Source organism: Leucopleurus acutus (assembly GCF_964270905.1).
Source record: "Leucopleurus acutus genome assembly, chromosome: 4".
Lineage (NCBI taxonomy): Eukaryota > Metazoa > Chordata > Mammalia > Artiodactyla > Delphinidae > Leucopleurus > Leucopleurus acutus.
The window spans coordinates 64136807-64244852 of record NC_139146.1 but is presented as its reverse complement, the minus strand read 5'-3'; the positions used below and the strand labels follow the sequence as shown (position 1 = coordinate 64244852).

General features: G+C 37.7%; 1 protein-coding gene and 1 pseudogene across 3 annotated transcripts; one reads left to right on the top strand and one right to left on the bottom strand.

Moving 5' to 3' along the window:
- Positions 1 to 18332: 18332 nt before the first annotated feature.
- On the bottom strand, positions 18333 to 99870 carry UBE2K (ubiquitin conjugating enzyme E2 K). 2 transcript variants are annotated; one of them, XM_082838850.1, is made up of 7 exons: positions 99668 to 99870; positions 58727 to 58820; positions 54494 to 54552; positions 44456 to 44538; positions 26385 to 26484; positions 23130 to 23258; positions 18333 to 22802 (listed from the first exon to the last, which is right to left on the bottom strand). In XM_082838850.1, exons 1-7 carry the CDS (start codon positions 99728 to 99730, stop codon positions 22728 to 22730), a joined length of 603 nt encoding a protein of 200 aa, XP_082694976.1. In that variant the 5' UTR covers positions 99731 to 99870; the 3' UTR covers positions 18333 to 22727. The 2 variants fall into 2 exon arrangements, with proteins under 2 accessions (XP_082694976.1, XP_082694975.1); XM_082838849.1 differs by lacking the exon at positions 99668 to 99870 and having other exon boundaries at positions 58727 to 62954.
- LOC309961500 (polyglutamylase complex subunit TTLL1-like) lies at positions 87494 to 91369 on the top strand (annotated as a pseudogene). The gene has a single exon. The product of its transcript is annotated as a polyglutamylase complex subunit TTLL1-like (transcript).
- Positions 99871 to 108046: the final 8176 nt, after the last annotated feature.

The window sequence follows — 108046 nt, the reverse complement described above, 5'->3', positions numbered from 1 at the left end:
AAACAATAAGCCCAAGACTCAGCAAGAACATGGAAATTTAAACCCAGATAGTCTGACTGCACAACTCAGTGCTTCCTGCTTAAACTTTTCCACCAGGTTTCTGAGAGGCCCACAACCTCTCTGGAATCTGATGGTGAGTGAAATACAAAAGTAGAAAGAGAAGGATAATGAATACAAGATGGTGGGGAGCAGCTGGGATGATAGCACCTATTGCTTTCTGTTGCCTCCACGTACGCATTCAGCAGACAGTATCCTAAGGAAATCAAGGTAAAATTGAACAAGAATCATTCAATTGGTGCATGCATGAACAAAATGTGATCTATCCATATATATCAAATTTATAAATAATAGAATACTACTTAGCAATAAAAAGGAAGGAAATACTGATCATGCTACAACACAGATGAAGCTCAGAAACATTCTGCTAAGTGAAAGAGGCCAGACACAAAGAAGCATACATTGTATGCTTCCTTTTATATGAACTATCCAGAGAAGGCAAATCTGTAGAGACAGAAAGCAGATTAGTGGCTGCCTGGGGCTAGGGTTGAGAGCAACAATTAACTGTAAATTGGTTCATGGGACCTTAGTGGAGTAATGAAAATGTTCTAAAGCTGTATCATAGTGATGGTTACACAGCTCAGTAAATTTATTGAATTATACATTTTAAGGGGGGGTGTATTTTATGATATGTAAGTTGTACCTTAAAGTTTAAGATAAATGAGACATCTTCTCAAAAAAATGTTTAACTATACAAAACAAAGCAGCATCTACTTAAGTATCACATTGTTAAATCCACATTATGTCAAAAGCACCATTATTAACAATAATTGAGTTTACAGGCACACCACCTTCCCATCAGTGAGCTCCATTTCTCAGAGGGTTACTCGCTGGGGTTACTCCTGTTCTCAGTTAGGAGGGTCTGGAAACAGTTTTTTTCCATGGGACTGGCCTTATTAACCAAAGACTATTAAACATAGTCTTTTATTTACACAAAAGACTATGTGTAAACCAGAGGCCAGCATGTTCACAATGACTGATTATTTCCTTCTCTCTGCTTGGGAAGTCTCTGTGGGAAGCTGAGTTGAATGAGGTCTGGGAAGTGTAGACTCTACAAGAAGAGTTGGCTGGGTCATCTTCACGATCAGCCTCTATTAGCTGCAACTGCCTGCAGAACCTACCTCTGCTCTGATGTACCTGGCACTGTGAGATCTTGGAAATCTCACAGGCCCTTTCACAACTCAGGTTTCTCACCTGTAAAATAATAACTGCTTCATAGTCATGAGGGTAATATACGGAGAAAACCTCACAGAATGCCTGGCCATAGGAATGCTTACATGCTCACAGCTGTTGTCACCATTCAAGCAGACTGGCAGCCCCAGCTATGGCCAGAACATCCTTGGGCAGCGATCGATGCTTCATTCTTGCTTGCTGCATCTGTTTTCCAGGTTCTGGGCCAACCACTCCACTTCTGTTAATCAATCTTTCTTGAACCAGGGAGAAAGTTTCCACTTCCTCACATTTCCATACCGTTCAGCCCCAAAGAGGCCACATTTACAAGTAAAACCTCATCATCATTTTTCAGACAGTCAGCATACTGAATGCCCTTTTTGGGTTTGGGGAACCCCCACCCCACAACTGACACCCCACGAGGCAGAGCCCATTTCCCTCCGTAGAAGCTGAAAACACCAACACTTACTTTCCTAGCCTCCCTTGCACCAAGGGCTCAGACATATGACCTGGATGCTATCAACCAAACACCTATAACCTGCTTTTGAGATGTGGACTGTGGCACTACAGAATGGGGACCATTCCACCCTAGAAATGGAGGGCAGCAGTATCCAACGCCCAGAATTGGTGGTATCAGTGCTATAGGCTGGCTGGGGTGCCTCAGGCATTGGCAGTGGAGGCTGTTATCTTCACAGGACCAGTTCTATGATATTATTTTTGGCATTGCTTCTGGCATTGCTTGGCATTGCTTCTCATCCTTATAAGATGAGAAACCAGAGAACTTGTACACTCTCTCTCCACCTGCACTAACTGAGGAAAGGCCATGTGAGGACAGAGCAAGAAGGTGGCGATCTACAATCCAGGAAGAGGCCTCACCAGAAACTGGGTCAGCAGGCAGGAAAACATTTAAGGGGTGGGGCTTCCTCAATGATCCTGACCCCCTCTCAGCAGTAGGAGGCTCTAATGGCCTGGCTCCAGGATAGTTTTCCTCCTCTTCCCCATGGGACAGGGATTTTTTTCTTTTTCTTTTTCCAGCCTCATTTGATCTTCACCTGTACTCTGCGGTGAAAGGTTGCTCTCCTTCTCAAGCAGATACTGCTTTTTTTTTACCTGGCAGAGATGAGTTCAGGCAGGGCTTGGTTTCTTTTCCATAGCAGCAACTGCTCACCTCCCCCAGGCCTGAACTACCAAGAAAGTCTTATCTCTGGTCTCCACCGGTACCAAGTGTTCCTTGTGAGTGCCGATGGAGGACCGTGTAGAAGCGCCTACACGTAGGCATAACACTCCCCTTGTGTCTCAGGCACCTTTCTTTAGATTTCAGGCCATTGGGTTACTTCAGTTCTCTGATGGGTTGAAGAAAAGTTATGACTTTGTGGATTATCTGCCTGTTCTTGTTAGGGTGGGAACTACCCTCTTCACAGTTTTCTACATTCTAGGCAGAAGGCAGAAGCCTGAAGCCCCTAGATTTAAAATAATCAAATACAGAAACTAAACTTCAAATATTGCAAATTCGCCATTCTACATGACAACTTGGAGTTTTTGTTTGAATTTTTTTTCTATTGAAGTCACTACAATCAACCCTGAAAAGCAAAAACACTGACAGTATTGCTATTTCTGGAATATTCTGTGATATGGGACTTTATGAATTTCTGACACACTATCCTTATGTTTAAGACTTTTCCTATAATTTGTTACAAGTTGCTTCATTCAATACTTTTCAAATTTAAAACAAAAAGTGTTCTTCACTCATCTATGAGTAAGGATAAATGACAAATCTGGGTATAATCTTTTCTGAGCATTAACACAGAAAGATCAATTTTGACAATAAATTTGGAGAAGACTCAAAAAATAAAGATTGCAATATTCATTGTACATCAGACTAATATGTAGGTTCTTCCTTTTTCTCAAAAAATATATTAATGTAAATTAAAACTATTAATCTATTACTTTTCCTCTTACTCTAGAATTTTAAATGATTATACATATATGAAGTTCAATAAAAGAAAATTTTCAGTTTTATTATTATTTCAATGATTACTGGAAATAATTTTGTAGAATAAAAGGTGTTAAAAAATAATGCACTGGGGCTTCCCTGGTGGCGCAGTGGTTGAGAGTCCACCTGCCGATGCAGGGGACGCGGGTTCGTGCCCCTGTCTGGGAGGATCCCACATGCCGCGGAGTGGCTGGGCCCGTGAGCCGTGGCCACTGAGCCTGCGCGTCCGAAGCCTGCACTCCACAACTCTGCCAATCTCTGTGCTAGGGTTACAGGTAAAAAAGACATGACTCTAATCATTAAGGAGGAAAAGACTGAGATGAAAAAAAACTGTGCTAATACAGTGTGATGTGTGCTATAATAAAAGTTTACACAAAGAAGTATAAGCGTTCTGAAAAAATTTACTGTGTCTGAATGAGAGGGAGTTCAGAGAGATGTAAGAGGGAAAGTTTCAGAAAAGTGACATTTAGTTAAAAAGGGATTTAATCAGCAGGGAGACAGGATATTTCAGACTGGGTTGGAAGGTATAAAGAACATGGATTTGGAGGTAGTCTTAATTCCAGCTACATGATTTATTAATAATGTATATATGAACCTTAGGCAAGTCACATCTCAACTTGAGTTTCTCACCAGTAAAAATGAGAGGGATTGCCTAAAAGATCTCTATGACTCTCCCTACTTCCTACAGGGTATATTTACAGCAATCTACACTCTAGACAATAATTCCTTCAAAACAGTAATAAAACATTTTACATCCAATGTATTTCTTTTTTTTTTTTTTTGCGGTATGCAGGCCTCTCACTGTTGTGGCTTCTCCCGTTGCGGAGCACAAGCTCCAGACACGTAGGCTCAGCGGCCACGGCTCACGGGCCCAGCCGCTCCGCAGCATGTGGGATCTTCCCAGACCGGGGCACGAACCCGTGTCCCCTGCATTGGCAGGCGAACTCTCAACCATTGCGCCACCAGGGAGGCCCCCCAATGTATTTCTTGATTATAGAATCCACACATATTCTGTAGACCACTCTTCCCACAAAAAAGATAGTATTTTCCATCTCCCCAACATCTTCAATTTCTCTCTCCCTACTGGCATTTCTCCTTTTGTCACAAAGAAGTATCTGCGCACAAGTTTATCGTATCTTCGAAGAGAAGCAAACCTTCACCTGACTCTACTTGGTAATTATTTTAAACAGCCAAACTTCTGAAGTTTTAGCTCACCACTGTAACTTCTAGACTAGCTGTTAATCCTATCATATGATCAAAACTGCTCAGAGATTGCAAGAAAACAACAAAATGTCGAAAATATTGTCCGTATGAAATGACCAGCTCAAATCTGCTCCATCTTTCTGATGCCTTTAATGTTGCTGATGGTGCCTCCTTAGTTCCGTTTCCTCTGCTCCTCTTGATATTTATTTCTTCAGTACACACATAAGTCAATTCATTTGACATTCACTGAGTGCCTATTTTATGTCATGAGAGTAACAAGATCGTGTTTAAGGAGTTTACAATAAAAAAAAAAAAAGGAGTTTACAGGGAGTTCCCTTGCAGTCCTGTGGTTAGGACTCAGCACTTTCACTGCTGTGGCCCTGGGTTCAAATCCCTGATCGGGGAAATAAGATTCCACAAGCCGTGCAGCTTGGCAAAAAAAAAAGAGTTTACAATCACTTGGGTCAACAACTAACAAGGATGTAAGGTAGGATGTATATAAGTACTAGAACGCTTACAAAGTCCTATGGGAGATGTGAGGTGGCATTTAGGGGTGGACTTGATGGATAAGATTTCAATTTATAGAAAAGGAAGAGAATCGTATCCAAAAGAAGAAACAGTAATTTTAAATGCACAGAGGCAGAAAGTACAATGTGTACTTAGAGAAACATTACTATAGGGTGGGAATGGAAGTTCTTTTAATATAAACATATTTTTATGAAAAGAATAAATAAATGGTAGTTAAAGAAACAAAAGGCTTATAGTGAAAATAACAGTCTTTTGCCCAGCCTTTTTCAGTCTCTGGTCTTACTCTTTAGAGATAAGCTTTCTCGGCCATTTCTTTGGATATTTGCCATCATATTTTAAAATAATGTACTTTGAATACTATTTCTTAGTTTATAAATTCTGGATATATCTACAATCTGCTCTGAGATGAAAATCTGACATTCTAAGAGCCATCCCCCTCATCTTGCAATTCAGATTTATCACTACATTTGGTTAAATTGATTATCAGTGTTTACTGCCTTGCAAATATTGCTCATAAAGTACCAAGTTGTGTAGTTTAATTGCTATATAGCAGCCCATACTGGAGTTCAAACCCTGAATAAGGCAGTTCTTAGCAGTGTTAACTTTGAGGAAGTTATTTTATCTTTCTGCCATTTCCTCATGTGTAAAATGAGCACAGGATCTACAAGGTTGTTTTAAAATCAGATTAGGGACTTACCTGGTGGCACAGTTGTTAAGAATCAGCCTGCCAAAGCAGGGAACACGGGTTCAATCCCTTGTCTGGGAAGATCCCACATGACACAGAGCAACTAAGCCCGTGCACTGCAACTACTCAGCCTGTGCTCTAGAGCCCGAGAGCCACACAGCCCGAAGCCGCGCACACAGAGCCCGTGCTCCACAACGAGAGAAGCCACCACAATGAAGAGTAGCCCCCCTTCTCACAGCAACTAGAGAAAGCCCGCGCGCAGCAACAAAGACCCAATGCAGCCCAAAATAAATAAATAAAATAAAAATTTTTTTAAAAAATAGATAAAATAAAATCAGATTAAATAGAGTTAATACATGTAAAAGTACATAGAACAATTACTGGTACTTAGTATATAGCCAAAAAATATTAGCTATTCCTATTACTGTTGGTTTTGTACTCGAGTTTACACTTGTCTTCCTCTTGTGCATTTCTAGTTGCTTCATCCATGTGGGACATGAACTGTGCAATATCAGGGGCTCCACTCACATGGAAAGAATAAATGAGGTTATGCAATAAGGCAATCTGTCTCTATATCTAATATTTTATCAAGTCTTTTTTTCTAAGAGTCAAAAAGTCCTCTCAAAGCCCTCTGTCCTGCTCTAATAAAGGGTTTCTTTTTGTGCTGTCATTATGGGTCTTTCCTGTATTACTCTTCCGGATTAGTTCCACTGTTTCTTTGACCCCAAGTATCTTTATTTTTGATATACTCTAATTTGCTACAGCCTATCTACAAGCAACTTCTTAAGATGGTGTGTATAAGTAAAATTTCTGAATATTTGAATGTTAAAAAAAAAAAGTTTAGGGCTTCCCTGGTGGCGCAGTGGTTGAGAGTCCGCCTGCCGATGCAGGGGATGCGGGTTCGTGCCCCGGTCAAGGAAGATCCCACATGCCGCGGAGCGGCTGGGCCCGTGAGCCATGGCCGCTGAGCCTGCGCGTCTGGAGCCTGTGCTCCGCAACGGGAGAGGCCACAATAGTGAGAGGCCCACGTACCACAAAAAAAAAAAAGAAAAAAAACCTATCAGCAAGTAGCAAGTGACAATTAAGCTGCATCTTACGGAGTAGACTGGACATAAGCAACACACATCGGGTGTCACTGTCTCCCATCACCCCCAGATGGGACCATCTAGTTGCAGAAAAACAAGCTCAGGGCTCCCACTGATTCTGCATTATGGGGAGTTGTATATATGAGCATGTTAATGCCATTAACAAGCATGTTACAATGTAATAATAATAGAAATAGAGCACATGATAAATGCAATGTGCTTGAATCATCCTGCAACCACCCCCCAACCCCCAGTGGAAAAACTGTCTTCAATGAAACCAGTCCCTGGTGCCAAAAAGGTTGGGGACCGCTGCTCTATTACATTTCTATTCATTCATTCATTCAACAAGTGCTTACTGATGACTGACCTATTATATTCTTCTATGTCCCAGGAAATGTTCTGCTAACTGGAGATAAAGTAGTAAGATAATCCCAATCCTCACGTTGAACAAAATTGAAAAGTGGGTTAATAGTAAGTGCCATAAAGTACCATGAAGAAAAATTAAGCAGGCAGGAGGAGACATGAATGGAAGTAAAAGCTGTTTTAGTTAGGATGGTCAGGGAAGGCCTGACATTAGAACAGCAACATAAATGAAATGATTAAGACGTGAGGATCTGGGGAAAAAGCATTCCAAGCAGAGAGAACAGGCTATACAAAAGACCTGAGGTTGCAAGAAGCCTGGTGTGTTTGACAAATACCAAGAGGCTAGTACATCTAGTATAGAATGCTCAAGGGAAACAAAGGGATAAGGTTGGAGGAGTAGTCAGGAGCAGAGGGAGTGGTAATGTCACATAGTGTCATATTATGAACATGGTAAGGAACATGGATTTTATTCTAAATTAAGCCATTCTGAGCAGGTAAGTACTACTTTAAAATAACAATCTGGCTGCTGTGTAGCAGATGGACTGTAGGAGTTCAAGAGTGGAAGTAGGGACACCTACAAGTTTAATAGTCAAAGCAAATGTGATAGTGGCTTGATTAGGAAAGTAGCAGACAGTAAGTGGAAATCAGAGCCAGAATATATTTAAAGGTTGAGCTAATAAGAGTTGCTAATGAACATGGGCCATTAGGCAGAGAAAGGAATGAAGGATGATTTAGGAGGTTTTTGCTTGAGCAACTGGATAAATGATGTACCATTCAACCACTTAAGGAAAGATGAAGGAAGCAGCAGATCTGGGTTGTAATGGAGAGGGAAGAGGATTGTTTTTTTCTTTTTTTTGGCCACACCGCACAGCTTGCGGGACCTTAAGTTCCCTGACCGGGGATAGAACCCAGGCCCCTGCAGTGGAAGTATGGAGTCCTAACCACTGGGCCACCAGGGAATTCCCAGAATTCTGTTTTTAAACCTAAGTTTGAAATGTCCCACATAACGGTTAAAAGCACGCAGGTGAGTTGCACGCATGAGTTCAATTCCTAGACTGGATGGGGTAAGAGCCTATAAAGGCTTCCTTTTTCTCTTTAAGATGGAGACATAGAGTAAGTCTGCTACATATGAACGAGTTCTGTTCCAAGAGCACATTGATAAGTCCAATTTGTTCCTAAGTCCAACAAAGTTAGACGAGGTACCCAATTAACACAATCAGCTATATAGTACTATACTGTAACAGGTTTAAAAATACTTTCCACACAAATAATATATTAAAAAAAACACAAAAACTAAGAAAACATTTTTAATATTACAGTACACTACCTTGAAAAGTACCGTAGTTACCAGCTACATCACTGCTGCTTTTATGCTTGCTTCCAGACATCCTGGGCTTGAAATAAAGATACTGTACTACTGTACTCTATACAGTACTGTAAAGTACACAAAAACACAACCACTTGCAGAGGATGCACACACGTGACAAAGTACGCCAGACACGTGAACTAACTTATAAGCCTGGACGTGTGAATGCATGTTCACATCTTTGAAAATTCGCAACTTGAAGGTTTGTATGTCGGGGACTTGCTGTAATACCCAGTTTGTACGTTAAAGTAAAAAAAGAGAAATTAACAATGCAGGAGAAAGATGGGAGTAAAGTCCTTAAATAGATGAGAAGGAAGAGAGTATATAACACCAGATGCAGGTAGGAAGATAAATTTGATAATGAAAAGATTTAGTGCTCCTTGCTCTATCTCTCAATATAAAAAAATTAGTTAATTAGTTGTCAGGAATTAGAAGTTGTTGGAGATTTGAGGCAAGTAAGCTGTGCAACAGTCACCTCAGAGAGTGGAAAACTGAAATGATCAGAGAGATATAAGATTTTAGCTAGGTGCTAAAGGCCCACTTCAGAAAAGTGGTTATCAGTTCACAGTAACAGCACAACTGTTTTTCTCCAGGTAAAAAACAGCTATGCAGGTATATATAGGAGCTGACTATGCAGAGATGAAATATTGCAAGGAAGGTCAGGAAGCAAACGATAAGGGGATGATTATAGTGATGGCCCATGGAATCTAAGCTGGGTGAAGAAGAAGGTGAATACCAGTGAGTGTACCTGTCTCACCTTTAGGAATGTGGGGTATGGGATTAATGACAGTTACTGAACGGACTTCCCAGGCCATCCAGTGGTTAAGACTCCTCGCTTCCACTGCTGGGGTTCAATCCCTGGTGGGGGAACTAGGATCTCACATGTGCGCGGCACAGCCAAAAAATAAAAAAAAGTTACTGAAGATTTTAAATCAACCATATAAGTTATCACTTTAGATGGAAATGGTCAAAACACACCAATTAAAAGACATGAGATTGTCAGAGTGGATTAAAAAGCAAGATCCAACTATATATATGCTAGTGATAAGAAATCTACCTCAAAGACACAGATATATTAAAAGTAAAAGATTGGAGAAAGATGTATCATGTAAACACTACCTGCTGGAGTGTTTATATTAATTTCAGATAAAGTAGACTTCAAAACTAGGAACTGGGGCTTCCCTGGTGGCGCAGTGGTTGAGAGTCCGCCTGTCGATGCAGGGGACACGGGTTTGTGCCCCTGTCCGGGAAGATCCCACATGCCGCGGAGCGGCTGGGCCCGTGAGCCATGGCCGCTGAGCCTGCGCGTCCGGAGCCTGTGCTCTGCAACGGGAGAGGCCACAACAGTGAGGGGCCCGCATACCGGAAAAAAAAAACAACAACTAGGAATTGTATCAGAGATAAAGAGGGACCCTGGAAAATAACAGATGTCAATTCCTCAAGACAGAACAACACTAAATGTGTATGCATTTAAAACAAGTGAACTTCAAAACACACAAGGCAAAAATAAATGATATGAAAAGAAAAATACATAAATCCATCAACATAGTTGGAGACTTCAAAACTCCTCTCAGTAATTGATAGTACAAGTAGGCAGGAAATTAATAAGGACATAGATGACCTGAGCAACACTTTCAACTACCTTGATTAACTGACATTCAGAATATTCCACTCAACCATGTCAGGTTATATACTTCTTTCCAAGTACGCATGTAACACTCACCAAAACAGACCATATGTTCCATGCCATAGAGCAAATCTTAATAAACTTAAAATAATAAAAATCTGAAAAAACATATTATTGGATCCTAATAAAATTAAATTAGAAATAAATAACAGAAGTATCTGGGAAACCACCAAATATCTGGAATTAAACAATATACTATCATCTAAGTAGCCCTTGGATCAGAGGAACTCTCAAAAGAATTTAAAAAATAATTTAATCTGAAAAAAATGAAAATATAACAGTAAAATCTGTGAGATGTATCTAAAGCAGTGCTTTATATTTTTTCTAATATAAGCATTAAGCGATTATATTAGAAAAAAAAGAAAGCTTTAAATCAGGAACTTTAAGATTCTATGTTAAGAAAAAAGAGCAGGGACTTCCCTGGTGGCGCAGTGGTTAAGAATCCACCTGACAAAGCAGGGGACACAGGCACCCTGGTTCAGGAAGATCCCACAAGCCAAGAAGCAACTAAGCCCATGTGCCCCAACTACTGAGCCTGCACTCTAGAGTCCGCGAACCACAGCTACTCAGCCCACAAGCTGCAACTACTGAAGCCCACGCGCCTAGAGCCCGTGCTCTGCAATGAGAAGCCTGTGCACTGCAACAAAGAGTAGCCCCCAATCGCCTCAACTACACAAAGCCCGTGCGCAACAATGAAGACCCAATGCAGCCAAAGAAAACCCCAAGAAACAAACAAAAAAAGAAAATGGAAGAGGAGAAAACCCTCTCAACTCATTTTATGAGGCCACCATTAGCAAAAACCAAAGGTAACAATAAAACTAAAAACCAATATCCCTTATGATCACAGGTGCAAAAATTCTCAACAAAATATTAGCAAACTGAATCCAGCATCATATAAAAAGGATAATACATCATGACCAAGTGGGGTTCATTCCAAGAATGCAAAGCTGGTGCAACATTTGAAAATTAATCACCATTTAAACAGACTAATTAAGAAAAGCCTCATGATTATCTCAATAAATGTACAAAAAGCATGACAAAATTCAACATCCATTAAGCTTATAAATAGAAGGAAATTTCCCTAACTTAATAAAGAACATCTATAAAAAACCTATGGCTAACATAATTATTAGGACAGGTTGAAAATGAAGTAAAACTGCCTCTATTCACAGATTACATGATTGTCAACATAAAAAAGTATAGCTACCAACTGAGGAGACTCTGGGGGAAACACTGGGCTCAGGGAGTAGTCAAGCTTCAATTTTATTTATGACAATTCTAAAAATTAGGGCACGGTGGAAGGAGGTGGAGAAATGGTCAGTTAGTAAGACTCAGTCAGATTAGGAATTAGTTTCTTACGGTTAAAACTCTATGTTTTAGGTCAAATAACCTTTGAGTCTTGAACTGGATGAATTAGATAAGCCAGATAAAAAGCACGATGTGATTAGTCTTGAAAAGCTCTAGAAGTTGTATAGTTACGATTATAGCTTCCTTCTTGGGATGGGTTCCTTAGGCAGTTTGTGGTGATAAAGTGTGTGACAGATCATGGAGGTTTTATAAGGAATGCTTTGGGTCTCCCTTAAATCCTGTCAGGACAGAAATAAATCTGAAAGAGAATCAATTTTTTTAAGTTTATTTATTTATGGCTGCGTCGGGTCTTTTTTGCTGTGCACGGGCTTTCTCTAGTTGCAGTGAGCAGTGGCTACTTTTCGTTGCAGTGCATGGGCTTCTCACTGCTGTGACTTCTCTTGTTGCAGAGCATGGGCTCCAGGTATGCGGGCTTCAGTAGTTGTGGCACGTGGGCTCAGTAGTTGTAGCTTGCGGGCTCTAGAGCGCAGGCTCAGTAGTTCTGGTGCACAGGCTTAGTTGCTCCATGGCATGTAGGATCTTCCCCAACCAGCACTTGGACCGGTGTCCCCTGCGTCTGCAGGCAGATTCTTAACCACTGCACCACCACGGAAGTCCGAGAATCAATTTTTTAACGTCATGATCTTTTTTTTTTTGCAACACGCGGGCCTTTCAATGTTGTGGCCTCTCCCGTTGCGGAGCACAGGCTCCGGATGCGCAGGCTCAGCTGCTATGGCTCACGGGCCCAGCCGCTCCGCGGCATGTGGGATCTTCCCAGACAAGGGCACGAACCCGTGTCCCCCGTATCTGCAGGCGGACTCTCAACCACTGTGCCACCAGGAAAGCCCCATCCATGACCATTTAAAATTTTTTAAAGTTCTTATTTCCTAAAGGTCCTTTTTTCTTGTATGGGTGCAAAGAATTCAATGTCAATTAAGAATAACTAGACTTTTAACTACTCTTCTGTTCCCTACATTGTTTCCTCCAATTTTTTTTTCATCTTGGTTTCATGTTGAACGCATTTCTCAAATTTTTTATCTTAGTTTTTTGCATATGGTTAAGGGTGAGGCACTGAAAGACTGATTAAGAGTACTGTGACTATTGTTTATTGGCTACCATCAGATCATCTATCAGTTCCTTTCTTTCATTTTATTAATCTTACCCCAAACTATTTCATCTTTCTAGTCCTCTATGTACTGAAATGGCTGCTCAACGTTGCTGCACAGCTGGCATTATGGATTTCTCTTCATTTATCCCAGAAATAACAAGCTCTGGTTTGTATCTCATCTTTCTTTTGCATGGCTTACTCCTCCATTTTGGTGGAGTAGGTCATTCAAGTACTTACCAAGAAAGGGACAAAGAGAAGACAAAAAAAATCTTTGACACTTGGAATATATGAAAGTATCTTTATTCTACACTGGTACCTCTGCTGGGAATAGAACTCTTAGAAATAATTTTCACTCAAAACTTAGAAGTCATTGCTTCCCATAGCACTACTGAGAAACTTGATACCATTCTTATTCCCACTTCATTTTAGGGGCCCACTCTCCATATTCCAATCCCGTTTTTTAGACTTTCTCATTTCTCCTAATGTCCTGAAACAAAATATGCCTTATTATGGGTCTTTTCCCATTCACTGCATTCATTGTGCTGAGTGCTTTCAAAGTGAAGAGTGTCAAGTATCCTTGACTATTTTCTTGACCCTTTGCTTTATTCCATTTCCTTTAAGAAACTCCTAATAGATGTTGGACAATCTGGAGTGGACCTCTTAAAAAAAATCCATACTTTTGGATTTTTTAATCTTTCTTATACTCCTTAAACTTCAAATGTTTTAACTAATTTTTAATTTGAGCTATATTTAATTTACAAAATCTATTCTTTAAAGCATTCTGTACCTTCTTCATAGATAGATAGATTTCTTACCTTTGAAAACATTCATTTTCAGGTTTTCTGTTATCAATCCTGTTTTGGTCTCGGTTATTAGTGCTGGATCAATCTTCAAAAATCTAGTGATTTTTGGGTTTGTTCGTACTTTGAAACTCACTTGGTGGGGACTCAACTTTCTCACTGGAAAATCTTCAAATGTCCGAATCCCTTTTGAGGTATTTTTCTAGGACCACTGAGTTTCTACAGAAAAGGATCCTCCCTCCTTTTCCCTTGAGACTTAACTGTCACCATTCTAGAAACTAGGAATATGCCATCCAAGTACATAGAATTTTATCTTATCTTCATTTTCAATCTATGACTGGTATCTCTCAGTCTGAAGACTTCTTTCAAATTCATAAGACAGAAATTCTCATTCCATGGTAAGAGGACAGTAGTAAACTATCTACCTACCTAACTGGGTAGAAAGGAATAGACTTTCAATCAACCCTACTTCCAGCTCAAAAGCTCACCCTTACATTCAGCAGTGTCTTTTTTCTCCCATTTCTAGGTTATTCTAAGTCTTAACGAGTAAATCAGCTTGCTTCTAAATAAGCATTCCTTCCATAATCAAATTTTTAGGTTTGAACTTCCTCTACTATGCCAAATCAGTTTCTACTCTTCAGTCTGCTTTCCATCTTCCATTCTGTGGCGCTACAGATTTATACCTTTAGAAATGTCATTTCAGTGGAGTTTTAGGAGGCAGCTAGTATTAAACATTAGTGGTATCCATTACGTTAAGTCCAGGCAGCATAATTTCTAATAGAGAAAAATAGGAAACCATCCACACATCTAATAGGGTAATTGATATGTAGAATATGGTAGCCCTACTCAAAGACCTATTTATAACTATTTAAAATATTCATGTAAAGAATTTTTAATTTTTTCTTTATTTAATTTTGGCTGCGCTGCGTGGCTTGCAGGATCTTAGTTCCCTGACCAGGGACTGAACTCAGGCCCCAGCAGTGAAAGCACCGAGTCCTAACCAACCACTGGACTGCCAGGGAATTCCCAAGAGTTTTTAAAGAACTGTGATTATCAGTTTTAAAAAGTCAAATATTGACAATTATATACTATTAATTGTGTAAAAACAGCACAGCAAGGAGAGAATACTCCAAAATACTTAAGTAAACTCTAGGATGTAGAGTTAAAAGTTTTTTGAGTCTAAGGTTCCTGAAATTAGCACTTTACCACTAAAACTTTTTTTTTTTTTTTTTGCTGTACTTGGGCCTCTCACTGTTGTGGCCTCTCCCGTTGCGGAGCACAAGCTCCGGACGCGCAGGCTCAGCGGCTATGGCTCACGGGCCCAGCCGCTCCGCGGCATGTGGGATCTTCCCGGACCAGGGCACGAACCCAGGTCCCCTGCATCGGCAGGCGGACTCTCAACCACTGCACCACCAGGGAAGCCCCTACCACTAAAACTTTTAAAAATAAAAGTAAAGCAAGAGATATAGTGGATAGAAAACCCAAGTTCTCAGTCTGACAATGTCTTGTTATCTCTGGGCAAGTCAGGGCCTCATTTTTTTGTATCTGTAATTTGGAAGGGCTGTAGGATTTTCAGAACAAATTTAGAAGGCCAGGCCCAAACTGTGAGAGTTAACAAAGAAAAGATGCAGACTATTCAGAAGGCAGCATTTTGTAAATGTGATAAGAAGTGGAGTAGGAAAAGGAAATAAAAGCATGAATAGTTTAATGAAAAGAGATATGGAGGAAAGAATGGTTAGATAGTGCCAAAAAAAAACAAAACAACTAAGACCTGTAGAAAGTAATAAACAGTATAAGGAGGTATCCTTGAGAAGAGAAGCAGCTTACTCAAAGGCCCAGTGAAGAGAATATCAATCTACTGAATCGAGTTGAAAGGGTTGGGGCTAGAATGTAGGACTGGCAACTTGAACAAATTAAAAGGATTACCATTTAGGGCCAAGGTCTTTGACTACACTCCCTACATGCATGTCTTCCCACCCAGGCACTCTTTTCCCCTCCTACCCTCCCTTCCAAGGGAGGGAGGGTGTGATCAAGGTTCACAACCTTGATCTTTTACTACATCTTGCCTTTCTATCATAATCTCTCCCTCTCTCTTCATCTTTTAATTACTACCCCAATCTAGGTATCACAGTCTCCTTCTTTCAGTTTACTTTTGAATCTTACCTCTACCTCAGTTCCAACAGAATTTGTTTCAGTGAGTAAATGCCCCTTACCTGTACATGCACTGCAGCCAAAGTCACACTACTTTCTCAATGCTTTTGTGTATGCAACAGCCCTCCCTCAACCTAAATTCCGTTACTAAGTGAAGATAAAGGTTAGGGATAAAAGTAGGGAGTGAAGAGATACTAGGTATAACTGATGGAAGAGAAGTGTAATTAACTTACTGTTACAAAGCCTAGAGTTACTTAAAGAGGAATAAGCATATTGCTTAATGACCTGGAGATAACTCAAAAACAAAAATCAGAGATATTCAGAAGCTACTGTCTCTATGGATTAGTAGTAGAGGTAGGAAGAGGATCACACATTTTCCACTGTGGACTCTTCACCACTACTAATTTTTAAAAATACACGTTTATGGGACTTCCCTGGTGGCACAGTGGTTAAGAAACCGCCTGCCAAAGCAGGGGACACGGGTTTGAGCCCTGGTCAGGGAGGATCCCACATGCCGTGGGGCAACTAAGCCCATGTACCACAATTACTGAGCCTGCGCTCTAGAGCCAGAGCGCCACAACTACTGAAGCCCACGTGCCTAGAGCCCATGCTCCGCAACAAGAGAAGCCACCGCAATGAGAAGCCCACGCACCGCAACAAAGAGCAACCCCCGCTGGCCGCAACTAAAGAAAGCCCGTGCACAGCAAAGAAGACCCAATGCAACCAAAAATAAATAAATAAATTTTAAGAATGCACATTTATTATTTGGAAAAATAATTTTTTTAATGAAGAAAATCAACCATGCTAATGATCACCTCAGCAGACTATTATCCTGAATTTGTTTCCTTATTAAAATTTTGCTTTTGTTTTACCTCCAGGTCATGACATCTTAACTAACCAAAGATGAACTACCTCTTCTCCTCATATACACAGAAGTATGACATTATGCAATTAAGAACTAAAGTATCTGTAATGGAATACAATATTTAGGGCCAATTAGATTTTGCAGTCTAAAAGATCTTTTTCTATTCTATTCTTCCAAATATCAGAAAAAAAGTGTGCCTGGTGCATGTAAAGCAACTTCAGTAGAAGTCATGAAACCCTACAGTTGAACTTAGTTCATCAAACATTCTATTCAATTCATACCATGAGGAGTGGTTTGGATATACTTCCCTTGGAATGAAGACCTCACTCTCACCTGAACTGGTTTTCCTTTTCATGCTTGCAAAGGATCCCTCCACATTTCCTATTTTTAAGGAAAACAAGAATAGCATTTTAGGTCTCAAAAAGCTACCAGGTTTAGTAGGCACATATAAATAACAATATTAAGGGATTGTCCCCCCCAAATAACCTGTGACTCTAGGTATCCAACTTATTTTAATCGATCTATTTTAAAAGAGGAGACTGGAAGGTCTCCTTTTCCTTAAAATTCTGTAATTCTATGAATATGGTTAGGAGATACCACTGGAACGTCATTAATCCTGTTCCTAAGTACTACTTAGGACAGGAGGACATTCATCTATCAATATAATACAAATAATAATGAATGTATATAGCAAAGGAATATATATTTTTCACATACTAAAAATGAAGAGCTGAGGAATACAGTAACTAGAGAGCTGAATGTTAGCTGTGTAGGAGATAAAAGTCACTATTTGTTGCTCTTAATAAAAATTAGGTATATTCTGTACATGTAGCTAAGCTTTTACACTGTAAGGGAGAAACAGAGTACTAGGTATATTAACTAAGTATGAAACACTCTGAGTTTCTGAAACTTTGCCCCGTTTTATAGTGTTTGCCTTGTTTTATCTGTGTATCTTGAAAAAAGGCTCTACAAGTATCAAGTATCGTAAACTGAATATTTAAAACAGATTGCCCTTCTTGACTTTGGTCAACATCCTATTAAAAAGTAATTTATGATAAAAGATTAACTAGATTTATAAAGTTGTGCTTTAATATACTTTTACTGAAATTCAATGAGGGGAAATGAACATTACAATATGAATACTTGAGTAGATAGTATATTACTGTAGGAAATACTCCTAAAAACTTTAGAGAATTCATGTTAATTCTTTGATGAATGAAACAAAACACATACCAAGTGTTTACTATCATTTGAATTTGACCATCCTGTGCTAAGCATTAGCATGAGGACTCTCGAATTCCATTTGTTATCCTTGATTTTTAATATGTAAGGATATAGCTTGCTCCATGAAAAGAGCCCTTCATACTGGTATTCCAGTGAGAAGCAATTCCATCTCCAGGCTATAGTAACTCATAAGCCTGCTGAAAGCTGGTAGTAAATACCCTAGAGACACAAAGTTAACAATCAGTTTGCCATATGAAATAATACAAACCCTAACCAACATAGCCTCTTCTAATTATCAGTATCAATAGTGGCAGAAGTTATCCAGTATAACCCAGAACTTGCTGAAACAATTCAGAGTCCTTGTCACTGTAATAGGCACCCTTTCCAGAAAGATTTGTGTGCTTACATGAAAATAAATATTACTTTCAGTATCAACTACCTCTGGATTACTCTAAATTTTGGATTAGAATCTAGCCAAATAGTGTTATATTTTCAAATCGTTTTAATTAGAATTTCAACCTATTTTAAAATTCAAAGCACTAATATAATTTATTGCATTTATCAACATATACTCATTACTGTAAAACGTGCCTAGTAGAAATATCTACTTGGTTGTTTTTCTTGTTTAAAGCAATGTGGAGGCTTAACTGCCTGTCTATTGATGAGCACCTAGAAAGAAGATATAAACCATTTTCAGGGGAAAACATGCATGCATTTATTTTTAAGAATTCCCAGTAAGGGGGAAAAAAAATTCAACATCTTTAAAAATGTGTTTATTTTTTAAAAAATCAGTTGTGTACAAAAGTGTTTCGTAGTTTTTAATTCTCAAGACAAATACCCAACCCTCCACCCCCAGCCCACCCTGCTTCAATAGTCTTTCTGGTAACCCACCCAATTTTCCCCTTACAGGAAGTTAACGGCTCAGAATAGATCCTCCTATAGAATTTATCATCACTAACAGATTGTTTAGAATAGAGATCTAGAGAAGCTAACAAGCAAGATTCTTTCTCAGTGAAGTTAATGAAAATCCCTATAATGGCAGTAGACTTCCAGCAGACACCACAACAAAGCACCATCAATTGCTGAAAGCTAAAAAATAGATATTATTTTCAATAGTATTTCATTTTCTATTGGAAAAGTCTTTAAATTACATTAAATAAGTCTCTTTCCCCCCAAAGAAATAGTCTAGCTTTTATTATGATGCCTGTAAAAAGTAGGTAACAGCAAGCACACAAGGATCATTTAACAGCACAGTGCAAATGATATGAATCCACTCACCCCCTAGGACCAAACCGATAAACTGTGCCACACCTGATTACATACAGCAGCATTGAATATATACATATATATGTATATATTCAATGCTTGGTTGAAATAACCAAGCAAAAGGTGACACATTCACAACTTACATTTAGGTGATGATCACAGGTTTATGAGGGTAGATCAGTCCAACAGAGCAGTAACAGAACAAATGGGACAAGTGAGATACTGACATTCCCCTACCCTTATGCCACAAGATTTTTGATCCATATTGCAACAGTGCAAACAGAACATGTGACATAATATGTAGACACGGCAGAAAAGTCACACTTGAAGAAAGGCTATTTATCAGTAAATACTTCAAGTTACCTTATTCCCCAAGTGACGGCAAATAGCTGATGTTAAGCATTTATTTTTAACTGGTACTAAAAGAATGGAAATGCAAATTTTTAAAATCAATGGTTTGTACCCTGGAATTGAAATTTCTTGAACTAGAAAAAGTGATTAAATACAACATCATTTTGTAAAACTCCACGAAATCAAGTTAACTGTAAACAGCTTCCTTTTCCTATCCAAACATTGTTTCCATCTAGGTACAAGAGTATACCTGGCTCCAACTCTTCCAAGCCCAAATCCATCTTTAAAACAACAACAACAACAAAAAAAAGTTTTTGTTTCCTGTGCTAACAAGGATCGTGGAACATTATTATACCCCTATTGTAGAGTTTTAAAAGCTCAAATCAGGCATACACTTAGAGCCAAGAACTGCTTTTCACATTGATAAGCTTACAAAGCAGCAGTAATACGATATGCTGCATTCTGTAGTGCATAAATAAGCAATATCCACTTTATCTGCCAATTTTTTCTTATACTTTAAAATTATTTTGCATAGTTTTAAGCACCACCAGCAATCACAAACGTGAAATACTTCCAAAAAAAGAAAAATTATGTATTTCATTCCATAGATAACTCTCCTCAGAAGCAAAATGGTCAGAATACAAACACACACATATATACTTGAACGTGTTATGTGTTTAAGTAAATCATAGTCACAATTCCAAACATTTGGGGGAGCCAACACAGAGCATCTGATTTAGTACCAGTTTCTCAAATATTTATATATCTTACCGTATACTTATTTGGGTCACAAATTGCTACTCATTCATTTAGTCATCTGTACTGAAATACTACATAACTAATTATTTGTTCTTTTAAAGGTCAGGCACATACTCAGGAAACAGACCTGATTACAGTAAAAGCCTATAGGAGTATCAGTGACTTGTAGCAAATCTGTCTGCCCTAAATGGGATAAAACTGTTTATATTTTTTACCATAATTTTTGAGGCCTTCACAACTGACAAATCACAAATGATTGAGAATTATAAAAATAATTTCCATCAGGGTACCTCTTCCCTAGACCTGCACTTTTAATGTTCTTTTTCCGAACATATATAAGACCACAGAAAAGAGCAACTGCCTTTATTTCTATGTTTGGGAAATAAATCTACCTGTAGAAAAATAGGAAAAAAACAAAAACAAACAAACAAAACAACAGAAGGCGACAGTAGGAAATGTACCAGAAAAAGAAAGAGATTATCACATTAAATGTAAATGAGGTAAATTTTAGAAATGAAAAATTCATTATGAAGAACCTCTCATACAAAATATTGTACTTTTCAATTTCCTGGGCATTGGGGATGTTGAACTGTAGTTAGATGAGTAAACCCTAAGGGGCTAAGGTGCATAAAAGTCATAGGCAAGGTATAGCTGCCTCCAAGAGCAAAGTATATAATGCTTGACCCTTAGTAAATTCTCAGTTCTTTCTCTCTCATTTGTCAAACCACAGGACAATTAAATATACCCTGATAAAATAGGCAAATAGTAAACTGGGTAGAGGTGTCTGATATTTAAAATAATCCAAATATTACTAATATTACCAAGCCACCCGCCACTAAAAATAAAAATTAATTCTAACCAACAATGGAACAAAACTGTCCACATTTTCACACAATTCCAACCTTACTTCAAAAATATAAAGAAAAGTACATGGTTTTAGCTATTTAAAATAAATAAAGAAAAATCTTGTTTCCTTTGGCATCTTTAGAAAGTAACTAAACTACAACAAAAGGAGGTGATTGTATAAAGAAATTTATACTTAAGCAAACATATAGGGGAAAAAAACAGCAACTTGTGTTTAGTATGCAATAAAATCAACTACAAGAGTTTACTATTGATTAGGAAAGCCTTACAAGTTGTTGGAAGAACCTCCACATCTTAACATTACAATATATTTAATAATGGTTCTTTTATTGCTTCTAAGATTATTGAGAAGTCAAATGAAATTATGCTGAATTTATGGTTCAAAACTATTTTCCAAACACTTAACCATTATAATTTAGGATAAGTAACACTTGAAGAAAGCAAACCTTTTATAATATGACTTTCAGTATACAGCCTTACTTTAATTCACTCTGATTCCATTACATTTTTGTTATTTTTGCATTGGTCCTGAATATGTAATAATAACTGTGTTTCTACGTATAGAACAGCCTACACAAATCCATTTCACCCTTCATAAAATGGTCACATTAGTGTTTGAGCTTGCAAAACTAATAATTTTCAAACTTTTGAACTTAGAATGAAATGTAAGTTTAATACGTATAGAAAGTCTGACTATGTACAAGAGAAGGTAAAGTTTTCAATTCTCATATTATCAGAAACATCATAAAGAAAGCTAGATTTATAACACACTTCTATTCCTATGTGCATCTGAAGTATGTACAGTAAAACACCAACACAGCTTTCATGTGTCAATTGGGGGAAATGCACACAAGAGTGACTTTTAAAGGATCTGATAAAGCAATCTCTTATAAAGCCAAAATTAGGCTTAAAAAACTGCCAACAGTTGATTTCACCCTTGCAAGTTGTCAAAGAAAAATTTCATCAGTTTAAAAATAGAAAGATGTTAAATTCACTGAAAAATTAAGCTGGGTTCTTTCATTAAATCTGGGAATACTGCAACATCAAGTTTTTACTGTTTTTGCAAGAGAAACGAAACTGGCAGCTCCGTTTTTACATTATTACTTATATATGAAAGTTCTAAGAGTGAAGAATTGTGACAAAACATTCCAAATGGACAACCTAAAAATGGAGCAAGGGATACTGTCCCTCAGCACATTTCCCCACCAAAGAGAGAAATTTACTATTAGAATATTAGCTGTGTGTGGTAAGAGGGGAAAAACAGACATGGTGTCCCAGTCTGCTGACAAGGACAAAAAGGCTCTGAATAGGTCACCATCTTCAATTCTGAATAATCTCAAATTTAAGAATTCTCAAATGCTTAAAATGGTGGTCTTTTCAGCTACCCATCCTAAGAAGTCAAGTACAAGCATGCAAGTAAATTCACAGGCACAGAGGATCCATGTTAAAAACAGTTAAGGTAGCTGTGATGCAACACCAACGATTTGAATGGCCCTGACACACTCAAAATATTATCTTAATTATTCAACAAAATCCTGAAGCAAACTCTTGCTAGTCTTGGTACACTGCTAAACACTAAAGTAGCATGTTTTTTCCATGGTTTTAGCTTAGCTCAAAGAATTTTTACACTATTAAGTAAGAAAAAAATTAAAGTATTTCCCCTTTTTAAATTTACAGAGACGTTTAATTAGCTTTATTTACAGAGCAGAGATTTTTTTCAGTCTCCAATGGTGCCTAGATAACATCATTAGGCAAGAATGCCAGTTTAAAAGAAATCTACGCAGAATCCTAAAAATAACAGATGTTGATGCTCCTCAAGAAGGGGCAAGCTTGACTATATCAGCAGCTCTATGTCTCAGTTACTCAGAAGCAATTCTGTTGCAGTCTCTACATCCCAAGATTTTGAAGACAAGGCCACTATTACTGCATTCTGTAGAAAAGAAAAGGGGACAAAATAAATAAATAAATAAAATCTCAAGGAAATATTTTTAAAATACTGCATCACCCACTGTCTTTATATTAAGAAACCACACCTTGTTTTTTCATTTTTAAGTTACCTTGCACTTCATAAAAAGAAGCTTCTAAAACCAATGACTGGAATCAGCCAAAAAAAAAGAGAAAGATCACTGGTTTTAGTAACAAAGTTTGCTTATCAAAATTAGATTTAGGGTATTTTTTTGAGCCACTTTTGTCAGCCAAGGATTTGCAGCAATAATTTAATGAATAAGTAAAAATCAACATGCCTTTATGTACTTACCCTATCAAAGCCCATAGCACATAGGTTTTCTATTTTTTTGGTGTATTCTGGACTAGAAACTGGTGCTCCAGCATACACATGTGCCCAAAGTCGAGCTGTCTGTTTGAACATTTCGGGATTTTGTTTGTACTATATGGGGGAAAAAAATTGATTGGCATGACAATGCAGTTATAATATTCAATATAGTTAACTCATGTCCTAATTGCCTAAAAACCTGATTTTTCTAAGTAAAATGTAAATAAATGTAGATTCAATTTTTAAAATGTGACTGATTCACTTTCCACTGCAAACACACTATGTCACTCAAGAAAAGACTGTTTAACCTGAAGCTGTGATTCACAAGTTGCACTGAGGAAAGAAAAACAAAAGTAACGTTTATCAACTTTAATCCCCAATTTCAACAAAGTAGCAGAAAACTAATACTAAATGGAGTTATTAGAGTTGTCTCTGAACACTGTGCAGTGGCAAACATTACAGAGATAAACAGAATTACTAGCTTCTAAAATTATGTGGACATTAATAAATGTAACCAACTTCTGTATCAATCATAGCTCAGGCTAGAATACAACTTGACTTTGCTGTTTTGCTAGAGCTGTATTAGTGTACAGGGATTTAAGAAAACCCCATATGCAAAGTCCTAACTTACAGCACATGTTTTGAGATGATTATGAACTCACCATAGAGTACTTTTCAAAAGGTAAGATTTTCCATATGCATTGGAAAGAAGTAAATTTATTCTCAAATATTCTGGGACTACCATTAATTAATAAAGCCAAGTATAAATTTAAAATATTAAATTCACTTTAATATTTCTTAAGATGTTTTATACACATTAAATATTTCTATACATTAAAATGATAAATCTAGTTTCCACCATTATTAAAAGGAAATAAGTCAAACTACTGAACAGAGTTAGAAGAAAACTGAGTCCAACCTCAACCTTTGAGGCTCAGAACTCAACAGGAAATCAAAGCTGGAACTCAAGCCATGTTTCTGACTATCGAAAATGAACCAATAGCACATATATAACACGTTAAACCATAATTCTAAGCACTCTAAGGCAAATAATAGTAGAACACATTAACAAGGATATATACAACATAAGGGGTGACGAACTTTTCAAAGGAAAGGAAGAAGTTTCTAAGAGGAAATGTTTTCTTAGGCAGAGGGAAAATGGCAGACTGGGTGAAATGACATGTAGGAATGATACCATCTTGAACAGCGTGAGTTTGAAGAACAGTAAGAATTTAGGAGATGAAACTGGGTTTACAGACAGTTCAAATCATGGAGGAACTCTTCAAACTAAACAATTTGGACTTATCAAGTAGGTGAAAGTAAAGCTACTAATAGGTTTTTAACAGTAAAGTGAAATAAGATTTACACTTTATAAAGCTAACTGCTATCAGTGCAGAATATGAGGGGAAGAAGAGGCTGAGGTAGGGAGCTCCATCAGAGCAGTAAAATGAGAAATTTTTAAACATGTGAATTAAGTCAATCAGAGAAGTATTACGACAGAGAGATACTGGGATACGAAAGAGAAGGAGACATAGAGAAGTACTCCAAGCCTGTGACTGGGATATATAAATAAGCTGATTATATTACAGAACAATGAACAGGTTCACAGGTTTAAGATTCTGCATTCAGTTTTGGGAATGCTGTACTAAGGTACCCATGGAATATTCATATAGAGCTCTCCACTTCCAAACAGGCTCTTGGGCTCAGGACAGAGGTCAAGCCTGAATATCGTTATCAACATACAGGTGGTAATATCAGTATGGATATGATCGTCCAAGTGAGCGTATAAAATGGAAAGTGAAAGAAACAGTGTAAGAACTGAGAAACTATATTTAAAAGGGAGGAGAGGTAATTCCTTGGTGGTCCAGTAATTAGGACTCCACACTTCCACTGCAGGGGGCACGGATTCAATCCCAGGTTGGGGACAAAAACGCAGGGCGGCAGAGTGGAGAAAGAAGAGAAACAACTGTAGGAAGTAGGAGGGAACAACCACAACTACGAAGATGGGAAAAGAGAATAGTATCTCAGAAGTCAAGAAAAAAAAAATTTCTGGGTTAAAAAACAAAAATAACAGGGCTTCCCTGGTGGCGCAGTGGTTGAGAGTCTGCCTGCCGATGCAGGGCACATGGGTTCGTGCCCTGGTCCGGGAAGATCCCACATGCCACGGAGTGGCTGGGCCTGTGAGCCATGGCCGCTGAGCCTGCGCGACCGGAGCCTGTGCTCCGCAACGGGAGAGGCCACAACAGTGAGAGGCCCGCATACCGCAAAAAAAAAAAAAAAAAAAAACACACAAGGCTCAATAAATCCTACTGGTTTAGAGCAGGGGTCCCCAACCCCCAGGCTGCGGACCAGTACCGATCCTTGGCCTGTTAGGAACCGGTCCACACAGCAGGAGGTGAGCAGCGAGCGAGCAAAGCTGCACCTGCCGCTCCCCATCGCTCGCATCACCGCCCGAACCATCTCCACCCCACCCCCCACCACCGGTCCGAAGAAAAATTGTCTTCAACGAAACCAGTCCCTGGTTCCAAAATGGTTGGGAACCACTGGTTTAGAGTGTGGGTTGGCAAACTTTCTTAAAGGACCAGAAAATAATTATTCAGGCTTTCAGACAATACTGTCTCTGTCATAATTATTCAATTCTGCCACTTGTAGCTGTAAACAAATGAGGGTGGCTATGTTCCAATAAAACATTATTTACATAAACAGTCAGTCTGGCAGTAATTTGCTAACCTCTGCCTTGGAAATCAAAGATCACAACTGAAAAATATTTATTCCATTTGGCAATTACAAGGTTTTTGATAACCTTCACCATGAAACTACTCAGTGCCACAGTTGGAGCTGATTAACATTATCATGAGGGAAGGATCATCACTGAATTAAGAGACAGACAAATGGATACACACATGATAAAGCACATGAAGTAAAATGTTAATCATAGAATCAAGATGGTAGGTAGATATGTGGGTATTCACTGTGTAATTCTTTCAACATTGTGTTTTTGAAAACTTCATAACATGTTAGGAAAAAAGCATCTACCATATAAACAAACTACTGTGTTAAAAAAAATCACAAAATTAGGTTTTCACTATTACATCTGATACAATAATCTCACAGCAAGAAAGGAAACCATTTCCAAATTTACTTTCAATAGACGTATGCTTCTGTTCTAACCACTGCAAACCACTAAAGTAAACACTCATAGGTAAGTACAAGAAAGTCGTTCAAAAGCAGCTACCTTACCTGATTTGCTACTACTGCATCTTGTGGATCATCTGGTTCTGCAGCTGCCAGTAGTGCTTGCAATGACAATAATACCGTGCGGAGAGTCATTGCTGCTGCCCTGAAATTCAAAATAGGAAGATATCCCAGTTAAGAACAAACCAAAATAGAGGTTTTCTGAATAAAACATGGAAACTACTGAAGCTAAAAATAATCTAGATTTTTATCTTAATCATATAATTAAGTCTTAGAAATTTATAATTATATATCTGCCTACCCTTTTTTTTTTTTTTTTTTTTTTACAACAAATGAGTCATTCTATTTCTTAAGACACCTCAAATTGCCCTTAATTGGCTTAGTTTTTTCCGTATTGCCCGTGTTGTTGACATATCCTTCTGGTCAGCTTTATCTACTGACTTACTTTCTATCCATTTCTATAGACACAAACTTAAAATAAAGTGATAAAGTAACATGTGAAACTTCCTTTCTGTGCAATTCTAAAAACAAGATACCATCAAGCAAATATCCTTTATTTTCAAGAAAGCATAAAATTACTTGGAGGGCATTATGCTAAGTGATATGTCAGATAAAGAAAGACAAATACTATGTATGATAGCACTTAAACATGAAATCTAAAAAATAAAACTAGAGAATACAACAAAAAAGAAGCAGACTCACAGACAAAGACAACAAACTAGTGGTGAGCAGTGGGGAGAAAGAAGGAGGGAGAGGCAATACAGGGATGGGCTGTAAGAGGTACAAATTATCAACTATAAAATAAGCTACAAGGATATACTGTACAACATGGGGAATACAGCCAATACTTTATAATAATAATAAATATATATTATTTTATAAGTATAAATGGAATATAACCTTTAAAAATTGTGTATCACTATATTGTACACCTGTAACTTATAATACTGTTTACCTGTAATTAACATAAAATTGTACACCTGTAACTTATATAATATTGTACAGCACCTATACTTCAATAAAAAATGAAAGAAAATTAAAAAATCATTCTATAACATTCTGAAAAGGGAAAATTTTTTGCTTCATATACATAATATTCATGCCTCTAAATGTGTTTATAAAGCAAATATTTATCTAGAAAATGGTATCTACCTAACCAAAAAGGACTCTTAATATTTCTGTTAAAAAATTACTTGACCACTTAATATACAAATATTTCTGAATACAATAGTGAAATAGCATAGTAGTGAACTATTTTAAAAGTTGAAGATTATTTTTTAAGATGATCATATCGTTTTTATTCTTCAATTTGTTAATATGGTGTATCACATTGATTGATTTGCGTATATTGAAGAATCCTTGCATCCCTGGAATAAATCCCACTTCATCATGGTGTATGATCCCTTTAATGTGTTGTTGGATTCTGTTTGCTAGTATTTTGTTGAGGATTTTTGCATCTATGTTCATCAGTGATATTGATCTGTAATTTTCTTTTTTTGTAGTATCTTTGTCTGGTTTTGGTATCAGGGTGATGGTGGCCTCATAGAAATGAGTTTGGGTGTGTTCCTTCCTTGCAATGTTTTGGAAGAGTTTGAGAAGGATGGGTGTTGGCTCTGCTCTAAATGTTTGATAGAATTCACCTGTGAAGCCATCGGGTCATGGACTTTTGTTGGAAGATTTTTTTTTTTTTTGCGGTATGCGGACCTCTCACTGCTGTGGCCTCTCCCATTGCCGAGCACAGGCTCCAGACGCGCAGGCTCAGCGGCCATGGCTCATAGGCCCAGCGACTCCACAGCATGTGGGATCTTCCCAGACCGGGGCACGAACCCGTGTCCCCAGAATTGGCAGGTGGACTCTCAACCACTGCTCCACTACGGAAGCCCTGTTGGAAGATTTTTAATCACAATTTCATTACTTGTGATTGGTCTGTTCATATTTTCTATTTCTTCCTGGTTCAGTCTTGGAAGTTGTCCATTTTATTGGCATAGAGTTGCTTGTAGTAGTCTCTTAGGATGCTTTGTATTTCTGCTGTGTCTGTTGTAACTTCTCCTTTTTCATTTCTAATTTTATTGATTTGAGTTCTCTCCCTCTTTTTCTTGATGAGTCTGGCTAAAGGTTCAGCAATTTTATCTTCTCAAAGAAACAGCTTTTAGTTATATTGATCTTTGATAATGTTTTCTTTGTCCTATATCATTAATTTCTGCTCTGATATTTACGATTTCTTTCCTTCTGCTAACTTTGGGTTTTGTTTGTTCTTCTTTCTCTAGTTCCTTTAGATGTAAGGTTAGATTGTTTGAGATTTTTCTTGTCTCTTGAGGTAGGCTTGTACTGCTATAAACTTCCCTCTTAGAACTGCTTTTGCTGCATTCCATAGGTTTTGTATCGTTGTGTTTTCGTTGTAATTTGTCTCCAGGTATTTTTTGATTTCCTCTTTGATGTCTTCACTGATCTCTTGGTTATTTAGTAACATATTGTTTAGCCTCCATGTGTTTGTGTTTTTTACACTTTTTTCCCCTATAAATGATTTCTAATCTCATAGCATTGTCGTCAGAAAAGATGCTTGATATGATTTCAATTTTCTTAAATTTACTGAGGCTTGATTTGTGACTCAAGATGTGATCTATCCCGGAGAATGTTCCATGTGCACTTGAGAAGAAAGTACAGTCGGCTGCTTTTGGATGGAATGTCCTATAAATATCAATTAAATCTATCTGGTCTATTGTGTCATTTAACTGATATAAATATCAATTAAATCTATCTGCTTCTATTGTGTTTCCTTATTAATTTTCTGTTTCGATGATTTCTCCATTGGTGAAAGTAAGGTGTTAAATTCCCCCACTATTACTGCGCTACCATTGATTTCCTCTCTTATAGCTGTTAGCAGTTGCCTTATGTACTGAAGTGCTCCTATTTTGGGTGCATATATGTTTACGATTGTTAAATATTCTTCTTGGATTGATCCCTTGATCATTATGTAGTGCCCTTCCTTGTCTCTTGTAACATTCTTTACTTTAAAGTCTATTTTACCTGATATGAGTATTGCTACTCCAGCTTTCTTTTGATTTCCATTTGCATGGAATATCTTTTTCCATTCCCTTACTTTCAGTCTATATGTGTCCTTAGGTCTGAAGTGGGTCTCTTAGAGACAGCATATATTTGGGTCTTGTTTTTGTATTCATTCAGCAAGCCTGTGTCTTTTGGTTGGAGTATTTAATCCATTCATGTTTAAGCTAATTATTGATATGTATGTTCCTATTACCATTTTGTTGATTGTTATTTTTTTTTGTTTTTCTTTGCAGTACGTGGGCCTCTCACTGTTGTGGCCTCTCCCGTTGCGGAACACAGGCTCCGGGTGCGCAGGCCTAGCGGCCATGGCTCACGGGCCTAGCCGCTCCGCGGCATGTGGGATCTTCCCGGACCAGGTCACGAACCCGTGTCTCCTGCATCGGCAGGCGGACTCTCAACCACTGTGCCACCAGGGAAGCCCATGGGTTTCTTTTTGTAGGTCCTTTTCTACTCGCATTTCCCACTTAGAGAAGTTCCTTTAGCATTTGTTGTAGAGCTGGTTTAGTGGTGTTGAATTCTCTTAGCTTTTGCTTGTCTGTAAAGCTTCTGATTTCTCTGTCCAATATGAATGAGATACTTGCTGGGTAGAGTAACCTTGGTTGTAGATTCTTCCCTTTCATCACTTTAAATATATCATGGCACTCCCTTCTGGCTTGTAGAGTTTCTACTGAGAAATCAGCTGTTAACCTTATGGGAGTTCCCTTGTATGTTATCTGCCGTTTTTCCCTTGTTGCTTTTAATAATTTTTCTTTGCCTTTAATTTTTGTCAATTTGATTACTGTGTGTCTTGGTGTGTTTCTCCTTGGGTTTATCCTGCCTGGGACTCTGCGTTTCCTGGATTGGGTGGCTATTTCCTTTCCCATATTAGGGAAGTTTTCGACTGTAATCTCTTCAAATACTTTCTCGGATCCCTTCTCTCTCTCTTCTCCTCTGGGACCCGTATGATGAGAATGCTGTTGTGTTTAACGTTGCCCCAGAGGTCTCGTAGGCTGTCTTCATTTCTTTCCATTCTTTTTTCTTTATTCTGTTCCGCAGCAGTGAATTCCACTATTCTGTCTTCCAGGTCACTTATCTGTTCTTCTGCCTGTTATTCTGCTATTGATTCCTTCTAATGTAGTTTTCATTTCAGTTACTGTATTGTTCATTTCTGTTTGTTTGTTCTTTAATTCTTCTAGGTCTTTGTTAAACATTTCTTGCATCTTCTCGATCTTTGCCTCCATTCTTTTTGAGGTCCTGGATCATCTTCACTCTCATTACTCTGAATTCTTTTTCTGGAATTGCCTATCTCCACTTCATTTAGTTGTTTTTCTGGGGTTTTATCTTGTTCCTTCATCTGGTACAAAGTCCTCTGCCTTTTCATTTTGTGTATCTTTTTGTGAACGTGGTTTTCCTTCCACAGGCTGCAGAATTGTAGTTCTTCTTGCTTCTGCTAAATGTTGAAGATTACTAAAGAACATGCCCATTTTCACCACACAAATTAGATAATTCTAAACCAGTCTTTTTGAACTGGATTCCTCATTTTAACCACAGAACAGAAAAAATTACTAAGTATTTTCTCAATTTCCCCAAGGATAGTATATAAATAGTACCATCCTGGATGCTTAGGAAAAAACTTAATTTATTATCAGCAACAAATGTCTTAAGGAATGCGCCTTCTTCAACCGGTAGCAGCAACATCACTTGGGAACTTCTACAAAATGAAAATTCTTAGCCTGTCCCAGACCTACTGAATCAGAAACTCTGGGGTGGCTTAACAGATACTCCAAGTGATTCTGATGCAAACTAATTTTTGAGAAATACTACTTCAGTGCATTACAGCTTAAAGCGAATTGAGAAAGGCTGTTCTAAACCAATATAATTAAACCAGTATCACAAACATGTCTATATTTTATCTACTAGAGAAAAATTACAATACAAATGGTTCTTAATCTAAAATGCTATCAGAATTGTCATTTATATTAAATTCCAGAAAATGCAAACTAATCTATAGTGACAGCAGATCAGTGGTTGCTGGGGAATGGGGGAGCAGGAAGGGTGGGAAGGAGCAATTACGAAGGGACACTCACTAGGAAACTTTTGTCTATGTTGGTTATGTTCGCTATCTTGATTTGTGATAGCTTCATGGAGGTATCTGTGCATTTATCAAATTGTGCATTTTTAATGTGTACAGTTTAAGATAAATCACACCTCAAAAAGCATTTTTTAAAGTTGTGTTTAAAAAACAAAGCTATCAGAATAAAAAATTTTATTGATCAACTCATCCTTTTAGAGAAGCTACAGAAATAGGAAAAACTTTGGTTATGATGTTTTAAAATTAGGTGAAATGCTAAACTAGCATTGAAAAGAAAAGAAAATTTTAAAAACTTTTTAAACCACTACACAGTTATATGAAATGGAAATTTTTTTTTTTTTTTTTTTTGGCTGCACTGCACGGCACATGGGATCTTAGTTCCCCAACCAGGGATCAAACCTGCACCCCATGGATTGGAAACATGGAGTCTTAACCACTGGACTGCCAAGGCAGTCCTGTGTAATGGAAATTTCTAATTCTGAAACAGGGCTGGGAAAATAGAAATTATTTTTCTAGACTAAATTTCTAAATTTCCTAAGAGTGTGCACAACTTATTTTCAACCAGAAGTTTTAAAATCTTTAGAATGGACAATATTCTTTTAAGACAGTAATCAAAACATAAAATTCCAAATTTAGTCCTTAAATGTTAATTCTTGTTCTACCATTCATTATCACTATTAACAAGATGAAATCTTTCTTACTTACTTACTCTAACTTCATTTTATATTTGGGTAATTGTACAGAGAATGTTTAAAGGCACATGCACATCAAGAGCTGCCCAGATATATCACCTTAAAGCTGACTTAAACCACTCAAAAAAGGACAAAAGTACAAAATATCACAGAAATAGGATATACAAAGCCGGCTACTCTAATATCCCAGTGGAATTAAGCATCCTGATTTAGAAATCTGGTTTTTTTTTTGGCCACACCACGCAGCATGCAGGATCTTAGTTCTCCAACCACGGATCGAACCCGTGCCCCCTGCATTGGGACCACTGGGCCACAATGGAAGTTCCGCAATTTAGAAATCTATAAAAATATTTTAAACAAAATATTAAGTTATATAATGTTTAATTGATCCCACATGATGCGTGGCATGGCCAAGAGAATAAATAAATAAAATTATTTCAAGGAAATGTATCTGAATATGGAAGAAAAATATTCAAAGAGTATTTAATTGTATATACTAAAACAACTATTAAACTCAATAATTTTAATTTACAATAAAAACAAATATGTTTACAACTCAACAAGGCAATAAACATTATTCTTTACAACTTAATGAGCTCTACTATTTACAATAGCCAGAACATGGAAGCAACCTAAGTGTCCATCGACAGATGAATGGATAAAGATGTGGCACATATACACAATGGAATATTACTCAGCCATGAAAAGAAATGAAATTGAGTTATCTGTAGTGAAGTGGATGGACCTAGAGTCTGTCATACAGAGTGAAGTAAGTCAGAAAGAGAAAAACAAATACTGTATGCTAACACATATATATGGAATCTTAAAATAGGGGCAGGACAGGCATAAAAACGCAGACGTAGAGAATGGACTTGAGGACACTGGGAGGGGGAAGTGTAAGCTGGGACAAAGTGAGAGAGTGGGATGGACATATATAAACTACCAAATGTAAAATAGATAGCTAGGGCCCTGAACCAAGATGGCGGAATAGAAGGACGTGCTCTCCCTCTTGTGAGAACACCAGAACCACAACTAGCTGCTTGACAATCATCGACAGGAAGACATGGGAACTCACCATAAAAGATACCCCACATCTAAAGACAAAGGAAAAGCCACAGTGAGACGGTAGGAGGGGCGCAAGCACAGTAAAATCAAATCCCATAACTGCTGGGTGGGTGACTCACAGACTGGAGAACACTTATACCACAGAAGTCCACCCACTGGAGTGAAGGTTCTGAGCCCCACATCAGGCTTCCAAACCTGGGGTTCCGGCAACGGGAGGAGGAATTCCTAGAGAATCAGACTTTGAAGGCTAGTAGAATTTAATTGCAGGACTTTGACAGGACCGGGGGAAACGGAGACTCCACGCTTGGAGGGCACACACAAAGTACTGTGTGCATCGGGACCCAGGGGAAGGAGCAGTGACCCAAGGGGATACTGAACCAGACCTACCTGCTAGTGCTGAAGAGTCTCCTACAGAGGCTGGGGGTGGGGAGGGTGGAGGGTGGTGGCTGTGGTTCACCGAAGGGACAATGACACTGGCAGCATAAGTTCTGGGAAGCACTCCTTGGCCTGAGCCCTCCCAGAGTCCACCATTAGCCCCACCAAAGAGCCCAGGTAGGCTCCAGTGTTGGGTTGCCTCAGGCCAAACACCAACAGGGAAGGAACCCAGCCACACCCATCAGCAGTCAAGCAGATTAAACTTTTACTGAGCTCTGCCCAGCAGAGCAACAGTCAGCTCTACCAACCAACAGTCCCTCCCATCAGGAAACTTGCACAAGCCTCTTAGACAGCCTCATCCACCAGAGGGCAGACAGCAGAAGCAAGAAGAACTACCATCCTGCAGCCTGTGGAACAAAAACCACATTCACAGAAAGACAGACAAGATGAAAAGGCAGAGGGCTATGTACCAGATGAAGGAACAAGATAAAAACCCAGAAAAACAACTAAATGAAGTGGAGATAGGCAACCTTCCAGAAAGAGAATTCAGAATAATGATAGTGAAGATCATACAGGACAACAGAAAAAGAATGGAGGCAAAGATCGAGAAGATGCAAGAAATGTTTAACAAAGACCTAGAAGAATTAAAGAACAAACAAACAGAGATGAACAATAAAATAACTGAAATGAAAACTACATTAGAAGGAATCAATAGCAGAATAACAGGCAGAAGAACGGATAAGTGACCTGGAAAACAGAATGATGGAATTCACTGCTGCAGAACAGAATAAAGAAAAAAGAATGAAAAGAAATGAAGACAGCCTAAGAGATCTCAGGGACAACATTAAACACAACAACATTCGCATTATAGGGGTCCCAGAAGGAGAAAAGAGAGAGAAAGGACCAGAGAAAACATCTGAAGAGATTATAGTCGAAAACTTCCCTAACATAGGAAAGCAAATACCCAGCAAAGTCCAGGAAGCACAGAGAGTCCCATACAGGATAAACCAAAGGAGAACACGCCAAGACACATATTAAGCAAACTGGCAAAAATTAAAGACAAAGAAAAATTATTGAAAGCAGCAAGGGAAAAACGACAAATAACATACAAGGGAACTCCCATAAGGTTAACAGCTGATTTCTCAGCAGAAACAATACAAGCCAGAAGGGAGTGGCATGATATACTTAAAGTGATGAAAGGGAAGAACTGACAACCAAGATTACTCTACCCAGCAAGGATGTCGTTCAGATTCGATGGAGAAATCACAAAAGCGTTACAGACAAGCAAAAGCTAAGAGAATTCAGCACCACCAAACCAGCTCTACAACAAATGCTAAAGGAACCTCTCTAAGTGGGAAATACAAGAGAAGAAAAGGACCTACAAAAACGAACCCAAAACAATTAAGAAAATGGTCATAGGAACATGCATATCGATGATTACCTTGAACGTGAATGGATTAAATGCTCCAACCAAAAGACACAGGCTTCCTGAATGGATACAAAAACAAGACCAATATATATGCTGTCTACAAGAGACCCACTTCAGACCTAGGGACACATTCAGACTGAAAGTGAGCTGATGGAAAAAGATATTCCATGCAAATGGAAATCAAAAGAAAGCTGGAGTAGCAATACTCATATCAGATAAAATAGACTTTAAAATAAAGAATGTTACAAGAGACAAGGAAGGACACTACATAATGATCAAGGGATCAATCCAAGAAGATATAATAATTATAAATATATATAGACCCAACATAGGAGCACCTCGATACATAAGGCAACTGCTAACAGCTACAAAAGAGGAAATCGACAGTAACACAATAATAGTGGGGGACTTTAACACCTCACTTACACCAATGGACACATCATCCAAACAGAAAATTAATACGGAAACAAAAGCTTTAAATGACACAACAGACCAGATAGATTTAATTGATATTTATAGGACATGCCATCCAAGAATAGCAGATTACACTTTCTTCTCAAGTGCGTACGGAACACTCTCCAGAATAGATCACATCTTGGGTCACAAATCAAACTTCAGTAAATTTAAAAAACTGAAATAATACCAACCATCTTTTCGGACCACAATGCTATGAGAGTAGAAATGAATTACAGGGAAAAAAACCATTAAAAAAATACAAACACATGGAGGCTAAACAATACGTTACTACATAACCAAGAGATCACCGAAGACATCAAAATAGGAAATCAGAAATACCTAGAGACAAGTGACAATGAAAACACGACGATCCAAAACCTATAGGATTCAGCAAAAGCAGTTCTAAGAGGGAAGTTTATAGCTATACAAGCCTACCTCAAGAGACAAGAAAAATCTCAAACAATCTAACCTTACACCTAAAGGAACTAGAGAAAGAAGAACAAACAAAACCCAAAGTTAGCAGAAGGAAAGAAATCATAAAGATCAGAGCAGAAATAAATGAAATAGAAACAAAGAAAACAGTAGCAAAGATTAATAAAACTAAAACCTGGCTCTTTGAGAAGATAAACAAAATTGACAAACCTTTAGCCAGACTCATCAAGAAAAAGAGGAAGAGGACTCAAATCAATAAAATTAGAAATGAAAAAGAAGTTACAACAGACACAGCAGAAATACAAAGCATCCTAAAAGACTACTACAAGCAATTCTATGCCAATAAAATGGACAACCTGGAAGAAACAGACAAATTCTTAGAAAGGTATCATCTTCCAAGACTGAACCAGGAAGAAATAGAAAATATGAACAGAACAATCACAAGTAATGAAATTGAAACTGTGATTAAAAATCTTCCAACAAACAAAAGTCCAGGACCAGATGGCTTCACACGTGAATTCTATCAAACATTTAGAGCAGAGTCAACACCCATCCTTCTCAAACTCTTCCAAAACACTGCAGAGCAAGGAACATTCCCAAACTCATTCTATGAGGCCACCATCACCCTGATACCAAAACCAGACAAGGATACTACAAAAAAAGAAAATTATAGAGCAATAGCACTGATAAATACAGATGCAAAAATCCTCAACAAAATACTAGCAAACAGAATCCAACAACACATTAAAAGGATCACACACCATAATCAAGTGGGATTTATCCCAGGGATGCAAGGATTCTTCAATATTCCCAAATCAATCAATGTGATACACCATTGTAACAAATTGAAGGAGAAAAATCATATGATCATCTGAATAGATGCAGAAAAAGCTTTTGACAAAATTCAACACCCATTTATGATTAAAAAAAACTCTTCAGAAAGTGGGCATAGAGGGAACCTACCTCAACATAATAAAGGCCATATACAATAAACCCACAGCAAACATCATTCTCCTTGGTGAAAAACTGAAAGCTCTAAGATCAGGAATAAGACAAGGATGTGCACTCTTACCACCATTATTCAACATAGTTTTGGAAGTCCTAGCCATGGCAATCAGAGGAGAAAAAGAAATAAAAGGAATACAAATTGGAAAAGAAGAAGTAAAACTGTCACTGTTTGCAGATGACATGATACTATACATAGAGAATCCTAAAGATGCCACCAGAAAACTACTAGAGCTAATCAATGAATCTGGTAAAGTTGCAGGATACAAAATTAATGCACAGAAATCTCTTGCATTCCTATACACTAATGATGAAAAATCTGAAAGAGAAATTAAGGAAACACTTCCATTTACCACTGCAGCAAAAAGAATAAAATACCTAGCAATAAACCTACCTAGGGAGACAAAAGACCTGTATGCAGAAAACTATAAGACACTGATGAAAGAAATTAAAGATGATACCAACAGATGGAGAGATATACCATGTTCTTCGATTGGAAGAATCAATATTGTGAAAATGACTATACTACCCAAAGCAATCTACAGATTCAATCCAATCCCTATTAAATTACCAATGGCATTTTTTACGGAACTAGAACAAAAATCTTAAAATCTGTATGGAGGCACAAAAGACCCCGAATAGTCAAAGCAGTCGAGGGAAAAGAACGGAGCGGTAGGAATCAGACTCCCTGATTTCAGACTATACTACAAAGCTATAGTAATCAAGACAGTATGGTACTGGCACAAAAACAGCAACAAAGATCAATGCAACAAGATAGAAAGCCCAGAGATAAACCCACGCACCTATGGTCAACTAATCTATGACAAAGGAGGCAAGGATATACAATGGAGAAAAGACAGTCTCTTCAATAAGTGGTGCTGGGAAAACTGAACAGCTATATGTAAAACAATGAAATTAGAACACTCCTTCACACCATACACAAAAATAAACTCAAAATGGATTCAAGACCTTAACGTAAGACCGGGCACTATCAAATTCTTAGAGGAAAACATAGGAAGAACACTCTTTGACATAAATCACAGTAAGATCCTTTCTGATCCACCTCCTAGAGTAATGGAAATAAAAACAAAAATAAACAAATGGGACTTAATGAAACTTCAAAGCTTTTGCACAGCAAAGGAAACCATAAACAAGACCAAAAGACAACCCTCAGAATGGGAGAAAATATTTGCAAACAAATCAACGGACAAAGGATTAATCTCCAAAATATATAAACAGCTCGTGCACCTCAATATTAAAAAAAAAAACCCAATCCAAAAATGGGCAGAAGACCTAAACAGACATTTCTCCAAGAAGACCTACAGATGGCCAAGAAGCACATGAAAAGCTGCTCAACATCACTAATTATTAGAGAAATGCAAATCAAAACTACAATGAGGTATCACCTCACACCAGTCTGAATGGGCATCATCAGAAAATCTACAAACAAATGCTGGAGAGGGTGTGGAGAAAAGGGAACCCTCTTGCAATGTTCATGGGAATGTAAATTGATACAGCCACTATGGAGAACAGTATGGAGGTTCCTTAAAAAACTAAAAATAAGATACCATATGATCCAGCAATCCCACTACTGGGCATACACCCTAGGACAACCATAATTCAAAAAGACACATGCACCCCAGCGTTCATTGCAGCACTATTTACAATAGCCAGGTCATGGAAGCAACCTAAATGCCCATCGACAGACGAATGAATAAGGAAGATGTGGTACATATATACAATGGAATATTACTCAGTCATAAAAAGGAACGAAATTGGGTCATTTGTTGAGACGTGGGTTGATCTAGAGACTGTCATACAGAGTGAAGTCAGAAAGAGAAAAACAAATATCGTATATTAACGTATGTATGTGGAACCTAGAAAAACAGTACAGATGAACCGGTTTGCAGGGCAGAAGTTGAGACACAAATGTAGAGAACAATCGTATGGACACCAAGGGGGGGATGCCGCGGAGGGGTGGGGATGGTGGTGTGATGAATTGGGCAATTGGTATTGACATGTATACACTGATATGTATAAAATTGATGACTAAGAAGAACCTGCTGTATAGAAAAATAAAATTAAATTAAAAAATTAAAAAAAAAGAAAAGCATTGGCACAAGGAGAGAAAATAATAGTCTTCTTCAAGTAAAAAAAAATTAAAAAAGAAAAAGGAGGAAGCTCCCAATTTCTCCTAACATTATCATTTTTTCTTAATTTGCCAAAAATGTGGGATACATGTATATCTATAACTGATTCAGTTTGCTGTACACCTGAAACACAACATTGTAAATCAACTATACTCCAAGAAATTAAAAAATAAATTAATTAATTAAATTAAATAGATAGCTAGTGCAAAGCAGCCACATAGCACAGGGAGATCAGCTCAGTGCTTTGTGACCACCTAGAGGGGTGGGATAGGGAGGGTGGAAGGGAGACGCAAGAGGGAGGAGATATGGGGATATATGTATATGTGAGGCTACTTCACTCTGTTATAAAGCAGAAACTAACACACCATTGTGTAAAGAAATTATACTCCAATAAAGATGCTAAAATAAATAAATAAATAAAGCTACTATGATAGGAAAAACTAACAACAACTTAATGAGCTCTCAGAAGAGTGAAGGTGGACCTTTGCCATGCCTTATATATAAAAATTAACTCAACACAGGGAACTATACTCAATATCTTATAATAACTTTTAATGGAAAAGAATCAGAAAAAGAATATATACATATATATGTATAACTGAATCACTTTGCTGTGCACTTGAAACTAACACTACATTGTAAATTAACTATTCTTCAATGTTTAAAAAAATCAGAAAAAAAATTAACTCAAAATGGATGAAAGACCTAAACGTAAGACTAATTTTTTGCAGGGGGGCTGCACCGCATGGCTTGTGGGATCTTATTTCCCCAACCAGGGCCCCGGCAGTGAAGGCACTCAGTTCTAACCACTGGACCTCTCGGGAATTCCCAAGACTAAACTTATTATAAAACTCTTAGTAGAAAACATAGGGTGAAAGGTCCACGACACAGCAGTTGGCCATGATTTCTTGGATATCAAAGGACAGGCAAAAGCACAGGCAACAAAAGAAAAAAATAGAGAAACTGGTCTATAACTACATCAAAATTAAAAACTCCTGTGCATAGAAAAAGAAAAAATTTTTTAAATCTTCCTAGGCAGAGAATACAGTCAATAGAGTGAAAGTCAATAGAGGAAAAGAATAGAATACAGTCACAGAATGGGGAGAAAATATTTACAAATCATAGATCTGACAAGGGAGTTAATACCTGAAATATATAAAGAACTCCTTCAACTCAACAACAAAAAACAAACCTGACCAAGAAAGGACTTAAACAAGCATTTCTCCAAAGATGATATACCAGTAGCCGATAAGCACATGAAAAGATGCTTAACATCACTAATCATTAGGAAAATGTAAATGAAACAATGAGATACCATCTCACATCCATTAAGACAGCTACTGTCAAAAAACCAGAAAATAACGGTGGCAAGGATGTGGAGTAATTGGAATCCTGTGCACTGTTGGTGGGAATGCAAAGGGACAGTTTATTCTCAAAACTGAAGGAAAAATCTAGAGCTGTAACTTTAGATTCAATTCGTAACAATCTCAATGAGCAAAGTTTTAAGTCTTCTGTATGCTTGAAAACTTTCATAATAAATGCAAGGGAGGTATTCATAAACCATTAAGAATTAATTAGCTAAAAAGAACCCTAAATGAAAAGTTTTTAAAAGCTGAACACAAGACCAATGGCAAACAATGACAATGTTTTCATAATTAGCTGTAATAAAATTAACATTAAAACAAAACTTATTCTTTTGACCGTAAATACTATAGAAACTATAACATCTTTGATGGTATAAAGAAATGTGTACACTTTTTGTTCTACATAAATTTTAAAACCTAAACTTGGTAATGTGAAAAAATACACAAACAAAAATAAAACTTTCTATTCCATTTATTCTGCTTTTCACAAACTGATTAAATTCATACTACATTAATATTTTTAGCATTTAATGTGTAAAATTAGCATAAATCTATTAAAAACAAATCCTAAAAGGCAAACAGAAGTATGAAATTTCAAAATGTGTTAGCTAATTTTAATTAATCAGTGGATAAAAATAAGTGAGTACTTTATAAATCTATCTTCAGTAAATTAATTTTGCTCAGATCTCAAAAATCAATAAGCACAGTTAATATGGCTAATAGTCATTCATATGGATAGGTGGGGCCTTTAATATGTAGAGTAAGCACCAAATTGTGTGTATTGTTGACTAACTTGTCTGTTAAGGATCTTCCAGAAAATCATTAATAATCTATGTTCATTATTGAATGCTACTTAAAAATAACGGCAGCTTTTTTGTTATATTTTTTTGTTAAGGTATAATCAGAGTAAAATGCTTGACAGCCAGATGAATTTTTATATATGTATACACCCGTGGTAACCACCAGCTAGATCAAAGTACGTAGTACTTCCAGCACTCAGAAAGCCTCACTCTTGCCCCTGTTATTCACGACCCTACCTACCCACCACTGTCCTAGTTTCTATCACCCAAAATTAGCTTTGACTCATGTTGAATTTCATAAAATGAAATCATACAGTATGTACTCCTTTGTGTCTGGTTGTTGCCACTCCACATGTCTATGAGAATCATCCATGTTGTTTGTGTCAACATGCCTTTTTTTTTTAACTGCTATGTAGTGTTCCACTGCATGATTATAGCATTATATATCCATTCTCTTGTTTACAGACATTTGGGTGACTTGCAGTTTGAATAAATCTGCTATGAATATTCTTGTACAAGTCTTTTGGTGGACATATGCACTCATTTCTCTCGGATTTCTCTTGGATATATACCTAGGAGTAGAACTGCTGTGCCAATAGTGAAGGTGTATACTTATTTAGCTTTGGCAGATACTGCTGGTTGAGTGGCTGAACCACATTCTTACCAGCAATGCATGAGAACCATTTGCAAGTGTGTAGTGGGCACCTAATTGTGATTTGAATTTGCATTTCCCTGATGACTAATGGTGCTGAGCGCAGCTTATCAACCATACAGATATTCTCTTAATGCCCGTTTGTGTCTTTTGGAAGAGCAGTATCAATGAGTGCAATTTTTATGTGTTGTCATTTTCTTCCCCAGGTAAACAGACACCTTTAGTCATAAGAGGTGTCGCAGAAAAACATAATATGGTTTCCACACAGGGTAAGTTACAAAGTTAAGAAATAACCCATACTAACATAAGTTGTTAAATATTAAAGGTAAATCACCATCCACATGTATTAATAAAGACCAATGTTAACAAACTGTTTTCTAAAATAACTGTTCCAAATTAGCCTAAACATTGACATTTAGATATCCACTGAATGTCAATTTACTTCAATAAAGGGGGGGATATCCACTGAATGTCAATTTACTTCAATAAAGAGGGGGGGGCTGACAAACCCATGGATATCCAATCTCACCTATTTTATCTGATGTCTCTGATATCTTTTAGTATTTCAATGATATAGATATGAAAAGACTAAATTCAGCTATTTGACCTGCCTTAGGAAATGGGAATAGCTGATAAAAAGTGTTCTGATACAAAATTTCAAGTTCTCTATATACACCATAATCTTTCAACTATTTATAGGAAGATAATCAGAAGTGGTAGTACTGCTGGTTTAACTCTGAGCAAAAAGAGAAGACAGTGGAAAATTTTAGTGTGGAGTTTTGTTTTCAAAGGGGTGGAGGTTTCATTCTGTCTGCTGAGAATAGCCTGAGTAAAGTCAGAAGCAGAAGGACAGGCTACTGTAACCGTCCAGGCAAGAGGCAATGCAACTTTGGACCAAGGTAGTAGTAATGAACTGCTGCTAAAATGTTGGCGGTTTCAACAAGAGGATTTGCAGATTTCTCTGGTATAAAGGTACCAGAGAAAGAAGAAAGAAGAAACAAGAATCACGATGAAGTTTTGGCCTTAGCAACTGCAAGGATGTAGCTGCCAAAACTTACATGGGGAAGAAGTAAATTTTGGGCTGGGGAAATAGTTCAGTTTCCAACATGTTTAAGTTTGAGATGTCCATTACATATTCAAGTATAGATGTTAAACAGGCAGCAGGACATGAGTCTAGAGTTCAGAAAATGTGAGTTGCAAGTATATAAACAGTGAAGTTATGAAATCAGATGAGCTCACCAAGGAAATGAGTATAGATTGGAAAAAAGCAGACTTAGCCCTGAGGTATTCTCATGTACAAAGCTCCAGGAGATGAGGGAGGAACTAGTTGAGAAGTCTAGGAGTGGGAAAAGGAAGGGGAGAACAGAAGAACTGATGTCCTAGAAACCAAGTGAAAAAAAGGACAATGTCTCTAATACTGCAAATTGTCATTAATATCACTGAACAACAGAGCTATAAGGGGTCTTCGAGATGACTTTATAGATAAAAACATGGAGGCACAGAAATTGAATAAATTATGAAAAGTCACAAATCAAAAGAATGACAGAAGATAAAGTTAGGTCTAGTCCACAATGTTCAATGTTTAACAGTATGGAATACAGATCAAGAAACTGGATCCCAAGAGATGATCTACTGAGGGAGAGGCTTTACTCAGGTGTGCTATTAGAATGGAAAAACAAAACAAAACCAGCAACTCTTGTCTGTTTATCCAATTACTAAATATACCAAGTGACCCATATGCTAAATGCTGTAATCCTGTTTCAGCTTATTCAGGTTCATTTCTTTCCCTTTCTTAACAAATCAAACACATAACTTATTGTTTTCTTCCACCCCAATGTCTTTTTATATCTCGTCTTGGTTGTTCAATCCATACTCTTAGAATATGCCAGGCTCTAATCTAAGAGAAATACATAAAACAACTCATTTACTCTTCTCAACAGCCCTATGAAATAGGTATTAACCCCCAATTTTTTCCAATAAGGAAACGAAGGCAAAGACCAGGTAATTTACTCAAGACCACAAAAATGAGTAAATTGCAGAGCCACGATTTTAACCTAGTGGTTAAACACTATACTGCCAAGATAAAATCATACAAAACATGTGAAAGCACTGTACAAATGACAATACCACCTACAAAGGTACTTCTTAGAATCTTAGAACCTTAATCGCACTCAATTAATACGTTTTAACGTTTTCGTTGTCTACGTTCCATCCAAGTCAGAGCTGATTACTACAATACTTAAATTATTTTAGTCTTTCACAAATATCTTTCTGAGATAGCAAAAAATCAAATTTACCAAAGCAACAAAATCCAAGATTTTTCAAGATGGAAAGCTAGCATCTGACATTACCTAATAAATCACTATTTAAATATAGATTCCAATTTCAACTGTAACATATTTTCTCTTATGTACTTAAGAGACTTCATCTAGTTTTAAAATTATTGCCAAATAAAAGTATAATATATGCTTATGTTTTGAGGCAAGTACACATTTAACACTCTAAACAGTCTTAGAATTCATATGAGAGAGGGTTGAAGGTGAATTCAAAATCTCTTACCATTGATCTTTCAGGATATCCAAACAAATAGCCCCTGTGACGGAACTAATATTAGGATGCCATATTTTAGTGATAAACCGGACCTAGAATATAAAGCACATTTGAGTTTTAAAGTACAGAAGTAAAACATATATAGTTTAAGTAGAACTATAAGAAAATGAAATCCTCGAGCTAAAAAAAATGCTCATACTTACATCATTTTGCCTAAGTGAAGGGAAGGGTGTAGGAGACAAAGCATTCAGTGAGCCAAATGCTATCAATGACATACATTCTTTTTAAACCTTTTAATAAATGCTCAAAGAAACCCAACAATTAACTAGGTGTTTATAAATTACCTAGCATAGTGTTAGATGCTATGAGAAATTTAACATGGACTAAGATCCATTCAGGTAGATAAAGTAGTACAGAAAATCAAAATATAGATAGTAAATGGCAATTTTTCTAGAGTGAAGGGTGTAGAATAGGTTTGAAGGAAAAAGTAAGCAAAATCAGTACATGGAAACAGAAGTAGAAAGTGACTATAAGATTACTCCTGATTTTTTTGTAGCACTTTTTTTCTTAAATACTTTAAAAAATTTTTGACAAATATTTAAAGGCCTACTATTATTTGCCAGGCACTGAGGCTCAGACTTTAAGAAATTTACCCAATATCAAGTAAGTAGTTTACAACAGAAGATACAAACTCACACAATCTAATTTCAGATTCTGAGTGTACTTATTTAAGCATGAAAGAATAAGAAATCAACGATGTGAAAATGCTAACTCTATCACATCACCTTGAAATGAAATCTACTTCATCAGCTCTTACTTATGAGCTTTTGGAGGAGGAACAGGAGGAGGAGGAGGATTATACCTGACACATATATATGATAGTCATCTAGGTCAAAATTCTTTAACATTTAACAGATTAATTACTATGAACCAAGCTATGTTCTAGTACCTTGCAAAAATTAACTCATCAATATATGCTGTGATGAACTGGGAGATTGGGATTGACATTATACACTAATATGTATAAAATGGATAACTAATAAGAACCCACTGTATAAAAAAATAAAATTCAAAAAATATATATGCTCCAAATGTAAGCTATTTATGAAAAAGAAGCTAAAAGAATTATCATGCTTCCACTTCTCTCCCTGTGACTTGTCTATACTATCTGTTCTTAATTCCTCACATATTCACTCACTAACTTACAAGCCATCTGAAAAAGCACTTCCATTCACCAATGACTTCAAAACACTTAAAACTAATGGAGACTTTCCACTCCTTGATCCTTTTTAATTCTTAAAATAACCTTACTGCTTTCAATGATATCTACTTCTTTCCATCCACAGAACACCATGTCTTTAAAGGAGACTATCATTCTTCACCTGGGTTACTGAACAGTTTTTGACTTTACTGCCTTCAGTTTTCTTCCCTCCAATCCATTCTCCACACTGAAACCAGAGAGCCCTTTAAAACAAACCTGATTCATGTCACTACTCTACTTAAGGCCCTTTAACGACTTCTCATTCCGTTTATGTAAGCCCACACTGTTAAACTGATTCTAGCCTCGCTCTCAAATCTCACATCTACCCTACATTCAATACAAGTGCTCAACAAGTCATATTTTTAAAAAAAAAAATTTTTTTTTTGGACTCAGGGTCTTCATACATTTCTTCTTTCAATAACACACCTTGATATCCTCTTCTCCTGGCTAACTCCTACTTATCATTTAAGTTTCAGCTTCCATAATCATTTCTTCCTGACCTGTCCTATAGCACCCTGTACTTTCTCCTGTGTCACAGTACTTGATCACACTTCTATCATCTCTTTCTTATTTGCCTGGTCTTCTCTAAAATGCATGGTGTCTATCCTGCTTAGTAGAGCATTCCAAGCATCTAAAGTGTCTCACACTGAATGAATGTGCAATAATATTTATTATATATATATATTTTTGGTTTGTTTGTTTTAATATTTTGGCGACGCCAAATAGCATGTGGCATCTTAGTTCCCCGACCAGGGATTGAACCGTGCCCCCTGCAGTGGAAATGCAGTCTTAACCACTGGACCACCAGGGAAGTCCCGAGGAAAACAGAATTTTAAATTACTACTGAAGATATCAGAAGGTTTACAATTTAGGCAGATGATCTAAGGATGTGTCAATTGTTCTTGCTTTTTAAAGAAGAATCTTCAATACATGATTCTCTGAAGACTCTACATGAAAAACAAATATGCTTATATGCAGGACCAAGGAAATTATTAAACTATTTCTTTGTACTACAATCTACAGTTAGAAATAAATAACTTTGAATTTGCAGATAATCTAATAAAGAAATTAATTTTCAAGAGGCCACTCCATTATCTACCAGTACAGATGTAAGTAACTTCTATAAGTAGTTTTTGTGTGGTTTTACACTCTTTTATCTATTCCTCTCTTTGTCATTCTTTATCATCAACTATCTCCTTTCTTAGATTTTTCACTTCTTTCTCAACTCTTAATATTACCAATGGTAACCACATATACCCCATCATTCTACGCTCAATTCATATCCATTGTATTCATCACATTCTCCCAGAGTACTACCATCCCCGACCTATAGCAACAAAAATGTACAAAGAACTTGGAAGGGATGAAGTATAAAAGTAACAATACAAAGACATTTATTATGACCTACTTGAGTCATACTTGACTCAAATATGAGATGGTTTACAGTACTAAAATACTTATATGAATAACAATTCAAGTTTCCTTATTTTCACAAATGAAACTAATACTAGCACTGTCTGGGTAACTTGACAACACTCATTAGCTTTGAGGAGCACTCAAAGAATTTAGAAACAAAAATCTTAACACTATGTACACAGTGTTACCAGACTGAAATAAAGGAAGGGGACGATTCTTAGGGGACGATTCTTAGTTATTTATATTGGTACACCATCATCAGTAATCTTATCTCCTCCCACAGGATGCAGCCTATATTTATGCACTCTTTAGTTCAACAAATATTTTACCTTCCACCTCATGGTAGATGTGAGCTCTATTTCCATCAGGAATTTCCAATTTCAAGCTTGGAACTCAAGGAAGTTACAATATTAAACCTGCTTTAACTAACTTATTGTACAAAAGAAAATGCTATTTTATTTTAAATATGCATGTGCAGAAGGGAAGACTCATTGAAGGCTATTAGCATCGGTATTTATACTCAATTTCATATATAAAAGTACTTATAACACAAAGGAAAAAGAGGAAAATTCACAACCTAATCTCCAATAGTAAGTTCGACAAATCACTGAGCTAGAGTTTTCCTAATTTAATGGGGTTTTCATTCGTAGAATATTATTACAACTTACTTAAAAATAAAGTATGTGGCCAACAAACACATGAAAGAATGCTCAACATCACTAATCATTAGAGAAATGCAAATCAAAACTACAATGAGGTATCATCTCACACCAGTCAGAATGGCCATCATCAAAAAATCTAGAAACAATAAATGCTGGAGAGGGTGTGGAGAAAAGGGAACACTCTTGCACTGCTGGTGGGAATGTGAATTGGTTCAGCCACTATGGAGAACAGTATGGAGGTTCCTTAAAAAACTACAAATAGAACTACCATATGACCCAGCAATCCCACTACTGGGCATATACCCTGAGAAAACCAAAATTCAAAAAGAGTCATGTACCAAAATGTTCATTGCAGCTCTATTTACAATAGCCCGGAGATGGAAACAACCTAAGTGCCCATCATCGGATGAATGGATAAAGAAGATGTGGCACATATATACAATGGAATATTACTCAGCCATAAAAAGAAACGAAACTGAGCTGTAATGAGGTGGATAGACCTAGAGTCTGTCATACAGAGTGAAGTAAGTCAGAAAGAAAAAGACAAATACCATATGCTAACACATATATATGGAATTTAAGAAAATAAATGTCATGAAGAACCTAGGGGTAAGACAGGAATAAAGATGCAGACCTACTGGAGAACGGACTTGAGGATATGGGGGAGGGGGAAGGGTGAGCTGTGACAGGGCGAGAGAGAGTCATGGACATATACACACTAACAAACGTAGTAAGGTAGATAGCTAGTGGGAAGCAGCCGCATGGCACAGGGATATTGGCTCGGTGCTTTTTGACAGCCTGGAGGGGTGGGATAGGGAGGGTGGGAGGGAGGGAGATGCAAGAGGGAAGACATATGGGAACATATGTATATGTATAACTGATTCACTTTGTTATAAAGCAGAAACTAACACACCATTGTAAAGCAATTAAAAATAAATAAATAAATAAAGTATGTGGGCTTCCCTGGTGGTGCAGTGGTTAAGAATCTGCCTGCCAATGCAGGGGACATGGGTTCGAGCCCTGGTCCGGGAAGATCCCACATGCTGCGGAGCAACTAAGCCTGTGCACCACAACTACTGAGCCTGCGCTCTAGAGCCCGCGAGCCACAACTACTGAGCCCACGTGCCTAGAGTCCATGCTCTGCAACACAAGAAGCCACCACAATGAGAAACCCGTGCACCACAATGAAGAGTAGCCCCACTCGCCACAACTAGAGAAAGTCCGCGTGCAGCAACAAAGACCCAATGAAGCCAAAAATAAATAAATAAAATAAAATAAATTTTAAAAATAAATAAAGTATGCATTGAATCAAACTTCTTCTATCCTATACTCAGCTGATTCAAAGATACATCTTCTCTGTTCAGAAGTAAACCTTCTGCTCTTCAGGTCAATAGTTTATTGCAGAGTAATAAAAAAATACTCTGTAACCATGTTAAGATAAAACAATGTAAGTTTTCAACTGGGTGCAATTTTAGCTGCACAGTAGTGAGAACATGATAGTTAACGTCAATACTTTTACCTCAGAAGGCTTAAAATTAAACCTGAGGCTACATATTAAACATATGTGAACATAATTATGCAAGAAATTTACACAAATATTCCCCACTCTTTCCATCATTATCTACCAGTCAAAATTCAAATCTAATGTAGTAAATATCTAGAACATATTTATCAACATTAATTAGCATCTACTCCAAAAGCTTATGGCCATAAATGGGAGGAGTACCATATTTAAAAGAATACTAAATTCCAAGTATAACTAACTGGTAGAAGCCAGAGGGAGACAAATGTGGGTTGACTGAAGGAAGACCTTTCTAAATCTTGAAGTTACTTCAACATGGTATGGCTGGAATTAAGACAGTAGTGGCCTGAAGAGCAACATGAACTAGTAGCAAAAACATCAGACAAACCTCAGTTCTTATGTTTTTAGTCCATTTTTCTTGCTTTTCTGAAAAAGGTGGGAGGAGGAAGTGTTAATACAATAGTGATTTCAAAGATTAAATGAAATAATGTATCAAGTGCCTAAGACAGAACCAGAACTATGCAATCACTTTTGATTTACATTTACAGACTACAGAGGGAAATAAACACTTTTATTGAGACAATAATTTGCCCCCATTTAAAGTGCACAACTTCATGGTGGTTAGTACATTCACAGTTGTGCAACCATCACCAAAATCTAATTTTTGACCATTTCAACACCTCAAAAAGAAACTACAGGGACTTCCCCGGGGGTCCAGTGGTTAAGACTCCACACTCCCAATGCAGGGAGCCCAGGTTTGACCCCCGGTCAGGGAACTAGATCCTGCAAGCCGCAACTAAGACCCGGCGCAGCAAAATAATTATTTATTTATTTAAAAAACAACAACAACAACTGGGCTTCCCTGGTGGCGCAGTGGTTAAGAATCCACCTGCCAATGCAGGGGGCACGGGTTTGAGCCCTGGTCCGGGAAGACCCCACATGTCGTGGAGCAACTAAGCCTGTGCGCCACAGCTACTGAGCCCGTGTGCTAGAACTACTGAAGCCCACGCACCTAGAGCCCGTGCTCCACAACAAAAGATGACACCGCAATGAGAAGCCCGCGCACCACAATGAAGAGTAGCCCCCGCTCACTGCAACTACAGAAAGCCTGCTCAAAGCAACGAAGATCCAACACAGCGAAAAAATGAATAAATTAATTAAAAATAAAATTAAATTAAAATAAACGAATTGTATTTCTATAAACTGTAAATAAACAATTTGAAAATGAATTAATTTTAAAAAAAAGAAACTACGTAACCAACAGCAGTCACTCCCCATTCCTCCACACTCCTCCAGCCCTAGGCAACCACCAGTCTACTTTTTTTTCACTGTGATTTGCCTCTTCTAATGTTCATATAAATGAAATCATACAATGTGTGGCTTTTTGTGCCTGGCTTTTTCATTTAGCGTGATGTTTTGAAAGTTCATCTATTTTGTAGCACATATCAGCACTTTTATCACTTTTATAACCAAATGTGGTATGGATATACCACATTTAATTTTTCCATTCAGTTGATGGACATTTAGTGCACTTCCATTTTTTGGCAGTTATGAATAGTGCTGGTATGAACATTTGTGTGCAAGTTGTGTGGACACGTTTTTGTTTCTATTGAGTAGATATCTAGAAGTAGAACTGCTATGTGTTGTATGAAAGGAGAGAAGGTTAGCACTGCCCTCGACAAGGATGGAAGAAGCTCTCGGGCCTGACAACATGCATATGGTTAAGGCACTGACACCTACTTTGTGGCATCTAACCATTTTTTTTTCAATAAAAAATAAATTTAAAAAAGAAATAAGTGTTGTAGAAGTAGAACTGCTAGGTCATAAGATAACTCTACGTTTACCATTTTGACCAAAATATTTTTCAAAGCCAGCTCCAACACTTTACATTCCTACCAGTAACGTATGAGAATTTCAAATTAAAGAGGAAATTTAAGCATCAATGCTACTGTATTTTACAACGTTGCAGAGGGAAGCCAACAGACTACTTCAAGAAGGCCTTCTTAGGGTGGTAGTCACTGGTTAATGCTAGCTAATATTTACAGCATGCTTAGTCTGAGCAGGCACTGTTCTAAGTATTGTATTTCACTGAATCTCAGGTACCATCAATTATTCAATACACCATTATTTTATGTACCTTGAGAAAGAAAAAAACTCTGCCAATTAAGTTATAACATCTCATCCACTGAAAGATATATCCTGATTTCAGAGATGTTAAAAATATGAAAAAATATTTCATAGAATTATTGAAGTATTGTTTTTTAAATGGACTACTCTTTTAATCTGCATAATCCTTTCAAAGGATTTTACAAATGAGGAAACACACAGTGGTTAGATAGCTTGCCTAAAATCAAGAAGCCAGTTAAATGCCAGAAGTAAGATTTGAACTGTGGTTGATTATTTTTGTTCTTGGTAGAGTCATATTGACCGTTTCAGAGATTTTGCCCTTATTCCTTCCTCATTAGAAACAAGAAGTAGAGCACAGTGGGCCTTACAGGATCTAGTTTCTATTTAACCTCTAAGCCTCAGTTCCCTCATTCATTAAGACTGTTATGAAGACTTTCAGGAAAGGCATATAAAATTCCTAGCACAAAACAAGTGACAACTGCTACTATCATTATTTAATAGTAAAAATATAGTGGTTGAGAGCAGTCTCTCTTGAGATCTTTTCTTTCTTCCCTCATTTCCATTAAAATTTTTTTAGGCTTTGAGGTCATCCTTATCTCGAAACATTTTAAAATCCTCTTTTCTTAAATTTACAGTATTCTATAATTAAAGTAACCTCAAGTCACTACTACTCATTCTAATGATCACACTGACAACCAAGATTACCTAGTGGAGGGTAACTAGGGTAAGGATGAAAATTAAGTCACAAATGTAAGATGAAAGCTTAATAGTGGTCATCTCCAAGTGGTCATACTGGAAAAAAAAAAATGTTCTTTTAATTCTTCACTATTCAAATTTCTACAACAGGGGCTTCCCTAGTGGCACAGTGGTTAAGAATCCGCCTGCCAATGCAGGGGACACAGGTTCAAGCCCTGGTCCGGGAAGATCCCACATGCCGCGGAGCACCTAAGCCCGTGCACCACAACTACTGAGCCTGCGCTCTGGGGCCCACGAGCCACAACTACTGAAGCCCGTGCACCCAGAGCCCATGCTCCACAACAAGAGAAGCCACCACAGTGGGAAGCCCATGCACCACAACGAAGGGTAACCCTGCTTGCCGCAAGTAGAGAAAGCCCACGCGCAGCAACAAAGACCCAACACAGCCAAAAATAAAATAAATAAATTTATTAAAAAAAAAATTTCTACAACAAACACAAACTACTTTTATAAAAAGCAAAAAAAAAAAAAAAAAAATCAACCAGGCTTAAAAGGTAGAAACAACCAAAATGTCCATCGATGGTTAAAGGGATAAACAAAATGTGGTGGGTATGTACAAGGGAATACTATTAAGCCTTAAAAAGGAATGGCATTCTGCCACAACTTATAATATGGATGAACCTTAAAGATATTATACTAAGTGAAATGAGCCAGGTACAGAAGGACAAAAATCGTATGATTCCACTTAAATGAGGTACCTAGGGTAGGAAAAATTCATAGAGAAAAAATATAACAGTGGTTACCAGCATGGAATATCAGGGAGTTACTGTTCAGCAGGGAAGATGAAAATGTTCTGGAAATGGATGGTGGTGATACACAGAAAACAATGTGAATGTGCTTAAGTGCCACTAGACTGCACACTTAAAAATGTTTAAAATAGTAAATTTTATGTTATGTATACTTTACCACAATTTAAAAACATCAACCAGGCTTATCAGAAAATAGATATACATAAACAACAGGATAACAGGCACCTCAAACTGGTAGGTGACTCAACTTCACCCTGGAACTTCCACTGCTGTGTCTATATTCTTAAATGGGGGACAACCAGTAGGCTGAATGAATGAATTCTGGAACATTTTCTGAGTGACTACTATCATATGCTCAAGGGACAGTATACTTTCAGGAGCCATAGAAAATACAAAGGTGTATTAAGCCGTGGTCTTTGACCTCAGGAGCACAAAAGCTAGTGAAAGATACATATCCCCAAATAATACAATACATTAATTGGTACTGTAATTGTGGTGGTACTATATAAATTACATAAAATGCTATTGGGAGTAGAGGGAGAAACATTTTGACAGGCACAGCGTAATGGAGAAAGTGATACTTTACCTAGACCTCAAAAGAAAAGTAGAATTTTAAATGACAGGGACAATGGTTCAAGTGAAAATGACAGGGAAGTGTGAAAGAATAAGCATTAACCTACAAACAGCAAATAATCTAGGCTGGAGAAAAAGAAACTCATATTGTGGGTGAGGGCAGCAGAAGATTAGGATGGAAAAAAAGACTAAGGTCAGGTTACAGGAGCTTTTAAATGCCCAGCTAAGGAGTTCAGACTATTAACAAGGAAAGAAAAGAAACATGATCAAAACTGCACTTTAGGAAGATTTATAGAACAACAGTGCAAAGAATGAATAGTATGGCAAAGATGAAAGGGTGATCAAATAATAGGCAAAACAGGCGCAGTAATAAAGCTGAATGCCTAAACTAAAATGGTGATGATAGCAAAAGTAAAGACATAAAGGAAGCAATTCAGTCAAAAAATAAGTTTAGGTTAGTTCCCCTTGTTATACACAATCCTAGATTATTGTTTCCTCTTTTAACATTCATCACAGTTGCAATGATTTGTTCATTTTTCCCCCCACTAGAACATGAGCTCCATGAAAGCAAGGACAGCAGTGTAAGTCTTACTTATTGCTATATTGGCACAAAGTACTCAAATAATTGTTGAATAAAGTCAGAGTACTCTCTTCCCTAAAAAATATACTTCTCTGAGGCAAATAAGGACTTGTATAAGGATTCTCTAAATTTGGGAACACTATAAGTTTTTCCAGACCCAGAATTTAAGCCGTTGTCAGATACACATCCTATTCCTGTCTAAAGCCATTACTAGATGCCTCTGAGTAAGCTTACTTTTCATTCTAATTCCAGAAGCAAACCATCTGTCATTACCTGACATCTTGTCCATGCTAAATTTACACAGTAAACAACTAAAAAATTTGTAATTTTAATAAACACAAAGTACATATTAATTAAACGAGCCAAGAAAAAGTTCATGCACAAAAATAGGCTTACAATACCTTAGGGGGATTAAATGGATATGTTTCTGGTATTTTAATCTCTAGTTGATATCTTCCTCCTAAAAAATGGGGAAAACAGAAAGTTAACAGTGCTGCTCACCTCAAATATGTAAAGCCAAATATAGTGATAGAACTTTTCAAAACATATACTATTTTATAGTCAATTACAACAGATTCATTTTAAAGCTGAAACCCAAAAAGGAAATAAACAAAAGCACTAGTTTTTAATTTAAAGGTTATTTAAAGCATACAGAATACCCATTTTAAACTGATATTAGTTTATCAGTGAATAATTGGAGAGATGGATGAATACATTAAATCCACAGACGATCCAATGCCAAAGACTTCACTGGAACAATTACGTAGCACAGGTTCCATCTCTTTTTGTTTCCTTTAGTCCACACTGATAAGTGTTGCTAAAGAACAGGAAAAAATGGAAAGAAAAAAGGAAAAGAAGAAAAAAAGAAAGAAGATAGGGAAGTATAAAGGCATAGGTGGTACAAAGAAAAAGGATACACAGATTACGCCAAAAACTGAAAAATCTACTTCTAGCTGGTTCTCTCAAACGCAAAAATGTCCCAAAGTTTTAATCTGGGACATTAAATTAAATGCCAACACTTCTTGTTAAAATTTAAAAAACAAAATTCAATAGTAAGACAAGAGGCAGGAATAAAGACAAAAACCTAGTCTCTTCCTGTAAATGGGTATACAAAGAGACTGTTCTAACCAGTAACATATAAACAGTAGGCAACATTCCATTTTGGTCTGAAGTTATCTTGAGCAACTAGCAGCTAAATAAGTACTTTTTTTTTTAAGTTTATCTAGCTTCCCATAACTAGGATATTAAAGGGGGAGGATAACTGCTTCTCAGGAAACTCTGAAGGGGGAATCTTGCACTGGATGGCAGACTGGATTTGAATCCTAACTCTACGGAACCTTCCAATTCTAAGATTTTATGATCCATTACCAAAGAATATTTATCATTCCAAAATACAGCAAATAAAACTGAGCTAGTGAAATATTTATATATGAAACTATGCCTGGGATTTGCTTCAAAATAATCAAGGGATGAATTACATCAAAGACTGGCCATGAAATGATAGTTATTAAAGCTGGCTGATGAGTGCCTGGAGGTTTTTGCCTTCTGTATATATCTGAAATTTTCCATAATAAAAAGTAATAAAACAAAAACAGTAATTGTGCTCTAGGAACGCTACTGACTTCAAAATTCCGTACACTCAATTCTCAGTATATCCTGCCACTTCCTTCATTGTTAGAACAGATGAATGTGGATCTAAGAAAAAAACAAAAGAGCAATTCACTTGGTACCACTTTCTTCAAGCCCTTTTGGTGCCAATTCTTCTTTTCTTGCTTATTCCTTTTAATAGAATCCCATACTGACTAATGCACAAGTTGAACTAGATGCCTGAAGCACACAGAATACAGCAGCAGTGAAATATAAAGGAAAGAAGTAAAAAAAAAAAAAAGAAACAAAAAAAGACAGGTAAGAGAAGAGTACCTCAAGAAATTTTTGTGTATACAGAGATAACTGTTTATATTCAGAGTTATAAATGCTAGCTTCAAATATAGGTATAATAAATTTAGCCTGAGTAATGTGTACATTCTTCATTTTCATTCCTATGAATCTTACTTTTTTCATTAAATTCCAAATTACTGTCTCTATAACCTTTCATATAAAGTTTTTCCTTCTTGAATGTCCAAAACAATCTCTTAGGAGCAGTGTGAGAGCCCTGAAATACTACATAAATAATGCTGGACCCTAGAGTCCCCCAAATCCTATTTCTACTCCATATGCTATTGGTATGCTCTGTCTTGCATTATTTGACAACTTCAATATATAATCAATACAGCATTAACCACAGCATTATTTGATATATATCAGAGTAACACAACTAAGGGAGCTTTATGATAACTACATTATTATTATCATAACAGTTTTCACTATAAAACATTTACTTCTTGAAGAACAGCTTTTACTACCACACATTTATAATCTTTAAATGGGGAAGGGATGAATTTTTCAAAAAATACCAAGAATGATTTCATAAATTTAAAACAACTCTTAGGTACAAAGCCTCAAGAACTAAATTGTTCCTCTGCCACTGAGCCGTTAAGGCAAAAGAAGAAAACATGTACAATACGGTCATTTTAACTCAATCTGATTACTTTTAACACTACATAAAATAGCTACCTGATTTCTTAATGATGTTATTAACAATTTAACATTCCACATGTAAACTTTTGCCCTGGCTATTGAGATAAAACAACAACAACAAAAACCTTCAAAAAAAAATCCCTCAAAATTTAGCAAGAGTCCTGAGATAAATATTAGCAAAATATTTTACCCCTGTTCGTATTTCAAAAAAAGTATCTAAGTTTATGCCCTCAAATGTGCTTTTCTTAAACAAAATGAACAACTTCAATAGTTTTATGATAAAATGCAATTTAAGTTTATCTACTTCAAATATATACCCAAGAAGCATATTAAAACTAATCTTATCAAACATTAATGTCTCATTTAGTGGCAGCAGCAGACATAAGCACTTAAAAATGACCAAACTTGTTTCTAACTAATGAATGTGGTATAGTTATAATTTAATCATCCTACAAATAAGTATTGTCCAATTTTTTAAAAATTCATGTACCTTTATTAAGGGTTGCTAAGAAGGTAATAAACATTCTGCCTAGTTCAGGAGATCTCTTGTTTATAAATATCAATTTACTGGAAGAGCTCCATGGTGATAATGCTACTGCCCTAATATCTTTCAAAAATACATCTAAACAACCTAAAAAGTAATTCAAGAATATTTATAATATATGCCTTCAAGAAGAAGCTTGTATATCATTACAAACAATATCTGCTATTAAGGACGAACTTGATTTTTATAAGATAACTAAAGATCTCTTCTCCATCTAACAACTGTCAAAAGGACTAAATGAATAGCATCCATGAAAGCATCCAGATGAGGCCTGGCATACAGGAGGCACTCATAAAACAATATACAAAATTAAATAAGTCCAGAAATGGCTCATATGAACTATAAAACAGAAAATAAAATATTGTCATTTAAGATTTGGTAGAATGTGCTAAAGACATTCTAGGGTCTTTAAAACTTTGAATGAAAAGAGAAACACAGTCTAGAACGTTGAATTTTTCTGAAAAATTTTGGGTAACTGTTCATTACAGAATTGTAGAACCACTACATTCAAAGGAGACATAACCACCACTTCCAATATTCAATCAATCCTGATTTATTCAAGAGCAGAAAGTGATTAGAAACACAGGCTTTGGAGTCAATGGCTATTAGGACTCAAATCCCAGCTGTGCTGCTTAGATGTCTTAGCCAAGTTACTTAACTTTCCTGAGGTTAAGTTTCTTTATCTATGAAACAGTGATAACCGTACTTACCTCTTAAGATTGGTTATAAGGAGTGAATGAGAAAGTACACATAAACCTCTAACAAGTAAGAACTCAATAAGTGCTACTACTACAAATTCCATGACGATTTCCATTAAACAAATATTTGAATGCTTATTATATGCAAGAATCTTGGTTATGCTATATAATCCAAATTTACAGTAATACTCACTACTGAAGATCTGCCTAATGAGGAAATAAAAAGCTATAAAGCTTCTTTCTGTATCTTACCACCCAATTCCATGGTCTAAAGTAGCTATAGACTTAGTTTGTAAACATAGAGTTCAGCAAAACTGTCTCCTTTCTATATGTCTTGAAACGATCACTCAAAGCTTTCCTGAATAAAGAAAATTAAATATTTGGAATACAGCCTGTATGAAGACATATGAGTAAATTACATGCTAAATGACAAACAGGGGAGAGAAGCTTTTCTTTAAAAATTAACATAAGTCAGAAATTTAAGGCAAGGTTTGTTTACAGATACCATATGAAGGGTAACTGAGAGTCCATATAAGTTAAAGTCTTAACATGCTATTTGTTTTATACTGTTAGATTCTAACATAATATAACCTGTAACTTGGCTCTTTGGAAAAAGAAAAAAATTAGCTAAAATTCAGTAAGAAAAATCAGTCTAGATAAGTATCTAAATTTATTATTTAAAAACTGCTGTATATATCCTTAAGCCAAATGAAGTTACCTTTCACGTAGTTTATAAATGCTTGAGATTATTCTGATTTAATGTTTCGGACAAGTTCTAATATGCACAATATTTTGATACAGAAAAAAGTACTTGCCTTCATATGGTGTGTCTGGAGGTCCTGCTATTTCTCCTCTTAATTCTGTAAAATTCTCATCTACAAGATCTACTTTAATTTGATTTTTGCTCGTCTTAAAAATAAACAGAAAATAAATGTTAGTTATATCAGCAAGAAAAAGGCCTATTTTTATTAAAGTATTACCTATAAAAAATTTTGAAACACGCTCTTTCATAAGCTTATCTGCTCTAGTAAAAATAATAGTCTGCTTTTCTAGAACGTAATTAGCCAATCTGAATATTTAAAACAAAAATACTAACAAATTTTAACTGCAATGTTTTTAATGACATAACACCACTTTGAACAACAGTACAATGTCTGGTTGACTTTATAGGAATGTTTTGAGAAAACTAGCAGACACCTTTATTTTATATTTGCTGAGTTCATGTGTGTTAGGTCCAAAGTGATAATTCTATTCATCTGTAGATGAACTCTGCAATTCGATACCCCCGGGCTACATGGGTTCTAGCCCCAACAGAAAATTCAAGATCATTAAAAACTATTTAGGCTATAAGCTCTCACTTAAATTTCTAGATGTTTAGGTTAACTGAAATACTACACCATCAACCAGGATGATGAAAGCTCTAAGTGTCTAATTAATATCGCTTTCCACAATAATTCCTAAAGCCTTAATGCCTCAACAGAATCTTCTAATGCCTTCCTCAAACTGTTTTTCTGCTTAGTTTACTTCAATGGCAATTACTTACTTCTCAAAACAGATTTTTATATTTATCTACAGCTAATTATTTTGTACTTTACACTTCTCAAAGTACTGTCATATCAATATTATCACTTCAATCTCTCAATAATCTTTAACAATCCCTTCTCATAGTAAACAGTGATCATGATTCAGGAAACCTTCCAGTGGGATTCACTTTAACGCTCCCAAGTACCTGCCTGCAAATGGGCTCTCCGCTTACATTATGTAACCTACCCCAGGACCTTACTAGTCTATTCACCAAACACAATGATCCTCCCCTTTTCTCAATTTTTTAAAACATAAATCCTTAATATACAAAGCTCTCCTTTCATTTTTTGGTTAGGATTTTTATATTTATCTACATCTACTTATTTTGTACTTTACACTTTATACCTAAGTGACACATGTACTCTTATGAAAGAAAGCCCGACAAGATTTCAAAAGTAAATTTTTGCTTTTGAACCCACCTTCTTAAACTTGCTTACTGGATGAAACAGTGTAGGAATTATTGTTTTAAGGTCCCTGACTTCCTCCCCTCACCCCCAGGAGAAGATACCATCATTTTCACTTTCTCTGTACTAAACAGTTTAGTACCGAACGTTAAGTACAGAAAAAATACATAATTTAAAACTCAAATTTTAAAGATTTAATGACTCCTAATTTATCTTATCTTTTAATAAGAACATAGGATTAAAAAACTTACTTTATGCATTTTAACTAGTACTGGTTTATTTCATAACCTTTTTCTACATTTGGGATTAAAGTATTTCATATTTTTCTGAAGATAATTTTACCCCCAAATTAAATTTAATTATAAATATGCATAACGGGGAACTTCTTCCTGTGCCCTAAAAAAATCATTATCATCCTTGGTATTTTCAGAAGAGGATGAAATGTACAATTTTAGTAATGGTAAAATACTTTTTCCAGTAAGCACAGGAATTAATGTTAAACTGAAAATCATAGGCACCAGACGTTCGTTCACCGACCAATTTAAGAAACCAAAAGTGTAACTTACAGACATCTATTTTTCTCCCCTACGATTTCTAAGGGAAACAAGAGTAACCGAATCTTGCAAATCGTGAATGGTTTCAAAGTTCTCTATAAGGTTCCCACAATATTCCCTTCCCCAAAAGAAGTAAATAATCCTAAAATGGCAGGATACTAAAGGACACTTACTACACTGAAGTTTCGGGAAGGGTAGAAAGAAGTAACAAATTAGAAAAGCTGCCTTCTAGATTGTCCCCAACTGTTTGTTTAGTAAAATGCTAAGTAAACAAATATTAATAAACAAATATTACCTCTGTCCTCATTCCCCCAAAATTGTAATTCAGAGAAAAGTGAGTCTTTTTTTCACTCTAGGGAAAGAACACTATTCGTGTATGAAAAATTTACTAAAAACTCAAGAAAATACAATCACCATGATGAATCCCATTATAAAGTATTCTATGTTCTAGGGTAGGGTTTTTATCCACAGATAACCAAAGATAAAAAGAAAATGGCAAGTTAAAGACAGATTTTTCACAGCTTAATTTTTCTATCACGCAACAATTATCATTTATTACATCCATACTTTAATTCAAACATCCAGTATTTCCACAATCCAAAACTCCATCCCCACTGCCCACACAAAATAACTTAAAATCCCACTTTAAGACTCAAGAACTGAAAGGGGAAAAAATGGAAAACAGCAAAATGACAGACAGTATTTTAAAAAATCATGGCCTTGGAAGTCAGACAGATGTGAGGTGATTCCCAGTTCCGCCACTTATTTGTGATGTTAATTCAGGTAAGTCACCATCTAACTCTCAATTTTATTATTGTAAAATGAGAATACACCTCAGAATTAAATGAAAATTTCCTGGATAGAAGTAGCATAGTTACCCTTCTCCTAACACTATTAATTACAAAAACCTTTGATTTCAAAGCCCTATTTTATAAAATTTATTTCACAGGTCTGTTTCCAAACTAAGAATGGAAACTGTAATTTCTAAAAATAAATAATGTGTTTTCGATTTTAATGACTGCAACAACCAGGGAGGCTGAGGCTTTCGGATGAAACCTTGAATTGTTTTATCACTATACTATTTTTTCTAAGAACTGTTGGAAAGTTGCTTTACTATATTTTCTTCTCCCAACTTATCTGAACACACAGTGGGACCTCTGGTAGTCTTGATTTTTCTTACGTTTCCTTGTGGCTCCAATGCATTTCCAACACATAAAAGGAAAAGAGATGAACAAAAGCTACAGCTCCTAGTAAACAATTTTTTATTAAATATCTTATTAAGATATAACATGCATAAAGTATGCCAAACAGTACATAACACTGAAGTTAATTTGGAAGTGGTAGATAAACGAACATTACTGCTAATAAGCAACAGTGCAAAATTTAAAGCAATTCTAGTAGATTCTCAAGGCCAAGTCTCTTGATGAACTGACATAATCATCATCACAAAATTCTTTCAAATAATTCCTGGGATCTACTACATGCCAGAAAGCAATCTCAACTGTCAGTGAAACAACTAAGTGACAAAACTAAGTCCCTACCCACTTGGAGCTTACATTCTCCTGGGAAAAACTAAAAATTGATAGATTTTATTGAGAAAGCACTAAGTATAAGCTACTGTTGTTTAACCTGTTTAAAACGTACTACCTATGTGACCTTGAGCAAGTTAACTAACCACTCCATACCTCAGTTTCATCCTCAGTCAATTGGGAATTATAATAGTACCTACCACATACAGTTCATAGGGGAATTTAATGAATACAATATTAATGCCTACCAAATAGTAAATGCTGAATGTATAGTAGCCATTTAACACTTCAATATGTTGACTTTTGATAATGATGTTGGAGCAGAAAACTTCTACATAAAGCAAATATTATACTTTAAAGGAATAATTTATCACTTTAGCCTCTCTTCTATTTATTCTGGAAAAAGTTTTCTAAAATATAATTTAAATCCAAATTTCAGATAAGCAAATATAATTCTAAATGACTCCTAAAGTTATAGATAATTCTCATATGCTATTAAAAAAACAATTTGTTTCCTAGTCAAATCACTACTACCAAAATTCAGGAACACTGCTCATTATTATCATGTAAATAAATGTGAAATTCAATTCTTCCTCATTTGTTGGAAATGAGGCTTGTTTAACACTTGCCATTACTTTCTCATAATTTAACATAAATGACTTATGTTTCCCCTACTATTCTAGGGCTCAAGAAGAAACATTTCCACCTCCTAAGCAGTTAAAAACCTGAAACTTGGGACATTCACATTTCCAAAGCAGGGCTGACATGGAAACTAAGAGACTAGAAGAAAAATGGGAAACTGAGGCCATGGGGACACATTTGTGGTCCTTACTAAAAACCAAATTCTAGACCAGTGCTATCCAATAGAAATATAACATAAGCCACAAATGTACTTTATTTTTTTCCAGTTATTCAAAAGTGATTGTATTTTTTTAATTGAAATATAGTTGATTTACAATGTTGTGTTAGCTTCTGGTATACAGCAAAGTGATTCAGTTATACTTATATATGCTTTTTTTTAAAAATGGTAACTATATGACCATTTCTCTTTCTCTTTTCTTTTTTTTTTTAAATTTATGTATTTATTTTTGCTGTGTTGGGTCTTTGCTTCTGTGCGAGGGCTTTCTCTAGTTGTGGCAAGCGGGGGCCATTCTTCATCTCGGTGCGCGGGCCTCTCACTATCGCGGCCTCTCCTGTTGCAGAGCACAGGCTCCAGACGCGCAGGCTCAGTAGTTGTGGCTCACGGGCCTAGCTGCTCCGTGGCATGTGGGATCCTCCCAGACCAGGGCTCGAACCCGTGTCCCATGCATTAGCAGGCAGATTCTCATCCGCTGCACCACCAGGGAAGCCCATATATATGCTTTTTTAAAAAAATATTTATTTAGTTATTTGGCTGCGTCGGGTCTTAGTTGCAGCACTCCGGATCTTTACTTCAGCATGTGTGATCTAGCTCCCTAACCAGGGATCAAACCCAGGGCCCCTGCATTGGGAGTGTACAGTCTTAGCCACTGGACCACCACAGAAGCCCCCATATATATTCTTTTTCATATTCTGTTCCACTATGGTTTATTACAGGATATTTAATACAGTTTCCTGTGCTAAACAGTACGACGTTGTTATCTATTTTATATATAGCAGTTTGTATCTGCTAATCCCAAACTCCCAATTTATCCCTTCCACACCCCCTTCCCCTTTAGTAACCATAAGTTTGTTTTCTATGTAAGTCTGTTTCTATTTTGTAAATAAGTTCATTTGCATCTTTTTGGGGGGGCGGGGGGCATGCAACTTGCGGGATCTTAGTTCCCCAACCAGGGCTTGAACCCGGGCCACCTCAGTGAAGGCACTGAGTCCTAACCACTGGACCGCCAGGGAATTCCCCATTTGTATCATTTCTTTAGGTTCCACATATAAGTGATATGATATTTGTCTTTCTCTGACTTACTTCACTTAGTATAATCTCTAGGTCCATCCATGTTGCTGCAAATGGAATTATTTCATTCTTTATATGGCGGACTAGTATTCCATCGTGTGTGTATATGTATATACACTTTTTTTTATCCATTCATCTGTTGATGAACATTAAGGTTGCTCCCATGTCTTGGCTATTGTAAATAGTGCTGCTATGAACACTGGGGTGCATGTATCTTTCTGTATTATAGTTTTATCTGGATATACGCCCAGGAGTGGGATTGCTGGATCGTATGGCAACTCTAGTTTTTTAAGGAACCTCCGTACTATTTTCCATAGTAGCTGCACCAATTTACAGTCCCACCAATAACATAGGAGGGTTCCCTTTTCTCCACACCCTCTCCAGCATTTAAAATTTGTAGATTTTTTAATGATGGCCATTCTGACTGGTATGAAGTGATACTTCATTGTAGTTTTGATGTGCACTTCTCTAATAATTAATGACGTTGAGCATTGTTTCATGTGCCCGCTGGTCATCTGTATGTTTTCGTTAGAGAAATGTCTATTTAGGTTTCCTGTCCATTTTTTGATTGGGTTGTTTGGTTTTTTTGTTATTGAGCTGTATGAGCCGTTTGTATATTTTGGAAATTAAGCCCTTGTTGGTCACAACATTTGCAAATATCTTCTCCCAGTCCACAGGTTGTCTTTTCGTTTTGTTCATGGTTTCCTTTGCTATGCAAAAGCTTTTAAGTTTGGTTAGGTCCCATTTGTTTATTTTTGCTTTTAATTCTATTGCCTTGGGAGACTGACCTAGGAAAACACTGGTACAATTTATGCCAGAGAATGTTTTGCCTATGTTTTCTTCTAGGAATTTTATGGTGTCATGTCTTATATTTTAAGTCTTTAAGCCATTTTGAGTTTATTTTTGTGTATGGTGTGAGGGAGTGTTTTACAAATGTATTTTTAAATTTTTCTAGTAATCACATTAAAAAGAGTAAAAGGAAACAGGAGAAATTAATTTTAATATTTACCTCCAATGTATTAAAAATTATTTTAATATGTAATTAAAATTTCTGAGATACTTCACATTTTATAATACTAAGTCTTCAAGATTCAGTGTCTAACTTACAATTACAGCACCTGCAATTTGGAATGGCCACACTTCAAGTGTTCTAAAGCCACATGTGATAGGCAGATCCACAGAAACAGAAAGTAAAATATCGGTTTCTCAGGGAGGAGGGGAAAATAGGAAGGATCTGTTAATCAGGGATTCTTTTGGGGGTGACAAGAATGTTCTGGAATTATATACTTGTAATAACTGCACAACCTTGTGAATATACTAAAAACCACTGACTAATACACTTTTTAAAAGAGTAATTTTGGGGCTTCCCTGGTGGCACAGTGGTTGAGAGTCCACCTGACGATGCAGGGGACACGGGTTCGTGCCCCCGTCCGGGAGGATCCCACATGCCGTGGAGCGGCTGGGCCCGTGAGCCATGGCTGCTGAGCATGCGTGTCCGGAGCCTGTGCTCCGTAACAGGAGAGGCCACAACAGTGAGAGGCCCGCATACCGCAAAAAAAAAAAAAGAATAATTTTTTTTAAACTTGAAGGAAAAGAAAAAATCACACATAGCTAGTGGGTACAGTACTGGACAGTGTAGCTCCAAAGAACCAGGAAATAATAGCCTCTCCAATTATAGAAACAGTGTGCCATTAAAATTTTACTTTCTGGACTTTTGTCATCATACTTCACACAATCTAGAATACAGAATAATTACAGTTCTGAACCTACTAATTCCATGAATGTTTATTAAGTACCCACCATTTGCAAGGCAAATAGGTACTGGTGGTAAAATCATCAACCAGAAATGTTCTCTAACCTACCTTATCCCCATAAATAGAGTTTTCATTCTAAGGTATTAAACAACAAATTATATAATTTTTAAATGAAGGATAGGATATCATGAGTCATGATTAAGAAGAGGATTCCCTCAGGAAATCACCTTTAAACGATTTAACTTAGGCAATGACAGCATTTCAGGCAGAAAGTTCATCCTGTGCGAAGTAGAGGCGAGGAAGGACTTGGCATGTTTAGAAATTGAAAAGCCACCAATGTGACTAGAATACACAGAATAAAAGAGCAGAAATGAGGGAGGGAAAGTAGGCAGGAGCCAGATTACGCAGGGTCATGAAGAACAATAAGAAAAAAAAGTTGTGACAAGACAAACAGATTTGGGTCTTTTAAAACATCCTGGCTGCAGTGGGAGGGAAATGCCTGGAGGGAGATTAAAGCAGATACAGAGAAGAAGGTTAGGAATCCAGTGAGAGTGATTAGAAAGTACACTGAGATGAAGAGAAGCAGATGAATTAAGACTGGCAGGAGATAAAATTTATAGAACTTAGTTATTATATACTAAAACTGTATGATCTTAAGGAGGGAACAAGGATCACTCTTACGGTTTTGATTTTCCACTGGGTGGATGGTAAAACAATAACTAAGATAAGGAAACGGGAAATTGAGGGGTCAGAGTTTGGGGAAGAGGGAAAATCAAAAATTCAGCTTTGGACATGTTGAAAAAAGATATTTACGAAAATCCAAAAGGCCAAGTAGACAGTTGAAAACTCAGGTCTAGAGTTCAGGAGTGAGCTTGGCTGAAGATATGGTGAACAAGAGGAAAATCCAGGATACTCTGTTATCACTGGCACCAAAGAAAGAAAAATGTTTCAAAGAGAAGAGTGGTTAGGGCTTCCCTGGTGGTGCAGTGGTTAAGAATCCGCCTGCCAGTGCAGGGGACACGGGATCGAGCCCTGATCCGGGAAGATCCCACCTGCCACAGAGCAACGAAGCCCGTGCACCACAACTACTGAGCCTGCACTCTAGAGCCCACAAGCCACAACTACTGAGCCCACACACCACAACTACTGAAGCCCGCGCACCACAACTACTGAGCCCGCACACCACAACTACTGAAGCCTGCGCACCTAGAGCCATTGCTCCACAACAAGAGAAGCCACCGCAATGAGAAGCCCGCGCATCGCAACGAAGAGCAGCCCCTGCTTGCCACAACTTGAGAAAGCCCGCACGCAGCAACGAAGACCCAACGCAGCCAAAAGTAAATAATTTATAAAAAAAAAAGAAGCAGAGTAGTTAATGTTGCTGAGAGATTAATAATAATAACTAATACACCATATAAGCTGTATCCTAACTGACTTATATGTAATAATTCGTTTAACCCTCACAACTTTATGTGTTTACCAATAAGGAAACTAAGACACAAAGAGATCACACACAGCTAATAATCAGAAAAGCCTGGTTCTAAAGATGATGCAGGAGCCAAGGCATATACATTCTATTTCACCAACTCTGAAGATACCATCAATTATAGGATGCCCCAGTGTCTGCCCAGTAAGAAATACATACCACCATTTACACTATGACACAATATTTACCATTTAGAATTTTTATTTTACACTTAACTCAAAGAGACTTTAGACTTTACATATATTACTATTAAGACTGCACAAAGAAAAAATAAGCAAAAATTATCTTCTTCACAGTGAAAGCCCTGAATGTGCACACACACAAACTTCCAAAAACACATACAAGAAATTGGCAATGGTGGATCTCTGAGGGTAGGAAAACGAAGAACTATGGATCTGAGGTAAATGGGAGACCATGGTGCTGTTTGAAAATTATTTTAAACACATACACATGTAACTTTCGCTCTGACTGAAACACTTTAAAAAGGCTGAGCAGCAGGGAGGTCTTTGCAAAGTGAAAAGATAAAAACACCCACTATTATTAACTGGATAGTCATGAATGGTGAGGAAATGGAGAGCATGATTAGAGAGAACTCCAAATGTTGGCTATAAAGGGGGAAGTGAGAAACAAAGCAGTAGTTTGGACGAAGAAAGAGGGCAGAAGGTGGGGTTTCTTTATAACATAGCCATTCAACAGTATGTTTAAATGCTCATGACACAGCTATGGTAGAGTTAGACGTTAAAAGTAAGGATGGCAGATAATGTAATGAAGAAGATGGAATGGGGTAGAATGGGTGAAATCCGAAATGAGAAGAATAAATGACTGTCCAAACTGAAAATCAACTACTCTTCTTAGATCCATCAGAGACTTGAAGTCACAGGGTCAACCACAGCCCCCATAACTGGAGAGACAAACGGGCAGAAAAAGACAAACCAGAACAAAAGCTCACAAGCATCTCTGCTTGAACCACTACCAGAGTATGAAAACCTAAATTGTAATTGACATTGCTGGAGGCACAGTGGGGATAAATTTGAGAGTGAAAAACTCCCAGGGGGCCCTACCACTTTTGTGAATTTTCACCTCCAGGATTCCTACAAGGTTTTCACAGTGAAGATCAGAGAAAAATCCCCTCATGCTTCTGGCAAGGGAAGGGAGAAAGTAGCCATTTCTTTTATTTAGAAATAAGCCCAGAGTATTTGATTCTTCTTAACAAAGCCTGCCCGCAAGCGAAACTATTTCACCAGAGCATAACATCAATTGGGGTTTTAACAGATCTAACCAACCTGAGGGAGGGGCAATACCCTCCAGCCCCCTCTAGCCTGACACCTATAGCTACTGCAAATCGTAAACACAGCCTAAACCCTAGCTAGATAAACATAAAAGGTAACACTAAAGACCTACTTGTATAGTTCCTTTTCTAGTACATTATGTCTGGCTTTCAAGAAAAAAATTACAAGGCATACTAAAAGACAAAAAACACAGTTTAAAGAGGCAGAGAACCAGACTCAGAACCAGACTCAGAACCAGACTCAGATATGGCAGAAATGTTGGAATTAGACTGGAAATTTAAAACTATGACTAATATGCTAAGTGCTGTAACAGAAAGAGTTGACAACATCCAAAACACATGGGTAATGTAAGCAGAGAGATGGACTCTCTAAGAAAGAATCAGAAGGAAATGCTAGAAATGAAAAAGATTGTGACAGAAAAAAAAATGCTTTTGATGGACTCATTAGTACATAAATGTGGAGAAAGAATCAGTGAGCTAGAAGAAGTGTCAATAGAAACTTCCAAAACTGAAATGCAAAGGAAAAACACATGAAAAAGACAACAGAATATCCAAAAGGTGTAACATATGAGTAATGGGAATACCAGAAGGAGAAGAAAACAAGAAATATTTGAAGCAATAACTAAGAATTTCCCTAAATTAATGACAGATACCAAATCACAGATCCAGGAAGCTCAGAGTTCAAACCAAAATCCATACCTAAGCATACCATATTCAAACTGAAGAAAATCAGAACAAAGAAAACATCTTGAAAGAAGCCAGAGGAAAAAAAAACACCTTGCCTATACAGGAGCAATGATAAGAGTTACATTAGACTTCTCTTCGGATTCATGGAAGCTAGAGGAGAATAGAGTGATACATTTAAAATGTTAAAAAAAAAAAAGCCCCACCAACCTAGATTTCTATATCCAATGGAATTATCCCTCAGAAATCAACAACAAAGACTTTTCAGATAAACAAAAATTAAGGGAATCTATTGCCAGCAGACCTGCCTTGCAAGAAATGTTAAAAGAAATTCTTTAGAAAGAAGGATAATGATATTGATCAGACACTTTGAATGTATTTAAAGAAAGCAACAGCATTAGGAAAGGAATAAATGAAGATGAAATAAAATATGCACTACCCATGAAGTAATGTAGTATTATCTGGAAGAGCATTTTTTTGGGGGGGTTGTGCTACACAGCTTGCAAGATCTTAGTTCCCCAACCAGGGATCGAACCCAGGCCCCCCGTCAGTGGAAGTGCAGAGTCCTAACCACTGGACCACCAGGGAATTCCTAGAAGAGCACTTTTAAGTAAGTGTGTATGGTAATTCAAGGGTAAAGTTTTTTTTTTTAAAAGCACAACTGCTACGCTAAGAGAAGAAAAAAACTAAAACTAGAATCATATAAAATGATCAATTAAAAACAAGATAAGGCAGAAAAGAGTGAAAGACAAAAAAAGAACAAGGGCAATAAACAGAAAACCATTTAAAAATATGGTAGGCATTAATCCAGCTATCAATTATGATCTTACATGTCAATGGTCTAAATAATTAAAATATACTGTTGAAGTAGATAAAAAACGGATTCAACTTCATGTTGTCTATAAAAAATCACTTTAAATACAACACCAAAATCACAGGCAACAAAAGTAAAAATAAAACAGACTACATCAAAATGAAAAACTTCTGTGTATCAAAGCATACAATCAACAGAGTGAAAAGGTAACCTATGGAATAGGAGAAAATATTTGCAAATCATATAAATGACAAGTGGTTAATATCCAAAATATATAGAGCTCTTAAACTCAACAACAAAAAACAAACAATTTAATTTAAAAATGGCAAAGTGGGACTTCCCTGGTGGTCCACTGGTTAAGAATCTGTCTTGCAATTCAGGGGACGCCAGTTCAATCCCTGGTCAAGGAACTAAGATCCCACATGCTGCAGGGCAACTAAGCCCACATGCCACAACTAAACAGCCTGCATGCCGCAACTACATAGCCTATGCACACTGGAGCCCACGTGCCACAACTAGAGAAAAGCTGCAACTAAGACCACAACGAAGAGCCCGTGCACCCCAACTAATACCCGACGCAGCCAATAAATAAATAAATAATGAATGAATGAATATTTTAAAAAATAAATAATAGGGAAACCATTAAAAAAAATTCAATGGCAAAGTACTTGAATAGACATTTCTCCACAAGATATACAAATGGCCATCAAGTGCATAAAAAGATGCTCAATTCACTATGCAACTATTATTAGGAAAATGCAAATCGAAACCACAATGAGATACCACCTCGCATCCATTAAGATGGTCACTATCAAAAACACTGGAAATAACAAGTGTTGGCAAGGATGTGAAGAAACTGGAACTCTGTGCACTACTGGTGGGAATATAAAATGGTGTGGCCACAATGGAAAACAATATAATTCATCAAAAAATTGAAAACACACACACACACACACACACACACACACACACACACACAAAAGATAAAAAGGAAAACAGAATTACCATGTGATCCAGCAATTCCACTTCTGGGTACATACTCAAAAGAACTGCAGCAGGGTCTCAAATAAGATAATCTGCACACTCATGTTCGTGATTATTCAAAAAAGCCAAAAGGTGGAAGAACCCAAGTGCCTACTGGCAGATGAATAAATAAACAAAATGTGGTGTATACAATGGATTATTCAGCCTTAAAAAGGAAGGAAATCTGACACGTTACAACATGGATGCACCTTGAGGACATTATGCTAAGTAAAATAAGTCAGTCACAAAAAGATACTTTATGATTCTACTTACAGAGTCAGAAAGTAAAATGGTAGTTACCAGGAGCTGGGGGTAGAGGGAAAAGGGAGTTATTGTTCACTGGGTATAGACTTTCAGTTTTGCAAGATGAATACACTCTGGAGAGTGGATTCACGGCAACGTGAATGGTTAAGATGGTGACTTTTCTGTGTATTTTACAACATCACAATTTTGAAAAAAAAAGTAAAGGGACGGAGAAAAATATACTAATCCAAAGAAAGGTGTAGTGGGGATTTCCCTGGTGGTCCAGTGGTAAAGAATCTGCCTTCCAATGCAGGGGATGTGGTTCGATCCCTGGTCGGGGAACTAAGATGCCACACGCCATGGGGCAACTAAGCCTGCGCGCTGCAAGTACTGAGCCCACGCTTTCTGGAGCCCACTCACCACAACTAGAGAGAAGCCCGTGTGCCACAATGAAGAGTCCATGAGCTGCAACGTTTGATCCCACATGCCACAACAAAGATCCCGTGTGCCACAACTAAGACCCAATGCAGCCAAATAAATAAATAAATAAATAATTTTTTTAAAAAAAAAGAAAATTGTAGTCATTTTAATTTCAGACAAAGCAGATTTCACAGCAAGGAAAATTACCAGGAATAAAGAGGGACATCACGTAATGATAAACAGGTCAATTATCCAAGAAGACATTAAAAATACTTAAACTGGGGACTTCCCTGAGGACTTCAATGGGGAACTAAGATCCCGCAAGCCGCTCGGCATGGCCAAAAACACAAAACAAAAACAACAAAAAACTTAAACTGTATGAGCATAACAACAGAGTTTCAAAATACATAAGGCAAAAGCAATAGAACTACAAAGAGAGTTAGATGAGTCCAGTATTACAGCAAAAGACTAAAACACTCCTCTGCCAGTATTTGACAGATCCACAGGCAGAAAGACAGTAAGGACACAGCTGAACTAATTAGCACCAACAATCAAACTGGATCTAATTGATAACCATAGACTATTTCATCCAACAGCAAGATACACATTCTTCTCAAGGTCACACAGAATATTTACCAGGTAAACCATATTTGGGGCCACAAAACACACCTTACAAATTCAGAAGAACAGAAATCATACAAAGCATGCTTTCAGACCACAATGGAGTTAAACTAGAAATCAATAACAGAAAGATAGCAGGAAAACCTCAAAATACTAAACAACACAGTTCTAAATAACACATGAGTGAAATAAGACATATTAAGAGAAATTTTTTAACATTTCCAACTTTGAAAACAAAAGTACAACTTAACAGAATTTGTGGGATTTCATGAAGTATAGTGCTTAGAGCAAAATTCACACCGAATGCATGTATTAGAAAAGAAGAAAAAACCAATAATCTAAGATTCTACCTTACGGAACTAGAAAAAGAAAAAATTAAATACAAAGGAAGCAAAAGAAAAATTAATTTAAAGATTAGAGCAGAGGGACTTCCCTGGGGCACAGGTTCAATCCCTGGTTGGGGAACTAAGATCCCACATGCTGCACAGTGCGGCCTAAAAAAATAAAAATTAGAGCAGAAATCAATGAAATTGAAAACACAAAGGAAAATCAACCAAACCAAAAGCTGGTCCTTTGAAACAATCAAGTATATTGATGGGCCTCTAGACAGGTTAACAACAACAACAAAAAAGAGCCAAGACACAAATTACTAAATATCAGAAATGAAAGAGGCCATCTCTACTAATCCCGCAGACAAAGGAATAAAAGAGTACTGCGAATGATTATGCTCACAAATTTGATAACCTAGATGTAGTGGACTGATTCTCTGAAAGACACACTCCGTCAAAACAAAAACAAATAGATACTCTGAATAAGGACTGTATTTATTAAGGAAGTTGAATAATTAATAACTTTCCAAAACAAAAAGCACCAGCCCCAGATGGTGTCAAAGATGAATTCTACCAAACATTTATGGAAGAAATTCCTTACAATCTCTTTCACAGAATAGTTGCAAAATACTTCCTAATTCTTTCTGTGAGGCCAGCATTACCCTAATACTAAAAGGAGACAAACACAGATGAAAGGAAAACTACAGACCAATATCTCTCATGAACAGGGATGCAAAAATCGTCAACAAAATATTAGCAAATTGATTCCAATAACATATAAAAATTATACACCACAATCAACTGGGATTTTTTTTAACATCTTTATTGGAGTATAATTGCTTTACAATGTTGTGTTAGTTTCTGCTGTATAACAAAGTGAATCAGCTATATGTATACATATATCCCCACCAAGTGGGATTTAATCCCAGGTATATACAAGGCTGGTTCAACATTCAAAAATAGAATTAGTGTAATCCAACCAATCAACAGGCTAAAAAACAAAAACCACATGATCATATCAAAAGGTGCAGGAAAACCATGTGATGAAATCTAACATTCATTCACAATAAAAACTCTCCGTAAGTCAGGAATAGAGTGAAACTCTCTCAACTTGATAAAGAATATCTGCAAAAAAGCTACAACGAACATCATACTAATTGGTGAGAAACTCAACACTTTCCCAGTAAGATCGGGTACAATGTGAGGATATCCCCTCTTGCCACTCCTTTTCAACATCATACTTGAAGTTCAAGCCAATGTAATAAAACAAGAAAAGGAAATAAAAGGTGTACATATTGGGAAGGAAAAAATAAAACTGTCTTTGTTTGAAATAATCATCTCTGTAGAAAATCTGAAAGAACAGAGTAATTCCTAGAACAAGTAAGTGATGATACGAAGGTTGCAGGATACACAGTTAACATACAAAAGTCAACTGCCGTCCTACATACCAGGAGTAAACAAGCAGAATTTGAAATTAAAAACATAATACCGGGGCTTCCCTGGTGGCGCAGTGGTTGAGAGTCCGCCTGCCAATGCAGGGGACACGGGATCATGCCCCCGTCCAGGAAGATCCCGCATGCTGCGGAGCGGCTGGGCCCATGAGCCATGGTCGCTGAGCCTGTGCATCCAGAGCCTGTGCTCTGCAACGGGAGAGGGCCACAACAGTGAGAGGCCCGCATACCTCAAAAATAATAATAATAATAATAATAACATAATACCACTTACATTAACATCAGAAATTAAAAAAAGAAAAAAGAAAAAAGAAAAAATACTTACGTATAAATCTAACAAAATATGTGCAAAACCTATATGAGGAAAACTACAAAACCCTGATGAATGATATCAAAGAAGAACCAAAAAAATAAAGGACACTACCCAATTTCAATACTTACTATAAAGTTACAGACCTCAAGACAATGTAATATTGGCCAAAGATTTAACAAATAAGTCAATGCAATAGAATAGACAGCCCAGAAAGAGACCCACATAAATACAGTCAACTGATCTTTAAAAAAAACAGCAAAGGCAATACAATGGAGCAAAGACAGTCTTTTCAACAACAGTGCTGAAACAATAAGATATACACGTGCAGGAAATTCCCTGGTGGCCTAATGGTGAGGATTTCAGCTTTTGCTGCCATGGCCTGGGTTCAATCGCTGGTGTGAGAACTGAGATCCCGCAAAAAACAACAACAACAAGAAAAAAACCACACCCTAGGCACAGACCTTACACCATTCACAAAAATTAACTCAAAATGGATCGCAAACATAAATATAATATATAAAAGTATAAAGCATGGGTATGACTATGGTTTTTTAAGATACAACACCAAAGGAACAATTCATGAAAGAAATAACTGATAAGTAGGACTTCATTAAAATAAAAAACTGTTCTGCAAAAGACAATGTCAAGAGAGCAAAGACAAGCCACAGACTGAGAGACTATACCTGCAAAAGAAATATCCGATAAAGGACTGTTATCCAAAATACACAAAAAACTCTTAAACTTCAACAATAAGATAACAACCTAATTTAAAGATGGGCCAAAGCGGGCTTCCCTGGTGGCGCAGTGGTTGAGAGTCCGCCTGCCGATGTGGGGGACACGGGTTCGTGCCCCGGTCCGGGAGGATCCCACATGACGTGGAGCGGCTGGGGGCGTGAGCCATGGCCGCTGAGCCTGCGCGTCCGGAGCCTGTGCTCCGCAATGGGAGAGGCCACAACAGTGAGAGGCCCGCGTACCGCAAAATAAAAATAAAAATAAATTTATGCATTCTACAACTATTATCAAAAAGAGAATAAATAACAAGTGTTGGTAAGGACGTGAGAAAAGGGAACCTTTGTGCACTGTTGGTGGGAATATAAATTGGCCGCAGCCACTATGGAAAACAGTATGGAGGTTCCTCAAAAGATTTAAAAAAAAAAAATGGATCAAAGGGACTTCCCTGGTGGTGCAGTGGTTAAGAATCCACCTACCAATGCAGGGGACATGGGTTCGAGCCCTGGTCCGGGAAGATCCCACATTCCACGGAGCAACTATGCCCGTGCGTCACAACTACCGAGACTGCGCTCTAGAGCCCTCAAGCCACAACTACTGAAACCCACACACCTAGAGCCCATGCTCCACAACAAGAGAAGCCACCACAATGAGAAGCCCGCGCACCTGAACGAAAAGTAGCCCCTGCTCACCACAACTAGAGAAAAGCCTGCGCACAGCAACAAAGCCCCAACACAGCCAAAATAAATAAATAAATTTATTTTTTTTAAAAAAAAGGCCAAAGACCCAAACAGACACCTCACCAAAGAAGACACACAGATGGCAAATAAGCATATGAAAAGACACCCTAGTCAAGTCATGGGGAAATGCAAATTAAAGTGAGATACCGCTACACACCTATTAGAATGGCACAAATCCAGCACACTGACAAGAGCAAATGCTGACAAGGTTGTGGAGCAACAGGCACTCTCATTCATTACTAGTGGGAATAGAAAATTATACAGCCACTGTGGAAGACAGTTTGGCAGTTTCTTAAAAAACTAAACATACTCTTACCATATGATCCAGCAATCACACTCCTTGGTAATTACCAAAGGGATGTGAAAAGTTATGTCCACACAAAAACCTGCACACAGATGTTTATAGCAGCTTTATCCATGATTGCCAAAACGTGGAAGCCAACAAGATGTCGTTTAACAGGAGAATGGATAAACAAGCTGTTACATCCAATGAAATATTATACAGCAATAAAAATAATTATCAAGCCATGAAGAGACATGGAGAAAACTTAAATACACATTATCAAGTGAAACAAGCAAATCTGAAAAGGCTATATATTACACAATCCCAACTCTATAACGTTCTGGAAAAGCAAAACTATGGAGACAGTTAAAAAATCAGTGGTTGTCAGTGTTTTGAGAGAGGGAAGGATGAACAGGCAGAGCACAGAGGATTTTTAGGGCAGTGAAAATACTCTGTACAATACTATAATGATAAATACATGTCATTATACATTTGTCCAAACTCACAGAATAAACAATACCAAGAGTGAACCCTAAGGTAAACTATGGACTTTGGGTGATTATGACATATCAATGTAGATTCAACCACTGTAAAAGATATATATGTTGGTGGGGGATGTTGATAATGGGGAAGGCTATGCATGTGTGGGGGCAGGAGGTATACGGGAAATCTCTGTACGTTCCTCTCAATTTTGCTGTGAACGTGACAGCTATTTTTCTTTTCTAAGTCTTCAAGTTAAAAAAATGAGTACTAAACATTCAAGTGTTCACGATATGTAAAGAAAAAAATAGAACAGAAAGTATTTATTCTATGATTACCAACTACACAAATTTGCAGAATAAAAACTAAAAAGATTGTAAAAATGAAAAACAGCCTTTGCATGTTTCTGAGACAACTGGAGAAATCTGAATATGGACTTTATTACATGATATCGACATGTTTTGGTTAATCTGTTAGATGTAATAATGGTACTTCTGTGTAAGAATATATTTTTAAAGATATTAATACATGCTGAGAATATCAAAGACATTTATATGTGAAGCTATAGAGACAAGATAACCTAGATATGCTTTAAAATTCCCGAATAAAGAAAAGGCAAGATGAAAATTATCCTTGGGCCACTAAAGTATTTCCTAGACCTGGAGGATCCAAAATTATTTGTCAGTCAATTACCATATCCACAGACACAACAGAGGCTTAAAATAAAAAGTTTGAGAGACAAAAATATTAGAATATTAACTGTTAAATAATATTAATATACCTAAATAACTAGAAGTTTAATTAGTTCATGGAAATGAAAGGCATTCTGTCAAAGTTGAAAGTTGTTTGTTAAAGTTTATGCAAATAAAAATGAAGATAAACATAAAATGGAAGCACAAAGTTACGAATTCCAACAATAAATTTACACGTTGCTGAACTCTTCAAATGTGTCACCATGTATCTTAAAATCAAAATCCAGGGCTTCCCTGGTGGCGCAGTGGTTGAGAGTCCACCTGCCGATGCAGGGGACACGGGTTAGTGCCCCAGTCTGGGAGGATCCCACGTGCCGCGGAGCGGCTGGGCCCGTGAGCCATGGCCGCTGAGCCTGCGCGTCCAGAGCCTGTGCTCCGCAACAGGAGAGGCCACAACAGTGAGAGGCCCGCGTACCGCAAAAAAAACAAAAACAAAAATACTCAAGTAATTTGTTCAGAAATATCATAATAAAACACTACAAAATAAAAACTTATTTTAAATTTTTATCAGTTAATGGCATTCTCTTGTCAAAATCTAAAGGACTATATAAAACTCTCTTACCAACTAATCAGGTGTCAGAAGGCTGTTCTTAGATCTCTTTGTTCAAAAGTCTTGTGATACTGCACAAGCTTTCCTTTACAACATCTATCATCACACAGAGCTAAAATAACTTTTAGTGTGTCTGTACTCTTGTTTGTATTTATGAAAGTTCATAAACTTGTAGACAAAAAATACTGCTTGCAGTATCCGTAAACAAAGGATGTTGCAGCCATCTAGCATTCAGCCACTGCACCCAGTCCTGACAGTGTACCCTTAGGGGACTCAGGATGGAAAAAAGCAGGATACATACAGGCCCTAAATAGTTAAGGTGCATATCAAAGGAACGATTTCAATGAGTCCAAACTCTCCCATCTTCCCATACATAGAAAAGTGTTAAATTCATTACCCTGAGATGTCTGGTTTTCTTTAATTAATGGTAATCTTTTGATGTTCCGACTACCTGGTTTTTGTTGCAAAACTCCTGTAAGTCCTGGCTCCTCCCTTACCTCTTTGGACCAGTTCCTCAGAGCAATCTGAGAGGCTATCTTCCAGGCTTAAGTCCTTGGAAAACCCGCCAAACAAAATGTAATTCTCAACTTCTAGGCTGTGTATTTTTTTTCAGTCGACAAACTAGAAGTTCCTATGTTTTCTGAATATGTAGATGCATAGAAAAAATTATTAAAGGTTCCTTCTGAAAGACAGGATTAGGATTGAGGGAAGGAAGGAAGGAAAGGGTGGATGGGTAACTAAAACTTTTACTCTGTATATTTCTGTTAATTGAAAAATTTTAACAATGAGACTCTGTACACTTAAGTAACTTAAAACAACTTTTCTTTTAACCTTCCAAACTCCTATGTCACCTAAGAAAATTTAAGAAGGAATTTTAAAGGGCTCAAACTACTGACAGCAAAAAGGAAAAAAAAAACTAAACAACTGAACCAAACAAAAAGGAAGAAAAACGATGGAACCAGTGACTCAATGAAATAAAATAAAATAAAACCAAAAAGTCATGGGCTCAACTGATAAAATACAAAGTAAACTAAAGGCAGGAAAAAGAAAGGAAACTAAAAAACGAGATAAACCGGGACTTCCCTTGTAGTCCAGTGGTAAAGAATCCACCTTCCAATGCAGGGGACGTGGGTTTGATCCCTGGTTGGGGAACCAAGATCCCACATGCCGTGGAGAAACTAAGCCCACGTATCACAACTACTGCGCCTGCACACCCTGGAGCCTGTGCACCACAACTAGAGAGAAGCCCAAGTGCCATAACGAATGCCACAATGAAGACAGGATGCAGCCAAAAAAAAAAAAAAGTAGAAATAAATAAATAAATTTTTTAAAAACCTTTAAAAAACGAGATAAACCAAAAAAAGAGAGATAAACCATATCCTGTGTTTACTACACATTAAAAACAGATCATAAATAATAAGTGAAATGTAATATATTAAATAAGAGATTTTTTTTTTGATGTGGACCGTTTTTAAAGTCTTTATTGAATTTGTTATAATACTGCTTCTGTTTTATGTTTTGGTTTTTTGGCCATAAGGCATGTGGGATCTTACCTCCCCCGATCAGGGATTGAACCCACACCCCCCCTGCATTGGAATGCGAAGTCTTAACCACTGGACCGCCAGGGAAGTCCCAAGAGATTTTTTTTTTTAATACCGAAACTGACAAAAATTTAGCAACCACTCTCTAAAAAGCCACCTGGTTCTCAAACATACATTCCACTTTACAAAAAATGATCCCACACTGTTTCAAAACAATGAAAGGGACAGAATGATTACAAACACGTTTTATAGGACAAACAATGGCTTTGATCCCCCAAACTCAGCCAGCACAATTCTGAACACAGGTTAGTCTCACTAAAAAGATACACAATTCTCAACAAAATCTTGGTTAACATACCATAACAAACTTAAGTACTATTCACTATGACCAAGAGGGGTTTATTCGAAGAATTCAAGAATACAATTCCATGAAAAATTTTATCAAAAAGGTATTTGGAAATGCCTTTATTTGACAAATACAGATGTTAAAGTAACAAAGGATATATATCTAAAACTGAGGCAAAACTATGTTTTCCTTAAAAAAAGGGATAAAAATATTTGCCATCACTGCTACTACTTATAGTAATCCTTCCATCTAAACACAAACTCTTTTATAAAATCAAACATAGACAAATTTATTTTCCATAAACTTTTTTTTTTTTTTTTTTTTTTTGCGGTACGTGGGCCTCTCACTGTTGCGGCCTCTCCCGTTGTGGAGCACAGGCTCCGGACACGCAGGCCCAGCGGCCATGGATCACGGGCCCAGCTGCTCCGCGGCACGCGGGATCCTCCCGGACCGGGGCACGAACCCGTGTCCCCTGCATCGGCAGACGGACTCTCAACCACTGCGCCCCAGGGAAGCCCCCATAAACGTATTTTAACCACAATAATTTCAAACAGAAACCAATCTCAAATTACTTTCACAGCTATGACTTGATGTCCCCTGCCTCCAGAACTGTGAGAAAATGAATTTCTGTTTATGCCACCCAGTCTATGGTAATTTGCTGTGGCAGCATGGGCTAAGACATCCACACACTGATTAAAAAATGAGAAAAGGGGACTTCTCTGGTGGTGAAGTGGTTAAGAATCTGCCTGCCAGTGCAGGGGACATGGGTTCAATCCCTGGTCCGGGAAGATCCCACATGCCGCAGAGCAGTTACATCCGTGCGCCACAACTACTGAGCCTGCACTCTAGAGCCCACAACTACTGAAGCCCACGTGCTGCAACTACTGAAGCCCTTGTGCTGCAACTACTGAAGCCCGCACGCCTAGAGCCCGTGCTCTGCAACAAGAGAAGCCACCGCAATGAAAAGCGCCGCTCGCCACAACGAGAGAAAGCCCACATGCAGCAACGAAGACCCAATGCAGCCAAAAATAATAAATTAAAAAATTTTAAAAAAAGAGAAAGAGGAAAATCATTTGTTGCCATAGGAGGTGACTATTAAACCAAATCTATACTCTGATAATAAGCAATTTTCATCCCAGTTAATGATGGAAAGCTCTTCTTTCTAGAAGAATTCTAGCTAGGCAAATATGAAGTTGACAATTAGGAAAATCAATGGATGATGATCCTTTTCAGGTGAAAGGATACTAAAGAGTAAGATATTTGCAAAGGACCAAAGCATTAACTTCAGTTTACTTGCGAACTGCCAAAGGAATAAAACGTACCTTCACAAAGAGATCTTGTGGCTCTCACCTTAATCAAGTGATTACACAATTGACCGACATCACGAACAGTGAGAAAACCTGATATTACACATATATTAACATAATTCAATATGAAGTACTGACATTACACTTGGAGTCCTGCCAAAAATGTTTAACCTGATAATCCAGTCAAACCTTTATACCTGAACTCCCAGTTTGTAAGAAATACAAATTAAAGCATCACCATGAGGAAATCTCCAGGATTAAAAATGGAGGTGTGTGCAGGAGAACCATCATAAATTTTAAAAGACTAAAAACTACATTCAGGGAATCCCCTGGCTAAGACTCAGCGCTTTCACTGCCATTACCAGGGTTCAATCCCTGGCTGAGGAACCAAATTCCGCAAGCCAAAAAAAAACGCCCAAACAAACAAACAAAAAAACTACATTCATATGCAATGTGTAAACCTTAAGCGGATCCTTCAAAACAAAAATGCAGAAAACTATAAAAGACATTTTTTAAGTAACATGGGAGATATGGGAAAATATGAATATTAGATACTAAGGAATTAACAATTTTCTTACGTAGAATAATGATACTCTGGTTATGTAAAAGAATGCTATTTAGAGGAGATGCATCCTCAGCTTTTGGTAGTGAATTATCTTCATAACAGCAGCATTAACAATTGTTGAATCTAGGCAGTGATGACAGAAGCATACGTTCTTTCAACTCTTCCACTTGAAAATTTTCTTAATAAAAAGTTAAATGAATTATTTGTTTTATTTTTTCTGCCACTTATTTGCCCATAGAATGTCTATTTCATAGAACTTGCTCAAGTTCACTGGATAAACTAGGGCTTGGTCAAATGTTTATCTAAATAAACAATGTTTTTCAAAAAAAAAAGTTAAATAAACAGATAAAATGGAACAGTTAATTTTTCTATCTGACTTTTAAAAAAAGGTTGTATTAATGGTGAGAATATGATGAAATGGGCTGCCTCATACAGTGCCAGTGCTAGAGCAATTTACACCCAACTTTCTAGAAAACACCTTGGTCGTAAGTTCAGATACTATGACCTAGTAATTTTCTTCCAGTAATCTATCTTAGGGAAATAAACTCAGATTAAAAAGTATTATGGGGGCTTCCCTGGTGGCGCAGTGGTTGAGAGTCCGCCTGCCGATGCAGGGGACACGGGTTCGTGCCCCGGTCCGGGAAGATCCCACATGCTGCGGAGCGGCTGGGCCCGTGAGCCATGGCCTCTGAGCCTGTGCGTCCGGAGCCTGTGCTCCACAACGGGAGAGGCCACAACAGTAAGAGGCCCACGTACCGCAAAAAAATAAAAAGTATTATGGGACGTCCCTGGTGGCGCAGCGGGTTAAGAATCCGCCTGCCAATGCATGGGACACAGGTTCAATCCCTCGTCTGGGAAGATCTCACATGCCGCGGAGCAACTAAGCCTGTGCGCCACAACTACTGGGCCTGTGCTCTAGAGCCCGCGAACCACAACTACTGAAGCCCGTGCGCCTAGAGCCGGTGCTCCACAACAAGAGAAGCCACAACAAGAGAAGCCACCGCAATGAGAAGCCCGCGCACCGCAATGAAGAGTAGCCCTCGCTCGCCGCAACTAGAGAAAGCCCGTGCACAGCAACGAAGACCCAATGCAGCCAAAAATAAATAAATTTATTTTTAAAAAAAGTATTATGTAAAGATATGCCTTTCAGCAGGAAAGGCTATAACAAGAAAAAATAGAAACAACTTATAAATATTTGACAAAAGAATGGTTTAGTCAGGCACTACTAAATATTAATATATAAATACTATTTAATTCTAATACTCAAGTTAAACACTAAATATTTAAAAAGAATATTTAATGCCCTGAAGAAAACACAAGATATATTAAGAGGAAAAAGATATAAAACAGTATACATACAAAGATCTTGATTTGATTAAAAGGATGTTTATATCAACAGCTATCTGTGGTTGATGAGAGACTGTTGCCTAATTTGTCATCTTTGTACATTTCTTCTCAATTCTCATAGAAGAGCAAGGAAACAGGATTAAGAATGCCTGTGTTCCCGACAAATACTAACAGACTGTAAGCTCTTATCCCCATAATCATACTCTTGATTTTGTCGTTACCTAAACCTGCACCTTCTCCGAAATCCACTTCAAGTTTCTCAGATTCCCAACCTCCGTGGATCAAATAAATTCACTTTGGTACTCCAAATCCAGCTATTAGCTGGCTTCATCAAAACAGAACCACTCTCCCTGACTCTCCCTCATTATCAGTCACCTTTAAGGTCCTCACTTCCTGCTTAGCCAGTTTAGATTCCTTGGGCATTCATTATAATCACTCCCTTGCAAATACTCTTGACAACCTTGATACCTTTCTTCCTGCAGTGTACTCATATGGCAAAGCCCTAATGCTAATTAAACTCATTCTCCAATAAACTAAAAAAAAAATTTAAAAAAACTTCCTGTGTCTGCCCCAAGCAGCACTGCTGGGGGAGGGAGCAGGGAACAACCACCATTAAGTGGTCTGATGTTCAAGTGAAAACCACAAATCCCAAATAGAAACTTAACATTGCCCTAAGTGTCTCTGCTCCTATTAAAGATTAATCCTTCCACTTATGTTAGGAACACCACCCCCTGTTCTTCTCAAGGACTTTGCTCCTTCAGTTACTCCTCTCTCTAGCATAATCAATTTCTCTCATCCATCAACATACAAACATACTCTAATATCTACTAGAAATTTTTTTTTAAAGATCTCTGAAGCCATGGTCTTCTCCAGCTCCCCCTCTTCTCTCCTTCCCTGTAAAAGCAAAACTCCTTTAAAAAGTTGACCATAGTTGCCAGTTCCTCATCTCATTCCTCTTAACAATCCACCCCAATAACACATGCACACCATTCCAATGAAAATATTCCAGTCAAGGTCACAATGATCACACTGCAAATTCAACGGTCATTTCTCCCATTTAAGCAGCATGACAAAGTTGACCACCTTCTTCTTGGAACTCTGTCTTCTCTTGGCTTCAATGACACCATGCTCTCCTTTGTTCGTTCTCGTCAATTCAACTTCAAGATGTGCTACGGAACCAGGACAAAAACCAGATTTTGTCCTAGACCCCTCCTTTTCTAACCAAATTCTCCTAGAGTTAAGTTACCCAGTCTAAGCATCAAATTATACCATCTATGTATCTATGATGCCAAATCTCTCTTCAGATCTAACCTCCAGACTCACATAACAACTGCTTAAATTCTTATCCTCCCCACCTCCAGTGTGCTCTTCCCACTCAACTCAGAAATTAGCACCACCATCCATCTAGTTGCAAAGACAAAAATCTAGGTGTTTTTCCAGCTTCTTCATTATTTCTCTACACCATCAGCAAGCTCTGGTGACTCCACTCTTAAAACATAACCCAAACACTTCTCTTAAGCCTCCTCTATTCCACCCTAACCCCAAGCTACAATCATCTCTTGCCTAGGCTACCTAGAAAGGCTTCCCGAGTTCATTCCTGCCTCCTATCCCCAACCCCACATGGGAAGTGCCTAACAAATTTCCTTCTCCTTCCTTACTAACAAAACCCTCATTTTAATTGGGGAGCAATGTGCTCAGCTAATAAACATTTCCTAGCCTACCTTAAACCAAGAAGTGATTATGACACTGTGGTGAATAAAAAAATAAAAAGAGAGGTTACTGAATGGAACCTCAGATATCTCTTTTAAAGGGAGTGAACTCAGCTGGCGGTGCCTGGTGCCTTTCCCTTTTTACAATTCAGATAGGCTGCCTGGTCCTCTGATAGCCATTCTGAGAGTTTAGGGACAAGGGTCAAACTCCTAAGAATAGTAACCTGAAAGTTAGAAGTAGATTATTAACACTATAAAGCCCCTAACCAAACAACTTTGGGATACTTCCCCTCCAGACTTTTCCTATTTATTTCAATCACTACTACTGTTTCTTTTGTTACATCCAGCAAAACTCAACCTTTAAGTAGTAAACGTTTCCTCACTATCTTCAGGGTCAATTCATTCCCCACAGCAGCCAAAGTGATCTTTTAAAAACACGAATTCTGTCGTTTGCTTTAAATCCTCAAATGGCTTGTGTGTGATCTGGCTCACACCTACATCTCCAACTTCATCTTGCACCATTCTCCTCCCTCACCCACAATACTCCAGCCACAACAACCTCCTTTTGGTTGCTTACACATAGCAAATTCATTCCCACTTTAGAGCTTTTACACTAACAGTTTCCTCTGATCTGGACTGTTCTTCCCCAGTGACGTGCTTTTATCATTCAGATCTCAATTTAAGTTTACAATTCTAGGATAAGCCTTTTCTGAACACCCAATCAAAAACAACCAATTAATTTCATCTGGACAATATTATTATACAGCTCTGCACTGCATTTATTACTTATTTGTCTGTCTTCCCTTATCCCACTCATTACTATATCCCCAACACATATCATGGTGCCTACCATAGAGAGAGCCCTCAAATATCTGTTAAAGAGCTCTTGGTACTGATAATACAAAGATGGATGAGCCATGATGCCTACCCTTGAGAAGTTTGGAGTCTAATAGGGAAAAACAACTTCAAATGATTAAAAATTACAGATTTCGGTTTAAAGTCCCATGGGAATTGTATTCAATGCTCCCCCACCCAAAAAAACTCTAAATATGTATATATATGTACATAAATAGATAAAAAGAAAGGAAAACCAAAATTAAGATGTATCTCTGTATATGTGAAATATTTCATAGACAAACATTTTTTAAAGAAAAGAATTATCTCTGGGAGTGAGATTACCGATAATTTTTACTTTATAATATAGTTCCCGGTATTTTTCAAAGTTTAATAAGTTTCTTACTTTTATATTCACAGAATTTTGACTATTTATTTAAAAGAGAAAAGCAATTAAATGGTTTACATTCTTGACTATATAATTATTAGCTTTCTATGTGCATGTAAGAGTTGATCATCCTAATATATGACTAAGTTAATTCCAATTTATCCTCCCAAGTATTAGTTTAAGGGTTATTCCCAAGGAACTCTTTCCCTGAGTTTAGGTTACCTCACCCTCACAGTTCTCCTTACTTAAACTCAACAAACATAACTAGCTGTTCAATGACTCACCATCTTACTGGACCATCATTTACTCCATAACAGCATGGACCATGTCTAGCTTATTAACAAACACAGGTGGCATTCAATAAATATTTGTTGAATAAATGAAGAAAAATGTAGAGTTAACTAAAGAGTTTAAACTAAACCATAGGATACAGATGATGTCATATATAATACTAAATAGATGCCCCCTGAGATCTTCAAAGGGGAAAACTACAAAATAAAGCAAAAAAGATTCTCTTCCCACCATCTTATTTCCACAGTTTTGGGCTTGGACAGTATACCATCCCAATTCAGGACCTGACTACATTATCAACAGAAACCAACTTCACTGGCGGCCACCTTTATCAACATATTCAATTCTTCCTAGTACCAGAAGCAGGATGAAAGGTATTACTTTCATAGTGCTTGGGGATTAGCTCCCTGGAGCTTAAGAAATACTGAACCTCATTCAGGAAAACAAATGCCTCCTGCTCACCAGGCAATGTGCTAAGCAATGGAGGATGGAAAAATCAGTAAGACAGGTCTATGTCCTCAATGACACACATTCACAGTTCCATCAGACAGATGGAGATAAAGCACGTAAGTAAACACCTAAGGATATAATCAAAGTATGATCAAGCCAAGAGACATTAAAAAAAGTCTGACATATATAACCTTCTAAAATCTCATCTAGCAATACACACTAAATTCTTGCACATTTGTACCAGCAAGAAACTGGAAATAACCAAATATCCAATGCACAGATGCATAAACTGCAGTATATTCTATACATATATTTTAAAAATAAAGGAACTAGTACACAATGATTTAAGAAAAATGAAGCACAAAGTGTTTTATATCACTGCTGAAAAGCAATAGTATCAGACAACCCACAACTAAGTACACCAATCCCAAATAGGATGGTTCACATGAAACAAAGAAACCTAGAAGTAAAGCACTCCACAGTCACTTGAGAGAAATGGCTACATATGCCAGTTAGCCCTGCATTTGTAATCACTAGAAAAATCCATAATCACACAAAGACTAAAAATAATGAACAGAGTAACACAGACCTGTCCTAAACCTAGGCAAAGAGCACTTTCAGCAATAGCTCCAAAAGATTAGACACCTATCAAAGATTTGGGCGGGGGGTGGGGGGGGCAGGTGTGGCATACTTTAAATGTTACTAAGCCTATTACATTTCAGGCACCATACTGGATGCTGAAGAGAAAAAGATAGAATAAGAATCCTCAAGGAGCCCAATGATCTAGCAGGAGCAAAAAGACATATATACAATTACCAAAAATATAATAACTGCTCTAAAAAAAAACCCCAACAAAGTGATACTGGAGAAAAAAAAGTAAACTGTGGGTTCAAGAAAAGCTTATCAGGGACTCCCTGATGGTGCGGTGCCAATGTAGGGAACACGGGTTTGAGCCCTGGTCCGGGAAGACCCCACATGCTACGGAGCAACTAAGCCCGTGCACCACAACTACTGAGCCTGCACTCTAGAGCCCATGAGCCACAACTACTGAAGCCCTCGCACCTAGAGCCCGTGCTCCACAAGAGAAGCCACCGCAATGAGAAGCCCGCGCACCGCAATGAAGAGTAGCCCCCGCTCGCCACAACTAGAGAAAGCCCACACGCCACAACTAGAGAAAGCCCACGTGCAGCAACAAAGACCCACTGCAGCCAAAAACAAATAAATAAATTTTAAAAAAGGAAAAAAAGAAAAGCTTATCAGAAATGGCATTTTAGGAGAAGTAAGTTTTTCAAAAGGCAAAGAAAGGAGGTTAAGGACTTATTCCAAGCAGACAGAACAACTCAATATAGCTAAAGGCTGGAGGGAGAGTGAGGGTCTGAGGTATGTTCAGGCATACAACTTAAGTTGAGACTTGACAGGAAATAAGGAAAGGTAGGCTAGAACAACAGTAAAAAGGTTTTGACTTCATGCAATAGGGCGTAGACAATGTAAAGGAAAATGACAAAATAACGTTTTAAAAATTAAATCCAGGGAGGCAGGGCTGGGCCGCGGTGCGGGGCCACCGTCCTCTGCGCTCCTGGGCGTTCCTCCGCGCTGTGAGCCCCACAGGAGGAAGTCACAGGAAAACAATCTGACATCAGATGAGAATCCAAGTCAAAACTGGGTGAAACTGAAGAGAAGTTGGACGTTCCCACTGGCTCCTTAAGTACCTATGGATTATGGCAGGAAAAGTGAAATGGGTCACTGATATCAAGAAGTCATTGCTGGGCTTCCCTGGTGGCGCAGTGGTTGAGAGTCCGCCTGCCGATGGAGGGGACACGGGTTCGTGCCCCAGTCCGGGAAGATCCCACATGCCGCGGAGCGGCTGGGCCCGTGAGCCATGGCCGCTGAGCCTGCGCGTCCGGAGCCTGTGCTCTGCAACGGGAGAGGCCACAACAGTGAGAGGCCCACGTACCTCAAAAAAAAAAAAAAAAAAAAAAGGAAGTCATTGCTGATAAATAACTCTGAAAAGACAGGATGGGTCCAAGTGACAGAAAACGAGGACTGGAATTTTTACTGGAAGAGCAAGCAAACCATCCGCAATGTTTTTAGTGTCAAAACTGGCTACCAGCTCTCAAATGATCAAATAGTCAACCATTTCCTGAACCACTATGAACTGATGCAGAAGGATCTGATGGTGAAAACCATCAAGAGATACTGGAAAGAGCTGGAGAAGAAAGGGAGTCCTTTAGCAGAGAAGGACGAAAGTGGGAAACACCTCTACCTGGACTTCGTCCCTGTCACCTACATGCTGCCCGCCGACTACAACCTGTTCGTGGAGTTCAGGAAAAGCCCTTCTAGCACCTGGATCATGAAACCTTGTGGCAAAGCTCAGGGAAAGGGCATCTTTCTGATCAACAAGCTCTCACAAATCAAAAAGTGGTCCTGGGACAGCAAAACATCTCCGTTCATGACTCAGTACCAAGGAAGCCTACGTGATCTCTCTGTACATTAACAACCCGTTACTAATCAGCGGCAGGAAGTTTGACCTGCGCTTGTATATTCTGGTGTCTACGTACCGCCCACTGCGCTACTACATGCATAAACTTGGATTTTGCTGCTTTTGCACAGTAAAATACACCCCGAGTACCAGTGAGCTGGATAACATGTTTGTTCATCTCACCAACGTTGCCATTCAGAAACAAGGGGAGGACTACAACCACATCCACGGGGGCACGTGGACCATGAACAACCTGTGGCTCTACCTGGAGAGCATCTGAGGCAAGGAGGTGACCAGCAAGCTGCTCAACGAGATCCACTGGATCTTCATGCAGTCCCTGAAGGCCGTGGCACCCATGATGAACAACGACAAACACTGCTTTGAGTGCTACGGCTACGACATCATCATCGACGACAAGCTGAAGCCCTGGCTGATCGAGGTGAATGCTCCCCATCCCTCACTTCCAGCACTGACAACGACCAAATCCTTAAGTATAACCTGATTAATGACACCCTCAACATCGCGGTCCCTAATGTTGAAATTCCAGACTGTAAATGAAACAAGTCACCCCCAAAGGAAGTCCTTGGCAATTATGAAATTCTGTATGACGAGGAGCTGGCACAAGGCGACAAGGCTGACCAAGGGCTGAGAAGTCCACCGGGCCAGTCGCTGGGGCCCAGAGGGGGCCGATCGAGAGACTCCAGGACAACCGTCCTCACAACCTGGAAGTGACCTCTAGTGAGATCAAGACTCCAGCCTGGACTTGTCACTGCACCCACCCTTGCTGAAGACCTATTTTGGAAATTTCCTTTTTCTAGAGCTTTTTTCCTTTCCTAAACCCTGTAATAAAGGCACTTCTTTGGACGGTTAAAAAAAAAAAAATTAAATCCAGTGGCATGGCGCCAGTTGAATTAGAAGTTGGGACAGACCAAAGGCAGAGAACTAAATGTAAATAAGCAAACTATTTTAATATAAATAGTCCATCTGAGAAATGAAAACCTGACCTAAGATGATTCATAAAAAACGCAAAAGTGGAAACAAAGACTCAGGAGATAAATGGATGATGGAGGACGACAAAATCAGTAACTTACAAAGGACAGTAAGAGAAGTTGAAGAAAAACCAGAAAAGTCATATCAGAGTAACCGAAAGGGGAAAGCTCTAAGATGGAATTGGAAATGTGGAAGAAAGAGGTACAAAATGGACAATTGCTGAAAAGTTACTTTTTGTTTCACAATTTAGAAGATATTGGTAATGCCTGAAAAAGTAGTTTCAATATGATATGATAGAGACAGAAGAAACCTGAGTACAGAAGTTAAGGAATGAATTAACTTTTAAGAACCAAATACAGGAGAATATCTTTATGATAACCAGAGTAGGAAAAGATTCCTTAAACAAAATACAAAAACCACACCATATAGGAAAAGACAGACAAATTTGGCTACTTTAGAAGTAAACTCAGTAAGATCAAAGATACAATAAAATTAAGTGAAATAAGCCAGCAGAACAAATAATGTATAATAATCAAATTCATAGAGAAAGAAAACAGAATGGTAACTGCCAGGGGTTGAGCATTGAGAAGTAAGGAGTTAGTGTTTAATGGGTACAGAGTTTCAATTTTACAAAAAGCAAAGTCTTGGAGATGGATGGTGGTATTGGTTGTACAACAGTGTGAACACACTTAATGCCACTGAAATTGTGCACTTAAATATATACAGGATGAGGGACTTCCCTGGTGATCCTGCAGTTAAGACTCGTCGCTCCCAATGCAGGGGGCCCAGGTTTGATCCCTGGCCAGGGAACTAGAGCCTGAATGCTGCAACTAAAAGATCCTGCATGCGACAACAAAAATGCCACGTGCCACAACTAAGACCCCAGTGCAGCAAAATAAATAAATAAATATTTTTAAAAAATACAATGAAAAGTTTTATGGGGCTTCCCTGGTGGCGCAGTGGTTGGGAGTCCGCCTGCCGATGCGGCGGACACGGGTTCGTGCCCCGGTCCAGGAAGATCCCACATGCCGCAAAGCGGCTGGGCCCGTCAGCCATGGCTGCTAAGCCTGCGCGTCTGGAGCCTGTGCTCCGCGATGGGAGAGGCCACAACAGTGAGAGGCCCGTGTACCGCAAAAAAAAAAAAAAAAAAAAAGGGTAAGGAATGCAAACACTAATTTTACAAAAGAAAGCCTTATGGCCAATAAACACAAAAACATGCTTAATATCTCTACTGACAAGGAAAATTAAAATAAGCTATCATTTCATATCCATCAGACTGACAAAAATCTAAACCTTCCAAATGTCAGGTCCCTAGAATTCTTACTTACTTCTAGAGCAAGTGTAAATTGATACAATCATTGGGAGAATAATGATGCAATATCAAGTCATGGAGAAGATGCAAATACACTCAGATCCTGAAAGTCTACTTCCTATAAAACCCTTATGTGCCCAAGAAAACAACTATAATAATGTTCAATGCATCCTTTTTTATAATCTCTAAAAGTTGGAACTATGCGCCATCAATAAGAGAATGAATTTTTAAAACTGTGACACGAAATACTCTACATAGTAGACCCTTGAACAACGAGGGGGGTTAGGGATACCGACCCCCTGCTCAGACAAAAATCCAAGTATAACTTATAGTTGGCCCTCCATATACCCAGTTCCTCCACATCTTCACATTCAATCAACAGTGGATTGTGTAGTACTGCAGTATTTACTATGGGAAAAAATCTGCATATAAATAGATTCATGCAGTTCAAACCCATGTTGGTCATGGGTCAACTGTAGTTTAAAACTGAAGAACTAAAAAAAAATAAATTTAAAAAAATAAAATTGAAGAACTAGAGCATATGCATCGTCACAGATAAATCTCAAAAAACAATGCTGAGAAGAAAAGTTGCAGGAGATGTAGAATATTATAAACCATCTATGAAAAAAAATTTTTTTAAGTTTAAAATACTAAAAAGTGATTTTACACTCAAAAATACTGTGTTTATCAATAGTAAAAACAAAAATATGAATGGGGGGATATACTCAACCCCAGCATAGTGGTTACTTAAAGAAGGAAAGAGAACAGAATGAGCTTTGTCTGTATGTTTTGTTTTATTTCTTGGGGAGGTGGAGGAAGGGCTAAACCCAGTATGAGTTAAGATCTATTAAATCTGGACCATGGATATAAAGGTGTTCATATATTATTTCTTAACTTCTAAGTCTAAAATATAATTTTTTTAAACATCTTTAAAGATAATGGATAGGAAGCAAGCAGCAGATATGATTATACTCTATTCTTTCCACCATAACCAGTAAACAGAGTCAGAGACCTGGTTTTAAACCCCTGTTCCACCAAGTTACTCGACAGTGAGGAAACTTACTTAATTTCTTCAGAGCTGCAACTTTCTAATCCATAAAACAAGAATGACACCCATCTCATAAGGCTGTGATATATATAAAATATCGGATAGTAGACATTCAACTACAGGTAGTTACTGTTTTAAATTTGCAGTAAAGGCACTTCCCTGGTGGTCCAGTGGGTAAGACTCCATGCTCCCAGTGCAGGGGGCCCGGGTTCAATCCCTGGCCGGGGAACTAGATCCCGCATGCATGCCACAACTAAGTAGTCCACATGCCGCAACTAAAGATGACATGCCACAACTAAGACCCGGAGCAGCCAAAATAAATAAATAAATGTTAAATTTGCAGTAAAAGTAAAGAACTAAGGGAGGAAAAGGACAAGGGTTTTGAATGAAATGAACTTGTCTCACCTTTTCAGAATTATATAACAGAACATACGACAGATGTCACATGGATGTGACCACGACTTTCTAGTTTCCAAGACCCAACTTTAAAATAGGGATTTTACAAAGGAATTCAAGATTACACACCAGAGGATTAGCATATGGATTCCATGGTCCAGTTAAAGGAGACCAGAGCCATGTCAAGAAGTCCAAAATAATCCCATTACTCCATATTATATGAAAGGCTCCCAAATAATTTACTTCTTTTTCACTCAGAAAGGTCATTTTAACACAAACTTCTCTCCAATTTATAACTGTCTCCTAAAGAAAGACTAACCAACATCTTCAGAACAAAGCCCACATACATTCTTTTGTATTCCCCTTGGCCACCAGCCCCCAAAGGTTATTTGCACACAAAGAAACAATATCAGAAGTACTAAAGTCCCTCATCATGCTATTAAGCCTTTTCTGGAGGCAAATTCCCATAGAGCTATCACTAAACCATTGAAGGAAACCTTTATGGTCCAAGGACAACAATAAGCAGAGTATGAAAGTACAGTTAATTTTGACATCTTAGCAGCTATCCATTTACTGAATGTTCCAAGCACTGCTCTAAGCACTGTAAAGCCTCTCTTGATCTCCCTATTTACAGATAAGAAAGCTGAAACAGTCAGTGCTGTAGGTATTAAGCAGAAAAGCCAGGACTGAACGCTGATCTAATTCCAAAGCCCACACTCTTAATCACTAAGCTAAACTCACTACATCATGCTTGGGGAAGTAAGTATCTCTGCCTCCTGGCAGACTTTTCTCACAGTAAGAGAGAAAAGCAAAATATATTTAAATACAATACTCAATATTGAACTGTCACCCACTGTTGTACTTAGTTTTATTAGCATTCAGCTTTTATATTGTTTATGAAAAGTATAGTCCCATAAAGCAACCATATATAATGGTTGGAGTAAACTGGTATGCCAAAAGCTTGGGTGAAGTTCACCATTAACCAGATCTGAGTCACTGAGCAACAATCAATCTCTCTAGGCCTCAGTTTCCTGATCTTATAGATGAAGTTTTTGACCTAGATCTAAGGTCTCTTTCAACTTTAACATTCAACACATTTTCTAAGACACTGTTAATGCATGCTTTGAACAAAGACTTTGAAAGTCATCTTTTGAAAACCTTTAAAATGAAATCATATAGTATATGCTCTTATGTCTATCCTTTTACTCAAATATACTCAAAGCAAAAAACAAAAAAACACACTCAGGGCTTCCCTGGTGGCGCAGTGGTTGAGAATCCGCCTACCGATGCAGGGGACGCGGGTTCGTGCCCCGGTCCGGGAGGATCCCACATGCCGCGGAGCGGCTGGGCCCATGAGCCATGGCCGCTGAGCCTGCGCGTCCGGAGCCTGTGCTCCGCAATGGGAGAGGCCACAACAGTGAGAGGCCCGCGTACCGCAAAAAAAACAAAAACAAAAACAAAAAAAAACATACTCAAAGTTAGTCTGTGCTATTAAAAACCAAGAAAATGACTGGAAAGGGGTGGGGTGTGGGGATTCTGATGGTGCTGGTAATATTAATATTCTGTTTGTTTTGGGTGCTGGTCACACTTTATTGTATGTACTTTGTATATTACCATTTATTATTTTGATATGAAAAAGGTGGTTTTTTTCTCCAAAGAAAACTTATGTGTTCTAATTCCACAACTATGTTTGTGTATATCAGAGCTGTGTAACCTTTTTGTTATAAATATATAAATGTGGTGCTTTGTGACCACCTAGAGGGGTGGGATAGGGAGGGTGGGAGGGAGACACAAGACGGAGGAGATATGGGGTATATGTATATATATAGCTGATTCATTTTGTTATAAAGCAGAAACTAACCACTGTAAAGCAACTATACTCCAATAAACATGTTAAAATAAATATATAAATATATATATTTATATATACACACATATATATAAAAATGTGTTTCTTGCCTAATTTTGTCCATAACCCTGCTCCCTAGTTCCAGTTCAGGCATCTACAGAAGAGATCATTTACTTGTAAATTACAGTATTCCTGTAATTCCTTTATGACTGTCTCCTGAAATTCGAAGTCAGTCTTAACTTTCCTTTGGAACCTAGCTCAAGAACCTCCCTACATACACATACCCTCAGAACTCCCATAGCATTGATTTTTTGCATCTAACATTTTTATCTTCCTCCAACCAGGTAAGTCTTTTAGGGCTGTTGTCAATATGCTCAATAACTGCTGATAACATATTTACTGAGAAATAAGAATATATATTCTTTACAAAGGGGTGACCTGCAAAGGGATCCCAAATGCATCTGACTCTGTGCCTGACAGACAGAGATCAAAGCCTTTATAATAACCAAAAAAAAAAAGAGAGAGAAGAGAAATGCACCCCAAAGAGTATTACTTGGACAGGCTTTTTGTTGTTTTTTTTTTTTACCTCAAATCTATAACACTTTCCTTGCTCAACCTACACCCAGAACCTCTTAAGGCACACTATCTAAATAAGTTAAACTGATCTATAATTTACATAACTGTAAAAACATACCACTTTTCTATTAGTAAAAAACTGTTCAAATTCTGGTAACATTAGTTTATAGCAGGAAATTTCAGCTTTTTCCTTACATCAAAAAGGAAAACGTTTAAAAGAAAATGATGATAATTAATTGATAAGGGTCAAAGTCTTAAAACAAAAACAGAACATTCAAACCTAGTAGAGCCATGCTATATAATTTTTTGTACCTTTACTTCCCATTCATTCAACTTTTAGAGAAATTATACTACACATCCTACCTAGTTAACAGTCTTAAATGTTCTTCTAAAGAGTTTTGTCTACAGCAGTGGTTCTCAGCGTTTGGCAAAGTCTGGAGACATTTTTAGTTGATATGATTGGCAGGGAGAGGGTAGGGAGGTGGAGGGAGGATTGCCTGCGCTATTGGCATCTAGTGTTATTAGTCAGGGATAGTGCTAAACATCCTACAATGCACAGGAGAACCACCCACAACAAAGAATTCATTATCTGCCCCACATAGTGCCAAGGTTGCATGGTCTATAGAAATCAAGAGACTTTCTTCTAAAGATTTGCAACTAGTTCTACACAGAATAATCAAATATATAAAATTTAAAATAAAAGATACAAAAATCCATTTAAATACTTAAGGAAAACGTATACAATAGTAGTTTTCATGAAACCAATTTGTTAATGCCATAGATTTAAATATTCCCTATGAGAATCCTAGAAAATCCTAGCTAGCAAAGTGCAGCTACAATATGAAAAAAACTACAGGTACCATACAGCACAAGAACAAGCAAGAGTATGTGCACTGATTTAAGGGCATTTTACTTCACTGAACATCAAATTTAAAAATATTTTCCATACTGAAATGCAAGTAAACCTTTAATTACAGGTAACACTTATTTTAATGTTTAAACTAACAAATTAGTTTGTGTTTAAATCCTTTAATCAGTAATACAAACCAGGTTCAATTATTTTTAAATAATTAAAAGTATGCCTACCTTTGGCAAGTCATGACAGCATAGTACAATATAAACACAAGCAGACTTAGATCTACATCTCAAAGCTACACATTTGCGGACAAATAATTTAACTTCTCTGAATCTCAATTTTCTCATCTAAGAAATAAGAAATCTAATTCAAAGACCTGTTCTTGAGAATTAGCAATAATGTATATAAACAAATGGAACTGAGAGCTCCTCTACAAATGGTGGTTAATTGTTAATACCAATAATAATTGATAGTAAATAATAATACAACCTATGAATACAGATTATAGTTTTATTCTATCCTCATAAGCAACTCATTTATGTAATTCAACTCAAAAAATAACCATAAAATGTACTTTAAATCAATTTTCCATGCCTAGCAACTTTGAAACATTACTTAAAATTCACACTCAGATTTAAATAAACCTGACACATAAAGGACAGACTTCCAAACACAGTTTCAGGAAAAAAGGCCTACATGGTTTATTTATTTTGAGTAAATAAAGTATTAGCATGACTCAAAATTCAAAAGGGATCTTTTGATGCCTGTTGCCCAAGACACCCAATGACAGAGAAGCAATCAATGTTACCAATTTCTCATTAATCCTTTCACCTATACAGACAAATACACCTATTCTCCCACTTCTGATACAAAGGGTGGCCTCCTCCCACTATTCTGCACTGTGCTTTTCACATTTAATTTATCTTGGAGGCTGTATTTTAACTAACAACACACTCCAACAGTGGCCACTTACAACTTCTTATGGCCCGAATTCAGCAAATGTCAGCTATCTTTACTAAGGCACTTAAAAGGGGGAAAAAAAAATCCTTAAAATCAATCAGGAGTCTTAGTAAACACAAGCATATGAAATAAACTTTGGTAAAATGGAGATTTACATGAGGAAATACTTGATTAATTGACCAGCCACTCAAATACTGCATTTACCTACATAAAAAGGAAACACGTGGACGGTACTACAAGTTCTTCAATGAGTTGAAAATAATCAACATAATCCACTTATAGAACTGGACCTAGTAAAATATCAATTAAATAAAATATTGGCGAAAATAAAGCTATTTACTGGTTATATATTCCAATATCTGACCCTTTCCTAAATGTTCTTTTCACTTACTTTCTGGAATAAGTTTCATTCCAGATTTATAAAGGTACTGTCCTTAAAAAAATAAATTTTCCTGTTTGTATTTTCTGTTTTCTTCCTCTGAAACACTATGTCACTTGAAGCAAGGCTTCATCATCCCTTACTCAATATAGAGCTGTATTATTTTAACAATATGTATTACTATAGCAATACAAGATTTCTTTTAAGCCTCAATTTAAGTACTAAGAATATCATGGTGAAAAGTCAACTCACATAATGCAGAGACTATATGAATTATAAGAGCAGTAACTTACCACTTTTAATTAATAGAAAATAACGCATTAAAGTCTTATATTAAGTGTCAGGCTTGTACAACCGTGTCATAGAAGAAATGTTTTAGGCTACTGGCAACAATATTAGCTGCAAACTTTCATTAGGAAGATATATGTCAACTGTCCTGGAATATATTTTCTTATTAGAGAAAAACTTAGAATCACTGTTTCACTGTATATCAGTACAGGCATTTACGACTCTTTTTCTGCACTGTACCACAAAAATACAAAGTCATCCTTCCATTCAGAGTTTTGGCACTTGAACAAATACAGAGGTCAGAGTACATACACATGCTCTGTAAAACCAATCATTACTTATATACTATTGCATTCAGTAAATCTGCTAGGATTTGGCATTTTTAAATAATTTTAAAGAATTTTCTCCATGTCTAACTGGAAAAATACATAATCACTTTAGACTCCAATAAAGTTCAACTGCTATCAGACTGACGTTAATAACTCATCACATACTTAAAATGCTGAATTTCACAAATCATTAAGATCATTAAAGTACCAATGTAAGAGTAAAATACAAATAGCAATAATACATCCAATAATGATATGTGACATCTTGAAAATAACCAGTCAGTATTTTTAAACTCTCTTTGTTGAATCCAAGGAGGAAAACAACCTAGCATTCTTCTTGATTTGGGTTATGAAAAAAAAACTGTACTGATTCGTTCATAATTTTGAGTCAAATTACTAAAACACTTTAAATATCTTACATTAATAAGTGCGGCTAATACAAGAGTATCTAAAATTTCCAAAGGACTCAAGAGCAGGTTAAGACAAAAATTTTTTAATCATTTCAGATATAAATATGTTGTGATAAACCTACTTACTTAAAAAGGAAATATAACAATGTATTAATCTGCTGAAACCTCATGTTTTTTAATAGGGATGTTCTTCAAAAGTAAGAATCAAGTTAACTATGAGGGACATCATAATGACAACTATGAGGGACATCATAGTGAAGTTTCATGGCACAACACAACAGTGTCACAGAGGCACTGTCTTGGGACACTCTGTAACTTGTAGACAGTATTTTGAAATAAGCTTCTCGTACACTCCATTATTTTATCCTAATCCTAGCTAAAAATATTTAAATGCCTTTAATACACCAAACAACTTGCCTTTACCCAGTCAAAAAGCTTTAGATGTCAATCGAAAAGAGGCCTAGATGTCGGGGTAAGTAGAAATGAGATAACGGTCTAATATGGAATTAATTTCCTATCTCAGGTGAAAATTCCCTTATCCCCCCCCCCACTCAAAGAAGACAGCACCCCATTATGCCTTCTCTTCTCTCCCAATACCGAACTGAGAGGGAGTAACTCTGAACGTCCTTCTTTCATCAATACCTAAGGACTCGCATCGCTCCTTCCTTAAGGAAAGGACCGTGGCGGCCAGACCAGTTATAACCCAGAATACCCTTAAAAAGAGTGGGCCTTTGGGCTGCGCGGCTCTCCGGATCCAGTTACCACCTTTCCCCTTCCCCCAACCCACTTCCCGGGCTTTCTCAGGCTCGGCCTGCTCCCTCCCCACCCTACAGCCACACTTCCAGCTGTTGCCACTGCCTTGGGGCTCTCTCCAGAGCTCACACCCCGCCGATAAGCGCCCCTCCTCCATCCGCCCCCCTAGCCGTATTCCTCCCCAAACCACCCGCCCGCGAGACCGTCCATCCCAGGGCCCTGGGAGGGGAGGGGAAAACGGCGGAAGGAGGGGGAGACTGCTGCTTCCCCACAAGCAGAAGGGTGGCAGCAAAGCAGGCCACCCGGGGGTTACCAGGGATATTGGGGTCGCCACTGGAAGGGCCCTCCCGCCCTGGGCTGAGGTGGGGGACGTCCGGGAGTTCATTTCTGACCTCCTCGCTCTTCAGCACCTCCTTGAACTCCCGCTTGATTCGCTGCACCGCGATGTTGGCCATGTCTCCGCCCGCAGCTGATTCGTACCCGCCTCCTCCGCCACCGTTACGACCACCGCCACCGCCGCCACCTCTTCCTCCACCGCCTCCTCCCTCTGCGAGTCACACCGGTGCACACGAACGCGGCCAACGCCACCCCTGCCGCCGCGCTCTCCTGAGCGTGGAATCACCTCCGCGCCCGGCCACCAAAATGGCGCCGGGTCCGCGCATGCGCACGACGCTGACCCGGCCAGGCGGCGCAGCCGCTGCCGTCGTAGCCCCTTACGCCACAGTCGCGAACCCGCGCCGCGCTGCGCCGCGCCTCGCGTCTCTGCCCGAGCTGCGGCCGCGTGGCTCCGCCCTGCCGGCGTTTGGGGCCAGGAGGGTGCGGCTTCTGCGCCGGCCGGCGCTACCCAGGCCTTCCCGGTCTTCTCCGGCGCCTCCTCCTCCGTACGAACCAATGTGATATGGTCGAGGCTTCCAGAATTTAGCCTCTAACCGAAGGTTCGAATCCAACCTGACCGGTTCACGCGGCCCCACTCGGCTCGGAGCGCCGCCCTGACTCAGCCAGACCCAGAACCCACGGGATTAATGTAGTCGTGTGTGTCTAGTGTCTGAAAACACTGTCCCGGAACTCAGTCCGGCCCATTTTCTATTGGTAAAGAAAATCTACTGCGGTTCGTTTTTGTTCTGAAGCCATTATAATACTGTTACTACGATCATCCCAGGATCTTTCCAGGTATAACAAATCATTAAATTAAGTATGGTCATTGTTGGGTCTCAGTTGTATCTAAGACCGCTTACTCCACAGAGATGCCTGAGAGTTCAGAAGCCGGATGTTGATCTTTGACCTACTTAGATAATTGATGTCAAGCCGTGGAACTAAAACCATAGTTTTTAAACTTTAATGTACATCAGACTCCCTGGAGAGCTTGTTTAAAAACAAAAAAAAAAAGATTGCTGAAGTGTTGTGTGGGCCTAATAATTTGCATTTTTAACAAGTTCCCAGGTGCTTCTGCTCCTGCTGCTGGTTCAGGGACCACACTATGAGAACCACTGAACTAAGCCCTGTAAAAATAGTTTATAAAGTGAACAATGGAGAAATAGTTGCTTCTTGGGGACGAAGGGCAGCTTCTGTAAGCCTAGGGTCTACAACAGTGTCTGGAGCTAGTAGGCAGTCAATAAATATTGAATGAATAAATGAGTAAAGATAAGAGTAAAATGTTTTAAGTGGAAAGTAAATTTGAAAGTGGTTGCTAGGGCTTCCAGTAACTAATATGGTTTTGATGCTGAGGGATGCTTTGAATAGAGAACATTTTGTAATAAGTAATAACGTTTATTTAGAAGTTTATATTTCTTGCATTTCTTTCACCTAACCAATCAGTAAAGTGTCCTATTAGAAGAATATCATAAATCCACCGTCTTAGCAAAAATTACCAAAATTGTGGCAGTAGAAAAGAAAATAGCCACTGGGGGTGAATCATTCAGTGGAGGCACATGGCAAAAAAGAATTTATTGAACTCCTGCCGCGGGAACCAAGAGAGGATTTTAAATTCCAGCTCTCCTCCATACCAGCTCTCTCGGCCAAACTTGGTTTCCTCTTCTGCAAAATAAGGAAGCTGGATGAGATGATCTCTTTCAAGTTTTAAGAGTTTAGAAATCTAAAACATCATCTCGAAACATTCCCGTAAATGGACTAATTAACTGTAAAACCCTTCCAGCAGAGCCCCCTAGTGGTCCTAACAGGAACCGACTATACATGTGGGTCATGGCCCAATAAATTATTGGTATAATGTATAAATCATGCAATGCTATGTGAATTTGTGCTAGTACATTAAAAATAGTAATTTCGAAGTGTGCAAAAATTTTTTGAATACTTTACATTTATCACCTTCATTCAGTCCCCAATATTAATCTTGGAACTTCAAAGAAATTTACAACACTCAAATCACTGGGAGACTAATTAGAAGGGTATGCTAATTTCTTTGGGGAAGAGAGGTTTGGTAATTTTTAAATGCACATAATCATTGGTCCTGAAATTCCACTTTCAGTCCATTTTTACAGTCCTTCCAGAGAATGAGGCAACTGCATATAAACTGACCTGAGACGATCCTCAAAATACATTCTAAGGGAAAAAGAGCATTATGCTAAAAGCAATGTGGTATCCTGGATTGGACCCTAGAACCACAAGGACATAATTAGTGAAATCTGAATAAATTCTGTAATTTAGTTAGTAGTATTGTAGCAATGTTAATTTCCTAGTTTTGACATGGTACTATGATTGTGTAAGATTCTAACAGTAGTAGAAGTGAGTAGAGTATACAAGATTCTCTAAAATTTTCTGTAAATACAAAATTATTCCAAAAGAAAAATTTTATTTAAAAAAACCACTATTCAGTCCAGATTGTGTGTAGTATACCACAAAGTATGTGATGGAAGAAAGGAATATGCTTGTGAATCCATAAAATATCACTGGAAAAATACATCAGAAACTGACAGCATCATTGTAAAACAACTATACCCCAATGAAAATAAATAAATAAATAAAATAAAAATGTACAGAACATTAAAAAGAAAAAAAGAGAAACTGACAGCAGTGGTTATCTCTGAGAAAACAGCTTAAGTTCCTTGGGGAAGGCAAAGTGGGAGACTTTTCATCATGTATCCCATTGTAAATTTTACCTGTTCAAAACTAATTTTTAAAAAATGAGTTTCCAGTAATGCAGATTATAAGCTCTTCACTATTATGATCTAGTTCTGATTGCTTACTTCATTACATAATAAATTAAACAAATAATTATTGAATGCCTACTATGTGCCAGGCATAATCTAAGCCCTGGAGGCATACTAGTGAACAAGACCAAAAAACCCTCGAATCGTAAAAGGATTTGCATTCTAGCAAGGATAAGGAAAAATTCATCTCAAAGTATAGTCTGAAGGCACCTGGGGGGCCCCTGAGATGTCTTCAGGAGTCAATGTGCAATGCCCAAACTATTATCATAATAAAACTAAGATATTATTTGCCTTTTTACTGTGTTGACATATGCACTGATGATGTAGAAGCAGTAGTGTGCAAAAAATTACTAGTAATAACTTTACTAATGCTATACACTCACTATTTGAAAATGCCAGTTTCACTTTAGAATGTCTTCAGTGAAGCAATAGAATTTTTTAAATTTATTTATTTTATTTATTTTTTTTTTTGACTGCGTTGGGTCTTCATTGCTGCGCGCGGGCTTTCTCTAGTTGTGGCGAGCGGGGACTACCCTTCATTGCGGTGCGTGGGCTTCTCATTGCAGTGGCTTCTCGCAGCACGGGCTCTAGGCACGCGGCCTTCATTAGTTGTGGCGCATAGGCTCAGGCTCTAGAGCGCAGGCTCAGTAGTCTTGGCACACTGGCATAGTTGCTCTGCCGCATGTGGGATCTTCCCAGTCCAGGGCTCGAACCCATGTCCCCTGCATTGGCAGGCGGATTCTTAACCACTGCACCACCAGGGATGCCCCAGAAATTATTTTATTAAACTTCAACTTTAAAGTACATGTCAATATTCTATATGATACATGGGAAAGGTACATAAAGGACTTCTGCATACCAAAGTTCATAGTAAAGCACTTGTGCAAATGGTTGCGTTGCAAGCTGAACTTAGCCACTTTTTTCATGGAACACCATTTTTACTTAAAATAATGATTGAGACAAACTATGTTTATTAAGAGTTGGGTATTTGGCAGGCGTTTTATCAAAAATGAACAAGGTAAGCCTATCATGTCAAGGAAAACAACTGGCAGAATTTGTTGAAATGATAAAATTCAAGCTTTCAACTGAAAATTAGAGGGTTTTTTTTTTTAACCCATAAGAAAACTTTTTAATATGCGTCTTATTTTTTAACAAATTATATACAGGAAGTTCTACACATATAATGTATGTACATTATAAACCACACAGATATTTTTTAAATGATACAAAGGCAAATAGGTTCTAATATTTTCTTTTCCTAACTCCTAAGGCTTAGAAAATTAGAGTTTTAGAAAACATATCTGCCACTGTGACTTGACAGCTTCCCAATATGCTTAAAGACCTTTCTGATTAAGTTGGGTGATATTAATAAATGTGATTGCTAGAAATTATGCAATGAAGTATGTCAACGTTTGGAAGATCTGCATAAGTTAGTGAGGCAATAGTTTCCAAATGACCAATGCATGATGTCACAAAATCATGCATGGGTAAAACATCCATTCAAGGATCAAGACAGACCAATGGATTTAATGTAACAGAATACAAAAAGTTCATTCATAACATTTCAGATTCCATATTGTACCTAACCTTTGAGAAACTACCATTTGCCTAGATTTAGTTATCTGAAAAAAGTTATTAAAATATTCTTTCCCTTTCCAACTACGTATCTGCGTGAGGCTGCATTTTCTTCATGTACTTCAACCAAAACAACATGTGCAACATATTGAACGCAAAGACATACATGAAAATCCAGCTGTGTTCTATTAAGCCAGGCATTAAAGAGATTTTGTTTGGGAAATATAGTTATTTTTCACTGAAGTTATACTATTTATATAAGCATGTATGGATTTTATTATAGTTATTAATAAATGTTTCAATAACTTCTCAGTTTTAATTTCTAACACAATGTTGTTTAACCCACATAAACAAATGCTTTTTGGAATCCTCAATATTTTTGAAGAGTGTAAAGGAGAACATCTGAGTATACCGTGCTGCTTAAGCATGAGATTTAGATCTAAAAAGTTTCCCAATTTCAGAATATATAATATATGTAAACATTATTTATGTGAAATTGGCTTTAGATGGATGGAGGAAAGTTCATCTGGTAACTCTTCTGATGTCTCTAACAGAACAATGTGTTTTGATGTGTTGAAGCACATAAAAAGAAACGTGACAAGGGATAATTGTGCTTAGCTGACCCCTGATAATACTCGCCTACATTGGAACTGTTCAAGTCTTCCTTTTTGTAGCTTCTGATAGTTACTATTACTGCTCTACAGATTCAAATTTCCTGTTCTAAATGCAGAGCAATATTTTTTTTTCCTACAGCCCTTTCCTGACCTTGTGTTTTGCCAGCTTTTAGAGACTTTTTTCTTGCGTCTCTCACCAATGCCTATTCTATCCAAGTCTGTCATTTAACTCTCTTTTTGAAACACTCAGTCATAACTCTAAAGTCATTTTGCGTTTTTTCTCCTCTTTCACTGAGTCCTTATGGTTCCCATCTTGTTAGCTCCTCTCCTTGTTACCCACCCCAGCTGGGGTGAGGAGCTCTAGCAGCAAGAGTAGAAAGCAGCATTTAGATCTGCAGTCAAACTGCATATTGATTGTAATGCACACTGTATTATCCCAAATATAGAGAATAGATCAGAAACCCCACCATTGTGGCTTTCAGAATATCTGCAGCATGGAGTAGAAAGCTTTTTTCAGTAGCACAGAATATGCTTCCTTGCCTTAAATTACTTATTATTCCTGTCAGGCACAGAAGTTCGTTAGGTGGGAGGTTTTTTAGGAAAGGACCTCATAATTCCACTCTGTCCAAGGAATATGCAGCTACAACTGGGACATGGCTATAGGACCTTCACACTCCACAGTCAATACACCAGCCACCTTTCTGGTAGACTGCCCTCTGCTGATCATCCCATTTGTTTTTGCTGAGTTCATGAATTCCTTTCTGTCCTCTAAACCAGAGGCCTCTCTTTTAGAGCCTAGAATCACTGGAGCCCCAATGCAAAACTCCCAATCCTCCAGAAGCTACTCTTCAAAATCCTCTTCCTCTGGTTGTCTCAAAGGCCATGAACTAGTCAACATGGGACTTCCTGCTAATTAAAATCCACAACTAGCTTCTACCTACTCAGCCCCTCAATTATGTCAATTATTTTTTTTAAATATTTATTTATTTGGTTGCGCTAGGTCTTAGTTGCGGCACCCTGGTTCCTCGTTGCCACATGCGGGATCTGGTTCCCTGACCAGGGATCAAACCTGGACCCCCTGCATTGAGAGCATGGAGTCTTAACCACTGGACCACTAGGGAAGTCCCACTTATGTCAATCATTTATCTTTCATTTAGAATACAGATTTTCACAAATCATATAAGCCTCATCAAATTGGCCAGATATTCTTTGTTTGCTCCTCCAAATCCACTCTCCAATGTTTTCTACTTTGTGTGCCTAGATGCTGGAAGTATGGGCTACCAAGTAGCTGTTACATGTAGAAAGCTTTCTTACCATCTGGATTCCAGTTGAGCATGGCCAGTGGAAGGCTCTGGCAGGAGATGAAGCCAAGGGTTAACAATGCTACCTTTCCCTACCAAAGCCCGCAGTTCTGATAGCTCTTTCCTTCAACTGCAGCTACAGCTACTGCTATAGCTCTTCCAAGATCCCAGTAATCATGCTCCCCTATCCTTTCAAGCCTGGAGGTGCCAAGAGCTCCCTCCTGTTGTTAGCCTTTGCCAGCTTCCTTTAACTTTTGTAAAGTCTCTCTCTTTTTTTTTTTTTTTTTCAGTACGCGGGCCTCTCACTGTTGTGCCCTCTCCCGTTGCGGAGCACAGGCACCAGACGCACAGGCTCAGCGGCCATGGCTCACGGGCCCAGCCGTTCTGAGGCATGTGGGATCTTCCCGGACCGGGGCACGAACCCGTGTTCCCTGCATCGGCAGGCAGACTCTCAACCACTGCGCCACCACGGAAGCCCCATGTAAACAGTCTCTTAACAAACCCTTCTCAATATCCACCGGCTTCCAGCCAGGATCCTGTCTGATACACCAAGGTAAAACCATAAGTTCTTACTCTCCTGGATGTTGTTATTATTGAGAAAAATTGCCTGTTGATCTCTCCTGCTCTACAGCCTCTACATCAGGATTACTTAGAGGAGCTCAGAGTTATAGCTTTCCCCACTAAGGTGAAACTCTGAAGGGCCAACTGAGGTATTACCCTAAGAACAATAGATAAATATCTTTCCCTTTATTGGTGCTCCCTGTAGTGGCGATTCACACCGACTTCCACCTCTTTATAGCTGGGCATTTCAACTGTACGATCCTAGGGAGTGACTCCTTTCCAGGGTGAATAATCCAGCTTTATCCCTTTCCCTAGAGGCTTAGGGAAGCATATACAAAAGAATTCCCCCATACTCTCTGAAGTTAGCAAGCACCATGACTCAGACACTCTAGGGAGACCCTACAGTAACATAATGAAAATCATAATTGAAAGCAGCAGGAGACATATTTATCATATAAATATCTCAGCAAAAGCACTGTGCTCAGAATTTTTTTTTATTTTAAATTTTATTTTATTTATTTTTTTATACAGCAGGTTCTTATTAGTCATCAATTTTATACACATCAGTGTATACATGTCAATCCCAATTGCCCAATTCATCACACCACCATCCCCATTCCCCAGCAGCGTTCCCCCCTTGGTGTCCATACGTTTGTTCTCTACATCTGTGTCTCAACTTCTGCCCTGCAAACCAGTTCATCTGTACTGTTTTTCTAGGTTCCACATACATGCGTTAATATACGATATTTGTTTTTCTCTTTCTGACTTACTTCACTCTGTATGACAGTCTCTAGATCCACCCACGTCTCAACAAATGACCCAATTTCGTTCCTTTTTATGACTGAGTAATATTCCATTGTATATATGTACCACATCTTCCTTATTCATTCATCTGTCGATGGGCATTTAGGTTGCTTCCATGACCTGGCTATTGTAAATAGTGCTGCAATGAACATTGGGGTGTATGCGTCATTTTGAATTATGGTTGTCCTAGGGTATATGCCCAGTAGTGGGATTGCTGGATCATATAGTAATCCTATTTTTAGTTTTTTAAGGAACCTCCATACTGTTCTCCATAGTGGCTGTATCAATTTACATTCCCACGAACAGTGCAAGAGGGTTCCCTTTTCTGCACACCCTCTCCAGCATTTGTTGTTTGTAAATTTTCTGATGATGCCCATTCTAACTGGTGTGAGGTGATACCTCATTGTAGTTTTGATTTGCATTTCTCTAATAATTAGTGATGTTGAGCGGCTTTTCATGTGCTTCTTGGCCATCTGTAGGTCTTCTTTGGAGAAATGTCTATTTAGGTCTTCTGCCCATTTTTGGTTTGGGTTGTTTGTTTCTTTAATATTGAGGTGCACAAGCTGTTATATATTTTGGAGATTAATCCTTTGTCCGTTGATTCGTTTGCAAATATTTTCCCCCATTCTGAGGGTTGTCTTTTGGTCTTGTTTATGGTTTCCTTTGCTATGCAAAAGCTTTGAAGTTTCATTAGGTCCCATTTGTATATTTTTGTTTTTATTTCCATTACTCTAGGAGGTGAATCAAAAAAG

Excerpts from the sequence above, each read along its gene's own strand:
- UBE2K (XM_082838849.1), bottom strand. The coding sequence starts at position 58,922 with ATGAAAGAGCGTGTTTCAAAATTTTTTATAGGTAATACTTTAATAAAA. Across the intron at positions 26,485-44,455 it reads GATATCCTGAAAGATCAATG|GGCAGCAGCAATGACTCTCC; the intron begins GTAAGAGATTTT and ends TTTGAATTTCAG. Across the intron at positions 22,803-23,129 it reads GTGCTATGGGCTTTGATAGG|AATGCAGTAATAGTGGCCTT; the intron begins GTAAGTACATAA and ends TCTTTTCTACAG.